The sequence below is a fragment of the Serinus canaria genome, chromosome 3 (genome assembly GCF_022539315.1).
Source record: "Serinus canaria isolate serCan28SL12 chromosome 3, serCan2020, whole genome shotgun sequence".
Taxonomy (NCBI): domain Eukaryota; kingdom Metazoa; phylum Chordata; class Aves; order Passeriformes; family Fringillidae; genus Serinus; species Serinus canaria.
Window position 1 is genome coordinate 59304926 of NC_066316.1, and position 102110 is coordinate 59407035.

Here is a 102110-nt window from a genome sequence, read left to right on the forward strand (position 1 = left end):
AGATACCCAGTGTACTTTTACTTTCTTTCTTCAACTAGAAGTCAAATTTGTCAAATGTGAGAAAATTAAGATGCCAGAGAGAGGAGTAATGGGTTCTGCCTTCTCCTGTGGCACTGATTTACAGTGGAATACCACCAGATATGCCTGACACCACATTCAGCCATTTCTTCTGCAAAACAAGTCTTTAACCCCTCATACATATACTTATCATTTTACACCTGGGTAGGTATTAGAGGCATGATAATATTTTTTAATTGACTGTGGCTTCATGAAGATTTGTTGCAGTTCAATTCTGGCATGAATAAAAGTTACCCTAGGAAAATAAAATAGTGTTTAGATTTCAGCCAGTTGAATACACACATTTCAGACATGCTCAGATAATTATTGCTAGTCCTTATCAGCTCTATCAGTAAATATAAAGTATTCTGTAAGACAGTATCAGGACACAAAAGAATGGAAAGTACTGTGAGAAAATCATTTTAGACAAAAAAATACGAACAAAATATTTCTGCACCCAAGTGATCTGTTGATAAAATATAATCCTGTGGAAACCATGGTTTGAGCACTGACATCTGCCCCAGTACACCTTATTTTTATTAAAGTCACTGAGATTTCTCATGGGTGGACCACAAAACCTATTTAAACCCCCTTGAAAGTAGCTGAGGACTGCTCTTTGGAGCATTTGGACCATCTGCTGACAGTATTTCTTGGAAGAGAGAAGATTCATTCAACTTTCAGTTTATAAATCATACTTATATGGGAAGAGTTTATCAGCCTTTAGAACACATTCTCATATTGACATATGGTTGTATTTCTCTGAGAAGTTTCCCTCCTATTTTTCAAACTAAGACACAGAATCCACCAAATTGCTTTTTGTTATATTTTTGTCATTGATATGATTTCTAGGATGGCATTAGGAAACACAGAACATTGCACAAAGACTTGATTTCTCTTTAATATGCTATCTATCCATTAGTTATATAATTTGAATTACTATCAACATAGTATTATTCCATTAGTCAGCAAGGGAGCTATGAGGAACATATGAGCAGATTGCTGAATTATTCTTTGGCATTTCCAGTATGTAGCATAATTATTCAAAAAAATACTACAGAAGACAAGCCAATAGATTCTTGTCACTCAAGGCAGGGAGAAAATAGAGAGTATGCTTCTCTAGTAATGCATTAAAGAACAGATAAATGAACACAAGCCTTTGAAGCATTGACACTATATATATATGCACCAACATCCCAGAAATTGCTCTCTGTGTAAGATGGATGGCAGAGGGTCACGACAGGAATTTTGTTGATACAATGTTTGAAGCATTTCAGTTTTGATCTGGCTTAATCTCTTTTGATTAAACTATAAAATTGTATATGTTTCAACACTTTGCATGCAATTTATGACCAAAATTTTTATATTTCTTTCTTTGACAAGGTATATCATGCCACAATTAAACTCTCAGACAAGCCAATGTTTGCAGTACAGGCACTATTGAGAAGAGCATAATTTGTAGCAAACTTAGACATGTTTATGCATGTGCCTAATTTTCTGCCACAAGTGACCCTGCTGGGGCCAATGCAGCTATTCTCATCAGCAAAGTTAAACATGCACAAAAATGTAAGTGTTAACAGGGATCCGGGCTGCACTTAGATTCAGACAGGAACTGAAGGGGGCTTGGGAGGAGATTAGGACACAGGTGTCAAAAGATATCATGTTCCCTAGTCAGAAATAGTTTTGGAATTGCATTTCTGAATTTCAACTCAGAGATGTATTTGCAACTCTGAGTACATCCTCTGTGTTGTCTCTATGTCCTCAAGGAAAGCATTTAGCAAGGCTGTTATGAAGATTAATGACATGATTTTTAAAAAGTGAAGGGAGTGTTCTTTCCACCATACAAGATGAAAGAAGAATTGCTAAAGTATTCTCTGTGCTGGAGATAGACTTCCCCTGATTTTGGAGGGAGGAGAAGATGCTCTGGCCTTCACAAAACTAGAAAATCTGTGACTTGTCCTAGTGGAAGCTGAAAGAAGTACAACAAACCACTGCAGTACATGCATGCCTCAGTGTGGGATCCTATGTATTCATTACATAACTAAGGAAATGTAAGCATGTGAAAAATAAATTGCACACCTTAAATTATGCTTAGAGACCTTAAATTAGCAAAATCAAACTTGAATATAGCTCCAGATATAGAACGCATGGCTGGCTTATCATTGTAGATTGCATCAGAGCAGTTCCACTGAAATAAATCAATAAGACCATATAAAAAGGCAGTCAGAAGTGATCTACCACCTTGTTCTGCCATGCCCACCTGCAAAATTAGATCAATGGTTGTATTAGTGGAAAACATCGAGGTAGATGTAACTTATAATGATTCATAATAACATGTAGACATTCACCAAAAAATTCAGGATAGATACTTTATTCTCTTGAAAAAATCCAGTCTTCATTCTTGCCATAAAATAATTTGGTAGTTGAAAGTCTTAGCAAAAGCAAGAGTAAAAGATAAAAACTAAATTTAAGAACTTGGGAAGTTTTTTAGTACAGGAAGAAACTAGTCATATTTTCTTGCAGAGAATTCAGCATTTTTGGATAGAATTAAATTTTAAAATTGATAGGAAGAAGAAAGAGTCAAATCATGGACCTACAGCCCTTCCTAAGGGTTTACTTTTTCATCAGAAAGCTTTCCAGTTTAATGAAGAATTATATCAGCCAGTTCATCCTGTTCACGTGGAACTAAAGAAAAATAGAGGTGGAAGGGATTGGAATGGAGTGGAATGTACAGAGTCATCCATCCTCCTGCTCTGTAGTACAAAAAGATACACCAACATCATTCATGACAAAAATTAAGTATTCTTTTCTTAAAATCACCTCCTGCTGAAAACCTTTGAGCTGTATCCTTTGGATACAGTGCCAGGGAAGAAAGTGGGGAATTCATGAAAAGGCATCAAGTAGACCACAAAGAACCGAGCAGCAGAATTTTTCACCTGAAAGTGAGAACAGGTTGTGACCCTTGGTTGTAACCTCTCATGAGAAGAAAGGAGCTGATTACGAACATGATGGAAATTCTTCCTGGGAAGGAATGAATATTTTCAATGCAAAGTGTCGCATGAGAGCAAATGATCCAGAAAGAACTCAGATTTCCAAAATCTTGGAGGAATACTGGTTTTGCATTTCTATTTTCTATGCAGATCTCTAGCCATTCTTTTCCTCTGAATTGTAATACATATCACACTTGCTTCAATTTAACCTGTTGCTTTTTATTCCATCCATGCTTTCAGTCTTTTCTGATGAGGATTCTCACTGCTGGGTTCAGTTTAATTGGACTTCACGTTTCACAACCATAGACATGCAGCATCTGCTTGCTCCTGTTTTCTTGTATAGCTGTTAATTTCAGTGAGCATGTATTTTCTTGGATGGTTTGTATGAGCATGTAATGAAACAATTTCAGTACATAGAAGACATCTACCACTTTTCTCCCACTTGAAAAGCATATTTTCTTGTCCTAGCTGTCTAACGTGATTTGCTCTTGAAAAATCTCTTTTTCTCATTATCTGCTAATTTTCACACGTTCTTTGCTTATTTATTCCAGAATTTTCAAGATATTTAGTTGACCAGAGCCAGCTCTTCTTTTTCAATTTCTTCAGAGGTTAATATGTCTAGACTTTTCCCTCCTTTCAAAAACCTGCCCAAGGGCCACAGTTCTTCATATCACCAACTCTGTCCCAAAATGGCCTTTACCTGCTCTCAGGCTCTTGTAACTCATCTGAGAACTGCTAAACAATTTGAAAATATCTTACAGAAACTAACCCAAGGATCTGAATTTCTAATCCAAAATTCTAGCCTGGCTTTGTACTCTTTTAGCTACAACACTATTTAAATAAGTTGACTGTTTATGGTTAGTATTTCAAAAAGATATCAACCAATTCATACTTCTTTCCTTCACCTATTAATATCATCCATCCTTTGTTGAAGAGCTAGAAAAAGTACTTTGTCTTTCTGTTAAGACTTAAAATTTATTATTTTTCATTTTTCTTAGCCTGTCACTTTGCATACACTTTTATATCCTTCCATTTTTCCTTTGCATACTACAACCACTTTTTAAATTCAAACTTTCAAATCTGATGTTGATTCTGATTCATCTGCACTTTCTCTTTTTCCCTGTGAGGCCATTGCAGAGCTCTTGGTACAGTTAGATTAGTTTTCTATTACTTTTCCATTGCTACTCTCGTTGGGACAGTTAGCATTTGCAGTTCTGTGTTACTACTTTCTGGAACAATCAGTTTCCCAGAATCTAGTCTACCCAGCAGCTTCACTCATGACGAATACAAGCTGAAAGTCATCATGGTTATTTTGATATTGTAAAATGTCTCCATCCTCTTCTCACTTGACACATATAAGACCACATCCAGAAGTGGAGGAAAACCAAGGCTATTTTACTTCTGATTCTGGATGGGGAAATGTTTCCTAATTGTATACATTAATGGGGAGAAATATTTTAATTATTTTTAGCATTCTACAAACAGATAAGTATGGAAGCATTTTCAACATTAAAAGAAGGAATAAATCACATTGTGAATATTTGCCCAAAACTATTGAAGTTTCAGAATTAAAAAATTTATGGTATTTCAACCAAATTGAGTATTGCTGTCAATAATAATGCTATATCCAAATATGAGATAAGAGTTCATTTTGGAAAATGAGCTGTTTGATGTCATCTCTCACAAATTGCTGCTACATTTTAAACTTTTCATGTATCAGAAATGTGCATGAAAAATTGATCATCAAGAACAAATGCAAGGAAAACTGAATTTTAATCTAATTCAATGATAATGGTAGAAGTTCTTACAGATCTAGCACTTTTGGAGGTTTAGGTCTTTTTGAAAAAACATGCTAACATAGATTTAATATTCACTTTTTGTTCATTGAGAGACAGAGATTGAATGGCACTACGAGTGTTAGATGTGGTGATGCAAGCACAGAATATTTTGTTTATAGAATACCTAGATTCTCTGATGACAATGCTAAAAAGATCCATTTCCTTTTTTGGGTTTTTTTTTCACAATTTTATTTTTCACAGTCTCTTGTGAAATCAACATTTTATTTTTGCCTATTGTAAAACCTAAGACTAGTATTCTATTCACAAAGTTCCATTTTTGTAATGGATTGTACAAGCTCCCCTAGCACCCCCTGATATGCTCTGCTTAAGTGTGAAAACTGTTAATGGTTTGTATTGCTCAGAGTACTGCAAGATATAAACAATGTATGCTTTTACAAGGCTACAAGCAAACAAACACCAAAAAAAACCCCAACAAAGTTTCTAAATATTCTAAACAGTCTTCAGTATATCTGTTTATGTTCCAGGGTGACATGCATGACTCTGGGATGTAACCTAATGGTTTTCTGTCCTCTCTTAACAGCAAAGAAACAAAACAAAATAATATCCCTCTTAGACTTCCATCAAGGAGTAGAAGGAAGAATCTGAGAAATAGAGAGTTATTTTTCTTCAGAGATGCTCAACTATATTACACCGGGTCATAATTAAATCAGTCGAGAGTGATATCTCTGGAACACCCATTTTAAGTCAGACTGGTATTAATCATCTCCAAGGTGATCCCAGTTTCTATGGGAACTATGATATTTGTTTGTGCTCCTAGCACTGGCTGGTCGCCCAAGTTTGGCAGCCTCCTTTTAGTAATCCAGCAGATTAGAATGTTAAGTCTCCATCATGAATTTTTCATTACTGCTGTCAGCATGACACTGTCCTTTATAAAAGTAATTACTAATTAATAAATCCTGCTCTGTGTTCAGATGGCAAAGGTTGCCTATGCTAAACCTGCCCTTTTGTAACCAAGCTGTTTAAACCCTTTTCAATTTTGTCAAGCAAAGAAAGCTCATTTTTTCACTTGCTAAGCTCTTTCAAAAATGTGTAAACTCCTCACCATTTGTTTTTTCCCATGACTTTTGGAAATACTTTCCTGCTTCAATTTGTATCTTTCCTATGTGGAGATTCCATGCTTTGCTTCCCTTTTTTATTTTGAGAGGAGGGAAGCAGACAGACCTTATAAAGTCAGTTCCACTTGATTCATGCAGAAAATCAGGTCTCCCTTCACTATGAAGCAATATAAACTCTCAAAGACACCTTCATTTTCATGGCAAAGTACAGAGGTATCACAGTACCTGGTGTCCTTATACTTTTTTCCAACAGGACACACTTATCATGAAGAAGTTGCCCCTCCTCTTCTTATTGTCATTTCTTTTTTTTCCTTTAAAGGGTTGGGTTCAGCATCTATTTCTTTTGATCTGGGCCAAGAACAGAAGTTCAGGGGGCTCACTAAGAAGACTTTTTGCAGTAATGGCCCCAGTCAAGAGGTGAAGGGTCAAGACCCAAATAGTGTAGGTATGGGCCCGGGATCCATTGTCATCATTAATCAATCCTCCAGCTATATAAAACTCCAGAGTTCCCTGGCTCTGAGAGGGGAGGTTGCAAGTCAAAGCCTGCTGTGGGCCAGGAGAGCTCAAAGGTCTCATTTTGGGTTGCTGTCTAAAAGGCCTCAAGAAAGTGGGCTTTAGTCATAACACAGTTTCACCCTGGCCACACTTCAGGTTGGAAACTTTCTTTGAGAGTTTGAGAGCGAAAATACTACCCCAATTTTTCTGTAATTCAGACAAAAAAAAAAAGTTTCCAAGGCTGTTAAAAAAACCCAAAACTAACCAGGAGCTTCTTAGACTGCACAAGTTCCAGACATTCAGTAAGAATCACTGCAAATGTTTACATCAGCTTTGTAGCATCACAGAAAAACACCCGTGACCATTTACAATTTCAGAGACACAAGGGAAATAGCTGACAAAAGTATTGCTCACAAAGGTTTTACATCATTTACAAAACCCAATAAATAAACATAGAGTTCTGAGAATATTGCTCCTTTGCATATCACAGAATACTTTCTGACATAAATTATTACCAAAACCTCAGATTTATTACCAAGGGTAGATAATATTACGGAGTTTAGAGGTACATAGTTTACATTTCCCCAGTTATGTCTGCCACATATTATGGGGGCTGTTCTTTACTCCTATCAAGTATTCATCACAAAGATTATTTTATTGTTTTATTTTATTTTATTTTAAAGTCTTTTATTATTTTATTGTAACAAATTCACAATTGTAATCTTCCTTTTTTGTTTGCTTTGTTTCCACCAAAATACTTAATGAAAATAAGTTTGATTTGATTTGCCCTTTTACATGGAGGTCTCCAAAAATGAAAAAAAGCAATAGTCCCATTGGGACTTAATCCAAGGGTCCTGACCTAGTCCAATAACTAATCTAATGTTATGGCATACTACACTTCACGTAGATGTAATAAGTAAGAATTTTTGACATTCTTAATTTGGCAAGGCAAAGCATCCTCACAGTCACAATTCACAGAACTTTGTGCTAGCAACAGCTCAGCTCATAGTTGCATGAACCAAAGAAATGCCAAAGGTTTGTACCAAAGTATTCTCAACATCAGAACTTCAGTCCAATCACAACTACTCTAAACTTAGCTACAGTATGTGAGTCAGACATGTAGATAGGATCAAGCTAGAATTAATTAAGATCTGTTGTGTTTTAACCCCAGACAGCAACTAAGCACGACTCAGCTGCACTCTGTGTGACCCTTAGTAACACAGAGCATGCCATAAATCAAAGCAAATGTTAGAAAGAAAAACAAACTAGTTTTCAAGTTTCTCTCAGTGGATGCCACAGCATACAAACTAGAAATTTGGATTATTCTTTGCTCAGCCTACCATATTTTCTGTTCAGTAAAACAGGGTTTTCAAACTCATTTAGGAGGATATCCTTCCTCATGATAAATGAAAAAGCCAATTATATGAATAATGATGTGACTGAAATTAGCTCTTTCTCCTTAGAGGAGCAACCAGCCCTGTGTAGTTTAGAGGGACTTACAGAAGAAAGGCGATCCTGGTGTCACAACTGTTTTAAAATTCATGTTGTCCACAGGGTGAGACCACTCTCTACACACCATTCATACAAAGTACCCTTATGAAAAACAATCTTTTCCTGGCACCTCTTCAGGGAAAGAAGCAGTTGTGAGGGGGATGATACCTAAGCTGCTTAATCCTTTCATAATGAATTTACTTTGTGTGAAGTATATCAGACGAAAAGGTCTTCAGAACTGCCTACCAGCCTCATAGGTATGCCCAAACTCCCATACAAGAATCTGGCAGTGTGCCTTGCTTCTCAGAAACAGCACCTTTAAAGACAACAGTGCAGTTCAGCCTCTCCATGAAGCCACACTTTCTTTCCTCTGCCATCAGCACACGTTGTCAGCTTGCCTTTGTGCAGCTCACAAAGTGGACACAGCAGTTTCCAGTGTCACATCAACAGCAGTGTGTGAGAGCTATTAACTTTAGTATAGATATTTGAACCTGCTCTCAAGGTTAACTAGCAATACAAGGCAAATGTAAAAAAAAGCTTTGTATGGATACAATAACATTTGGGAGTTACTCTTCTTCATAAATGCCAGTGTCTCCACATATAGCAAAACTCGTCTATAAGTAAGATTATTCAGCATTTGTTTTTCATTGCTCTTCTCTTTTTAATAAGTTCCTGTCCCTGGGGCAGTCAACAAAGGAAATATTATGAAATGTGGGGTTTCTAAAGACATCTCATCTCATCTCTCAGCAATTAATAGTTTGACTGACATGGGAATCTGCAAACTCTCGTGCACTCTATTAATAATGCCAGCTCGAAGAAGCATTTAAATGTCTAAACTATTGCACAACGACAGGCAATGAAAAGGCAACTCAAACTCTGCTTTGGTTCTAAACACATAGGTACAAACAGAACTTAATTTGGATTAGCCTACTTTTAGATTAGTAATGGTGAACCACGTGAATATCTGCCTACCATAAGCTTGAGTATTTATCTGGATATTTCTTTTCCAAATCAATATTTTACAGTAAAATCATACATTATGAAACAGCTAGTATATCTCATTGCAGTAAAAATATTTTAAAGACAAAAGCTGAAGAACTGAGAAATTAAGTGGAATATTATTTAAAAACTAGCAGGAAGTCTGTAAGAAGAGTTTGCTTGAGTACAGGCGGGAGGAGAGGGAGGAGTTAAGATTTAGTTATGATTTATTTCTGTTCATGACAGAAAACTAACTTAAGATTTGCTTTTTTTATTGTACTTTTATCACCCAGGAACTAAAAAGATAGATGGATATGTCATTTCAGTTCTGCAAGTGGAACTGTGCCAAAAAAGTACCAGATGAAAAATTAAACTCACCACAAGCAACCATAGTGGTAATAAAAATGAAAACATTAGATCTTCTTCAAATGCAGTAAGACAGCCCAGATATCAGGCTTTTGTTCTGATTTCTTCCCTCCATAGGGATCGTTTACTGTTCTCAGCCAAGTCCAGCATTACATTACAATGAATGCCAACTTGATAAAGCAGAAAAATTAAACCAAAGACAGCCTGGTGAATTCAACTGTCTGCTTCACCTGAGGCAAGGTGCTCACCCCAGGATGTGCCTAAGAGGCCCCCAGCTCTTCATGCAACCTCCTTGACAGCCATGTTTCATTATTTAATTAATATACACACTGCACTCTGTAACTATATGAAGTTACAGCTGCAGAAGATTTGCAGCCTGTGAAGTACCTCTTCAGGTGAACAGGTCATGTTTCAATATCAGCAGTTTTAAAGATTTACTTGAACTAAGGCAAAAAATGAGTTTGTATCTATGTCCCACATTCTTGCCTCTTGGGCAGAGAAAAGGGCTTGTCAAATTTTCCTTTGGAAAGACTTGTGCAAGGCTTACCTTCCAGGACTAATTTTTAGAACAGTAGTATGTTGCTGTTGGAGGAAAGAACTCCAAGAACTGGCCAAATAAAATTATTAAAATGAATTTAGTTACTGAATTAAGTGTATAGGTTTAAGGCAAATGTATATTGGGTTATAGCTTAAGGTTGGACCCTAATAATCAAACATATATAACTAATTAATACTGCACAGTTTTTTCAGTAGAGGCATAACTAGATGTAGCAATGGAAGATGCAGGTGGTCACAGCTAGAGAAATGTGCTTCCACTATCATCATAGCAGGTCACTCTAAGTTCTAGTAAACAATGCAGTACTATGACCTAAATGCAGTATATCATCACTCCCTCACTAGTCTCACAGATGGAAAAACCCAATGTGTTAGGTGGACAGAACTCTTGCCCCAGTGCTATTCTCAGTGGTTAGATTATCACATATACTCTGACTTGTAATTATTTTTAAACTCCCACATTGCCTAATTATGGAGAATAATTTCCCAAGGCTCCCTTCCTTATAAACAGAGAGAAATAGGCTTCTCCAGAAGGTTAGAGGTGTTTTAGGTGTGCTGGTTCACTTACTACAGAGATTCTTTTTTCTTTGAATTGTTAAATGTAAAGAGGCAGTGGGCAACTTAACCTCACTTCCAAGTTTGTTTCAAGCACAGCTAAAATATGTCTGTGTGTTTATATGGAAGGGAAAGGAAAAGGTTTCACTCTCCATTGCACAGCTGAGTCACAGTAGTTTTGTATGACAGTGTGTGTTAACTAACTTCTGTGACTGTCAGCAGGAGCTACTGATTCAGGAGGAAGTGGGAAATTTATGAAGGTTTGCCCAGAAAAATAACATCCAAATCTGTCTTTTCTAACCACTTTGGATCATCTTTAAAAAGATGGTCAGAAATATTGGTCGGTTGGGATCCAAGTCTTACCTTCATCATTATAATATGACTTATTCCTACATTTCAGCATTCTTATGGTGGAGCTATGGTCGGGTATGATAGAATAAATAAATGTCAGGATGAATGCTGCTAAGAAGGGAATGTTGTCAGCGATAGCAATACAGTAATGGCACACATCATTGAGAGAAATTAATAGCATAATGGTTTGCTTTTTCTTTTAATTGCTTTTCATTTTACTGAAAGATTGAGGCTCTGCTTTCCATCCAAATCTTTTCATGAGTAATTGGTGGATACAAACTTCTGTCAAAAGTTAATATTTTCCTATAGCACTCAAACCAAAGTAGGCAATAGAACATTAGATCTGGCATTTCTAATTAGAACTCTAATTACATAAAACCTTTTTGCCCAAAACCAGCAAAAAAATTGTTCCTACTGCTTAATGGGAGTAGTGGTCCCACCAATCAACATTCTAGTACAGTATTCATTTATGTGAAAAGTCCATTATTGCCTACTACCCACTGTCTACCATCTCCCACACGTAACTTGAGTGACAAAAAATCCATCCAGCACTTTACAATCCTTTCAGCTTTCTTTAAAAGTTCTGCCTCAGCATGGTGCTTCTCAGTTTTTAATAAGTATGTAATCAAGAATAAGCTAATATCAGAAGCAATAGGGAGCCTCAGCTGCAACACAGCAAATTCCAATGTTCTTTATACCACCACATAAACTCATAGAATCATTTAGGTTGGAAAAAGCTTCTGAAGTCATCAAGTCTAACCATTAAATCAGCATAGCCAATTCCATCCCTAAACCAGGTTCCCAAGTGCCACATCTATATGTCTTTTCAATTCCTTCACCAGCTCCTTCACCAGTTCCCTGGGCAGCCTATTCTAATTCTTGGCAAGTGTCTCAGTGAAAAAATTTTTCTTGATATTTAATCTAAAGTTCCCCTGGCACAGCTTGAAACCAATTCCTCTTGTCATAGAACCATAGAACCATAGAACCATAGAATATGCTGAGTTGAAAGGGACCCATCAGGATCATCAAGTCCAACTCCTGGCCCTGCACATGACACCCCAAGAGTTACATCATGTGCCTGAGAGCATTGTCCAAACACTTTCTGAACTCTGCCAGGCTCGATGCTGTCACCACTGTCCTGGAGAGTTCTGTTACAGTGCTTGACCATCTTCTGGGTGAAAAACCTTTTCCTGATATCCAACCTAAACCACACCTGTCTCAGCTTCAGGCTGTTTCCTTGAGTCCCCTCACTGATCCACATAGAGAAGAGGTCAGTGCTTCCTCTGTTATACCTTTAGTGTATTAATTTTTCTTGCCTCTTTATACTTTTTTCCCCCTATTAAATTCAATTAAAAAGTGTTTTTACTTCACTTTCTCAGTTCTATATGACTTCATTATTATTTGTGGATCTTACAGCCTGAGATGCCACTGGCAGCTGATACTGCTCACAGTTAAATGCTATATAGTGTTACTCATCAAAGTAAAAATTTTCACACAGAAGAAAGAAAGAGGAATGGCACAAAATTAAACAAATACACAGAACACAAAACCAAGATCCCATAAAAAGGAATAGCTTGTGCTGTATGGGCAGGAGGGAGAGCAGGGGAGGTGTCTCATGATGCTTTCCTCTCTGCATTGATTTTTCTCTCCTCTAATTACCTGAAGAAACAATATAGCCCTACAGGAAAGAAAAACACTGGCAAACAGCATCATAACCAGTGTTTTCTCCACTTTTTATGTTTCTTTAATCAGACATAAAATAATATTTTAAATTCATATCTATAAAAGACAAAAAGAGAAAGCAAACTTTTCTCAGCACAAAATAAAGCAGTTTTCTGGCTTTGGGAAATTTCATAGAACTGTCCAGGAAGGAAAGACATCTTCCCAGCACAACAGACTCTGTAGCAACCAGAGTGTGTGTGACAATTTTATGTTCTTCATGCACAATGTCTGAATGTATGTGAACTGCATCAAGCTCATGCTACCTCTTCTGTGAGCATAAAAACATAGTCTTGCCTAGATTGCTGTACCAGCCTGAATTATTGGTCAGGAATGGACCTAAAAATTCCTTGCACAAGAGTAGAAATATCATTAATTCTGCCTTTACTATTGACAGGTACCTTGGCTAAAGACTCAGAGTAAATCTTCACACTTGCTCTTGCAGAGCTTATGTTCAAATTCCAGACCACAGCTTAAACGGTAAAATTTAACCAAGACTTAACTTTTTAAAGGTATTTAGGTTCCTATCTCTCCTTGCTGCCTTAAAAAACCAGAGTGAACCATGTAAAATTGGCTTCACCCTCAAACAGGCAATTTTTGCTTATGTGACTTCAGATCTTTAAGCACTTTTCCAGTGGTATGTCTCTAAATTCCAGCTGTGTTCCCAGAGGCTCAGTAATGTAGAAAAGCTTCTGCTAAAAAGTGCTGATAAAATGGAAAATATGCCATTGCAGTTCTGCTGTAGCACTTGCACATCAAACACCCTTCCATGGGCTAAGAACAGATCTCTGTCCTCAGCTGTGAATGACAAAAGTATAGCCCCAGGTCTTTGTCTTATCAGCATAAATCTTAGTGTCTGAGTCACTTAAAACCCCATGTTCAAAGAGATTGCAGAAGTGGAACAAAAGATTCATTTGCTTGAGAAAACACAGAACAATGGAAGAATAAAGCATTTTTTCTTGTTGTTTGAGATCAGCAGTAGGAATGCTATGGATGTTGCCTAGTCAGAGTTAGGAAAATTGGCAAAGAGGGCCAGCAATTAGATAGAGATCAGTGTGTACATCCAGTTAAACTATAAGGGGACTGCTTGAGAAGTCCATGCAAACATTGAAGAACAGCAGTGAGAGGGAGTCTTTGAGAAAGGAACCCAGTGGCTCCATTCCTAAAAGACAGAAAGGCAATTTGCCATGGGACCAGCTGATCAATAGGCTGTCAAGCCTCCTATTTGTATTGTTCCTCACTCAGATCACTAAAATGGCCTTTTAAACAGAATTCTGCCTTAACTGGCAGGCTGAAGCTGGTTTCTCCTCTGAGGATTTTAGGATTCTACCAGAATTGCTCACTTGCCTTGGTCGTGAGAACAAGATGTCAAAGGTATGCATATATTTAGCAGAAAACAAATGTCCTTTTTAATTGGTGAAAGCAGTCTTCCTTCTGTTCTTTCAATCTTCCATTCATTTACTAATAATAATTAGGCTTTGCTGTGTTTCTTATGACTTTTGTTCTGCAACCTGCAGGACAATCACCCTCAAGCAGGTGATTGCAGGGAACACCACCCTGAGGTGGGGGTGTTGTCTCTGGGTCCTGCAAGAGCCTGTGAGCCCCACAGGGGTCTGCCACAGAGTAAAGCAGCCTCCACTCTGTGCCTCACTCTGGGCTGTGTTTGATGTTACACTCCCCAAATGATGACAGTAGACTCCTTCTATCAATGGTGTTTTCTTGTGTTTTATATTTGCAGGGAAAATCAAAATACAAGTGTGTTTATCCTGTATCTTCTTCCGTAAGAACCATTCTTTCCAGTGATGGTTGTCCCAAGAGCCAGCATGTACATTATCCTTTCTGCCCCAGGGTCTCTCAGCTATTTCTATAATTTATGTGGTGCCTCTCTGTGGTGTTGTTATCTCTGTCCACAGGGCGTTTAAAGGCTCTGCTCCAGCCTGCAAGGGAGGATGGTAATCTTTGTGGGTAAAAATGTATATTTAGCCACCAAGCAGCAGCTGCTTTGGAGCCTTCCTGTCTCTCACAAGTCAAGGACAGCCAGATTTCAGGGCAGTGTAGAAAAACACCGCCAGTGAATGCATCTATTTAGGAGTTCTTATTTCATTTGCCTCAGCCTCCAGCCACCAGCATCAGCTAATGCAGTCATTTGACTTGTGAACTAGGACAGAAGCAGAACAGAGCCTCTTGTTTCTCAGGTGGGGCTCTTTGCAGGCTGGTGTGCTTGCATACAGCTGGTGTGTGCATCAAGAATGCATTATGGCAGCCTCCAAGGGTCACACAGCTGGTCCAGGCAGAATACATCCCATAAAATCTCATAGGTGTATGAGTCCATAGGGTTCCTGCAGATTTCTGCATCCAGGCAGTGTTAAATTAAATATTGTGACATCTTATTTAAAACCCTGGTGAGTGAAGGGCCTGTAGCTACTTAAATATTTCTGCTGATCCTTGGAGTTGTGTAAACAATCCTTACACCTTGGAGCAAAAGGTTTTCTATCCCTTTTCTATCCCACAAGTCAAATATCCCCTTTTGACATTGCTTTGTTGTAAAAAGATTTAATATTTAAGTGATCAAGAAGACAAAGAAAGAGAATGAGAACACCTTACACATGTAGGAAATTTTCTTCTTTCACCCTCTTCTGTTCTTCTGCTCTGTGTTTTGATCTGACACCTACTGAGTTAAATGTTCTTATACAGGTCTCCATTCCTGCCAAATCCTGCCATCAGTCACTTCTGAGGAATGAAGCAAATCATTCAGAAATCCAGTTCTGAAATAAGCATCACTTTTTTCTCCCCACCTCTATACAAAAAGCTACAGAAATTACACTTTTGAAATTAAATTTCTTTTATTTTCTGCTCTGTGTTTAATGTTACCTTGTAGGAACACTGAAGGAAAACAGCACAAAAAAAAATTATAATAGCAGGAATTTATCCAGATACAACTACAATCATGTGGTTAATTAAGGTGGTATAAATTCATTCATCCATTTGCCAGCTCCATATGCAGCCACAAGACAGATTCAGACTCGCTGCTGGGATGCCTATAACCTGTTTCACATTAGCTGAACATGTATTTTTCTGTTGGGTGCACATGGCTCTGCAAGAATCTCCCTGTTTCCACAAGGAACTAACCTCCCACAAGCTTTTAAAGTTACCTCAATTCTCTCCGGGCCCAGACCATCAAAAAAAAGTCCAAAAAAGAGTCAAGAGTCAAGAATCAACAGTCTCCAAAAAATTCAGGTATTTTACAAATAACGTATTAAATTTTCAAATGTAAGCTTTTTTCCATAATTTTCTCTCTTGTGAATATGCAGAATATGCTTAAACAACAATCACAGGAGTTTTGGTGGGACAGAGGGAAAAGAACGAAGGGATTTTCTTGGCTTTGTTTTCCCCCCCAGTAAGAACATCAATTCCCACAAAGAGAAAGAAAATTAGTCTCCAAATAGTGCAAGACTTACAATCAAGCCATGGCAATTGGCAATATGTTTACAGCAGACAGTTCTTTGGCACCTACTGCTTTCCAGGACTCCTTCCAGCAGTCCTCAATCCCCCATTCCCAAAATACACAATTTCCAACTCTCTGCTGGGTCACTGTCTTTGACAGAGCCCCTTTAGCTCTGTTCTGGGCCAGCTTGCACCCCTCCTCTGGAGAGTCACTCCTCTGACAGCTTTCTTGCTTGCTCAGCAGCCTGTCCAGTTTCTTGTCACCAGACTCCTACCTGGTTCATAATCTAGGGCAGCCAAGACCTCAGGCACTTCTGCTATCTCTAGACTTTAAATCATCTCCTGATGCTGATTTATTTCAGGCTCAGTTTCTGCAGTAGTCTGTGCTATCTCTGCTGATTCCTCAGGCTTACTGGGTGGGAGAGATATAGTTCTTCACAGAGTAGGTACCCCTGGATGTTTGTCACAAAGTTCTTTTGGGTTTCAAGGACTGGGAGGAAAAATATCCTACCTTCCTTTTGTCTCAGTTGCCTGCTTTCCCTCTTGGGGAATGCTGCTAAACTTTAAGGGAAAAAAAAAATGGACATTTTCTGCAATTGGTCTGTTTGTTCATTTTTACACATATTTCTGATCCTGTCTGGAAATTTTCCCTCCATTTTCACTGGCAGTCTCCCCACACAACAAGCATCTCACTCCTTGGCTGGCTGCTGCAGAACTTCATGTCCAGCTCCATTTGTTACCTGCTGTGGCATTTGTAGAAAAATGTGTATTGAATCTGGATGAATGAAGAGGATGGGAGAGATCAGAGGAGAGCAGCTTCTGTGCCCAGGCAAAAAGTAAAGAAAAAAAATGCAAAGTATCTTTTTATTTAATAGTTTTGCATGGAACCAAAACCAGAAATTCGCCTCCATGAGCAACTAAGGATGCTGCTGTTCCTACTGGAAACATCCACAGTTTGTAAATGATGGACAGAGTCAGAAGGAAAAGACAGTTAATTTAAGCACAAAAATTGGAATGGCAAGTGTCTGAAACAGGGAGGATTTAGACAATCTGCTGGGCAAATGTTTCCCTCTCATTTTTTTATCTGTTAAAGCGAACCTTTCACTGTGATGGGAAACAGAAAGGTGACAGGGCAAAGAGAAAAAGAAATATAAATTTCAATTCTGACCAATAAACCATTGAAATTTTGTTAACTAATTAAATTCTGCTATATCCCACCACATATATGCTGTGGATGTTCATATACTTTTCAATATGTTATTTATGTTGCTTGGAGAAAGCAAATGTTGTTTTCCTTTGAGATAACATTTCAGCAGTTATATATGTCCTTTGTCAGTATTACTTGAGTAGGAGAAAAAACAGATGGTTCCTTCACACTGAAAAAGGCATGTACTACATTCTGAGCTTTAGGATGATACCCACAGCCTTGAATAACAAAAGAATCCTGAAGGAATTTACTGTAAATTGAACTATGCTGATTCAGACGGACAAGATTAAATGGAAACCTTCTGATAATTTCAGGGTCTGCATCCTGCTAGTCCTGTTGGTATTTCTGTTCAGCTTTTCCCATGTTATTAGGCAGAAGTCCAGAAAGTGACATTTTCTGCAATTCTACTGGAAACAAATTGTCATTTTAAGATAGATGAACCAGTTGTGGTATCAGCTACTGGATTTGCAGGAGATACAGCTGACTACATGAAGACGTGTACCCAATACTGATGTAAACCTTTTTGTAAAACACAGATACTGAAGTTTCTGTCACCTTTGTAAAGTTCCCAATGTACTCAATGTTCCTAGGATAACAAGGCATTACCCCTTACAACTTAGCTGCATATATGAAATAACTAAAGGGTCTTCAACCTGTTTTAGACTCTTGCTTATCACACTCACGACACCACTAACTTTCATTATTAAGGTTTTTTTCCTACTATTATTAGAGAGGCATTAAAACACATAGGTTGCTTCAGCTGGACTTGTATTCTGGGGATACTTTCTTTTAAATAGAGCAGATGCTAAAAGATGAACAGATATGGAGAAGCCAACATGTTTATGAGGAGATACTGCCATTTTAACTCTTCTGGCCAGCTCTAAAAATTTGAACAGAAACATGTTTCAAGCAGTTGTATGCAGGAAGGAGGGGGTCAGAACACATTTCTGCAAAAGGTTCATTTCTGTCAATAGAAAAATGAGTAAAAACTCTTGTCCATATAATTTATCCATTCTCCAAAGTGGCATGTAGTTAGTTCTGTCAGATGGTGATATTTTTGTCTTCCCACTATACCAAACTTATTCAGAATTCATTCAAGAGCGTGGTTTTTGGCAAGAAACAGAAGTCTTTCAAAACCATTTTCATTCAGTTTCTACAAGTTCTGTGGCAGAGTTTCATCGCAGAGAAGCCAGTTTTAAAAGTTAAATAACTTTTACTCCTCTGTGGTATCATTTGCTTCTACAGCCTTGAAAATGTAAGACAAAAGACTACATTATCTTAAGGGAAAAATGAGGAAAGGCAATGACAGCATGGCCATGTTTGTCCTCCAAATGTCTGCAGCTTTAAAGTGACTTAGAACTTTTATCTTTATCCTGGCAGACAGTCATTCAGAAAGAAAGTTATCTGTAGGCAATAAAAGTAAAGCACTTCACTAAACCAGGCCCTGGTCTCCTTAGGAGGACATTCAGGTAAACATTTTTTTCAAGTTATGGCTGAGCTTTCTGAACACCTAGAAATGATCCATCTTCCTTGCCATAGTACTGAGCCTGGATGATATGAGTAGCTACAGAGAATCTGTCAGCTTCAGCAAATTGAATTTTCCACTTCAAGAAAACCAGTGTTCTCTTCACATCTCACTGTGCTCAGGTTTTAAGTAACACAAATCCTTTCTGTCTCCCATTGCAAGTTTCTTTATTCTGAATCTATATTTTATTAAATACAAAAGCTTTTCTTAGATAGATAACACAAAGAACTCTAACCTGAATGCAAGGCAGATTTTCTTTTCTGTAGGTGCTAACCAGAAAATTAATATTAGCTAGACTACATGATCCCTGTATGTGTTTGCCAGGAGTACTCCCACATTGCTTATCCTGGCACCTGGATGAAAGTACTTTTAAGTGTTGACATCATCAAAAACAAATGCGAAAAATATCCTTGCAAATAAGGTTTTCTATAGCTAATTAATTGTTTGCTTGGTTCAGTGAAAAGCAGTCTTCTTTTTCCTAAACCACATTTATAACCATGATCCAGGCTAGTGTCCCTCCTGTCAGGAAGCTGTGCCAGCCTCATACCTGACCTGTCTCTGGTGAAGCTTATTCCTTATCCCTATGGGATCCTTTGCACATGAAAAGTAAGGACTATGCCTGAAGCTGATGTAACTATCTTTTAAATAAATTCCAGTTTTTATTCTGTCAAACATTGTTTTCTTACAATGTATTTAAATGCCTTTCAAGCTGCCAACACCTACATATGCTTGCAAAGACTGGTATCAACACATCTGAAAAGTTACAGTGTTTCTTCACTGTGATAGGCATTCCTGATGTCAAGGAAGGGAAGAAGGGAAACTAGTGTGATTGCATGGGATTTACTGCTTATGTTGATAGATATTCACTCTGTAAGGAGTCTCAGCCACTGATCTGTTCTGAGATCTGACTCAAAGATCTCTGCACAACTGAGTTGGGAAGTCCAGTGGCCGTTCCCCTTTCCAGCCAGTACACAGGTGTGAGTTCCAGGATGTCAAAAGGAAAGAGTGATTTCTTGTTGCAAGGAGAATTTGGAAACACATATCTTAATGAACTTTTATACCACTTATTAAGGAGATCATGTCTTCATAGGGTTTTTTGCTTTTTGTTAATTATGTGTGTGATTGTTTGCTGCTCCCCTGCTCATGCCATAACCATCAGTGAGGGTTATCATGTCTTCATCCAGCTAACTCCAGACTTCAGGGATGGATGGCAACACGGAAGACAGGGACTATTTCTGGAATAGCTACCTACATATCTGCTGGCATGCAAATACCACTGGAAGTCAATCATCTTAGTCCATAATTAGAGGACATCCCAAAAAGCTAACTGTCCTGGTTTAGGACAAATTAGGGGAAATCTCCAAAAGGGAGTCCCCCCCAAAAAAAAAAAAACCTCCAACCACCCCTCCCCTAATACCGGGTTCGGGAAGGAATTCCTCGGAGGAGCAAAGTGGAAAATAAAACCTATTTAATGACAAGTAACAAAGGAACACTCCCCAACACAAGAAAAGAAAAAAAACCAGGCAGTGTTGTGGAGGGTGCTGAGCTTCTCTCACAGACTCCGGGGGGTCCTGGACGTCCCAGGTCAGGTCCGGAGCTGGTGCAGTATCTTCAGGGGAGGGTAAGAAAGAGGGAACGAAAGAAAAGGAGGGGAAAAAAATAGAACAGCGCAGAAAGCAAGCAAGGAATGCCAGCAAGCAAGCAGCAAAAAGCAGCAGGAACAAGCAAGCAATGCCAGCAAGCAATGAGTTCTCCTGCATGGCTGCACACCAGGATCTCCCTGTGAGTAGGGATGCCTCCACAGGCTACTTCTTGTGGTTGAGAGATTCTTTACCACAACAGATTCTTGGAAAGAGATGCCAATCTTCTTTGAAATATTAGCTAAGGTGATACAAAAGGACTGGTTGTGTACATATAATACTTTAGACATAAACTATATGTAGGAAGGAGGGGGCTTGATCAATTCTGGATCTAGCTGTGTCTAAACTCCCCTCTGAGAAGGAGTTTAGAACACAAAGAGGCCCTTCTTGAACTCATCAAGATGGAACCCTTGACAGTTTTGCCTGTCTCTGTCTCTGTCTCTGAAGTAAATATTTAAATGTACCACACCATTGAATTTTTTTAAACTACGGTCACCTTTACTATCAAACTTTGTTAAATCACTGCTTTATATCAATAAACATATTGCTACTTACCTATTCCCTCTACTTACATATGCCCCCAGATGAGGAAAGGGCTTCACTCCATCTGCAACAGTGTGTGATAAGAGCAGAAATATGCTTGCAATGAACTTTCCAAGTCTTTTGCCAGCAACAGATCTCTTTCTGATTCAGTGCACTAACCTTTTAATTTTTCTGGGGTTCTCCAAAAATGATAAAACCAGAGATGTCACCATGTTTTTTTAAAAGTCAGAGAATTTAATAACATAGTAGCCTGAATTCTTCAAGACTCTGTTTGCTATTATTTTAGCTGCACAGTCCCAGACTCAGAATTAGGATGCTAGACTCCTTTTACAGTTCTTTAATCTCATTAATAAATTTCACACTTTATGAGTTTCGCTTTAATGATTTATATTGTGCTTACTTCCACCAAGGCAGGAACAAATAAAGGCAGCCCATCATTTTGGACACACACTCTTCCTCTCCCCACTCCCTCTGCACCCTGCTGTTTTCTCTGATGAGCAACAAAAGCAGAACATTCTGAAGTAGATCAGCTTTCAGATCTAATAACAAACGTTGTGTGTATAAACATACATAACTGTGTCTGTAAATTCATATGCATATATGATCTAGCACATGATTCAAATTAAATAATTTAATTTACAAAAATAAATCTTTCAATGTGTTCCAGAAGTCAGTAAGACATAAAAGGGAGCAGGGATACATTTGTTTTCCATCTGCCTTAGTTCTAGAGAGCTGCTTATAACATGAACTAATTAAGATCTGCAGATCTCTGAGGAGAAAGTAACTGACCATCATAAACACACATTCATTAAAAAGCACCCAAGCCTACCTTCAGCAACAGAATAGAAGCTGAATAAATGACCTATCAATAATCCATATCAAGAAAACTTTCTGCTCTCTTCTCTTTTCAGGAAGAGATTTTGATTTCTGCAAATGGTGTGCTCATTCACAGACACTCCCCAAGACACTGGATGCTTGAAAGATGACAAGAGTAAATACTGACAGAAAATCACAGAGAGGCATTCCACAGATTCACAGGGCTTCATTACCAGATGGATATTAGAAGCTACAGCCTGTTATGTTTCTAATAACCATTAGACTGTCAGTGTTGTCCAAAATCACGATTCATCTGAGTCCCTGTGATTTTATGAAGAGAGGGTGAGTTGCGCAACCAGTTGAGGCCCATGTGTCCCCTGGCAGTCTGAGATAGAGGTGAAACTGCAAATATCAGGGACTTGTTAATGACTTCCAGAAAGGCCCTAACCTGTCCCACCTGCAAAAGGAAAGTGCAGACAATAATGAGGTACTATGATAAAGCACGAAAACCTTGCAAAAAACTGTCAGATAACAGTGAGATAGGTAACTGTCATATGAATAAAAGCATTCATTCAAAAATTCAGTGGAAAAGAAACAGGTGGAGTTTCTTCCTTAGTAGAATAATCAGGACTGTTTTCTGTGACAGTAAGCAAGAGCCCCCCATTTCAGTGTTAGTTATAAGGCATATGGATTTACAAAGTATAGTTTAATGAGAATCTAATGTCCATTTTATTAATTCCTAACCCCTCCTAATCTATTGCATTCAACTGACTCCTCTATGCAGGAATCAAAGGGTGCTGCCATGTAATAAAGTTATAAATCTAATTCCCTTCCTAGTCCTCATAAAAAGATAATAAAGAGCACTTGTTTGCTGGAGGTAACACAATATGCTCACATCACATATGAGAGTGCTTCCTGATGCTAAATGATAATGAATTCTCTACGGGTGTCAGATGAGTTTAACTGTATTGTACCCTCTGTGTGATAGAAGGTGATCTTCATATATTTCATTCACTTTTTTTTTTTTTTAATCAATGAGGAATGTTGAAATACTAGTCCTTGCAGTCAGACTGTAATCACAACAATAATTGGAGCAACATTCCTTTAAGGTGGAGTAAAACGTGACTAAACATAATTATTTCCAAAAAATGCTAAAAAATTGCACCCTGAAAAGAGTTAGGTGAAGTGCTTCTGTATGGTGATATCAAAATAGCATTTATGAAAGCATATCAATGAAAATACATGTTTAACAGACTCAAAATTTAACTCCTGTGACTACACTATGGAAACTATACAGGTTGTTACTGAAAATATTATATTCCATGGAGTCCACATAGTAACGTTGTACTCTCATCTTGGATAACAGTTTGTCCACTGTTTTCAGAATTACATTGGACAAATATTGTAAACCTCCAGACAATCAAGATAAGTAGGTAGAAGAACAGGAATATGTATTAGAAATGGCAAAGAAGAGGTCACCAATAGGAAAAACAATCTGGAAATGGGAGATAGAAAAGTATGGAAAATGGAAGAAAGAAACTGTGAAAATGGAAGCTAAGAAACTCCTCACCTATGAGAAAGCTAAATTCAAACCCTGGAAGCTCTCATAGTGTGAGGGCATGTAATCTCCACTACAGAAGACAGAAGAAATGGGCATGTGAAACACATTGTAGCAAGGGATTTCGGTAAGTCAGCTGACCTGATAGAGGTGAGGCAATGTATGCTGAAAGTAGTAATCCTCTAAATTTATTTATTTATGAAATTGCAGATAGAAGGAGAAGTTATCTATCCACTTGCAGACCTGTCAGACACAGGTCATATGGAAGTCTTCAGAAAAATAAAAAAACCCAATGCACTAAAGAACAGAATGAAAATAGGAAGCAGGGTAAGACACAGAGTAGATGTGCTAAACCAAAGTGGATTCTCTTTTTGAAATAATAATTTTCTGGACAAAACATGCAGTAGAACTCATCTGCTCTGGCTTAAGCAAAGCATTACATCATACAGTAGCACATGTGAAATCATTACCCAAAATGGAAAAGAGAATTTGGAGGAAAAATATACTGAGTAGCAAATGAGGAGGTGGTAGATTGGGCTGGTAGGGGGCGTATAAGGCTTCAGGGAGATAATCAATGATGTTTTTAAAGGATGACATGAAACTGATCTTAACAGATGGCATTTATTATCAGATTTATGGAAAATGTACATTTGTGCTGATTCAATTCTCAGAAGTCACTGAGGGTGTGGCTGAGAAAAATGGTTTTTTGAGTTTGGTACTGTTCCTTTGAAATAAATCTTCAAGCTGGCCTCGTGTACCACACTTCAGTTCATCCCAAAGAGATCTCACAGCACACACTGGACTCCCTACAGAGGCAAATAAATGAAAAGCTGTCCTCCAGAAGCCCATACCATATTTCAATCATCAAAGGATGTTCAGTCCAGCCAGCCCAAATGTGAGCTACTCAAGTAAAGCCAGGATGGACAGTGAGCCCTTGGCAACAAGCACGGATCTACTCCTGTTGGGCTGCACTGAGTAGGTAAGTGTCATCAATATAAAAAAGATCAGAAGGAAAACTGAATTGTCCAATGAGCTGGAATGAAATGGAATATAATAATAAAAGTGAAAAAACCATGTAATTTAGAGGCTAAAACCAGATACAGTATTGCCTACAAAGTAGGAACCTATTCTGAGAACAAAAAGATCCCAGTGCTAAACGAGCTGTATGGTGAATCACAGGATAGTTCTGACCAATTAAGTGATTAATTTCTTTTTAAATATGAAAAACAAACCCCCAGAAATATCAATATATTTACATGGGATATGAGGTTATTCCTGGAACAATTTTTTTTTTAAATAGTAGAGCCTTTGGATGTTGCAACAAAATTACAGTGATGATAAGAATTGCCAGCTGATAAGGGAAATATATTTCCTGGCAACTCATAATTAATCTGCAGTAGTTTTTGAAATTATACCAGTGAACTGAAAGGCTTAGTGAGATTCAGAAATGGATTAGATGTTTCTGTGAATGCTATCCTGAATAATTACACTAGCTGTAATAAAAACTGATAAGGGGAAACAATGGCTTTATGTTTCTTCCTATGGACAATTCACAGTGGTTGTAGACAAGTCTCCTGCTAAAGCATTACCCACCTGAATTAGAACCAACACAACAGATTAGACATACAAATTTTTATTTAATACAGTGAGATGCTTTATTTCAATGTCAATGATTTTTTTTTTTTTTTAAATTTGGCTTGGAGGGGAATCTTAAAGATCATCTAGTTCCAAACCCTCTGCCATGGGCAGGGACACCTTGAACTCACCAGCTTGCTCAGAGCCCCATTCAACCAGGCCTTGAACACCTCCAGTAATAAGGCATCCACAACTTCTCCTGGCAATCCATGCTAGTGCCTCACCACCCTCACAGTAAACACTTTTTCCTAATATTTAATTTAAGCCTACTCACTTTCAATTTGAGCACGTGTCCCCTTGTCCTGTCACTGTGTGCTCTTGTAAATAGTCTTGCTCCATCTTTCTAGTATGCTGCCTCTGGGTACTGAAAAGCCACAATTAGGTCACCCTGAAGCCTTCTCTTTTCCAGGCTGAACCATCCCAATTCTCTCAGCCTTTCCTCATAGGAAAGGTACCCCAGCCCTCTGATCAACTTGGTAACCACCTCTGGACTCACTCCAAGAGGTCCACGTCCTTCCTGTGCTGGGACCCCAGAGCAGGATGCAGTACTGCAGGTGGGACTTCACAGAGCAGAGCAGAGGGGCAGAATCCCCTCCCTTGACCTGCTGGCTATTCTAAAATAAAAGTATTCTAACTATCCCATTTCCATTCCTAATGAGACTTGGAGTTGTAATTCTGCCAACTGTTACACAGAAAAGTAATACTATTAAGAAAAGGGCTTTACTGAATGTATAAAATACTTGAGGTTTATTTCAGATACTGAATCCTGAAATACAAACCAGTATGGCCATACATAGAATATGGATGGAGGAATTAATAAGAGTCACTTGAGAGTTAAACAGAATAGCTGTGATAACTGCAATCAATTTGCTCCTGAGTTTAATTTGAAAAGATTTAGACAAAGGGCTTGACCTTGAGTAGCTAAATCATACTAATTGAAACACTCCTATATTGTAATAGGCTATTTATTCCATTTGCACTCTCATATACACATGCACAGTCTTGCTAGAAGATTTATACTTGCTCATCACAATACCATATTTGGTAGGAAAATTAACCCAAAAAAAAAAAAAAAAAAAGTCCTGGGAAGATGAAGGAAGAATTTCCTGGAAAGGATTAGAAAAAAGCTCATAGAAAGAAATCATTTAACAGTATAAGACTAAAGCAATCCAGGAACTCCATAAGCAGAATAAAGCTCTTTTCAAAGAGAAGCTGCTGCAGCAGATTTATCCTATTTCCCAAATTTCTCTCAGCAGAAACCATAGGACCAGCAATGCTGCATTTTAAGAATGAGCAAAATCAACTCGGGATCTGAGAAAAGCAATATGATATAGTTGCAAAAAAAAAAATTTATTTTGGTAATGTAAGAGGCAGGACAGTTGTAGATGTCTACCTCCAAACCTGGCAACCTCAACAATTCTGCTCAGTTAAAAACATAAAATTCCACTTTCTTCCAAAACCATCCTGAGGGTGCCAGATCACCCTTCCATCCTTTACACAGCTCCAGCCTTAGGCCAGCCATAAGGATGAGTAACACTGTGCCAAAGCCCTTCTGCTGCTGAGAAAACTCATGCCCTCCCATCCACTAAGCCACATACAATTGAGCACCTGAAAGCATTTGTCAATCCCTCCTGCTCAACTCGGCACTGCTGTGCAAGAAGGGTTTGGTTCCTTGCCTCCCAGGGAGAGTAAATTGGAATCACCAGGGAGTAGTTAAACTATCAACCTGTCAAGAACCCAAGCCCTGTTTCAAGAATTTTATCCAGCAACCACTTCATGTAAAATATAGAAGCAATTGTGGAAGAGATTGTAACCCAGCATTGTAACCCTATCATTGTAGAGTGTTACTCTTTATTTCCTGATGAAACTTGCCCAAAAAATGTGCTTTGTTCAGGAGGGGCAGATGTAACCATCAGTCTGATCCACAGGCAGTGATTAGGAAGCTTACCTAAGAAGTAGAAAGTACATCTTTTAATAGTCTTAGGGGGAGGAAGAACAAAACTCATTTTTTGTATGATCTAATTTTTTTTTTTTTTAGTTACTACATATAAAGGATGCAGAACCATAACAGGTCCTCTGAATAGATGTAAGATTTAGCTTCTTATTCTAGGAAAAAGTTTGTGGTGTAGCTCCACAGTTATTTCTGATGACAAAACTGTCCTGAAAACTTTGGCTTTCTTTTTCACCCTGCAGTGAATCTGAGAAACTCATTGTGGGGCTGCACAGCAATAATGAAAATCAAATTTAAAAAAAGGTCTGTGAACAGTATCAGAAACTGAATAGGATATTTATAGACTAAAGACACAATTTAAGACATGCTTTTGTCTTTATCAGATCCTCACTTGCCCACAGCACATGGCTCCTATTTTGGCCACTCTAAGGTTCCTGTATACCCGTGTATTGCAAAGCGTCCAGACATCTTTGCCCTACTTCAGTTTCTGATGTCTGACTATGTTCAGAACTTTGAACTTTTACAAGTTTTCCCAACCTGAGCTCGAGTTGGAACTGCCTAAGGAATATGAAACTATGCAATGTCCTACACGAATCCTGAAGGAAGGTGAGCCTTCCCCTCAACCACGCACTGGTGAGGCCACATCTGGCGTGCCGGGCCAGTTATGGGCTCCTCAGAACAAGGAAGACATGGACACACTGGAGCTGACTGTGTGAAGGGCCACAAAGATGATGAAGGGACCTAGGAGGAATGGCTGAACCAGCTGGGACTGCTCTTGTGTAAATACCTAAAGGAGGTATAAAAAAAGGAGCCAGGCTCTGGAAAGAGTCAGGACAAGGGACAATGGACACAAAGTAAAACACAGGAGGGTGCCTATGACCATTAGATAATCTTTTCCACTATGAGGGTGACCAAGCACCAGCAGAGGTCACAAAGTAAGGTTGTGAAGCCACTCTCCTTGGGGTTATGCAAAAACCATCTTGACACAGTTCCGGGCAACCAGCTCTACATTGTGAGACAGCCCTGCCTGAACAGGAAGGGGGGTGGACAAGATGAATTCCACAAGTCACTTTCAACCCCAACAGTGAATCCCATGATTATCTGAATGAAATACTTCATTTTATGTTAATATGGGAACACTTTTGTAGTTTGTCTGCCAGGCATGAAGTTTCTTTATATGGTGCTATTTTATAGCCTTACCTTGATCAATTTTTCCCAAGTGAGTACATTTTTCAGTACCTACTACCTGTGTTAAAATTAGAAGTTCATCCCCTGCTGTACTTACAAAGGAACTACCAGTCCTACATATGATAGTATGTGAAAAGTCTTTTAAGCTGTGATTTAATGTAGCTACTAAGGAAATAAAAAGCTTACATCACTCAAATCTTTAATTGTGTTTTCCATTTTTAAAATACTACCTACTGCCAAACTAAAAAGAGCATGATGTTCTTTTCATACAAATTTCTCATTGCAAAACCACTTTGAATACATTTCACATTTCATTGGTAAAAAAAGCATTCAGCCTTTCCATGGGTAGACATGAAATCAATTACTCATGAAGAAATATCTTGTGGCAGGCTAGTCATTTAGGCACAATGCTGTGTACAGTGTCACGATACCCAATTAAACTTTGGCATGTAAGATTAGAGATCATGGAGGAAAAAACAGATCTTACAACGGACTTGTGTAGAGAGACATTTTATTGCAAAAAATAGCAAATGTCTTAAGAACACAAACCAGTGAATTATTAAAAGCTTCATAGCAAAATATTTAGCCAACTCTGTTACAATATATAGGCTTGAGGTTCTAACAGTTAACACTATGCCTAAACTCACCGAGCAAGTAATGCTCCTGATACATAAACACAGCGCAGTTGAAATACGGAGCTGAATATTTCATTTAAAAAAAAAAAAGAGTAGGTATTTTATCCTTGATCTTTCATAATCTAAGTAATTGAGGAATTACAACACTTTAACAAGCTTGACTCTTTTTGGGAAAAGCCATTAAAAATAATTCCTGAGTACTTAGGGTAAGTGAATATATCAAATTCAACCAATTAAGACCAACACCCTGTTGGGTGAGCCTTGCAGCTTTGAAGGGACATTCTCTAGTGTGGCTGTAATGGCAGAATCATGGCCTAAACAGCAATGAAATACATGAAAACCTTCTGATATGCACACTCCAATTCTCCTTTTCTTTAGCAATAGCCTACAACTGTCAACTGTGAAGCTTGCTTTGCTGAGAAAAACATTGTTTTAAATGTCAATTGCTTTTGCAAAATCTTGTAATGCAAATTGACACAGCTAAGCCTTCGGTAAACCATCATACCAATAATTATGTGAAATATATAAATCAAAATCTGGGCAAGGGGCTTTGATACTATGTTAGTATACATATTGAATTGTATGCTTTGTATCAGTATTTTGAACACAGAGGTCTAGTTATTTAGCATCTTGTTACTGTAATGAGGCAATATATTCATTCTCCGTTACTGCCTTCAGATGCAAATTACAATATCATCTTATTATACACCATGTTTCTAAACTCCTGTTGGCATTCATCATCTTCCTAAGATCTTAATTAATCTTTCTATTTTGATTTTAAAACTGCTGCCAATCAAAGTGGTTTAGAGACTTAACCCCAGAAAAAAATTCAGGTTTCTTACTTTATGTATGCTTTTCCAAAATTACAGGATTAAATTACAATGGATGTAGAAAGATTATTGTACAAAGCATAGTTAATAATTCACAACACTGGTATTCAGCTTAATCAATTACAGTGAATTTACAAAAATGGTTTTATTATATCCACTCTTTTCTATCCACCCACCCCAGAATGTAAACAAGTTTCTCACTATGACAATGGCAAGACTGCAGTTACTGAGATGTACTGCATGTGAAAGACAACACCTAGGAATAAAGCTCTGGATTTCACAATTCCAGTACCTGCTCCTGTTCCCTTCCCATTCTAGACCACAAGACCACTGCTTTCAGTCTCTTGCAGTCTTTAAATCAAGAGAACTTAGAGGCAAATTGAGCTTTTTTTCCTAATGCAGTCTCTTTTGGTGAAAAGTAACATGCTTATATAGAACAAAAGAGATAGTGACTTGGGAATAATTGGAATAGGTTGTAACAAAACTGTCTGAGCAATGACAATGTACAGTATTGCAGCCGAATGTTACTAAGACAAGAAACCCTTGGTTTTACAATGATGAAGATCTCTGTTTGCACAAGCCAATTTTAATGGGTTATTAAGCATTTGGTTGAGAACAGGCTTGTACAGTCTCACCAAAAAGGAAACACTTGTCAAAATGCTTTTTTAAAAAATACCATATGATATCTTCTAAATTGCAATTTAAATATTAAAATCTTGTTTCAGAAGTTCCTCGCTTCAGGTTGTTACTCAAAAACTCATCATGTTCGAAACTCAAATTATTATGAGATCTTGATATCATAAGAAGCTTTTCCTTATTAGTAAAGTCTTTCTTGGCTGCTGATTGTGGCACAAGTAACCTATCCATTGGGTCCTCCTTGTTTTCTAGTTTCATATAGCCTTTACTGTTGCTCCGATCCAGTCTGGGCCAGCTGGGGTGTTTCCTTTGCTCAGCTTGGACAGTGAGCGTAGACGGACCCCTGTCCAAGTCCAGGGACTTAGAATGGGAAGAGAGAAGATGCAAAGATGTGTTGGAACCAAACTGCTTCCTGGCAGCACCAGGAGATAAAAGCTTCCCTGTGCTGGGTCCAAGAGTCATGGAAGATTTGAAGGGATCAGATGGAGTGTCCACAAATGAATTGTGTCGTGGCAGCATGGAAGCTGCCGGTCTGCAGGATTCATTGGTATCAGTTAGTGGAATGGCCAGAGAATCCATTGACAGATTTCTAGACTGACTCCTGGTGATCTCTGAGTCCTCAGTTATGTTATCTATACTGGGTTCATCGATAACACAGTTATTGAGTTTGATTACTGGCAGTGTGAAAGCACTAATGGAAGAAGATACAATGGATTTTGTTTCACACTTTATAGAGTTAGTGCTTTTGTCATCTGAAGCCTTGCTGGAGTGAGGGTAAAGTCCAAAGACTGAACCAGATTGTTCAGCCAGCAGAGGTGGAAGGAGGCTGCTAGTGGTCCTATCTTCATTTAGGGTAATCTCATCTTCTTCAGCAGAACTATCCATTCTAAGATTACTCTTGAAGCCAGAGAAAGGCGCAACCGTGTTCGCAGCCAGCCGTGATGCACAGGAGCTCCCGCTGTGCCGGAGTTCTGCCTCCCCCAACAAGCCAGTGAAGGCACCACTCAGCTGCTTCTGCTCCCTGATCCTCAGGGTGTGGATGTCTATTACAGTGGAGTATATGTCTCTCATGTGTATTATTTTTGTTTCCTTGTCACGGTTTTCATGCAGAATGGCATTTGCACAAATAAAAATGAAGATTCCAATGCCCATAGTGAAAGGGCCCAGCATTTTCATCTTATCCGAGTGCACGTGCTGCTCAAAGAAGCGAAGCAAAATGCTTTCTTGGCTTCTTGGGGTCCGGGTTTCATTTAAAGATGGATTATCTTCAGAGCCCAACAGCTGTTCCTTCTGGGGCCAGTATCCAAGGATGGCCATTGCAATTCCAAAGAATGCGATAAGCACTCCCAAAACAAGAAAGAATCCCGATGGAGAATAGAGACGGATTTTGCCCCTGACAATTACTACATCTGTCCTGGGCCGGCGTCGAACTGGTTTCTTCTCCTCAGGAACTGGTACTCCAGCAAGATTTACATGTTGTTGAGATCTGGCAGAGTCTTGCCTTTTTAAGGCAGCCAGTCCTGTTATGACTCCTCCGGTTGCTATCATAGCTTTATATTGTGCCCTGGAGAAAAAAAAGAAGCAGAAATGTTGAGGCAAGCAAAGGCTGTCTCTACAAAACTAAATAGTTTTTTTGTTAATATGAAAATATTTCTTGATAATTAAAAGACTTCTGACTATAAAAAGCTATTAGTAGTAGCTCCAGTTGTGACTCAGTTGCAGTTTTGAGATTCACATGGTCTTCTAAAAAAATTATTTTCTGGAAGTCCTTTTTCACGGTAAATATAGATAATAAAGCTTCCATCAGTGATGCAGACAGTAAAGCTAGTGCTCTTAGCGGTGATATATCAGGAATAAAGATAAAGTATCCATAAGTCTTATCAGGTAATTTATCTCTAAACTGGTCTGCAGCAAAGTCAATAATATATTATTGTTGGTAATTTTAGCATTTTAGCTACTAGCTCTTTTTAAAACTTCTGAGACACAATAACTGTGACTACAGCTCATTCTACATTTCCCCTTCAAGAGATCTTTCCTGATAGATTTCAGCATATATTCATACATATTTATTACAGCATTTAAATGGACTTTTATCAAGTCTATTCAGATTTCCTGAATCTCAGCAAAAGAATAATTTTTGCCTTTCTTAATAATGGTGATTCTCACATATCCAGGTATTTTTCCCCTTTGTTTGTTCCTCTTGGATTATAGGTTAAAAAACCTCTGTTAAGCTTTATCACACAAGAAATTTTCATAAATTTCAAATTAATAATTTCAAATTTTCTTAGTTTTATGAGGCAATCTTATTTCATTTTAGACTTACTTTGGTACCTGGTTGCCTGTTACATGAGAAAAATTAACCAGCAAGGGTTTAAAAGAGAAAGTCATTATTTGATAGTTTTTTTATGAGCAAAAGTAACAAATGAAACAACACAGTTCAGGATAAGTCTATTTTACAAGGCAATTTTGACTCAAAAATCATTTCTGTGCCTAATTAACTAGTATTAGAATTAATGAGAGATGACATTATAGAGTAAAATTAAGATACTAAAAGTTAGGTATGAAAAAATTATGTCCTCTTTGGTAGTGTTATTATGCTCAGAGATAAAGAAAGGCTGACAGCCTGCGGCAGAGGAAAAGGCTCTGTGTCAAACCTGGGGGTGGTTTAAGAAGCAAAACCAAAGTGGGACTGAGTGAACAAAGAGAGGTGCTGAAAAGCAGAGGCAAAGCAAATCAGTGACTGCTTCCAATTTACAGGCAGTGACCTTTTTCATCAGGTCTCTCAAACTTGTCATTTTGTTTTAAATTTTAGCAGGGCACCTCTAGGTGGGGGGGGGGAGAATTAGCTCTCCTGTTTTAGGAGAAGCAGACAGACTCTGTTATGATATGACACTATCACAGATTTCCAGCACTGCAAGCAGGTGTCACATAAGCACATCTACAAACAGCAGTCAGCCCAACCCACCAAATATGAACTGGATTATGAAATTAATAAGGCATTTGAAATAGGTGGCTAAATGGAAGGAAACTGGAAACAGCAATTCAGATGACAGACAGAAAGACTAACAACCTGAACTCCCTCCTTGCACCCTCACTATTAAAGGACAGAGGGCTTCCTCTCTTTCTGGGAAACCTTTCCTTTACAAAGAAAAGACTTGAGAAGGTCTAGGCTGATAAGTATACTGCATTTTCTGAATTTTTGTAAGAGAAATCGTAACATTATTCCAAAAATCTCAGAAATTTCACTTGTAGTCTCAGGTTTCACGTTCATAATCTCTCTGGGAATTTTCAGACTTTGTAATTCTTTTCCTTTTTGATGCTACCTGGACAACTTCCATACTTCAGCGCAAATTAATGTCTTGAATGCTTCAATTTTTTTTTTTTAAGATAAAAATTTTTAAATACTTCTAAGAGAGTTATTTGACATTGATAGTCTTTCAAACTTTCTCATGTGCTTACATGTTTATGGGTTTCAGCCAAAACAAAAGCTCATTATTTTGTAAAACAATGTTTTGAATGTCTGGACAGAAATAAACAGGACTTAGTCATTACAAAAGATGTTGTATTTTGTCATGACTCAATTAAATATAATTAGTTTTCTCCATTAAATAAATTTAAATAATTACAGCACCTCTTCACTGAAATGTAAAATCATTTAGCTATAATCTAGGTTCTTCCATGAATCTTTTACAATTACCAGACCTTTGTGGTGAACAAGGAGTTTCCATATTCATGTGGTGTTTTACAGGCACACATGAACACACTCTGCTCCTTCTCAGGGCTGCCAAGGAAGGGCACAGGTACTGCAGTTCAGTGCTAAATTCACACTGTGCCTGTTGTCAGGATTTCTTATTTTATGTACTGTTCTGTGCTTATCACAGCTACCTGAATTGCACCAAAGGGTGAACAGAAAAAGCTTACCTCTACTACATCGACTAAATATTTTAAACAGACCTCTAGCAAGATCTCCCCTCTAACTCCAAAAAGCAGAGCAAATAAAAACATGCTTAAGAATTACATCTGGGGTTATCTTTCTGTAGAAAGTTCTTATTTGCAAATTTTTCAGAAACTGGGAAACCATATCTCAAATTCATTATTACCTATTACTTGAAGGACAGAAACTGAGGTTTCTGAAAGTGAGAAAGAAAGCAAGGCACACAGCTGGGTTCCAAACCATTCTATGATTCTGTGATTTCAGGGGAACATATTCCTCTCTTCCTTTTAACTGCATCAGAAATTGGGCTCAGGGGAGAAAAAAGTCTGGCTGCCAAAAGAAACAAGCATATTCTGTCCATAGGAAGAGTCCCTTTCCTATTTCTTGAGTTCACATCAATATTATTGAACCTTCTTTCACAGAAAAAAAATCACAATCAGGTTTGTAAATAATAATTTGCAATAAGCCAATTTTGATCTTTTCTGCAGCTAATAAAATCAATAGTGTTGAAATACATATTGGTACAAGATGGTTTCACTTCATGCTGGCACCTTTACCAAACCAATTACAATGAAGTGCATATCAATAAGAAAACCATATTTTAGAAAATACTGTGTTTATAATAGATGTTGTAGATACATATGATTTTATTCTGCAAATCTGTTTCGTTTTGTCACATACCAGGCATAATATGAGTGCTGCTCATTAAATGCTGCTTAAAATAGAAATAGATTGGTGGAGTTCCACCTTTCCGTCCTTGAGGGAGGCCCACCAGGAGTCACAGGACTCCCATGCCTCCAACTGCCAGGCAATAGAAGGACACCTGGTGGATGAAGGGGAGTGGAAAGGGGTCCTTATTTGGGGAGGTAATAAAAATTCCTCCAGAACCCACCCCTACCCAGGTGCCACTTCAGGACAGGTATGAGGCCCTGGATCTAGAGGGTCAGCCAGAGCACACAGAAGGAAATTATCTGCCCAGGGAGCCTCCCAATTCCACTCTGTCTGTCAGACGGATCAGCACCTCTGGCATCAAGAAGAAAAGAAGGGCAGCTGTAGTGGGTGACTCCCTTCAGAGGGAACAGAGGGCCCCACATGTCAACCAGACCCATCCCACAGAGAGGGCTGTGCCTCCCTGGGACCTGGGTACGGGACATCGCTGAGAGACTGCCCGGGCTGACTCAGCCCTCTGAGCACTGCCCACGGCTGATACTCCAGGCTGGCAGGGATCAGAGTGAAAAAGGAATGTCAGGGCAATTGAAAGGGACTTCAGGGCACTGCCTCAAGTGGTTGATGGGGCAGGAGCACAGCTAGTGTTCTGCTCAGCCCCTTTGGTGGCTGCAGAGCACAGAGCAACTGGAAGGAATTGATTTCATAGCATCTTCTAGTAGTTCCAACTAACTTCTCATTCCAGGGCTATTTATTTCTCTCTTTGACCTAAGAGGCCACCACCTTAATATGCATCTTTCCTGCCTAATGACCACAACTGTACTGCTGCCAAGTTACTTTTTTTTCAGAGATGGCCTAACTATTAAAAATCTAATTAATCTCTCAGTAACTATTATCAACTCTCTACTTGCAGTAAGCTTAAAAGCTTGAGGCTTCTACTTTAAATGCCTGAAAACCAATGTCTTATCTAGTTTGTTCAACTATTATGGTATTATGTAAGTTCTTACTTCTACCTACAACTTAAGTCTTTTGAATACGTACAAAATAATTTGAATTATACGGAGATCTTTCACTTAATTTTAAATTCTTCCCAGCAAAGACGGAAAGCAAACTTTTTTTCTCTCATTTATTCTTCAAAAAATGACTGAGAATTATGTGAAATTATCAGAACTGTACATGTTATTTCCTTGTAGTTTAACTTGATGTAAAGCTTTCTGAAAAGTTCAATTCTTGTGTGTCAGCAAAAAAAATTAAACATTACTACAGTAAGAAGTAGCGTGTGAAATCAGAATCTGATTTCTATTACTGTAGCATTTCCTATCTGACTATTTTAGCTTATTAGGAAATTTATTTCCCAACAGTGTTTGGGAAATATTTGATTTATTATAATTTGTATAATAAGTATTTGATTTGTTATAATTTAAGTTACTAAATTTTGAATTTTAACAAGAACACAAATTTTAATATCAGGGAAATTTTCTTTCACATTTGATAAACCTAGAATCCCAGAAATTATGGAGGTGACAGACTGTTTACTCATAAAATGTTTCTCATAATCAAGAATGCAAATGACAAAATCATAAGAGAAAACGCAACTGAGTAAACAAATTAAGTTGTATTTAACACATCTACACTTTCTCTTGATGAACAATGTATACATATCAATATGCTATCTCTGCACAGAAGTTATCTGGTACAATCTGTTCTATTCCAAGGGTAAAAATATCCAGCTTTATAGGCCCAAAGGGATTAATCATTCTGGTAGAGACTATACAGCAATAGCCAAACAGAGAGCAGTTCCACAAGAACCAGAGAAAACCATCTCAAATTACAATTTTATTTAGCAGCAATTTTTTATTTAGCAGAGCTTAACAGGCAGCTCCTCCAACAGCCCAGCACACCAACAGGACCACCTTACAACAATTCTCCCTTCTCCTATTCATTCATCAAAACATGGCCTGGCTGAACAGATTAAAAAACAAAGCAAGCAAACAAAAACCATCTCTTGCATTCATGATTATGGGGTATTTTAATTTCACTTTAATTGATGATAGGTGAGAAGAAAGCATGTGGAATGTGGCACTGAAAATCTTCGTGACTTCAGCTGGTATTTCAAAGTCATGCTAGCAAAAGCCAAGGATGTGACATTTAAAACATTAAAGCTTTGAAATCTCCAGGTGAATCCAATACATTCGGGTTCAAATTCCCTTTAATGGTGTCTCTTCTAGGCTGTAAAGGGATAAGCTTAGGGACTAATCACACCATTTTAACCTCCTGGTTGCCAATCAGCTTGTGGAAGCAGGCCAGCTTGTGCAAGCAGTTTCACAGCACAAAAAGGAAAGGCAAGCTGCCCACAGGTCAGGCAAGGCAAGAGCACCAAGGTGTCCAAGTGGCAGCAGTAAGCAGAAAGTCCACTGCAGACACTGAAAGAGAAGGTCCCCTAGATGTTGGTAGACCATGCAGCTGTGTCCAACAGTCTGTATCTGCTTTACAATAGTACCATGTTAAACAGCCACATCTTTGCAATCTTAAGTGAAAAATAAAAGTTTACTATTAAGGACATATCTGTTGGGAAATCTGATGTCTGACAGTGATCCAGTTGTTTTAAAAATCTAGATCTGGCAGTGGTTTTCAAATCTGCATTTTACTGGTTAAAGCAAGACCACAGGGGCCCAGCAGTTACCTCTGCAGAATCTGTGAAAAATAACTGGGCATGGCACATCAGAACTTTTTCATTGTCCTACTATACAAACCGGGGAACTCAAACAAACTAAGAAGGGAAAATAAATTTTTAAAAACAAGTCCAGGCTTTAATGAGAGTTACAAGACCTTACATATTTTTATAACTATTCTGTGTCATTTTGAAGTACACACAAAGGGTACCTCTGCATTGTACAAAGGGTCACAGTTCCTCTCTATCAAAGCAACTTGGATGCAAATTTCAGTTGTGTCAGGTATTTGAAGGAGACACACTGAATCCACAGTAGATATATCAAATACCTATTTGTACTCAAATTCACTGTATTTCATTAGTAAAACTGGACTATGGCACTCTTAATCATGATCATTATGACAGTCCACTACCTTGTACTAAAGCATTGCAAGGAAAGTACAAGTATGCCTGTGAGTAACCTAACTTCCTAACCTAGCTGTCCTCAAGCTCTTACAGTAAGTATCTGCACAACAACTCAGTTATTACCAGAAAAGTTGTAAAATTACACCAAATCACAGCAATTACGATAAGAAAGCCTTGACCCTCCACTGTTATTTGGAGGAGGGGAAAATGAAACTCATACCAAAGCACCAAACTAGTCTAACAAAGTTATACTTAATTAATATTAAGTAATTCTCTCAGCTGGACAGGGACCAGACCGTTCTTACATAGATACAACTGATCAATACCCAAGTCATCACAAGGATTCCATTTCCGTTGGCAGTAATACAACCCTCTATTTCCTTTAGAAATCTTTTTCTCTCCTTCAGGGGGAGAAAGTTCCTTCCTTTATCCAGTTTGCACCTCTTGTGTGTGTCATAGTCTCATGTCCTAAGACCGTCTGCTTGGTTCTGGCTTCTTGATCACCCCTCTGTAAGTACTGGGGGTTTGTCCTCCCAGAGCCTCCTCTTCTTCAGGGCTGAATCCCTGAAGAAGGATTTAGCTCCTCAGCTCAGTCTGTTCTCAGAAGACAGCTTCAGGTCCTGGCCTCCCTGGAGCTCCATGCTGAACTTGCTGCAGTCTGCAAACATCTTTCTTCACACTTTATTAATATGAAACTCTTTTTTTTTTGAAACCACCTGGGCTTTTATTTGGCTCTAAACTAACGTGAAATAATAATAAAGCAATAACTAGGGAATTTGAACTAAAAATTGCAAACTTAGAAATACTGATAAATATAATTGTAGGATATGAGAGAGTGCCTGTTAGTCAGATTTGGGGAGTGCTGTGACTCCATACTTTAAATCACAGGGAAAAAAAAACCCTTTTGAATTACTTCATCACTTACAGTATCTGCCATATACATTAATTATTCCAACTATTATGCCAAGGTCAAATGTAAGGTGAACACCCAGCCGTACTGCATAAAGATGAATGCCTGAGCTGCTTATCCTCTTTGCTATTATTTCTCCTTCAGCCTGATCCTTTCAGTGGGTCATATATTGTAATTCTGTGCAAAATCAGCAACATTCAATACTGGCAGCATTACACAGAGCTCGTTAGCTACTCACAAAAGCACAGAACACACATCAAAGAGGAAAAGAAGGAACCTGAATGTCTATATTTTGTTTTCAAGACACTGCTCTATGACTTGGCCTAGATTTGGTCTGCCAGCTTTTGCCTGGCCCAGTTGAACTCACTTTTAAATTTGTTCCATCCACAACTACGTCTACTGGCAGACTGCAGTAGGTCAGGTGTGAGTCGAGAGAAGTCATGGATTTTACCAGTGTAAAACAGGAAACATGAGGTGGCTGCCACGGTCTCCTATGTCTAGAACAGCTTCCCAGTCATTATACAGTGAACCAAACACGTTCTCAGGTCACAAAACGCCTGTCTCACACAGCACAAACCCACCTGTCCCACCACTGTCATGTGTGATGTCCTGAATTCCCAGCTGTCCGTCTCTCTCTAGCTGCACCATTTTAGTTTAAGTCCCAGATGATGAACTAAAGAAACACAAGATCTCAGGCACTGCATTTACTTATTTGTGGAATGCTTACATAACCTCTGTATCCACTGTATTAAATTATCAGTAAATTCAGAGCTGTAACTTGTTTTTGGAAGTGTGCACCTATAACTTCTTTACTTATGCATAAAAATTTCCATTTCCTATGCACATATAGATCACATCTTGTTCCAGAATCTATTACAGACCAACAGAAAAAAGCAAGGAGCTAAAAAAGACTGGGGAAAAAAAAATGGCAAGTAGCTTTACACTATTTGAAGAAAAGTTGTTTTAAATGCAATTGATTAATAAAGTTTTTAAATTTTCTTCCTGAAAGAAAAAGAATAATCCTCAGAAGATGCACAGAGAAAAATAAAAACTGGATAACAAGGTTTTACTGTTCTTTTATTTTCTTTCATTATCCAGTTTGTCAGAGTTTTTCAACTAAAAAACAGCTAGGATTTTTTTAGCCTAAACTGAGCAAGGTGACAACTGCCCTTAATGACTGAAGTGACAAAATCTGTTTCCAAGCTATTTTAGCACTTTAGTTTGTGTAAACCCATTTTCTAGCGAAAATCAAATGGAAGCAGATATTGGCTATTTAGCCAAATATTCATAATTATTTTAGATACTTTTGTCCATTCAAATTAATAGCGTTCATATTCAGTACATAGAAATCCTGGTTTATAAAAGTCTACAGGTGAGAGAAGTAAACTATTTTAAACCTTTTATGCCATGCAATCTGTCACTTTCAGTATCAAGAGAAAGTAAAGCATTTTATTGAAATAATCACTTTATAAGCACAAACCAATTTAAAATGTGTAAAAGAGGCAGGCAGATATTTATGCATTTGTTTTAATTTGGGTTTTTTTTTAGTTTTTATCTTTTAGACATCACCAAGAAAAAAAAAGAGCTTCTTTTAGAAGAAAGTAAAAATTCTGAGGTAATACTATACCTATCAACCCTAAAACTGAAATCCAAAATGCACAGAACTAATTTAAGTTGTGAAGTAAGTTCATACAATGCAGATCAGAGACCAGTTATCAACCACAATTCATGAAATAAATTTTACAAAGGTCTCTAGATGTTTTTGAAAGACTGAATGTGCAAAAGCAGAGTAAAGGATTTGTTCTCTGTCGTCTACTGCAAAGGAAAAGCATGACTAAACACTTAAGGGTTTAGCATGCCAGATAAGCTTAGTTTCTTAATAGAAAACAAACATGAAACAAGATTGGAAATGTTAGGAAATACCTTAATTTTCGAGCCCTAGAATTGCTTTTTCTTCAATTCTTCCACAAAAAATTTTGAATAAGACAGTGACTCACACTTGGTGTGGGGGTAAAAGCACAGCAACGCTGGGGTGCTCTGGCTCCTTTTTACAGTCACACATCCTCCAGCTTAACTACCAATGTGTTACTTGATTTAGTCAGACACAAAATCTCCAGCCTGGACCTGCACCTTATATGTGTCTGCAAGCAGCTCTCAAGACTAAACAGCAAACAAATGTCCTTATCTGCACTACATGCTCAGTTAATCAAGTTAATTCATAGGTTCTAATAACTGTAATTGCCCCCTGCATACAAGTCCAATGACTCTAAGATCAAACAGTACCAGGAACAAAATGGAGTAGGTATTTCACAGAAGGTTTAAGTAATACCCATGTTAGATATGAAATCAAATCTATATGCTCCACAACTAAGATGTCTGAGCAGCACTTTCACCCTGACCTAGAAAATACTTCCTGTTCCATAAAACACACAAACTCAAAGGAGCAGGAGGCAGCATGCTGTGTTTACTGTCAGAAGACCTAGCAGCAATTTTTTAACCATAAATAATGCAAGAGTCTAACTCTGAAGAGTACTTTGGTTATCTATCCTGAGCAGTTGCATTAGAAGATCTCAGTATGTGATAGAAGTACAAAAATTATGTTAAGTGCTCAACAGAACTTAAGGACCTAGGACCAAAAAGTAACTGTGAAAGCCACAGCCCTAGCCCTGCTACTTGTCCATTAAGCCTGGAATGTGATTTTAAATCGGTGGCCAAGATACTTGCCTGGGAATCGAGGTGTCCCGAGTTCCAGGCCCTTCCACAAGCAGGAAACTTCTTTCCACATCGTTAGTAAAGTCCATGCAAGGAGTCTTTAGAAGGACTGGAATTTGGGGTCCCTGAGCACCCCAGCCACAAGGTGTGAGTGCTTATATGACCAAGAGAAACATTTGCCAAGGCACAACCGTGGCCCTAAGCTATCATTACACTCACCTTTTCTGTCACTTCCTTCTGAAATCTCTTCTGAAAACACAGCATTAGGATGTTTCTTACACTGCAGACCTTCATGCAAGTTAATCTACTCTGCCAGGTAGCAACAGAGATCAGCTCCTCCTAAGGTCTCTGTTGTTATGGCTAGCAAGGTCACAGCACCTGAGCTGTCACATCGAAAGACAGTTCCAGCATCTTAACACTAATTTTTGGTGATTCAGAGGTACAGGTGGGCCCTCAATTACAATACCATTATATTCATTCACAGGGGCAGAAAAATCCGAGTATGAGGTTTAGGTTATCCTCTGTTATCAAATCAATTAGGCTATCATTATATCACTATAATTATTATTAGCTATTATTAGGACATTAAGCTATTATTAGGACATTAATAACAGAGTGAAAATTTTCTTAGGTCTCAAGAATCCCACAAAAATAAGCAAACTGGTTAGTATGACGCCATTTCCAGTATGTCAACAATAGTTTCAAATGCTAGATACAAAAAGGGATAGTGGAGCACTATTTCACAGAGAATAGAAAACATAGTTCAAAACTACTTCTGGTATACCACATAGTCAAACTTTTTTGTCCATTTATGGATGACAGAGAAATAAACTATTAGTGAATTAACAGTAAACCTCAATTATGTCTTCAACTGCAGACTAGAATGATCCTGCCAGACATCCACATGGGGGCATCAGCAGAACCTGTAAGCATCCACTGCTACTTAGCCTATTGATGGGTAAATACAAGTTACAAAGTACACAAAAGGGCAGCAGTTTCAAGAGACAGATTACTATTTTATATGTGTAAAACAAGAGAAATGTTGAAGCCACAATTGTTTGTGATGGATAATTTACATAGCAGAAGCCACTTCTGCTATGTAAATTATTCATCACAAACAATTTCTTCTGTAATTGTAAAAAGCTCCGTTATCACTTGTAATAACCACTCCCTCTGTAGAACCCAAACCTGAAGGTACTGTGAACAGAAGGAACCCACTGGGAGCAAAGTAACCTACGAGAAGTGAGACACTAAGAGAAAGACATGCTGAACCACTGTGAGCCGAATTTATGGAACTGAATCCTTGGGAGCAGAATTCATTTACACACAATATGTGACTTGCATAGTGACTCCATTTTTTCTTTTACCATCAAAAATCTGTGAACAGAATTGGGGGTTAAAGCCAAACAATTTCGAAGTAGTACATGAAGAAAGGTCAGCCAAACAGAAGAGAATAACTGCTACCTCCTCACTTCTACTTGCTTCCAGAATGTCCAAGTGTTGTACACACAAGGGACATCACAAACAGCCCATAACCTGTGACCCTTAAAAGGTCTGCCTCACTCACCTCAGACACCTACACTTCATACTGCTGCCCTACATTTTAAACATACACAGCTCATCCATGGGACCTAGTCCTCTGATATATGGCTGAATTGCTCTTACTTCATTTTACCTCTATGAATCAGCATATTACTGTCCTGCTATTTTGCAGAAAACCACTTCCCTTCAGTTGTTGCAGTTAGACTGAGTTCCTAACAGACAGCTTGTGGAACAGTGGGCTGCCAGGCCTTAGGAAAATGAGAATATTTCTAGCACATGAGGACTGATCACCAGTAATGCTAGCTAAGGCGTGGTGCCCTAGTTAAGGACCTATTAATGGATGCATTGCTGATAACACGCTGGCTTATCTGGTGCATTGTGCATTTTCAGTGCCCTCCATTTGTAAAGCCTATATATCTGTGTTTTAACATATTTGACCTACCCTGTAATTGCCCATGTATTTAAAACATTATCTCAGTTGACTCGTGTGATCGTGACAGATGTCAACATTGGCTGATGCTAGCTAACATTCAATTTAGGAGGAGATGCAAAACTATTATTAGCATGGATTATAGGCTGCAATTTCTTCACAAAGACTTGCAGTAATTTTTTCGCTCCTTGAGGTCCTCATTTACTTTATTGCTACATCACCTCATGCCATGAATATTTTACTTACTTTGCTTTAGCATGGACATAGTCATTGTTAATTGAAGAGATAAATATCAGTTTACCCTAATGAATGTTCTCCTGACTTGCACAAAGCCAGTATAATGTTCAGAATCAAGCACTTACAAACTAGGAACATTTAAACTAAAGTGAATGCATAACCATTCACCATCCACCATGATTATTTGAGGCACCTTGTTAAAAACTGTTGATTTGTGATACAACTATAGACAGCATAAACAATTAAGAGATAATTCCAACAAGAAGTCAAAAGTCCAAAACACAGAAAATACAGTCAGTATTTTCCAGTTAATGTAAAATTTAAATTTCTGGCTTTAGAATCTTCTCAGATAATCACAGAGCATTTGCAGCTATCAGTCAGTCTGGCATGTCTAAACATTTAGTCAAATTTCTGAACACATTGCTGAAGAGAAAAAAGAGCAAGGGTCAGTAAAACTTAGCAGACTACTGAATGACGACAGATACAGTATGGGTTACTCTTTTTTCTTTTAGCAAACTACTGCAAAACTGCCAACTCTGTGTAAAAAAATAGCATAAAGAAATTTGAAGAAGGAGATTAAGCTGAAAGTGTAGCTACAGGAAGCTGTCAGCAGCTTACCATAAAGTTTTCAGTTCAGAGTGTAGGGGAAAGAGTGAAATACAATGACACCAGCTAATTACTTTTTCATAGAAGGCTAGCAACACATTGCCAAATTACTTCAAATAGATTTATTTAGGCAGTTAAAGCAATAAGTAAAAGCAACACTAAAATTATCTGTGCATATTTGAAGGCATTCACTAAAACTCACAGAAAATATACAGAACACTTTTTAACAAATCTTTATTTATGATTCCTCTTTTCTCACAGTTGCGTTCAAAGGTCACGATTCAACGCATGTTCCTCCTACAGGAAATAGAGCAGCAGAGCTAATGTAAGTACAGGGTAAGAGGAAGCTTTAAAATATAGCAGACATTATGGAACAGTTTGGACTGTCCAGGTTACTCCAACCAGAGCATGCCTGAAATGCAACCAGTCTCCAGTTTTGTGAGATACTGTCATAATGTGCTGATTGAACACAACTACTAAGTTCTTTCACTTCCTTATGAAAACCTCAAGGGCTCTGAGTCTGCAGAAGAGGCACTTCCTAGGAAACCATGGGTAAAGTAAATGGGTTAGACAGCTAGATTAGTGTGCATATTTATACATTTATACAAGAGTTCAAGTTCATTATATGACTAAAATGTGAATAAAGCGATTACTACTTTAACAGCAATAAAAGAAGTGAAGTAACAGTAAGCCAGACAGCTGATAAAGTAAAAGGACAACTGGATTTTTTTCTAAAACTGTGCCCAAGAATTAGTAGAGCAAATATCAGAAGAAAAAAGTTCTCTACAACTGAGCTCTTGAACTGAGCTTGACATTTGAAATAGTGGCTGATAGAGCTGCAAACACTGAGGACCACACAAAGTGAATAAAGAGGTAGAGGAGCTTGCAGAAAGATGAACCAGATCGTGCAACTATGCACAAACAGTCTGGAATGTCAGAGATAAAATGTAATTTAACCAAGGCAAATGCCAAAAAAAATTAAGATAACAAATGCAAACATGCTAGAAAGCAAGGAAAAAATGAAACCAACAAAGATACCTATGCAAGCAATGAAAAAGCATGACAGATGATAATAAAATCAAAAGGGAAAGTAAAAAAGGCATCTGGTTAGAGAACTGTTTGATTTGTAGGAAACATGTAAGGTTCGTGGGAGTTATCTAGTCAGATACACTTGCAGCTTCTGGCAGATTTGGCAGCTGATCACATCCTCCAGGTTCAGCTGGAGGACAAGATTTTACAGAACAAGATTCTCCTTTTCCTTTCCCATCACATCAGATCCCTTTTTTCTCTACCGAAAGGATCTACCACCACCTGCCCAGAGGCCAAAATAATCACTTCACTGGTGCTTTATTTAGACTTCTCATTTAGGCTTCTCATTTACTCTTTCATTTTCCTTATCCTACAGTATCAGTAAGACACCAGCAAGAAGCAAGAAGGCTTGCTGCAGTCCTCTCAGAAGTCATGGACTATGCTTGTTCAGTAGTTCAGTTCAACTAGCACAGCCACCATCAGACAGAGTGGGTCACAAGCGCCCAAGCCTCAGACACTTACACCACCAGGCTGCCCTGAAACACAAGCATGTGGCTTCTCAGGCTGCCTTGACATCCCAGGGCGTGGTTCTAAGAGAGGCATATCCCAACTGAGAGCATTCCAGGTTCCTGCAAATTCTGATGCTTCTGCCTTTCAAATAACTGTGAACTTGAGAAAAAGTTCAACACAAGCCTTTGGCAATTTTTCACAGCTGAATTGATGAGTGGGTGAAAGAATGGGTCAGAACAGAGGGCACTCAACATTTCTGCTGTAGCCACTGAAAGCTAAATTCAGAAGTTGCCTACTGCATAATTTGAAATATAATTTCTGTACTGTCAGGAAACAGGATAGACCATTTGGTATTTTTGTTGTTGTTAATATTGGCAAATGTCTGTTTGTTGCAATATTTTATTCAGGATCTTTGAAGGATCCTGCTGCAAACTGCAACCATGAACAAACACCCTGAGCACTTCAGACTGGTTAAAAGCTGTGTCTAGATTTTTCATGTGGACAGTCCACCTCCATATAGTTCCAAATCACATTTTCCAAGCTACAGAAAGATGCTTGTATAGCAGACCTCTATTACATGCTTACTGATAAGATGTGGCAGCCTTGTGCCACTCAGACAGAAGGAGCCTTCCTCATCCGAGGAACAGTCAGCGACAATAGTGACCCTGATGGTTTCCCAAGGGCTGTTACTACATGCCTTTGCCATAACAGGAGCACAACATTCAGCTCATCACTGCCAGACGTGATGAAAGGAGGGAGACAATACTAGAAACTGCTTTATTTAAGCTGACTTAAATATCCGACTGCTGTGCACTCTTCCTAACTTTTCAGTTCATAATTGACATGTAGATCCAGAAACCTAGCCTGAAAAATCCCCATCTGAGCAGCAAAATGAGGTACCCATTTTGCAGGAAGTTTGTGTGTGCACGTTATACGGAGCCAGGTCCTTAGAAAACAAACCCAGATGTGTCCACCTGCTTTGGGACTAGTGAGATCTCTAAACTAGCCTGGAAGTACTGCTTCTCCAGCTCATAGGTCTTCCCAAAGAAGACTCCCTTACGTGAAAACCCTTTCTTGATAAAATATACTCACTTTCATTGAAATCATTATAGAAATGTGAGTAAAAAGCATTTTTGTTATCATCAAAGATTGACAGAACAGTTTTGGTTGAAGTGACCTTCAAGTTCTCCTAGTTCCAACGACTGTGCTATGGACAGGGACATCTTCCAGTAGATTATGGTGCTCAAAGCCTCATCCAACCCAACTCTGAACACTTCCAGGGATGGTGAATCTACAACTTCTCTGAACAACCAGTTCCAGAGCCTCACCATGCTCATAGTAAATGATTTCTTCCTTATATCTAATCTAAACCCATACTCTTTCAGTTTAAAGCAATCTCCCCTTGCCCTGTGCACTTATATGCCCTTGTAAAAAGTCCTTCTCCTGCTCTTCTGTAGGTCCTGTTTAGGTAATGAAGGTGCTGTAAGGTCTCCCCAGAGCCTTCTCTTCTCTCAGCCTGCATTTACTGGAGGGGTGCTCCAACCCTCTGACCATCTTTGCAGCTTCCTCTGGACTCATTTCAACAAGTCCTTAATCATTAACAGATGTTAATGACATCATCAGCATCATCATCCCCTGGTGCCATAAATACTCCATGTGATCCTGCTCACAGAGGATCAGTATCTGTAAGAAGAATCTAATTTTCTTTTCATCTGAGGTATGACACAGGTCATGCAACTCCTAAAGCAGGACCATGGTGTCACATAAACTGCTTTCAGAGTTGCTGGGACATCCACGACACTCTAAAAGCCACAAGTCCTGCAAGCTCTGAGAGCTGGCCAGAAATTGAGACACCAATGTGCCGTCTTCTTCTCGCTTGCAAATGTGCAATCCATGCATGATGCAACAATTCACACATGCTACAGCACCACACCCCTTCTTCTATTCTATTCTATTCTATTCTATTCTATTCTATTCTATTCTATTCTATTCTATTCTATTCTATTCTATTCTATTCTATTCTATTCTATTCTATTCTATTCTATTCTATTCTATTTCTATTCCTATTTCTATTTCTATTTCACTCCATTCCACTGTTGTTACACTCACAAATAAGCATAGTGACACCTGTCCTTGCTAAGTGTCAAACAGCTCTAATTGCATCACACCACCACATAACACTTGCTCTGAAAAAACAGTACTGAAGAATATTAGTGAAGTGCAGTACAGCCCACAGAATATTTGTATGAAACCTTCAATTTTCCAGCACTTCCTGATTATCTTCTGATTTGAGCTGCGTGACCCAGCTGAGCATTAACATTGATTTTTTGATTTAATTACAGACACTCTGGCTTGGAGAGCTGTGACAAGCTGAAATTCAAATGAATAGGGCTTGCCCTGGCCTCCTCCTAATACATGCTGTGCTGATTAATCCAATCCTGTTCTGATTTTCTGCAGTGCAGGATATGTTTATCCATTCCCATTCCTTCACAATGAGTGCTGTTCACAATTTGCATCCCTGATTTATCACTGATTAACCATATGCCCCACATCAGCTTCATGTACTTCACTGAAACTGGTATCACAGAAACCTATTGCTGTAAAAGGAACAGGGGCAGTAAGAACAAGGCAAAGGGAGGACAACCTGTGTTTGTCAGGAAGGATTTACAGATTAAGATTTGTATAGGCTGCAAAAGGAATATATCCTTCACAACATCTTTTTTCTTATCCTTTTCTCTTGACAGCACATGTGGTTGCATTACAGCTCAATTGTTAAGAACCTTTTATTTCATGGATAAAGTAAGTAGATTAAATCCATTCAGTGCCAACTGTACTGGCTTGTGGAAAGGGTAAGAAAGAGATGCTATTCTGAGCTAAAAAGTACTGACTCATGCTTCTTACTGTAAAATCATAACCAGATCCCACCATACTAAAACCTACTTTTAGTCAATATCACAACAAAGTCATGTTCATGAATACAGCTATAAAAATTACATCATCATCATCAGATTATCACCAGCAGAATTTAACCACTTCTTAAAGTCTACATTTAATCATCATGCATTTCCTCTTTATGGAGCAATTAATGCATAAAAAAGCTGAGGGCAAAATTTTGAAAAGTGATTCAGAACCTTTTTCAGAAATTACCTGGGAATCTTCATTCAAAATAGAAACTGAGTTCCCAAATTACTTTTGAGATTTTGAGAGTTAGTTCAGACCTTAGGGTCTGAACCCACAATTACAAGAAAGTTCCTCTTTAAGCATCTGAGCATTAGATCTTCCCAGATTCAATCTATTACCTGGGCCACAGCTCTTCTGCTCTGACCTTACAACACAGTCTTCAAATTCCTATTTACTAATCACCAAGAAATTAAGTTATAACTGCTTCCCTAGGTCAGCTGTTCCTTCCTTGTTTCTGCCTTATTCTCCCCATATGCTAGCCTTATAAAGACTTGGATTTTAGATTTTCAGACAAGCTTTTAACTGATAAATTCCCACCTTTGCTGTCTGTAGATCAATAGGGCTTTACTGCCTAACAGCCTTTATCAATGCAAAAAGAAGAAAAACCATATCAAACAAGAATACAGAGGTCATACTGTTCACTTCCCTAATGTGTTTATAGGAATCACCCTGTCATTATTTTGGGACAAAATCTTTGCATTTTTCACTCTTTATTTATAGCAGTCCAGTTTGCCTGGGGTCTTGAGTTGTACAGAGAAAGCAGATTTAAAATACCTTAAATTATGCATAAATTCAGTAGTTCTTCTTTTAAATTACAGAAGGTTTTATACAGCAGGGAGGTGTGTTTGTGTGTATAAAAAACAAGACTATTAATACATAAGGTGTTAGCAAAATTACCATCAAAGATTCACCAATCTTTTGCTGAAAGGATCAAATTATAGTCTTTCAATTTTGCTCTTTGAAAAAAATGTTTCCTTGTAGTTCACAGCACACCTGTGAACTTCTGAAGAAGTTTCCTGTAGAAAATTACAGTGGAGGGGGAAAAATAATAATATATCATAAATGTACACAGAAAACAGTATTTATTACAATGTATCACCACCATACATAGGCAGGAGCAATAGTTTATTCAAAAGCTCTCTCCTGTCAGCAGTGTATGCAATTTGTGGATTTACCATTAAATGATCATCAAATGATTACACAATTACTACATTAGTGAATATAATCATGCATTCAAGACTGATTTTCTTAGACAAACAGAAATAAACATATTAATAGTGTAAACAAATTATATAACATTTTCTTTGCCTTGACAGTCTGCCATACTGAAACACTGAGGCTGGCCCCACGATGCAGCCCTCTTCATAGGAATCACTTTACATATTACATTTAATATTCAACTGCTCAGAAAGCATTTTGTTCTTTCTCTATACTAAATTTAAAAGAAACCTATGTTTTGTAACATGTCAACATCCAGAATAACTTCTACAAATAGAGAATCATAGCACATCCTGATTTGGAAGAGACCTAAGAATCAGTGACAAGAATCACTGAGTCCAACTCCTGGCCCTAAAACAGAATTCCCCAAGAGTCACACCCTGTGCCTGAGAGCATTGTCCAAACTCTTTGTGAACTCTGTCAGGCTGGTGCTGTGACCACTTTCCTGGGGAGCCTTATTCCAGGGCTCAACCACCCTCTGGGTGAAGAACCTTTTCCTAATATTCAATCTAAACCCCCTCTGGCCCAATTTCAGGCCATTCCCTCAGGTCCTGTCACTGGTCATGAGGGTGAAAAGATTGGTGCCTGCCCCTCTGCTTCCCCTCATATGAGGATTTTGAAGCTTAAAATGAGGTCTCCCCTCAGTCTCCTCCAGGCTGAGCAAAGTGACCTCAGCCAGTCCTCATAAGGCTTCCCCAATTGAGTGAAAATGTTTCTTTAATTATTTTTAAAATATTCTCTCTTTAAATCTGTTCTTAAAGCAAATTTAAAAATCTAGGGATTAATCCTATTCCTATGAAATTCTCTTACTGCCATTCTAAATCCTGTTTCCCAAAGCCTTCTACTCCCAGCTGCTGTCAGATAGCATACATGGAGTCCTGAAGAGCACAAGTCAGTCCTAAATGGAGCAGCTTAGGGAGTTGGGGATTTTAGCCTGGAGAGAAGGAGTCTCAGGACAACCTCATCATTCTCTACAACTGCCTGGAAGGTTGTGGTGTGCTGCAGGTCAGCCTCTTCTCCATGTAACAAGTGGCAGAATGAGAGGAAAAGGCCTCAAGCTGCACCAGGAAAAAGGTTCACACTGCTATTACAGTGGTTTTCTGGGGTCTCATGATGAGGGAAGAGACGACAACGTTGACTCCATGCATCAGAAGGCTTTGATTTATTATGATATGATATATAAGATATAAAAACTATACTAACAGAATAAAGAGAAAGGTATCACTACAAGGTTAAGCTAAGAATAGAAAAGAATGTGTAAACTGAAGTCTTCTCAGCCCGAGACGGGCCGAACAGGTGAATTGTGATAGGCTCTTAATTGGAAACAGTCTGACGGGGCCAATCACAGATTTTCCCGTGGCATTCCACAGCAGCAGATAAGAATTGTTTATACAGTTTGTTCCGAGGCTTCTCAGCTCTCAGGAAAGGAAAAATCCTAAGTAAAGGATTTTTCATAAAATATGTTGGCAACACACTGGATATTAGGAAAAACTTCACCAAGAAGGTTGTCAGATTTAAGAACAAGACTACTCAGGGAAGTGGCTGAGTCACCAACTCTGGAGGTATTTAAAAGATGTGAAGATGTGGCAGGTAAGGACATGGTTTAGTGGTGGACTTGGCAGACTTAGATTAATAGCTGGACTCTCGGTTAGATGATCTTAAGGTCTCTTCCAACCTGAGCAATCCTATGACTGAAGGGTATCTGCAGAGGTGTATGTCAGACTGGGCTCTCTGTGGGGCAGACACGCTGTGATCTGCTGCTCTTTTCCAAGCTATGTAGAGATCACAATTCTTGCCCAACAGGTTGTGTACATCACTACCATTCACCTACTTTGCATTCTCTCAATTCAATTATTCTCATTTCTGAATAATTTTTAGTTACCAGGTGATTTTTAAGTGTTTTCTGTCACTAGATACATTTCAGAAATTAAAGCAAATGCTCAGTGAAGATTGCTTTGACACTAATTTGTAATATTTCTTGAAAATATGTAAAGCAAAACTTTTTGTTTCACTTCTAGTCATTGGACAAAAGTGGTCTTATTGGAACCATCTCGAGGGACAGCTCTAAAACTGTGAGATCAGATTGCATACTGTACTCCTCAGGGAAACATTATTAAAACAAAAGAAAAACTTGCAGCCAGTGAGATCTAGATGGACTGTTTGTGCTAAGCATAAACACAGATGTCTTCCTGAGTCACTGCCTGAATCAAGGCACCCCAGATTAACAAAAATTAAATTCTCTATCATCAAAGACAAAACACAGATAAAGAATCTACTGCTTACTCTTGTAAGCCAAACATCATATACTTAAGAGAATATCTGTTGCATAACAGCAGTGAATTTAATTAGTTTGTTTCAATAGTGAATTTAATTACATTGTTTATCCGTGAACATTTATGCAAAGATATATATCTTCACATTTGCATCCTGACATGACTAATGAAAGCGCAGTGCTTTGTCTTCAACTAATTCATTTTCACTTAATATGGCAATGACTGATTAATTTCATTTTCTGGTGTGGAGGCCATCCAGGAACACAGTCAATGTTCCTTCAGAACCTCTGAACTTAATTATCTCCAAATAGAAGGCGGGGAAATGGAGACAATTTTTCCTCTCTCCTTTTCTCGCTACTTCATCTATGAAATAACCTGCTGTGTATCAGAAGATTTTTCAAAGATTTATGGCTAAGCAAATGCTACTCTTACTGGTGCCCAATTCTCAACAAAAACTTTGCATTTGTAAGGCAAGTAAAATTGTTTCTGGAAATGTCTTTTGGGATTACATTTAGTGTAATTTATTTAAATTAAATTAGAAAAAAAATCACCTACATTTATAGTTCTGGTCCTACTTTTTTAAACTGCATATAAAACTATGATTGGCTTCTGTGGAAGTTTTAGATGTACAAAGAATACAAAATTATATAAAAGGATAAGGGCCATTTACTTAAAGAGTTTGACTCAATGATCCTTGTGGGTCCCTTCCAACTTAGAATATTCTGTGAATTTGTGAATCTGTGATTTTAAGTTGCTCCTCTACCAAAAAAGAGTATTATGAATACCAAATAACTGGTGAGGAGATCTCAGACTCTGAGAACACAAATTTACAGACATGTCCTCTCAGAATGGAGCAAAGGTAGGTCTTTTAATTCAATTTCTAATTCTTTCAGCTTTCCAAGACTTCTCACATCACTGCCAAAACATTTTTTCATTCCACAATTATGGAATGTAATCTCAAATTCTGATACATGACTGAAAAACAATAAAAATGGTATGATGGCTGAGTCACAAAAATCAAGATGGCTGTGACAGCACTGCATGGAATTCTAATTAGTGACATGAAATGCAAAAATTTGCACTGACTTATAAAAGAAGAGACCTTAACTTGTCAATTAAAAGATTACTGGGTGGATATTCTGACACACTCCTTTCACACACACTACCATATTTTGGAAGGTACACAAATGTGAGGAACACCACATAGAAAATGAGAAAATGTAGCATGCAAGAAGAAAATTTTTCTAACAGTGCTAGCCTTCTAAAATAAAATATTATTATTTCTAGAGGATATGCAGCAGCCTGTGCACCTACTCAGCATTGTGAATTATTAGTTGCCCAGGCCTGGTACCCCAGGAGTGATTACAAAAATGGAACAATATGGAGAATTGTTTAGATGTGAATATAAATAGTTTTTAGCTTTCTTAGCAAAGTCTTAAGCAAGCAAAACTAGGGGTCAAATAACATTTTTTTTCTGTGTGTCATTACCAGTTTAGAAAGTTACTTTTCAGAGCAAATTTTGACTAAATACATCATTTGTGAGGAGAAAAACAAACAGTTTCACTTTCCAAATACTTAAAAAATATTTTGGTTGTTTCAACTTTTGTTTCCAATTTTTCTTACTTTAGCCAAACCTATCTGCTGAATGTGGTAAGGATGCCCATAGAGGGATTGTGAGTTTTTCAATCTCTACTGCATCGCCTGCAAACACTTCGTACTAGCAAAACTGCTCTTCTGATATACATGTAGTATATCCTGTATTTTGGCTCCATCCTCTTTCTAATTTCCAACAATTATTAAATAAAGACATGATGAAAAGAAACTTTACAGCAACTCTTCTTTCATATTATTGTCAATAATGTGAGTCGGAATGAAATGTTTCACACGTAAAAGTGATTTCCTGAACCAAAATATTTCAGGTACAGAATGAGTCATAAATCACACAACTTCTGTCAAAAGAACGACACACTTCACCTAGAACTGAAATTCATCTGATTAAAAAAGATCTATTTATAAAATGTGATTCTGATCTCCACAAACTATGCTGCTCGTAAGAAACTTTTAAACAATACTCACACCATTTTTAGACTCATACATTACCAGCTGTCACAGACTGCAGCCAGGCTTGCCCCCTGAGGTTTTCCAAATTCTTGTCTTTGCTACAGAACATCCTACAAGCCTGCCAAGAGCTAAAAAGCTGCTGCCCAAATTGAGTAGATTTATTAGAAAAGCTGAAGATGTTTATTGCAGCGACCAGTTATTTTCCCTTAATGTATCCCATTGTTCTCTCACTGAAATCTGCTCTTGGTTGCCAAAACTTTTACACATTCCTGCTTGCTGGCTTTATGAAGAACGGATTTTTAAACAGTAGCTGCAAAGCTATTTTAAATCAAGAAGCTCCACCAAATGGATATTCTCTATGGGTGATGGAGTTTCTGAACTTTATTTTCTCTACAGTACTTGTCAGACAACATAGTACTTATCCTGGAGAGAAGCTCAGCGAGGAAAACTTCCTTGCAAGATATTAATCACATTTTTAGTATCCTGTTGCATCTCCCTCTGCCAGCCAAAAGACCACACATAGCCTTCCAACTGTTGCCTGGGGACTTATGAGCCGCATTCATTTTACTTTCACTAAGTGACCCCCTTTTCCCCTTTTTAGGGCTCCCTGCCTGGTATCACACATGGCAAGATAAGCAGCGAAACAGAACAGATGGTGGCAACAGATGCCATTGCTCATCGCAGGTGAAAGGCCATGGCTAAACTCACGATCCCACAACTCCCATGTTTCCCTCAATCCCCCCACCTCACATATTGATACAAATACACCATCAGGAGAGGAAGTTGGTTACACTGCATCCTCAGGCCTACACACCAATCTTCCAACTCACAGCAAGGTCAACACCTTGATGGAGCTTTGAATCCATGCTTAGAATTTAAACATAGCTAATTAAAATAAAATCAAAGCATTACAAGTATTTTCTACTTCTTGTTTTACTTGTTGCAGGAACAACTGGGAGCAGCTAGCCAAAGGATACATTTTATTTTTTCTTAATTTTGTGTATCTGCCAATATTTTTGTACAGCACGTTCTCTTTTTAATGTGGTCATTTAGACTGTTTTTTGTAAGAGATTTATTATACAGCAATATAGAAAATAGAGATAAATGTGTTAACATTTTCAGGAGCACTGAGAAGTCTAGCATTTGAAACTCATTATGCAATGATTTCTACAGTACATTGTCTCCATTACTACTCTTTAATACCTGAGTAATAAAGATTGAAGCTAAAAGCACTTCAGAACTATTTGCACTGTCCTAACAGCCAGCCTTAAAAGTGACAATGAAACATATAATGTTTATGTCTCCTGGGAAAAGACTTCACGATTACTGCATGATGCCACCCGCCAAAAGGCAAAGATCAAATTCCAGTTTCCAGTCAAAATGCCTAGGAAAGACTAAAAGCAAAGAGGGCAAGCCTTAGCAGCCATAGTTCACCTAGTCAAATATTCATATCCCACATCACAGATTTTACAACTTCTGATGTTTGTAGACACCTAAATCTTTCCAATGCAACCTCCTTTCATTTTTATATGAAACTTTTTCATCATCTTCCACAGGTGTCTTAGAAGTTGTTCACAGACCCAGCTCCATTAACTTTCCATGAATTCCAAAGATCACATGCCAAAAGCCACAATTAGAAATTCAGCAGCCAAATGAACCATCTTTTAAAGCTGAAAATAATTTGTTTTAGAAGACAAATTTGTGAGGAAAAATTATGGTGGGGGCACGGAAAGAAACCAAAATAAAAAATGCATACTTGAAATTTCTTTACTGCATGTCAGAACAATTTCATAGAGGTGTCCAGACATTGCAGCAAACTTCTTAACTTCCCAAGGCCAAATCCAACTGTCCTCATCCCAGTAAGATGAGATCTCCAAATCTCTTACGGCCGTAAAGGACTGCTGCTGGAAGGCAATGGCAAGTCTCACGTCAGCTCCAGAAGGCAGAACTGGGAGTGATCAAATCTCTCTCCCATTAGCTCATCACCATTATGTCTCCATCAAGTAACTCGTTAAATTTCCATGTCTAACTGTTATTTTAACAGCCAGATGTCTTAAACAGGCACACTCAAGCTATGAAACAGATCTTCCACAGATGGGTCCAGGTCCTTCACGCTGACTTTGACTGAATCCTGCCTCCCTACACTCCCTGCTAGGAAACCTTTAGCAATTCCCAAGATAGCTGATTTCCTTCACTCAGAAGCTGTTTCATTCACATGTAACTGTGGGAAGTGCTATGAGAAATTAGGTAAGATCTCTGCAGTGCAACAGTAAGTATACCTGATCAGAAAAAAAACAAAAAAAAAAGGAAATCAGAAGAAACAAAAAGCCGAGTATGAAGCTTTTACTCATTGGAAGAAAGCATCCATACAATAACCTTGGATTAGCCCTAAAACCTAGAAATGAACGAGATGTCTGTCTCTGAAAACATTTGTTTCCCTGGTGCTCATTGAATTTTTGAAATATAGAGTTACTTTTGCACAAATGTTCATATTCTTCGCTTATTCAATTCATCTGTATTGACGATAAAGCCATCATACCTTATCATTTTCCCTAGTCTCAGAATTCAACATTCCACTCCATAATGCCAAATTATAAAACACTTAGGCAACAAAGTAAAAAGTCCCTGAATGCTGTTTATCAAAATAGTAGCATCTGAAAATTAATTCAAATACAGAACATCTGTTGCTGTGCTGTCATAAAAATTCACAGCTGCATTACAGACCTGTGGTCTGCATTCTCTCAGGATATCTGTTGAGCTGGGGAAAAAGAACCCCGGCCCAACAAAGGAACACAGGCTAAAAAATCTTCCCCCTGTAATAAAGGAATGAAAACAGACATAGCAGCAACCTTGAGCTGAAATGCAGACATGTTCTTGAACTGAGGACAGAGATTTGCTGCCTGTAGTTGAGGCCATTCTTGCCATAATCAGTATTTTGCTGGCTGGACTAGATGCTGTTGCTGTGACTCATCTGGGATATCACCACACTGCAGGAGAAATCCTGCTGTGAACTACAGTCTGTTCAATGTAGGAGTATTACAGTAGCTCAGAGAAATTGTTCTGGGGCACTTACAGATGCCAAGATGCACTACTTCTATTACAAACAGTTCAAGTGGAATAGACTGGAGCTACTCATTTGAGTAAGATTTTATTTACTGTTGGTACACGTGAAAGAGTTGGGTCTTAGCATCTCTTAAAAAAATGTTATTTCCAACACATAGTACACTGCAGATTATAAAATCCTTGAAGAGGTTTGAGAACAAGTCATACACTACTGCAAGTCCCACTAACTCTCTGTTTGCTTGGGTCCTTGTGCCTCTAGCTCTTCTGCATCTTATCTGCCCTACATGCTTTCTTCATACACTTTCCTCAATCTTTCTCACTTTTTTCCTATTTAGGAAGAAATTCTGGATTTCAGTTTTACTGGAAGGATTGTAAGATCTGAGATAGAGATCTGTTATGCCAAAAATTCTAGGAGCTGGCACCAACCAGCTCTTCAATCTAGTGCAATGTTTCTCACACTGAATTCTGTACAATAGGCAACTGAAAATCCAGGAAACAGAACAAAAACATTGAAAGAAACCTCACCAAAATTCAGCAAGATAGAACACTAATAAAGATTAAGAAACACACAGATAAGTTATGTTTACAAAGCTATTAAAACAGTGACTGGAGCTCATATGAATTAAGATGTTCCAGCTCAGCAGGGTTGAGTGCTGCCACCAAGGGAAGTGCATTTTGCCATGCTGCATCCAAGCCCAAAACTTCTCAGTTCAGTCTTGCAGTGCCCTTGTGGAACAGCAGAATCAGATATGCCAGGGCCAAAGTTACTCCAAGTGGCAATGAACATGCAAACACTTTGTTAATCTTCATTAGTGATTTGTTTATGTGCTAAAATATGACCTGTAGCAACTGAGGAGTTGTCAGGTGTTCACACCTGCTGTTCTGAAATGGAGGGAAGCCTTTGGCAGGCACAGGGATGGGCAGCTGCAGGACTAAAATCTTACACCACTGCAAAACCTGCCGCTGAACTGGGGTCAGAGACCAGGAGCACTGTCTAACTAGCTAGATGCCTGGCCAGCCTTTGGGTAGGTTGAAAACAGATTACAGAGCTCAAGCTGTCACTGTCTCCAACAGCACAGCCTGTTTGTGTAGGGCATGTGGAAAGTATCAACTTCATTAACTTCATCCAATCAAGGACCTCTTCAAGGGGATAGCAATCTGAGAGGGGAACTGATAAACAAAAGCACAGGGACACAAACTGTTTAGACAAGGGATAAACAGAGACAGTGCCAAAAACCTCCAGATGCTAACTGATGTGCCATTAAGAAACGGAAGGGTGTGCATGAGGTATGTGGGGTGGGCATTCACTCACAATTCTCAAGCTGAACTAGCCAGTGAGTGGCTCTGGGACCTCAGAGGGGTATGAGGTGGGCAGAGTTCATGTTGGTATTTTTGGGGGTCCACAAGTGTGGAGTACCTGTGGGACTGTTTGCAGCAAGCACCTAGTGGGACCAGCTGGTGGGCAGAGAGCCGTGGGGTGGGTAAGGGGATCCAGGCAGGAGGGTTGGGCAGGCAGAGGGGCTACCCCAGTGCTTGGGGGATGCACAAAAGTGCGTGTATTTTCACAACTGAATCCCAGTCCTTACCAGTGGAAGAGGAGGAAGGGAACCTGGCTGTAACATCACTCCTGAAAGCATTGTGAGTGGATGCTGTTGAAGACAGTACCCTGTCTCTGGCAGCCTGAGCAGCCACGACCTCTGTCTGGTACCTGTTTACCCCTGGTACTGGTCAAACATCTAGGTAGGAAAGCAGCTGCCATGTCCATCATCTGGGAAGGAGACCTCTAGGTTTTAGGGCACCTCAGGCTGGGCTCCAGCAGCCAGGAAAAACTGTCAGGGCCTGGAGCTGCTGGATGGAATGGCTGCTCATAACATCCCACAACTGTTAGCTGAAAGCTGATGTGTAGATTGCCTGCAATACTACACCCAAATGAACATTTCTTAAGTAACAGACCTTCTTTACATGACCCATACTACCAGCTTCCCATTAAGAAAAAACTTAATTCACATTCATAGTCTTAGCTCACTGCTCCTGGTATTTTACTTCAAAATTCTCTGCTGAGAATTTTGAAGTAAAATACAGAAGCAATCCATCTTATCCCTCCCAGCAGAAAGAGAGTGATAAAGTAAATAAAGTAGTAAAGTTTTTATAAGTAAAAGCATGCCATAAAAATTAAGATAAGCCCATGCTTTGTTTAGTTACCTAGTTATAGGAGTGTTACACGAACTAATCTTCAGTAGAGAAAAAAGGTTGGAAAGGAAGAGGTATGGAAGCCATCAAATTCTAGTCTTAACTTTCTTCTCCAGGTTTTCTGCCTATGCTTCATCTTCCTTTCCCCACGCTCTGCATAATTTTCAAGTAATTTTTTTTATCAATTTGATGTACAAATGCCTATACATGTTTTGAAAGCACACAAAAAGACAGAGGGTAAATCTTAAGTTCAAGCAACAGGAGGTTGCCATCTGTAGGGGGATACAATATAAGAAACTACAGGTAGTATAGAAAGTAATCTCACCCCTTAAGGAGTTGCAGCTGAGCCAATTATTAGAGATTAGGAACAGGCCTGACTCTAACAAGCTGCAGCTGTAGCCCGTAAGAAGAAGAGTGTTACAAAAGAGTGGCTTGGTTGGCTGAGGGGGAACTGGAGTCAGTTGGTTACTGTGAGAAGAAGGAAGAGTCAGTGCTTAGAGGAGCTGCCTACGAGAAACATTGAGGAGGTGTAAAACTCTTGCAGTATGGAACCTTTGCAATATAGTGACAATAGAACCATTGCCATATAATAACAACAGCCCTCAGTTTAAATGGGATCAGAAAGTCATATGGAAATAAGAACTATTTTTTAAATTATTCTTAGTAATTCTTGATTTGTGCCTTGCTGCTTTTCAAGATGATTGCTGTTATGGTTTATTATTTATGTGCTTAGGAGTCTTTGGAGGTGTTCTTAAATCTTAAGAGGTCAGGTCTTGTTTTTTATTCTTAAGCATTCATGCTTCAGCATTAAATTGGCTTATTAAACGATACGATCATCATTATTGTGAAACTTGAAAGCACTGATCTTTTTACAACCTTAAAAAGTAAAAGTTCCATTTTAATTTACCCATGGAAATTATGGGAACTTAATTTTTTATTTCTTTAGTGATAGAAGTATGCTTTATGTTTATAAATTTTGCATAAACTTCTGCAGACAGCCTGATTTGTAAACATCTGCTTATCTGCACTTTCTTCTTAATTTTAGAATCACAACAATTTTACAGCAAATTCATCAGAGTTATTGCATCTTGTACACAAAATAACATCATAATCTTAAAAGCTGGATGAAGAATTTGTTCAGAAATAAAATTCCTTTAATGCACCTACATCTTGGAATTCCCTCCATTAAAATCAGTGTGATTTTTCATGTGACAAATGGCTGCTAAAACTGGCAAAAATTTGCAGAGCTGAGGCCAGAGTACCGTAGCTTTTCATTTTGCTGCTTGGCAGTTAGGGAAAAATTGTTATTCCACAGAAACTAGCAGATCTGATTATATGTGTAATTTCATATGGTTTTGCTTATCAAAGAAACTCACAAGTTGTATGATTTTCTAAGCTTGTATTTTAGTTTACTTGTAGGATTGACACTTTGACTAACCATAAGGAATTAATAGGAGACACGTGGCCAGAAAGTTGAAAAATTATTTTTATAAGTAGTCCTGCTGTGTAAAATTTCTTCCATTTTTAGTTTATGAAAATAGTTCAGGTCTTAAGCTTTTAGCAGCAGTAACATACACAGTAAAAACAGGAGCTCCTTTCACTATCAAAGACTATGAAAATAATAGACACAATAATCCACATCTCAAAAGAGAACTACAGAATCATAGAATACTCTGAGTTGGAAGGGACCCACAAGGATCACCGAGTCCAGCTCCTGGTCCAGCACAGGACCATCCCCAATAGCCACACCCTGTGCCTGAGAGCATTGTCCAAACACTTTTTGAACTCTGTCAAGCTGGTGTTGTGATCACTTCCCCAAACAGCCCGTTATCATCCCCAATCATCCTCTGAGTGAAGAAACCTTTCCTGATATCCAACCTACGCATCCCCTGACACAACTTCAGGCTGTTCCCTGAGGTCCTGTCACTGGGCACCAGAGAGAAGAGACCAGTGCCTGCCCCTGTTATACCTTCGGTGTACTGGTTTTCATTGCCTGTATATGCTTCTTATTTTCCTAGTAAATTCAATTATAAAATTGCCTTTGCCTCACCTAACTGGTGACTGCAGAGAACAGATGTTGCCTCTTCTTTTCCACAGGCACATCTATGTATACGTTTCCAGCAAATGCAATATTACCTTCACTCCCCTGAACTTCCCCTAGATTTTAATTTTTTATTATGGTGCATCAATTATCCTGAGGAGTTTTTCATATTAAAACTAATTGAAAGGTGCACTCATCAGCATATTTTCATGCTCAGCAAGCTGACTGCAGTTAAGTATGGTATGACCAGAGAAAAATATTTTCTCTGAATATCTTTTTAATCTAGGCCTGTCATATGCTTCTGTACTCTAAAAGCTGTATTTTGGCTTGCTCCCAGTGTTCTCTTGAAACAAAGCCTGGTCTCTCTGTGGTGGATAACTTGTCAGTATGTTACCATATGTGTTCATGTCCAAGAAATGGGGTTGGTCACTTCCTCACTTCCCTAAAGGAACCAGGAAAACGCATGTTTTATCAAAGTCACTGTAAGATGCTGAGTATCAGAATGATATTCTGACATTTATAGATAATGCCTACTCCTGCCTCATCTTCCTTCAAAAACTGTTCTAGAGTGACAGTAAAGTCTTTATCCAAAGCCACCTTATCACACAGCAAGGACTGAAGTCCACTATGTGTGTTCAGCACAAGGTAGACTGCATGAAAAGAAATATGCAACCAAGTAAAACAATTACAGGGAGAATAAGGATTGTATGAAAATACTAACCTTAAATTCTCACTGATTTCCTTAGCTCTCTATACTTCTCTTCATCTTTTATTTCATAAATCACTCATTTGTTCTAAGGCCTTAGAAGTTTTACTCAGCACACCACTGTACAGATTTTTGGTCAAGAAGGTGAACTTCTTTTTAAGTTCATTAATGTATGACGTAAATGCACAGTGTATAGGTTTTACAGAAGTAGAAAGAAATAAAATGTATTGTTCAGTGTACGTGTACTAATGGATAGTGCACCTGTACCTGTTCAGTGCATGTGGAGCTTTCAGCAAATAAAAAGGGACTAAATTATTACTTTCAGATAAAACAAAGGAGTTTACAGATAAATCCAGCATGTATTATTAAGTATTTTCTTTAACAACATTAACAGCACTTTTACAACAATCACTGGATATTCTCTGTTGTCCAGCCTTTGAACAGACACTCAGGAACTTTTGTGCAGAACACAAAGAGTCTCTTCCCCTTTTATCATCAGCCAGAATTGCAGCCACTGAGCATAGTGACACCACGCAAACAAGAGCAGTAAACTGAACTCTGAGCTACAGACAACAAAATCCAAAACAAAGCACCGTGCAATGGTGCTTGCTTGGGCCGTGAAAGCAGAGAAGCACATCCTGCTGCCTTGGATGCAACACCTCTCTTCTATTTCTTTTTGCAGAGGTGCTGTTTTCCCCAGATGGCATGGTGCTGGTTAAGCAGCAACAAAATCTCTGACACTGCAATGTGCAGATACAATCAGCTTTGTGTTGCACAGCTCCTTATTAGCTGAAAGGCTCTCATGAAAACCAAAAGCCCTGCCCTCCCCAGGATTGCCATTTTTCTGGGGAAGTTGCGTCCTAGGGAAAGTACAAGAGAAAATTAGTCCTCATGTGTGTCCTCGCATTCTGAGACCCAGTGCTTCTTTTTCTCCATATTAATATAAGCAGAGTTATCTTTTAGCATAACTCTGTGTGTGGCTGACAGAGCCCAATTTCTAATGAACACATGATCAATTGGAACATGAGGTGCACAGTTCTAGGGGAAGATCTTTATGAAAGGTCCACCACTGCAGACCACTTACTATTTTGTAATGATTTGACAACAAATCATTTCCATTTGATTTTGGGGAAGTGTATTGAATCAAAATATTTTTGACTGTAAAGACTTGTCATTCACTAACAGACAAATGATGGACTAGAGTACACAACTGTCAAAATATTTAAATTATGTGCTGTAATACAAATCCTTACATTTTCAGGAAACCTGCATTAAAGCAGACCATGAATGTATATTTTTAATCACTATGAAAAACTTTCATGTCTGCTTTCAACATTAAGGCTACTTGATGTCCTTTCTGTAAAATCTCCCACTTCCTCTGCCATTAACATCTCAATTTAAAATTCAATCATTGCTAATGATCACTACAGTCAGATATACTCCAGATGAAGGGCTTTTGCAGTTAAAGTCAAACTGAGCATAATGAAACCTCCCATATCTCACCAAAAAAAAAAAAAAATGGATCCAGAGTATGACTCACCTTTCTTTCCATAAGCATTATAATGAAGAAACGGTTATGAAAATCTGTAATTCTTTGGTAATTCTTGTATTTTCCCTACTGAAATTTTTCAAGATTATCCACTGAAGATACTGAGCTTCAGTATTTTCCTTGTACCTCACCCTGCGCTGACACCTTCAGTTTGCAGGAAAGATGAAATTTAGAACTAACTAGGTAGCTGTACACCTAAATTATTTCCAAATATTTTGCTTTAAAAAAAATTATCTGAGTCTGCAACTTATAATGCATAAAACTGCATACAAGAATGAATCATGATGGCTTGACAGAACCTAGTCCAGCAGTTCCAGCTGATTCTGTCACCTACCGCAAGAATTCATAAAATTACTATTCTAAATGGCCCTGCCTCTCTTCTTTCCTGTGCTACACAGTATTCTGTATCATTGCAAGGAAGTAGGTTCCTCTTCCAAAGTCCATTTAAAATGCCAAGTTACCCAGTTAGGGGTTTTTTTTGTAAATTCTTCTTTGTAATTTTGCCAGAATTCAATAGCTTAGGTCTTTTATGAAACCACATCTGATGTTTTCATGAAAACTTCACCAAAAACTGGTTGACTGCTAAACGAGATTGGGGGAAAATATATAGAAACAGTGACATTCATATTTTTAACTGCTTATTTGAAAATCTGAAACTTCTTGCATACATATAAATTCTAAGCTGATTGTTGGTATAACTGGGACATGAGTTCTGTGATCTGTGCAGGCTCTACAGTGACATGAAAGAACAGGATACACACACACAGAATAATGATCTATTCTGTGTAAAATTGTAAAATACCATTTAAAGAAAAATGTATCACAAAACCTTTTTCATGCAACACAGATTTTGCAGATTAACATCTCAGTCCTCCATTATTAACCAAGACACCATATTTAAGAATGGGGATAATTTTGAAAGTTTCACATAGTATTCCAGCAATCCTTCTCATATTAATTATTCTTCTTGTAAAAAATAAGTCAGAACTGCACAATCATATTAAGAATCTGAGCAATATCAAAGTTTACTCATATTAAATCATGAAAATCAGACTTTTGAGCCTAGTTCTATACTCTGCAAATACAAAAGATTTGTTGAAGTCCAAGAGTTTTGGCTAGCAAATGAGAATTTTAGAACAAACAATATATTTATGTCAATAAATTATGCATATGAAATTCTGGTTCCACTGAAATTAACAGCCAAACTCTCAATGATTCTTTGAGACTACCATATCATGGGTTGCTTTGACATGCGAAGAAAGTGAGAAGTCTTACCCACATTTTGGTTCAACCTTGCAAATACACAAGCAACACAGAAATTCTCCATAGTATTCTCAGTAGGTGCTAGTGCAAACTTTTTCAATTTGTTATTAATCCTGTAAACAAGTTATACCAATTTCTTCACCAACAGTGTGTTCAGTAATTTTTACCTTCTTTGTTAAAATAGCAAAAGCATTGTTTTGCTTATGAAATACAGGTTCCCTTCTTGCACTGTTTGAGATAGCATTTGCATGACATACTAGAGGGATTAAGTATGATAAAAATCATATTTCATTCACAGACAGACCACGTTGTCATCTATTTTATTTTTGTTTGGGGAAAACTGGCATGTCTAACCTTCCTTCTCCCAGGTCTACCAGTGGGGCAATTCAACACCTCACGAAGAACAAAACACAAATGTCATAATGTCCTAATGATCTATCCTCATCAGTTCCTTGGCCAGAATCTCCAAATCCCACACTTGAGGCTTAAGAGTAGACAAGAATAAGAGACTTGACCAACAGGAGTTGCCTGTAAAGAAAGAGAAAAGGCAGTTTTACTGTGACACTTCTTCCTTCTGGGTGTCCTTCCAGCAACAGAGTTATCAAAGGTGCTAGCCAGCAAAAAGGGAATTTTCCAGGGAAAGGAAGAGCATCCCTGCTTACTGTCCTGCATGTGCCACCCTCCCCTCCAGGGCACACTTCTCATTTAGCCCCATAGCAGAGAGGGTGATCTCCCTGTCTTCCCAGTCAGACTTGTCCCCAAAATCTCATGGAAATAGAGGACCTTGCCACCCAAAAGCTCTGTCACTAAATACCATGATGATAAAATACATCCTTAAATATTTAATCACCGATTTGTTTTGTTCAAAGTTAGCCTGGCAATTAGTCCTACAATGGCTCCAGCACTGGCAACCAGTTGTTTTTCTGACCAGTACCATTTTCTAAACAACACAAGCAGTTAATTACTGCCTCTTACTGGCAGATGTCTCCAGATAGTCAGAAGTCAAACCAGGGCACAGAATTAATACCAAGGTCACACATAATGTTCCATCTGTCAAAAATATATTGGAAAGGTAGTCCTGATTAACTTCCTGCAATATTAGGCAACACGGGTAATGAAAAAAATTATATTCCACAAACAAGTTATTTTAAGACAAAAAAAAAAAAGGAGTGTCAAACTTTCAGCTATTTTTCCTTCAATTCCCAGAAGTAAGGCTTAGGCTTTCCTGATGAACTGCTGAGCCAATGCATAACTAGGAATTCAGGCAAGGAATTCAACAGGGCAGAAGTCACAACCTTCACAAAAGTGTTAAGACAGACAGTGAACCTCACCTCCACAGTCAGCAGAGGCATCTACACACTGCTTCACTTCTAGAATGGCTCAAACTCTATCTATCTATCTATCTATCTATCTATCTATCTATCTATCTATCTATCTATCTATCTATCTATCTGTCTGTCTGTCTGTCTGTCTGTCTGTCTGTCTGTCTGTCTATCTATCTATCTATCTATCTATCTTCCAACTACCTGGCCCCAAAGCATTCAAACTCATTCTTACATGCATATAAACCAAAATCACATATTCTTAAATCACAGAACTATGGAATAATGTAGGCTGAAAAAACCTCCATCACTAGCTCCAAAGTTAGATCACATATGCAACTCACATTGATTTTCCTATGAACTGCAAAGGAAGACAAAAGAAAGACTGCTATTTCAACTGAGAAACAGTTCTAAAAATGCTGAAATTATTTAGCCATGTATGTCATATAAGACACACAATTCAAGTCTTTGTTCAAATGATGAAGAATATTACCAAACTGCTTGTATGCCACACTGTACAATAAACCTTGCTCCTTACAACTCCTGGCATGACAGCTGCTCCTGTACTTACAGGGTTTGTGTCAATTATCCCAGCCTACATGGAAATACCTCAATCACACATCCAGTAGACATCATGTCCCATGCTGTATTAGCTCAGGCATCACCAAAGGTACTGAATTTTGTTTGACAGGCTTACCAACACCAATCCTACTTCTGACAAACACAAAAAATGCGTTAGAGGCAGGAAGTGTCTGCAGAATATTGCTTCTACCTAGAAACATTTGTTTTATTCACTACGTTGAGCCTGTGCAAAATAAACTTTATCCAAGGAGGTGCATGCTGGAGAACTGCAGTATCTCCAACATGTGTTTATCCATACAGTTGGGGAGAGCTGCCTAGAGTAAACAGCTGAGCCATTATGTTTGTCTATTTAACAAGCTTACATTAAACAGTTCATAATAATATGTTTGATGGAATTTAAATCCCTCTAGAGAAGAGCACTGTTTAGCCACAAACTTATGACTGACTGTTCAGCCAAAAAAAAATGTATATGCATGGATATTTTAGGCCAGAAAAGATAATTTTCTTCTGCATACATAAGCAAGGATATTCAGTTCTGATTTCTGAATCAAGTCTATAACTCCTACATGAATTACTTACTTCAGAAAGATAGTCTTGATTTTAATTGACACAACTTGGCTCTTCGAAGATACTTAAATTCATTCTTTTCACTGTTAGAAATGTTTCCAATTTCAATTGTTATTTCATTTGCAGTTTCAATATTTTGATTTCCAATACATTTTGGTGCATGATGTCTTCTCAGATTAATGACTCTGCTCAGGTACAGAGCTCTTTCCTCTCATGGTATGTAATACTGATTTGATTTTGCATAGCACCTGTCATTCAAATGTCTCAAAAAATCCTCATGGGTGTGTAAGAATGGCATACTTCCTACAGAAATATCCCTATTTTGCAGCCAGGCAAACTGAAGGAAAAGACATTAAAGATCATATTCTCCAAAGGGATGAAAATAACATGGGAACAAGGTTCCTGTGCATTTCTGGGAAGGCAGGGTCAGACAAGCTGTCCAATGTCACAGACCAACTCTGGGAAAGCCAGGAACAAACCCCTCATTGATAAGATTTGCCTGTCACAACTGCAATCTGCACACATTATTTGCAGATACTGTTGTATAAATTTCAGGTGCGCAACTCTGTGTGTCAAACAGCTCAGAAATACACTACAGATTGAATACAGGTATTTCAATTACAGCAGCAGTACAAAGTGTCCAGCACAGGAATGCAACAGCTTTTACACCACTTTAGCAACTGGCTGCTCTAACCCCCTTTCCATACAAGACACTTTAAAGCCTAATGAATCACAAACACCAATATTCACAGCAAGCCCAAATTCGCCTTGGCAGCTGCTGAAACTCTGACCTGTGGCAGAGAAAATGAAGATCTCAGCCTGGCAGTTCAGTCCCCAGTGACTGTGTGTCAATGGAAGTGTGCACACTCAGTCGCTTCTTTTCACATCCAAACCTGGGAGGAAGGTTTTTTTTTCTGGATCAATGAATACTGCTGAGTAGATGAAAGAACTTAATAGGTTTTCCCCAAAATGCAGCCAATAGCTATCAGAGTGTATTCTGAGAGGAGCTTTATTAGGCATAGACCTCTTACTCCCACAACCTTATGTCATACAAAGCAGCAAGTGAGATCACAGAAAATTAGCATTTCCAACCCCACGAAATAGGGTTGCAGAATCCTAAGGAAGAAAGCAAGTTCTCAACACATCTATATAACCCTTCCTGTAACGCCAATCTTAACTGCTAAAGCACACAGATATGTAAAGGTTACTGAATTTTTACTACTATTTTTGAAGTGAGGTATATGGGTTTTCATGAATGGGTTGGTGGGGTTTTTTTGGGAATGAAAATGTCATCTCCTGAAATTTACTGGCCACAGAAAGTATTCCTTTCCTGTGTTAAGGCATTTCTAAAAGTTTTCTAAAAAGTGTTTCTTCTGGACTCAGAGAAACATCTTCCCCATTATGTTGCCATTAAGAGTTTGAATATCACTAATAAGAAAACTACACATCTTCTTAATATCTTGATTAACTTAATTAACCTATCATATGGTTCATAATATTCTATTATAATAAAAGAAATTAGATAGAAAAAAATCTCTCCTTCTATATCTGAACTTCCAAAGTTCATTCTACTTCAGGCATGTTAGTCATATAATTTAGAAATTTACAACACAGACATTTTAAAATCCAGCTGGTAAAAGCATTTGTTCAGGGACATTAAAACAATAACAACAAAATATAACACCTTAACATGGCTTAGATAAACAAGAGTGTCATCTTTGCAGAAAGCACATTCTGAAAGGCTTTAGGGGTTTCCCAGGATGGCAGCTTATTAGCAAAAATTGATTGTCATGGCTTTGAACTAAAACACTTCTAGCTGCTGAGAGCTGTTTTGGCTCACTCGTGTAATAAAGGCATAATTCACAGAAAACATTTTTGACATTTTTGGGCCATGTAGGAACCAGCACTAGACCCAAGACTACCTAACAGACTGAATGACATCCTAACCTTATTGAAATACATAAGAAAATCTGCCTATGACTTCACACAGGCAGTTTTCAAGATACCACCAGAGCAACAGTAACCAAACAAGAATAATTCAATCTTTTTACAGTGTTCCTGAGCTCACAGAAGGAAAAAGCTGGTTTTGACTGTCATCATCCAATACTCAATCTGTAATATCTAACCCTCCACCAGTTTTATGACATATATTAAAACTTTCATTAAAATTGAGGATTTATGCTGATGCAAAAGATAACAATAGCAGAGAATCCAAATTCTTGCATCTTTGCTGACCTTTTTAATTTATACAACTCTAAAAATTAGCTTTGAAGGAGTCATTCAGTGGTTCAGTATGCAGCACCTAGCTATATGCACCCTAGATATAAGCAAAGCTGAATTACCATTTGATTCCTGAAGCATTTGCTGCTGTGATGTAGGAAAAAGCAAAAGAGGAGATGTGAAGCAAAGGAGGATAGGATGGATCTCCTACACTACAAAGAGAGGAGAGAGCATTGCATGGACACAAAAAAACCTGAAGGATTTAAGGACTGATTTGCACACCTTACACATAACACCATGTCCGTGAGATTGTTACATGTTTTACTACACTCTGGTATCTTGTCTACATCTATACAATACAGGAGTGGCTTGGGTTCACATCATAAAGGAGGGCTACAGCATTAAGGTGCTTCTTTAAATATTCTTTGAAGCAAACAAAAAAAAAGGCAGGGCCTACAGGGCTCCATATGAAGAAAATCCACTACCTGATTTTATTTTTTTAATGAAGAGAGGAGCAATAGTTGCAGAAATTCCCCAGTCTTGTCTCAAGATACAGATATAGATAGATATATAGATATAGATAGATATAGATACACACACCCACACACAAACATACATACACACTCATATATGGAAAAGGCAGGTTTGCTTGAGGAAAACAGAGATTACTGTCATATCAGCTAGAAGAGCCACATCAGATTCAGACAAGCATTCAAATAATGCAATACTAGCTTGTCTACACAGCCATGCTTTTTCCATGCTCCTTCTTCAAGAGCTATCCAGACAGAATGTGGAGAGTTACTGCACTATAAATATGCAGTCTCTCTGTAAAAACAAACAAAATCCATATCAAGAATGAGCAATAAAAAAGTTTTACAATAAAGTATCCTGAAAACTAAAACACAAGCCAAATACAAAATTATTAACAGAAGCTATTCATCAACTTTAATTTTATCAATCTCCCACAGCTGTAACATGAAGTTGTATAATCTTTTGGGTTTTGATGGAATCCAGGATCATTTTTCTGTCTGTTTTTCAGATCTCTGCTGCAGCTCATATTTTCTGTTTTTACAATCTGATCATGATGACTGATAATTCTTCTGAAAAATCTGTTTAAAGCAAGTTATGCTAAGCAACAGTCATCCCCTAGCTTTGCACACAATGAGCTTGTTTAATCACAGCCACATGGTTTTACATGTGATGTATGTGAAAGTGATTTTAAACACTTTTCCAAACACTTCTATTGTTTTGACCAACATTTTTAAGGGAAACCTCATAGTATCTAAAACAGTAAGAAATGTATACAGTGAGATCTCTAGATGTTTTCTGTCTCATCCTTATGGATATTGCTGTCTGAGAAGGTAATTTCTTAACAAAATGAGATTTTGAGCACAGGAATTGTAGAAACCTGCCCAGTACCTTAACTTCAAGGTCCATATGATTACGTGCTCAAAATCTCAGCTTTAAAAAAAACAAACTGCCTCAAGATCTAGATAAAAAATCTTGAAAACCTGAACCTCATGCTTATCTTAGCAACCTCTGTGAATACCCGATCCTGCAGACCCTCTGTCTACCTTCCACATTGTGAATCAGCATATGTAGGCTGGAGCATGGCTGGAACACCACCCCCCCAGGCTACACTACCCACAGCACATCAGCCACAGTACTTCACAGTCTAAAAGGCAGAAACAAGGTGAAAAGGAAGACAAGAAGCAGTACAAACATGTATATGACCATATATGACCATGCTAAGGACAATCTTTCAGAGCAATGCAGTTGCTGAAGAGAAGCTTTTGAGTTGAGTGTTTGCAAAGAGTTCTAAAGCTACAAAACTCTGGAGAACCGCAGGCACAGCAGATCAGACCCCTTTCTAAGGCTCTTTAACTGCTCTGACAAAGCCTCTGCTGTCACTGCTGAAGACCTAAGAGTTATTCCTAACACGTCTTCTCTCTTCTAAATTGCCAGCCTTGGTAAATGCAAATACCCGGCCTCATCATTCCTTATGGATTTACTGAAAGACATGAAGGAAAGCAGTGTTATGATATTAATGCCACACATACTTCTAGCCACACTACATAAGACCCACTTCTTCCACTTCTCAAATAAGAGCCTCCCTACTACTTGACTAAGTATATTATTTGGAAAAATTATAGTCTTGTTGCTCTAGAATAATTGATGTTTGTGGTTGTTGCTGTACTACTGACCTATCCATCTCTCTACATTTTGCCTTCCTAGTACCATTATATTCACAGTCCTGCTATTGTCAAGGAATGAAAACTGACCTCCAGTTGTTTACCTCCAATTTTTTACCAAAGTATAATAAACTGTGCCCATTTGTGTGAGTTTTCTGCTACAGCACACAGCTACTGAATGCCTGTAACTGAATCAAATGTAAGGGATTAAGCACAACAGTAAGACTACTAATATAAAGCAATCAAAGAACTCACATAATAACATTACTCAGACCTCCAAGCTTTAGGTCTAACCTTAGAAGCCACAAGCCTCTGAGTCCTAGAAGACTTTCAGCTGTATACTTTTGGAAATACGGGTATTCCCAAGCACAGTATTCTTACTGTTAGAAGGGCAACATTCTCAACTAATTTCAGAGCACATGACTCATCAGAAAAGTCTTCCAATCCAAATTTCCATAACATCAGCACCCTCTCCAGGGGCCTTCTGAATTTCAGACTGGATTAACCAGACTCACTTTCCCCATCTGAATTCATAGTCTGCTGTAGCAGACCTTTTTTCCTTCTTTTTCCTCCCCATTTCCTCAGTAAATGCTTCTTCAACTGTGAGAATTGCTACATTAGGAAAAAAGCTCAAAATTGAATTCTGAAGCCCATCTCTTCACTCACAAGGTTTAACAAAGCCATATTTAACCTGAGGGTGATGCTGATCTTGGCTTTTTAAGGAGTTTTAAGCAATGTGTTAGGCCCATTTCCCAAGCACTCAGTATTCTCAGCTGAAAATTACCTTGTAAGCACAAACCTGAAAACTAAGATCACAAACCTTACTCACAATAACATTTTGCCTAGTAGCAATTAGAATTTTTTATAAAACAGATAAAGAGTTTTCCCTTAGTCTAGATCTAAACTCTGGAAGAAGGACTGCAGAGACTAAAGCTCACACAGACTACCTCCAGCTCCACATTCTCCCTTTGGAGCCTTCCTTAACACAGCCTAAATACTTGGTAACATGCACACTGATAAAAATGGTTGTAAAAGCAAAGATTAGGAACTCTCAAAAATCTTTAAAGTAGGAAAAACCACCATGACCACATGTCATGAAGTCATAGAATCATTTAGACTGGAGAAGACCACAGAGGTTGTGAGTCCAGCTGTTACCTTAGTGTTGATTTCCATGTTCACCACTAGACCATGTTTCCACATGCCACATTAACATGCTTTTTAAGTACCTCCAGGGATGGTGACTCAACCACTTCCCCTGGCAGCCTGTTACAATGCTTGAGAACCCTTTCAGCAGAGAATTTTTTCTAACCTATAATCACACAGCATGCTATAAAAGCTGCACAACAAAACATTAACAGAAAGCTATATTACTTAATCTGGGCCCAACCTCTCATAGTCTAAATCTGATTCTGTGATAACAGTATATTTTTTATAGGAATTATATAACATATGTAATGCCATCTAGTCATAATCTCCGAATTTCACAGGTTAAAACCAACCAACCACCAATCTAACTGAATTTAGAAGTTCACAAGATTAAGAACTTAAATAAAAAAGAACTATGGTCTCAGCTATAACCTCTTCCCATTACTATTTCAACTGTACAGCCAGTATGACAATAAAAAAATTACAAACTGGCGTTCTGCAAAACACGGCATTGCTTGTCCTTAATCAGTAAATGCTTCTGTGTGTAATTTAATTGGTATGCATTCTGGTTGCAGGCTTGGGTTGGACCTGTGTCTTTCTAATATAATACAGTCTATTGAACTATGTTCCAGCAATGTATGCAGATATTCCACCATGGGCACAAGTTAATGAGGCCACGTCCTAGGAGAACAATATTGAATTAGCAAGAGAATGGCAATAAATTCAGAATAGGCGTCTGCAAAGTAATTTGAAAAGAAATGTCTTCCTGGCAAAGAGCAAAGCAAATGCTTTGTAGGGGTCATAGGGAGGGTTTGGGGAAAGCACTTTGGCACTGAATTAATGCAAAGTGATTCTACTGCTCTAAAGTCTATAAACAGGCAAGATAGGACTTTCCAAGAAGAGTCCAAGAGAAGGCCTCTGGATGTTTAATATTAATAGCTGCTAGCCATTTTTGTACAGGCTATTATTACCAGGCAAATAAACGTGACATTAAGAAACTGTCAGCTAGACGTTTATTTTGTGTTTAAGTTTTGTGCTTGTTGGGCAATCTCTTCTAATCCATTTGGGAGTATGGTCACAGTAGCAGTCCAGTTGGAAGTGACCACAGTAGGTCATCTGCTCCAACCTCCTTTCTAAAGCAGGAGAACATGGCATAGGATTGTGTCCAGACAGTTCCTCAGTATCTCTAGTGAGATACTCCACGCCCTCTCTGGACAATCCATTCCAGCGCACAGTCACTGCACAGTAAAGAAAATCTTTCTTGTATTCAGCTGGAATTTCTTGTGCATCAGTTTCTGTCCACTGCCTCTCATCCTTGCGGTTTGCAGCACCAAGCAGAGCCTGATTCCATCCTCTGGCACCACCCTTTAGATATTTATTCACATGGATGAAGTCCCTTCCCAGTCACCTCTTCTCAAGGCCGAACAGGCTCAGCCCTTGCAGCCTTTCTTCAAAAGAGAGATGCTCCAGTCCCCCAGCCCTCCTCACAAGGGGACATGCTCCAGGGGCTCCATGTCTCTCCTGTTCTGAGGAGCCCAGAACTCCCCACTAGGCCTCACCAGAGCTGAGCAGAGGAGCAGGATCCCCTCCCTTGTCCTGCTGGCAGTGCTCTTCCTAACACACCCCAGGATTCTGTTGGCCTTCTTTGCCACAAGGTGGCCGCTCTCTTGGTGCCCCAGTATGTTGTTCCACCGCGTCCACAAATTCTGTGTAGCCAAGCAATGTTCCAAATTCCATTTTCCATATTACTGAAGTTACTAGTCTGATAGCAAACTGACATCAGATTTCTTTTAACATAATTAAAGCAGACAATGTCTTCCAAATATAGCTTTCAACACACTACTTCTATTTAAAATCTGTGTATATAAGGATAATTGTAGTAAGACAGTTTCGGCTGAAATGGAAAAACACTCTAACAAGTCATGGATCTCATGCTCAGTAAGGGCTCAGAGACCCACCATGTCTCTTTCACACTACCACAAGGATGGATGCCAGGGACATTCATGGTCAAGGTCAGCTAGCATGCTCTCAGGCACTTAGCTGGTTCAGTCCAGAAGCTCTTTCTAAACAGCCAGTTTGGGTACAACCATCTGAAAGACAGTTTAACACCCACACAGAGCCAGACGACTCTAGCTGACCTCATGGCCATAAAACATGTCTTGGTTTAATTAGTTTCTTAACACAGATATAGCAAAAACATATCAGAAAGAAAAATCTGGGCAAGGAGGGTAGCTAAGTATTCACAATAAATACCAGTTAATTATCCAGCCTTTGAAGGATGTTCTCATTGTGCTTATTGTGCTCACTGGTCATCTGTGAGATAATGACAAATTACATAGATCAACATGGTGATAATTCTAAACACTTTGGGTTTAGAGTATTAGTCTGCCTGAAAATGAAAACAACAGTTCATCTAACTTTCAAGTACTTCAAAATGCAGTTTCTATCTTTGCAAGCAAACTACCCTTCTTAGCTCCCTTTCCTTTCTTATGTCTGTCTGAACTGATTTACTTACAGTGTATCTTCTGGAAGAAGTGTTTAACATCATTTTTGCAGAACAGTTTACTTACTACACAACAAAGACAGTTCATTTAAAATGCATCTCAGTGAGACAAGAATTAATATCTCCATTTTCCAGTCTGATTTTCCATGAGATGCTTCAAAAAAGAAATACCACCACATCTTACTTTTATTCTAATCTCCATTATTCTTATTTCTTTCCATCTATAACAGTGGATGTGGCATAATTTCTCTTTAGAAATACAATTTACTACATCTCATCTTTTGTCTTCCTTCATATTTTTCCTATCTTCAGTATTTTCATTTTGTGTTTTGCTCTTTGCTCCCCCTTCCCTTCTCCCTCTCCTGCTTTCTTCCTTGGGTTGGTTTTGGTTTTTTTTTTTTGGTCTGTTTTCTGTCATCTAACTTCTTCCTACAAAAATAATAGTCACACCTCAGGGGAAACAAGCCAACTGTTAAATACACAATAATTTATAGCAAGAAGCACACCTCTGCCAAATCTCAATCTGTATCAGGTTTATTCTGTTGACCCCACCATGACATCCATGTCAAGAAAGCACACTTGCAGAGTGTGTCCCTTTTTCCAAGCAGAGGGCTGCCTCACACCTTATGCACCAAGTTTGTCTAGCACAAGATCATGCAGAAGACGGCAGCTAGAGCAGCTGTTATGTACACCCTGTGTGATCCAGGGAACAGCCCTTGGGAAAGCTTGTTTGCTGCAGTAAAATGCTGCCCCAAGACACAAGGCTGCTTCCATCCCTCTTTATGAAGGAATAAAGTTGCACGTCTCACACATATGAGATCACATATGACATATACATCACATATGACATGACATGCCTTTGTTACTTTGAATGACCCAAAGGAAAGAAAACGCCAGGATTTCGAGCAACGATTTTACACCAGATGGATGGACAAATAATAGCACTTTTTCCTCATTTAATACACAACAAAATGGAAGTGATAAAATTAACTAGATACAAACACATTCTTCAACAATGTGCAACTGATTACAGATAAGCAGAGTGATTTATTCAGACACATTCAGATGGAGAGCATGAAAAAAACCTATATTACTTTACCACTATGACACCAAATTCAGCATTCTAACTGACATTTATAACAGCCTTCCAATTAATATGCTTTTATGCTGGTTTAAATCAACAGAAAATTACTTCTGGAATTTTTCCTTTATTAGAAAAAAGAAGTAAGACTACTGTTGAAAAGCTCTAAAAAACTTGGTTTCCTATCACATTCACCCTCTGAGCTAATGCTACAGATTTATAGGTATCAAAGCCCAAACCTCTACTACTTTAAGAATTTAGTGAAACTAACCAATTGTCAGAACTGGTAGGCTATTAGCAGCCAACTGTATCAATGCTTTGTCAAAAATGTCCTTCCCATTTCACAGTCAGCAGGAATGTAGTTTCAACTGACTCAAATTTCAGCACTTTTTTATCAATGGGTTTTAAAATCACAACACTGGGATACTTAGCCCAACAGTATCTGTGAAACAGCAACTAGAAAAAACAAATTCATACAAAAAGGGATTCTTCTTCTTTGCTGCTTTTCCTTTAAACTAGTTCCTATGAAAAGCAACCTATACTATGTTTTACATCTCTTGAGATTATTATTGAGCGTATCTAAAGCATTCTCCATTAAAGTGACAAAATCTTATTTTTCCTGATTCAGTAACAGGAATTTTTTAGGTACTGAAACATGCAGAAAAAGGAATAAGAACTTTTCCCAACTAGAAACATTGATGGATGTAGGAAATGACTGAGGATAAACGTCCTTCTTTCTCAGGTCTTCTGGACACAGAATCATTTTAAAACCACCACAAGCATGTTCTGCTCCTGCTGCAGATAAAAGGTTTCAAGTAGCTCTATACTACAGGTTATCCATCCCATTTGGTTAGCTGTGCAAAAAAAGAGAAAAACTTGATTTTTAAAAGGCATCTATGAATCATGTACTTTAAAATCACTGATCATGTAAGAAAGTTCAGTAAGGAAAATGTAATTTCATTTACACTAAGAGATCAAGAAAATGCCAATATTTCAGTACCAAGTTCTGTCATCAGGTCACTTGGGCTCCCTCTGGCAAGATTAACCTATTTGAACAGCAGTTGCATATATGCTTATGCACCTCATACTGAATTGTCTAATGTGGAAATAGTTAATGATGGAACAGATAACAACATCTTGCTTTAGAGCTAGACTGAAGCCTCAGCATGAAAGTTTAGAACCATGCTTATTCTCACACTCCACAAACAGTGGACACTGAGGAGCTAGTAAAACTAGTGGGCAGAGCAACAGCAGTGTAAAACATCTGCTCAGTAGTTTAATTCAATTATATTGTCAGCATTTCACCCTTCCATGCAGTCAACAGTCCACTTAACCCCCACAGTCTCTGGGTAAGTAGGTTCTTATGTTTTACCCAGTAAAGAAGAAAACCAGAAACTTTTCCTTACAGTGTTTTTGTTGTACAAATAATGTGCTAGCAAAAACTAGAGCACGAGCTCAAGCACTACTTGCAATTTCCATTTACTCCTAGTAGGCTTGGAGAGCGTATGCAACTTCTCCAAAAAGATTTTTTACTCTTCAACCATTTATTAGTACCCCTGAGTTACTAAAAGGCAGTTAGAAGCACAGGAAACCATACAAAGATTTTGCTGATAAATGGGCACCTCCCTAAATCCTGACAGCAAGGGATTTCTTCCTATATCCATCATAATGCAGCACCAGAATTTTAAACAAGATTTCTGAGAATAGACTCATCTTCTTAAAGGCTTTTACCATGGAACTGTAATACAAACAATAGCATTCTACATGGCTGTCAGCTGCCTTTCCAGAAGTGCTCTCCTTAGACTGTTCACCAGCCTCATACAGAGGTCTGAAACACCTTAAGATGTCTAAACTGGCATAAGACACCTATGCCTTTATGTTTCATGTCTTCCATCACTCTCCTATCTTGCAACTAGAAAATTATTTGCAACTGCCTCTTTGTTCCAGTATCATGAGATCAAACATGGAGACTGCAAGTAACTGATCTGTTTAAAAAGCACAGTGGCAGCAAATTAAACATCATCACTAGCTAGTTCCCTTCTACTACCATCTCTACCACTATTACAGACAAGACTGAGGATTCTACTGTTGATTTTTTAAAAAATGGGTAACTACTCATGACAACAGGTTTCATACATTTTATATCATAACTCTGTCTGGTTTCAGTAATTTTAGTTAGAGTTTTCACTGATTTTTCAGCATTTCAGATTTCTGGCTCCTAAAAGGTACTGAACTAAACACAAGAAGTAGCAGTCTCCTCCTGCTGTTGCATTGATGTACTTCACTCCTTAACCAATTTTCACTCCCCTTTTGCCTCTGAGAAATGATAGCCAGCAGAGAATATGTAACCCATGAGATGCGGCTGAGCGAGCACCTGCACACAGCACAGGTTATTTCGTGTTGCAGATCCAGCATTCAAGGAAGGAGAGGCAGAACACACTGAGAGGGCTTGGTCCAGGGAAGGTCCAGCTGAGCAGGAAGGACAATGAAGAGTTTCGCTGAAGTTACCAGGACCTACTGCCATATGCAACAAACTCAGACCTTGGGTGATCAGTAGGGATGAAGCTGGAACTGCATACCTGCTTGAGAGTGAGCAAACTTTTCAGTCCGTTGTCAGAGCAGGGCTTGCTTAGCCCATACTTCACATGACTAGATTCCAAGAGCCCACTTTTTATAATCTGATTACAAAGCTTCAATAAAAATGAATTCCAGTGACGTTATAATGAGCAAAACCATTTCTGTACATCAAACAACATAATTCTACTGTGCTGAACGATTCCATCAGTAGTCCAATTTTCATTTGGATCATTGATGCAATCCAACCAAGGAGCAACAAATAAAATGTTTCTATGCCAACAAAATATAAATTATATATGATTTTATTTCCCAAATTACTAGTTAAGTACCTCATATCTTTATCCATGAGTGTGTTTTTCTATTTTCAGGACAAAACACCTAATTGCAACTCATGTTTTGAATTACTAAAAATTATCTTACAATTACCTTCTAACAAGTATTTATCTAGAAGTACATTTCCTAGCAACAAAAGTACACCTAACCATTCCATCCTGAATGGCCCTTTAGCTTCATCATTACGGAACTTCAGTTACATACAATGGAAATATAATTTTCTAATTTAAAAAGTGGGGTTTTTTTCCCCCCACTTTCTACAAAGCAGCACCAAAACTACTAAAGAAAGGGGAAAAAAAAAAAGAAAAAAAAAGCACTGCTTCTTCCAATCTGGACACTGGGTTTCCACCACATGGATTGTATGTTCCATCTACTTAGAGAAAAATAACAGAATAGTTGCTATTGTATTGATCTAGCATCAAGAAAAGCCAGAGAAACCTTTGCTGACAGAATTTTATTGAGCAATATAGTCTCCATGTCCTAAGAGCATTATGAAGTGCAAGTCCACTATATCGCTACAGGTTATTTTGTAGTTCATGTTACACAGAATGCTACACTAAAGGAATACTTTTGTCTGGGTACGTTCGCCTTTGAACTATAAAACCCGTATTATTTTTCATAACTACTGCGTACAAAAGACTATTAAGTGTCAAGCAGATACAGCTACTGCAATTCCAGATGGGCACAACAGCTGCACATGTATTGAATTCAAGCGCAAACACTAACAATGTTTATGTTAGTAGGATTTCAGGAGTATCTGCCAAGCACCCGAGCTGTTTGCAGTACTTTTGTTTCAAAGTCTGCCTCACCAGTAAGATTATGTCTACCCGGTGAGCGATTTATTTAGCACTGAGTTACATTCGCACGCAAGGGAATAAGGCAACCCCCTTGTCATCCCCATCTGTCTCTCATCCTTTCAGATAACCAGCACACCACCATTTTCCCCGCAAACAAAGGTTAAGGAAAACCCAGCTCCCGTGAAAATAAAGGCAATAGAGCAACTCTCCGGGTGGGGAGCGGCACGGGGGGCTCAGCCCAGGGGCAACCCCCGGCGGGGCAGTGCCGAGCCGGGATCCCGACCGGCGGGGCAAGCGACGGCAGCACTAAAGTATTTCGGACCCAGCGCAGACAAAAGAGGGTGTGTAGCAGCTGCGCGGAGCGCGGCAGCCGCCGGCACGACAGCCCGCTCCGTTCGGGAAGCAGAAAGTCCATTTCTGGCAGGGAAAAACCCGGCCACCCACCCGTGCCGCTCCCTCGCTGTCCCTCACCGCCGAGGGCAGGGGCGCGTCTCCGTGCCCCCAAGCACCGCCGGCAGGAACGCGCAGGTCGCAGCCCCTGCACTCCCGAGGAGAGGTGACGGCTGCGAGCGGGTTGAAGTTCGGGGGCGAGGGGCAGACCCCGACCAGACTCACCCCCACTCGCCTCGCCGCTTACCTGTGGGGAGGTGCGAGGTGCCAGCAGCCCTCCCGGCGCAGCGAGCAGCGGAGCTGCGCCGCGCCCGTCAGACAGGGGGCTTCTCCGGTGAGGCGGCGGCTGGCTCAGGGAGTGACAGGGCGGCGGCTCCCCTCGCCCTTCCCCGGCACCGTGCTCGGCGAGAGGCGGGCGGGGGCAGGCATGGCGAGCAGGCAGGAGCGGGGCCGGGGCGGTCACTGCCGGCCGGAGGAGGACGCCCGCCGCCCGGGGGCTGCGCGCCCCCCCGCCGCCAGCGCAGGGCCAGCCGGAGGCGGCCTCCCCCTGCTCGCCCCGCGGCGACGGGCGGGTGCCATAGCAGCGCTCCGCGGGAGCCGCCGCGGGGGAACGGCCGCCAGGCAGCCGCCCAGGGGGACGTGGGCGGGTGGCGGCTCCGCGGAGCAAAACTTTCCCGGCTCCTCTGCAGGGTGCCCGGGCGGCGCTCGCCCCCGGCGGCGCTGCGGGGGAGGTGGAAGGGGATGGACCCCGCTCTCAACAGCCGGCCCGACCGCTCCGCTCAGCGCCGCCTGGGCTCGGCCCTCGCCGCCCGCCCGCAGCAAAGTTTCACTCCGGCCCCATCTCTAAGGAAACAACCCCCTGGTTTCCCTCCGCTCCCGACGGGACGAGGCGGAGGCGGGCAGCCCGCTCGCCAGTCGCGGTGATGGGAGGCGGCCGGGACCAGCCCCACGGGCGCTCGGCAAGTCTAGCCGGGCAGCCGGGAAAGGGGCGGACTGACACGCGGGACTGGGACACAGCTCCTTCTCTCGCTCGCGCCCCCGGCGAAGTTTGCCGGCTCCCCGAGGGAGAGCGCGGGCAGCCGCGCCCCGCTCCCACCGGGACCAGCCGGCCGGAGCGCCTCCTCTGCGGGACCTCCCCGCGCTGCTGTGCCCGCAGCCCCGCCGGAGCGGCGGATTTGTAGCGCGCCCGGTTCCGCCCCGCCGGGCTCTGGGGCCGCGGCCGCGAGGGAGGAGTCACCGGGGGCGGCGGCGCGGGAGGGGAGCGCGGGGGTGCCGGTCACGGCGTCGCCTGGGGTGGGAATCGGCCTTTCCCGGGGGGGTCCGTCTTTCCTGATGGTGCAGAGCGCAGCGGGGGCCCTCCGGGTGTGGGGCGGGGTGCTCGCCTTCCCTGACCCCGTGTGAGAGCCGGACGGAAACCGTGGGAGCGCAGAGTGATTCACCGCAATGTGGGGGCTCTTTACCTCGGATGCAATTAAATTTTATGATTCAGCTTTTTATTTTTCCCCTTATTTTGGGGAGTTTCTTTTGAGGCCGCCCGCCCACCCCTCGTGTACGTCCAGGGACTGCAAAAGTGATCTACCTGGTGCTCGCACCTTGCAGTCGGGCGAGGTAATCCAGCAGATGCGCTTGGGAGAAGGAAGGACTCCAGCCTGCATGGGAGCTCCACATTTATAAGTCAAACATGTCTTTTGGGGGGGAAATTAAAAACAACTCCGTGCTTGGTTTGCATTGATAGCAGGTTTTATTTCATTTTTTAAAGTTGATTGGACTTAAGTGTTGCTGTTTCCTCTTATTCGTTTTACCAGAATTCTACCTAATGCATCGCCAAAAAAAAGGAAAAATACTAAACTTGGTATAATCATATCTAATTTTTTCTCGGGAAGTGTTTTCCTCAAGACAGTGACTTAGGAACTGCCATGAAATGAAATGATACTTCCAATCATAAGTGATTACAGTTGTTTTGTGGTTGTACAGTGTGTTGTCTGTTCTCAGTGTATGCTTTATATAAACCTGGTAGCTGTAGTGGCTTCTGCATTAAGTACATCATCCATTATCGCCTTATTGTAGCAAGGAAACACACATGCCAGCGATTCCAGACTAGCAAAGAGAGGGTTACTATTCCTCAGAAGTTTGAAACATTGCATTTACTCTGTTTGGCATGTTTTGTTTCAACAAGTGGAGAATCACTTTCAAGTGTCAGATTTCTGTCTGTTCATTCAGCTATTGCTGGATCTGTAATTTGGTTTGTGTGTGATGTAATGTGTATTTCATGTCACCTACTGATAGGACAGATCTGCAGGCAGTTGTGTACTTCAGAGATGTCAAATTTTGAAAGACCCAGCTGTGTATCAGAGGCAGTGGATGAAAGGTGGTACATGCCCACCAAATCCCAAGTAGATGTAATATCTCTACTAGTAAAAACCCAGAAATTTTCTTTAGAATTTATGAATGTGGAATAGGTAGGGAAACTTCACACTCCTGTGCTGCCAGTAGGTGATGAAATGTTGACCAGGAATGTGACATGAATCACTGCTGGTTTCACCACTACTCTTGTACTGTCTCTGGAAGGGCTTTTAAATCTTAAAGGCAAAAAAAATTTTCAGTTCTTGCTACTGACCTTTCTCTTCCCTCCAACAGTGGACTTGGTAGAGTATCACTGTTCCTTTCTTCTTGATGTTGTTTAACGCCAGCTGGCAAACACAACACAGCCACCCACTTGCTCTCCTCTGGTGGGATGGCAGAGAGAATCAGAAGAGCAAAAGTGAGGAATCTCATGGGCTAAGATAAAGACATTTAATAGGTAACGCAAAAGCCACCTATGCAAGCGAAGCAAAACAAGGAATTCATTCACAACTTCCCACGGGCAGGCAGGTGCTCAGCATCTCCAGGAGAGCAGGGCTCCATCACACATAGCAGTGACTTGGGAAGACAAATGGCATCACTCCAAACATGCCCCTCTTCCTCTTTCCTCCAGCTCTATGCTTAGCATGATTCCATACACTATGGAATATCCATGTGATCAGTTGGGGTCAGCTACCCCAGCTATCCACTCCCCTCCCAGCTCCTTATGCACCCCCAAGCTCCCCACTGGTGGATTGGAGTGAGAAGCAGAAAAGGCCTTGGCTCTTAGAAGAGCACTGCTTGGCAGTAATTAATGCATCCCCATTTTACCAACAGCACAATTCCCAACAGCCAGCCTCATACCAGTTGCAATGAAGAAACCATCCTCATAAGTCCTCAAAAAATTTATGGATGGGCACTGTCCCAAGCAGTGCCCATCCTAAAAAAAAACCCCATGGCAAGTGGCAGAATGTGGTTTTTGGGGACAGAATGAATAGGTTGGAGGACTAGTTTCAGTACTGTTACTGGGTGAGAAGTATCTCTAGGGTAGACTTCCCCTTGCATTTGCTGTCTGTGCAAAACTGTGAACCACATAATTGTTGGGTTTTTACATGATCCATACGTTGTATGTAGAAAAATGTGATAATTTATATTAGTGTGAGCAACACATTTTGTGGGAGATTCTGTGGATGATAGTGCAAGAGCCGCCCACCCCAGTGACAGACATTTGGAAGATGTGTTTTGCAAGTGGATGAAGTTCAGATTTGCTACTTTCCTGTGTTGCCTGGAGCTTCTAAAATTCTACCAGTGCAGTCTTAAAGATGGGTAGTGTCTTCTCCTTCTCCTAAATATGACAATTCTATACTGACGTTAAAGCTTTTGATTTAAGGAATTTGCACCTGATCTGCAGTAGAAAGGAAAGAAGAGAATAAGGCCCTGAGGCTCTCCTGATCTCAGTCATCTGCGCATCTCTGGAGAGTCAAACAATGTTAAGACCAATATTTCAGGAATTAAATGTCAACACTGATATTGCTAGCAGTCAGTAAAACAAACATTTTAGTACATTAATTATGAAAGTGGTTACTTCTCAGGTTATAGCAAGAATCAGTAATTTTAGCCTCATGAGTGAGATTCTACCTTTGAAAGGCATGGAATATTTTTATTTGAAATTTGGGATGTCAACAGCATTATACTAATTTCCCTTCCAACCTACACCTTTCAGTTCATGCTATGAAAACCCATTAATTTACTGTAATAAGCAGGGCAGTGGGTGGATTAAACTGTGTGTCTTCCATAAATTTAATCCAACTAAAGAGAAAGCTGGCATTCTTTTATCTTGCGACAGGATATTTTTCTAAGATCCAGATCCATTTCTACTTCGAATTTTGCAAGAAATTGCGACACTTGGCTATCCTGTGTAAGAAAGTGAAATATCCTGAATTGGGAACATGAATGGAACTGAAGATTGAAAGGATCCCCACTAGAGTTAAAGAGCTGTGGTCAGGTCCAGACCACTATAGTGAGAATAAATGACACCATAAGGTTTTATTTTTGTCGAGACTTACTGTGGATTTTATGTGATACTGTCATCTTACATACCGTTTTTTCCATATTATAAATGAAAACAAAGTCTACATCTGTTGTGTCTTTAATTCTTATTAAGACATAAAAGAAATCTTCAAACTGTCATTTTTCTAATAGATTTGTTCATACTCATTTTTTTTAGTGTAATTGACAAGAATATGGTCTTTATAAGCAGTGAATGATTGTCAATAATTTATTTGTGATAATAAATTATTTATTAGTCAATAAATAATAAACAACTGCAAACAGAACTCTGCCTTAATGACTGATTTCTCCCTCTAAAAGTACAAAATCTAAGTTCTTTAATCTGTACATGAGAAAATGCTTAAGCAATCAAAGCCTGAAACAGTTTTTTAAGTATTAAATATCAAGCCTGTTCCATGCACTCAGGACATACAAGCTAGTAACCAAAATTCAGTCATAAATTATCTGAATAATCCCACTGTCCCTCTTCAAAAAAGAGGGACAGTGGGATTATTGTCCACTGTCCCTCTTGCTACTGTCCCTCTTCAACAAAACCCACTTTTCCTCACCATGAGAAGTCTAGAAGAGTTGTCCTTACTGCTTTTACTTATCTTGTACATATACATCATATACATGCTATATACTGGCTTGGTTTGCTCCTTTGCCCCTTAGGCCTGTGTCTATTACCAAACAACAAGATGGTTAACAGGTAATTATTTTTTTCCCCCCCTCTGGTGCCACTGGGCCTATCAGGAGCTCATCATCAACACTAGCAGAGCTACTTCACTGGTGTCTGTGTGACACCAGTGTGAAACTCATTTTATATTGCCTAGAAATATCTTGAAAACAACTCAGCTGCTGCAATGCTGTCACCACTGATTCTCAAGCTGACCTGTTCAGTTTCTGGTACTTGTCTGTTACACACTGTCTGTACTCAGCTGGAAGCTTTTCTGGGCAGATAGCATCTCCTCCGTTTGCAGCTGTATGCCACCGAGGGAAATCAGTGAGATCCTGTTCAGCAGAAGTATGGTGCAGATATTTGTTAACAGCAAGGAAAGCCAAGAAACACAGGGCCAAGAAAATGTCAGAATCATACAGAGAATCTTGGCATGTGTCACTATTTACCTTAACAATAGCTACACAGCATGCAATACTATGTAATTTACCATTTATTGGCTTGTGCTTTACCTCAACCAGTTTCTGAAACTTTGTGAGAATACAGACAGAAATGTCTTCTTTCAAATGATTTGTGAGCTGTCAACAGCACTTAAAATGCTGATTTAACTTAATCCTTTCATACTTTCCAGCAGTCTAACTTTTTTAAAAAGGATAGAAACTTAGCATTCCAAGTATGATGAAAGCCTATATATATATAAAATAAAGCTTTGGAAATCATGTTGGTAATTTCTTTAAGTAGAAACTCAAGGTTTTCTCCATGCTAGCATTGAGAGTATATACCTTTTTGTATATAAAAAGGAATTTTCTGGAATATTCGTTCTCTTATTAACAGCTGAAGTATTAAACACGTGCTTGAATTGAGTGGGTTTTAATCTGTCTTGAAGAGGTGTAAGAAATCAGATTTTTTTTAACATGTACAACATAACAAAAAATTATTTTGGTTTTGTTTGAAATGTTCATCTGAATGATGCATTGTTATATTTTATGCATACCTGGATATGTTAGAATGCACAGTGTTGGTGTCTAATAAAATTCACATAAATAGAACCATTATTTATTATGCACATGTAAGTGAACAGGCTCTGAACTATACACAGAATACAGGAAGTAAAATACCTGTGAAGTGGAACTCTAATGCATAGGATAGTGAGGGTTTTTTTTTTCACAAAAGGTGTTCCTTTCTTTATTATTAAAGTCCATGTAGCTTAAGGTTGGTCTGTGTCTGGGAGACTTTCTCTAGTTGGCATCCTTAAACAGCAGAACTATCTTGAAAGAAAGTTGGAAAGTAACATACAGCTTTTATGTCCAGCATATCAGAAGCACTTGATAAATAAAGTACTAGTGGAATAGTTTTTTAAAGAAAAAATATACAGAAAATATAGTATTTTCTCAGATTACTGAATTGTTTGAAGCAGACACTTTTTCTTCCCTACATGTAAGGTTTCCTGATACTGAATCAAAAAACACAGTTCTTCTGTTTGAGCTTTCAAGACAAGGCAAGAAGGTGGGATGCTGGAACAGCCTGTAGAGTATTCCTTTGTTGGCATAAGGATTTTCTCTGCATTCGAAATGCCAGAAGTAGTGCCAGCAAAATAGAAGATGGCTTACAGGATTGCCATCTTTTCATCATTTATTTCTGGGAAGTTAACAAAAAGCAACATACTGTGTGACTTAACTTACTAATTTCATAAGAAACTTCTCATGCAATGCTGTTGTGAGCGTCAGTCCCCAGATAAAATTCCACTGGGGACTTAGAGTAAGTTAGAAGCAAGTGAAGCAGGACTATCTTTGGGAAAAGTATTGTTGCTCTTCTGAATGAAAATACAAGTAATGGAGAAAGTATAATTGCTTCACAATTTTGAATGGTGCCACTGAAGTATTTTATATGTCATATAGTAATTATTTGTGATCGTTTCAGTTGTGGTGATCGTGAGTTCAGTTCTCATGCCATCCCATGCCATCCCAAATTTTTCTCACTATTGTTGGGGTGGAGAAAACTATGAAGCACTAGGAGAGATGAATATATGACTCATTTCAAAACATATATCCCTACCAAAATGGATCATTAAATGATCAATTATTCCTGTCACATACATCCATAAAGAAAAAGCAATATCTATGTAAGTAAATTCAGTCTTATTATGTAAAATGTGTAAATAATTATCTACAACTGCTGCCAGTGCAGCTAAATATTATTGTTTCTAGACAAAATAGAAACTGGAACTGAGCAACAGCTTGCTTTGTTAAGAAAGCATGAGGGTCCTTTCTGTTGTGAGGGTCTTCCTGTGTGATGCAATTATGCAAGTCTCCCCAAAAAAATTAGTCCCATTTAGAATCTGGACAGAAGCTGGCTTTTATTTTGAAAGTCTGAGAAGGTGCACAAAACCTAAGCATCAGGTCTTCCTGGAAATGTACTGTCAAATATCACTCATCATTCCCAAGCTTTATGAAAAAGAGATTGCAGTTTGTTGTTCTGATAATTTTTATGCCTATTTCCAAGAGATGAATGATGAATAGTTCTATAACAAAGACAAACAAATATGGCAATTAAAGTAGACTACTTAATGACACCACAAAATTAACATTTCCTATGAGGGTAATTATGAAAATGGTGTTTGTGTCCAATCCAACATTTTGGTTCCAACAAAACACAAGTCTCTAGTCTATGTTACTTAATATTTTAAGGACTTTACCCTGTGTAAAAGATTTTTTTTTTTTTTTTTATCACCAATCCCCTCAGCATCTGGTTTTAGCCACTACTGTTTTTTTTTTTCTTTTTTTAAATATGGTGAAGATTTAAGGAGGGACTGACAGTTTACAGCTTAAATCCTGAGGCAGATTTTTGGGGAAGAAGGATTGCTCCGGTTTTGGTTTTTACATTTCAGTGGTGTTAGAAGCTAGAGTATGGACTCAGGGAGCAGTGTTGTCTGACTTAAACTGAGGGAATAGAGTAAAACTAAAAGTAAATGCAGTAGAATTAAGGGAAATATCCAGTTTTTGTTGGCATGAATTCCTTTAAATTCAGTACCCAAAATATTTCCCTTAATGAAGTGTGGCTTGAGCCTCCTCAAGATGCAGATACCATAAAAAAAACATTTCAAGACATACTTAACTTTAAACATGAATAAACATGTTTAAAAAACTGAAAACCCCATGGGTTTGGGGAGGGTTCTGAGTGTTCTGCCAAACTGACTCAGTGATGACTTGGGGTCTTTGTGCTATAAAAATAATACGATTGGAGTCTTAATTCTTATTAGAGTTTTCCTAAAATATGAGTATGTGATACAAGTTACTGTTTTGTGGTTTTCAGAGTGTGGTTTAGCCCAGCAGTAAGGTCTTCAAATACTCTACTTGTCCTCCTCAGAAGGTGTTCTGAAACAGTGGAGAAATGTTCTAAGCCCTGAAGGAAAGAAGACAGAGTGACTTCATGCCTTTTTGATTTGGGTCTGCATGAGAGCTATTTCTGCAGTCATATGCCCCATTAACATATGCATGATAATCTGTTGCAATAACTTAAATTTTTTCCTATCCCCTTAGAAAATATTTTGGGGGTTTTTTCTGGCATGGAATTTGTGCTTATAAATAGTGGATTATTAATACACACATACAAAAACTATTATAATTACTGCTTGAAAAAAATACGTATTTCCCTCCTTCCTCAGAAATATTGCACTGCACAGGGATTTAAGTGTTCCCACAAGAATCAAGCAAGATCTACAGGAAGGTACATTGCTTTTAGAGGATTGTAAGCAATCAAACTGAAAGATATGTCCCAGCTACAAAAAATGAAAAAAAAAAAACCAGAAAGAAATCCTTGACATTTTTAGCCCAGTTTAAAAGAGCATTCTGCTGTCTGTCATTTATGTAGACATGAGTTAGAAACCTGTAAACAACATTTTTATTTATGAACCAGTAACCCAGAGTACAGCAGATTCTCAGCATAGTTTATGTCAGGAAATTGTCTTAGAAGAGACTGTGGAGGTAGCAACCATGTTAAAATGTAAAAGCAAAAATTGGGGGATAGGGAAAACCTCTGTGCAAAGATACCATTGAAGGCTTTTATTTATGTTTTTAATGTTCTGTGTACTGCTTAAAGGATTCTAAATGACTGTAAGGGATGATTTAGATATGAAAATGTAATCTGCTGCCTATTTCCAGTAAATTATTGACATAAAATGCTTAAGAGAACAAGAAAATTACAGTGGAGCCATTCATTATTGTGTTAAATTTCCATTATTAATAATTCTATGACAATCATATCAATCTATCATTCAGTCTGTTTTATCACAATACTGTCTCAAATCTCATTTATGAATGGGTTATAACTGAATGGTTATTTGCAAAAATGAGATCTGTTTAAATGGTAATTAACACAGGAGCTTGAGAAAGGATAGCCTGTTATTCATTATTTCCATACATCTCCCAGGATTTATTACATAAAAATCCTAAGTACAGCACTATTTTCTTCAGAGAAATAGTGATGCCTTCCCTGAAAAGAAGATGGGAAGGGATCATGTCAAAACATTAGCCTGATAACAGAAGAACTTCATTTTAAGATGATTTTAAGATATTTTTAAGCAATTTTCCAACTGTATTTAAATTAAAGGAGATACTCTGGAACAAAAAGCTCTACTTGACTACCTGAACATACTGCTAATTGTTTCAGCACATCTGCTGATGAGCACATAGCAGGCTGGCTGGAGCCTCTGTTAATGAAGTTTTCCAAAATAACAATTCATTCTTTGTGTTGAAATTAAGCACATGAAATTTTGTCAGTCTAGTTTGTTTATTTTACTGTCTCTTCTGAAAATATCTTTTACTTCGCAGCTTGACCAAAGCTGGATAATGTCTTCCTCAGGAGAGCAGTTCTGGTACAGTTATTTATACATAAGCAGACAGTTTGTCATGTACCCATCTGCTCTCAAAATGTCATTGACTTTAATGTGAAATTAGTGACCTGGATATGGCAGAGGAAGGTACTGCCTAATTCTTACTACCATTTTATCCTTTAATGAAAGGCATCATGTAGATGACAGGATAATGCTGTTAACCTTGGTCTCTCAGTTATATTTCAATGTGAATATTTACCTTTTTTTGTATTTTAAGTAAATTTCCCTCTAAGTTTCCAATTGTCACAGTACTCCTGTTCTCACCAGAGCTATTAGATAGCAGGTCTGTGCACTGACTGAAACATAAGAGCTTCCATTTTTCATTTAGTCATCAACTCTGTTTCAACTCTACTGTTTATTTACCATGGGACCTGAAGCATCTTAATATTCCTGCAGAGGAAATCTTAAATCCATATCTTTAGGGGGAAAAAATAGTTCTGATTTATAATACATTTAAAAGTTTTTTTTTTATTTGAGCTTTGCCACTAACCAGTTTAATTCAGCTAAAATCCTGTGATTTATCTGTGATGCTGATGCCTTTAAAAGCGCCCGACGAGCTGAGATTAATGCCAGGCTTGCTGACCAGGCAGGTCTCATATTTTTTCCTACTATAGTGCTTTTCCCTCTGGAGTCAGGGATTGTCATGGATGGAAGAACATGACAGAGTATGATTTCATGAGCATGCTTTCATGTTTATTGCCAAAGCCTTTGTTTCCCTACCCTAGCATGTGCGGACTCATGACAGAGGAAAGGTTCAAGAGAGCTGGCCCAGGACCATGTGGAGCAATGAACTTTCATCATCAAAGTGTGGGAGTTGTTAGTCCAAGCGTAAGTTCTTCACACATATCAGTAATTAGAGGAGTTTGGCTTGAAAATTAGCTTTCTGGAATAAAAAAAAAATAGCTTTCTGGAATAAAAAAAATTAATTTCCCAGGCAACAGAAGTTTGATGTGCCATGACCCTCAGCCTTATTCTCTAACACCTGTGCCATTCTGATTTAACCCTGCTTTTATAGCAACTTTCTGACCAAAAAAAAAGTAGAGAAAATGTAATAACTATTCTTTACAGGTGGCTTTTTCAGGTCATGATGAGTCAAAAGGGGAAGTTAGAAATACTGACAAAGTACCTCCCTTTGGTCTTGTGATAATGCCTATGAAGTCTACAGTTATGTGAATTCTGGAAATAGGAAAGCTTGCAGTGAAAAATATTTAGAAATACTTTTAAAGCACTGGACTCCATTCAAATGGCTCTAGTTTGTTGACCTGTGGAGAAATCTGGAATCATATTCCCATAACATGAAAGTTGTCAGGAATCCAGTCTCAGGTCACATGTGCATAAAGAGGCTGGAGTGAGGCAAGGTAGGGGATAAATTTAAACTTCATTTGCTGTTTTGCATAGTCTCCACGTAGATAATTCATGTGAATTTAGGTCCTCTACAGCATTCAACTTAGTCCTCTTCTAAAGGAAGGAGATTCTAACTTCAATGGAGTGTGTCAACATTCAGAGCTACTGCAAAATATCTATTGATTGCAGTGCCCCTTACTGATTCTATCACTTCTTGACAGTGTGCCATTTATTGATCTCAGTGGTGCTCAGTGACAGGACAGGGAGCAATGGGCACAAAGTGCAACCCAGTAGACATCAGGAAACACTGTTTTACTGTGAGTACTGGCACAGGTTGCCCAGGGAGGTTGTGGAGTCTCCATCCTTGCAGGAGCTCAAAAGCCATTGACTTGGGCAAATGGCATCAGGTAGCCCTGCTTGAGCAAGGAGCAATGATCTCTGGAGATCACTTCAAACCTCAACTACTCTGTGAGTCTACAGATATGACTTTTAGAAAATTTAAGTTTATTCATTCCAGGCAGATTTATCAGATGAAGGAGGATATAATTGAATTTTGTCCACATTACATAATAAGTCTGATGTTTTTCTGGTCTTAGATATTAACACCTTTCATCTCAAGTTAGCAAGCCAGGGTTTATCCTTTGCAATAACTACAAAAAAAAAAAAAAAAACAAAACAAAACAAAAAAAAAACCCAGTGATGGTAAATTGAATTTAATCTTGATCTGTTCTCGAACACACATTTTTATCCCAATTGAAGTTAATTGCATTTGCTCAGCATGGATCCACCATGTTCCCTAAGTGAAATTTATCAATATATACTGCAATTACAACAATACAGCTGCAGCCACCTTATTAGTACACCCATTTGCCTTTCCATTGGGTTGTAAACTCAAATATCATACTCCTGTTATCTCTGCCCTTATTGTTTTCTCAGGTTATTTCAAAACCCAAACACCACTTTCACTACAGTGTGGTACGGCTACCACTGTGTGGTAGCCAGGCTTATTGAAATACTGATTATTGCCTTCCACACCACTGATAATTTTGCAGAAACTTCTTCAGAAAAATTCTGCATTCCTTTAAATATACCTTTCCAAGATTTAAATACAGCACACAATCCCAACAGCTTTGCATATAACAACAGAGAACCTTACCCATGATCACGGACCTTTATTTATGCAGGCAATTCCCTTGACTTCAGAAATATTACTGGAATTGGGTCATGTTGCCAGGATCCCAATGCTGTGTGTGAAGTAAAAATCAAATATTAACATGTGTTTATATGGTTAAATGGCTCATTGATTTTCTACCTTGTTCATTGTTTTCTAAAGATACACCTGATGGTTTCCTCATCTAAATGTCTAAATTCATTACTCTGTTTTTCCAAATCTTCAGGACTTTTAAATTACAGACTGATTCAAATCAAGCCCGCAATACTTTACCTGTAATTAAATATCTTGTAAAATCAAATCGCACTTCAAATATTCTTGTTCAGTGATTGCTTTTCATTGGTGTCTAAATAATGTAAGTAATTCAAACAAGGATGTTTCTGTCATTCACATATTGAATTTGACTGCTTTCCAATGAAATTCAAAGTTTCATGCATTTAACAATAAAACAGCATAATACATTTTCCAGCTTTCAATACTTGGAAGCAGATTGCTCCTGATTTCCAGTTTGTATTTTAAACCTCAGTGATTGTACATGGAATTATTTGAAAAACCTTAAGCTTATAGGCCAAAAAGAGAAGGCAAAGAAGGAAATAATATTATTTGTGGCTGTTTTCCAGTGGTAATTGATGATGTATATTTCAAATAACAAGACTATAAATGGGCAAAGGCAACAGGAAAATTAAGAGCACAAAAATAAGTTTATTGTTTCCTAGCAGATGTTTACTGAAAGAAAAAAAATCTGCTTTTCTTCAAATGGATGACATTTTTTAGAGCTACATATTCAGAACCTGAGGGCAGGTGTGAATGTGTTTAATGTTGCTTAATCCAAATTGTTTATACAGCTTTAGAGCTGTTCCTTTTGCAAGCCTTTTGCAAGGTGGGGTTTATCTGCTTTCCCAACAGCTGATAGAGGAATCATACTTCCTTGCCTCTCCCTTCTCCAAGGCCAAAGATCCAGCCAATGGCTTGTGAAATGAAGAAGGCAAGACTGTGTCTACATCCTGATGACTTCGAAGAAACTCAAAGAAACTGGAGGAACTTCATGCTTTGTGCAGCAGCAGCAGCAAGATTTTCATGCTCTTCAGTGAGATTATCATCAAGGTTTGAAATTTTTACAGCTGGTCCTCTAGCTCATACTCAGAAAAAGAAAGGTTGAAGATAGTATCGAATTTCCTCAAGAAAATTGATTTGGATGGATAAAAAGAGGTTTATATTTTACACACCAATATGTACAGTTTCTAAAAATAGATAAATATATTTAGGTGTTTTATTTTATCTTTGTTCTACTGGTCCTCAGAAATAATTATTTTTGTTAGTTGGCAGTGTTATGCTTAATTCGAATTAAAATTACAGAGTTTTTCTAAATGCAGTTTTTTTTTTTTCTGTTATTCCTTCTCTCTAAAATATATGCAAGCACTATAAAAATGCAAAATCTGTTCCATTTAATCATGAACAGCAACATCTCCCGTGTATCTCCAACATATTATCTGTAATTTCAGAGATGTAGGTCTTCTTCTTGCCATTCTAAAAGCATGCTTCAGTCCAGATTGACCACAACTGTAATTCCATCGGGGATGATGCTGGGATTCTAAACCACAAATGCACAGCTCAAGTGGTTTGTGGATGGCAACCAATCCTTTTGATAAAATACCAGAAATGGGATTTAGCTCAGGACTGTGTCACTATCTGTCATCCAGCAGACTTGACTCTTCCCTAGGAGAAAGTAAATTGTCAAAGGCACAAGAAACAGCCTCAAACTACACTGCAAAGGTACTTTGGAGAAGCTGGTAAGAAAAGATCCTTGATTTAGCAGGGCAAGGGTTAGTCCTAAAGGTTGGGATAAACAGTAACCAGTCTCACAGTCATTAATGAGGAGAAATTAGACAAAGAAAAGGTTTCCTGACTAAGTACTGCATGGCTGGCTTGACCATGAGCTCACAGCAGCAGCAGCACCACTGTCATAGTCAAGCATAAGTGGCTGAGAGCGCATTGCAGAACTGAGATGATTGGATAATTATGGTGATCTGTGTCAGAAAGGAGCTTCCTTACAGAATATTTTAGTAAATCGTCATTATCCATTCTGATTTTATGAACGTTGACTGTAAGGTGTGTACAGAGGTGGGAAGGATCAATTGGTTCATCTGAATCCTTGAAGCTGAGAAGACTGAATTCTTTCAGTCCGATTAAAAATGTATTTTGACATAATTTTTCCCTGCTGAGAATGTTTTAAGCCATTTTTTTCCTCTAAAAAGAAGGTAAAAAGCTGTCATTTACAATCTAACCATGAAATCAGAGAGAATCTTGCAAACTGGTAAGATCCATTTTCAGTCTCATATGAAACCAGGAGACTTTGGCTTTTGAGTCCACAGCATCATTTTAGCTTGGAAAACGGTCAGACACAGGGGCAATCTTCTTTCTCTGTTTACTTTATTCTCCTATTTGGCACCACACTGCCCTATACCAATTGGTTCTGGAGAGTACAGGCAGTGCTTATACCATGGTTATACCTGTGCAATTTTTTACTAAATTTGTCCCTTGCTTAGGACCAACTCAAATTACTAATATCTTTTAACAGCTGCATATTATATTTTTTTCTTATTTGCATTTTGAAGCTGGAATTAATAATTAATCTGCTGTAGACTTGACTAAAAGCTGTGGTTGAACTCTTTTTTAGGAATCCCTTTTTTTTTTCCTGTTTTATTCTAGATTTTTACCACACCATACTATATGCACATCATTTATCAGATACACAGCATAACCTTAAATTAGTACATGTTCTGAAATAATGACTTATTATAACAAGTTCATTTATTAATATTGGCTTCCCAGTAGGCTATTTTTCTGTCTGTTTTTATATCCAGCTTGGCCAAAATGCATCTAAAACACACACGGATTATGAAAGATTTTTCAGAAGATTGCTAGCTGTGCTGCCACCTAGTGAATCTGTACCATCTCTGACAATATTTTTGTTCATTAAGAGATTTAGCTCCTTTGTCTTGAAGGCAAAATATTTTTTAAAGAATGTTTTCAATAAAATAACAGGCTAGAAATGAATAAAATGCAAAGTTTTGTTTAAAATTTGGCTTTACTATAGTTAATCATTAAATACTTTTTTCCTGTAGGATTGTCCTACAGAAATGAAAAAAAATCATAATAAAAAAAATCATAAACAATATCATAATCAAATCACCACTGTACATGTAAGTATCTGTTTCTAATCTTTGTGTTCTCTCTAATGGCTAAAACATCACCATTTTACCAGCTATCCTGGGTTTGTTCCTTCTCAAATAAAATCAAGGCACTTGCCATTTTCCTTAATCTGTAATTTCCTTTATGTAGCTGCAAGACTGAATCCATATGTTTGCCAAACTGTTTATTTAAAAATCACCTGCCCAAAAAGCATATCACTCCCTGTTTGCAAATACTCTTTTAAGGACGAAAGACTGCTTAGATTTCATAGAAGAAAATCACAAACTCAGTGGGCTTGATTTTTTTTTTGTCTGTTGTGCATCTTACTGCAGGAAAATGTTGAGTAAAAGATTATGTTTGGAAAACAACAAGAGATGATCCACAATTAAATCAATTCTTGCTAACAGTAGTTAACATTCTGTAAGAACAACCATGACATAAACTTTGTTATCTAGCATTTAGAGTCCTTTCATATAAATGAGTGATTATATAATGTTTGTGAAATCTTAATGCTCTATTCAAAATATGTCCTGAAAATCCTCATTCTATACACTTATTATCCCTGTGATATATAAAAACAAGCCTAGAATAATAAAGATGGCTGATCATAGCACTGTATAATATTTCTTTCAGGGTAAATTTTTTTGTTTGCAGCCCTGCAATTAGAGTTGCCTCTTGTTTGTTCTTTGTCTCCATAAAATTTTGTTCTACTTTCTCAAAGGGGAGTCTGCTCTGTCTGCTGAAGCTGGAGGTGATGTGTCCTTAGTCTCACATCAGGCTGTTCTGCCTGATGTGAGGGTAGTCCCACCACCCTCAGGTTAAAGATGGTCTAAGTCCAAGTAATCTCTTTCCTAGATGAGTCATTGTGCACTGTCAGTTTGTGGTTTTCATTCAGTAAAGATCAAACAGAATAATTAAGGAATAGGCTGAGCAGATTTAGAATGCTGGGAGTTTTAACATTTTAGAATGCTAGGAGGTCGATCCAAATTTTGATATCATCAATTCCTTTCATAATCCTTTACTGTATGGATGATTTAAGTATATATAATACTTCTGTAGCTCCCCAGAGCTTTAAGTTTCATTAAAGGGTGCATCAGTACAGACACATCTGTGGCTCACAATAAAACCATTTATCATCTATAATTATTTTAAGGCTCATTTCAAACATGTCTACAGTAAGTTAGCATTTAGGAACCAGAGAGCGTAAGCCAGCATTAACAGTCTGAATCTTGAGTAAAATTGAAGTTCATGTGAAATTTAGATTGAGAGGAGCTGAACCCATGCTTTTCAACCCTTGTGTTTTATTTCCCAAGTAAGTTATGTTCATGCTAATGTATGTGCTTCTATACAACCAGAGAAATTTGTTTAGTCTTAGGGCTGCAGTGTATGGATCCTAATGGGTCCAACTCTGAGTGCTTAACACTTTCTCTAGGAACAGATTTTAGTGAAGCAGACTATTTTAAGTGATGAAGTTTCTGGAATATTTGGCTGGCAGCAGTTATAGCAGGAATCAACCTAAATGGTCAGCCTTGCTTCGGGTTGATCTTTGCAGTTGTGCAGCTCAGTGAAAAGCGTCCTCAGCTGCAAGAGCACATGTTCCCAGTGTCCAAACCCAGCAGCCTGACAGCAGCAAGGCTGCTACAGCTCCACGTCCCCAGGGCTGACCAGTAGCACATGCCTGCAGTAGTGACAGGAGTACATGTGACCCAGCAGTGAGCACACACATACATAACTCAGATAGACAGACACACTGCCAGCCACGCAGAGCAGCACAGAATCCTGTTCCCCTCTCTGGGTCATCTCTAAGTAGCTCTCCTAGTGGGAAATGTGTATGTAGATATGCAGTGGGAATCCCTAAGGGTGCTGGACTTAAACACATTCCACCTGGTACACAGCCTGGGATTCTCAGTCTTCCCAGCTGCTGGAACCTGGGATCCCCTTAAACAAACACCTCCACAGCCTGCAGCACACACCCCATCACATACACACACACAGAGTTATTTTTCATCTTATCCTCATTAAAAAGTGGCTGTGGTATTAAGAATTATTGAAGAAAGCTCTTGTGAGCAAAGGCTGCTCTTTTCTATTCAAGATAGCTAAAAACAGAAATAGGAGAATGAAGAATTCCTATGTAGTTTGTCAAACACTTGGGAACCTTTAATACATAATGCTCTTCTAGTTTTAGCTCTTCTAGACCTGCCACTTTCCAATAGGCAATTATCTGCTTTTATTTTTGGTAAATCAGTACAGAATGCAGGATGTAATAGTAAATGCAAGATTATGTGACATCCTGTGAGCCAAAGACATGGTTTATAATAATTTCATACACTATGACATTCACTTTAGAGAGAGAGAGACTTTATAACTACTTTTTTTTTTGCTTTTTAAAAGCTACTAATTAGCAGCAGCAGCCAAACAAGGTATGGAACATTCACCAATATCTCAGCTATTATTTACTTCATAATGCATCCACAGTAATGTTATTAACAGTAATGTCTTGCACAGGTATTATCCCTGAGTGGCAGTTCTGCAGGTGCTTATCTCCAAGGATAGTGTGCACTTGGCCACATTACTACTGTTTCCCTGAAATACAACATTTTATATATTTATTTTGTTCTAACAGTATCCAGCCACACTGCTGCATACAGCTGGTGTCATTTCTAGCCTTCCAAAAATAGGATCAAGAGCACTTCAGAATCAACAACAACATTTGGGCAACATTTGGCAGGAGCAGGTGATTCTTGTGTCTGTGGGATGTCTGAGTCTTTCTTGGGTGAGATGTTTGGATTGGCAGTGGTAAATTTTCAGTGAGGATTGGGTGTAGATTCTTGTGCAGTACAGTGATGTGCTTGTCACCCTGAAGCTTCCAGTCCTATAATTACCAAATGGTTGAATTTGGGTGATATTTCTGCAGATTCCTCTAAAGAAATGGAGAGATAGGATGGCAAATCATGTGACCACAGAACCAGTCAGACCTCACAGAGTCAGTTCTACACTGAAAATGCACAGAGGACACTGAAGGTCAGGCAAACTGAGGCAGAAGGAAGGCTACTGCTTTGCAAGTGAATCCAAGCCATATTACTACTAATTCTGCCAGGGTGCCTAAAAGCTGCCTTTGCCAGCACTGCCTGATAATGGTACTGGTAATGCCCGATGCTACTAATCTGAGGGGAAAAGATGGAGAAGGTCTTTGTGCCATACTGCTCAGGGAGGTGTTATTGCAAGTTTTCTCCTGATTACACTTGAGAAATGGAAAGATATGGCAGAAATCAGTGTTGGTGCAGCAGCTCAGAATGTGGCGTTATCTAAGTGAAAATTCTGGGTAGGAGGATCTGTGGTTACCAAAACTGACATGAGTAAGAGATGTTCAGTGCTAAGTCAGATGAAGCACCATAAGGCAGGGGAGCAGTTTCAGAGGAAAAGGATGGGGGAGCATTATATGCTTTCCAGCATGTTCTCAGACTATTCACACTTTCCACAACATCACATTTCTTCATTCCTTATCTGCAGACTTTTCTGTCCAGTCTCCTTGAACATTGCAGACTGCCAGCAGCATGGTCCTGATGATCCTCTCCTCAAACTTGAAAATGGACAGGTTCTTCTGTGGTATGCAATCTTTTAGTAGCTCACTAAATATTCCTCTTTCTACACTCTGCACCTGTTGTTTGCCAGATGCTGAATGCCCAATAAGAGCTGTTATCATCACAAAAGACAGGCAGGAAGGTGGGAGGGAGAAGCATTTGGCAGCCACAGTTTTATACCTTTTGTGAGAAGAGACATTGCTGATGAACAAATGCCTATTTCAAAAGTTCTAAATGGAGCACAGCAAGGTAGGTACTGACATCATTCACTAAAATGCTCCCATTTTGCATTCTTCATGTTTGAAAGGTCAGAACTACCAATTCTGAAATGAAAAACATAGTGATTCTGATGCTGGAACTACAACAGAGTGCTTGCATGTGCAAAAGTTGCATTTTGTACCCCCTGCAGACATGCACAACATCTACATCGACAGGAACAGAGTTACACCAACTTTTGAAATTAGAAGGTGTGGCGACCTAAGCCTGTCAGGGCCTTTTCAGGGCCTTGTTATTTGTTCATGCTTAGGCATTCAGTGAGCAGAACACCAGCTGGAATGGGTGGGTTTTGTATGAGAGACTCCCCCCCACCACACACACACACAGAAACCCATCCAGTTGTCCTGCTGAAACACAAAACTTTTGTGCTATGAAACCCAAAGAGCCCCTCACCATACAACTCCATAGAGCTTTACAAGACACTCTATAAATTTCTATGCACTTGTAAAAAAACATGGACCAAGTTTTTATATTTTTCTAAATATAATAATGATCATAATTTAAAGTCTGCATTGTACACAGGGCAGAAAGGAAAAAGGCCACTCTTGTGAATGCAGGGCAACCATGCATCCAGCTCCCCATAAGAAAGACTTAGTGCAGAACAAGAAAGAAATGGATTCTGTCTAGTGGACTGGTTAGCTACAGTAAATCTTTAAATGCGTGGGCATGAATGATCCCTCCATGACATAAGCAATATTCTAGATAAGAGTGAAAAAGACTCAATGTCTATTGAGAAAGTTAAACAAAACATTTATAACAAAATCCAAATCTGACCAGACTCCCATCCCAAAATAGAATTAGCATCCAGAAATCTGACAGATGAAGTCTTGTCTATATTCTTCTTAGAGAGCTTTGCATGGCAAGGAGAGTGGATTTTAGGTGACTGTTACCAGGCTCCGTTCTCATCCTGGCATCATCTCCATACTGCAGTATCTCAGTACCCTTTTCCAAACCATAGGCAGGAACATCACACAAATAAATCCTTTTCCAGCCCCACACAATAATAAACAAAGAGGTAGGTGCTACTTTTTCTCGTTTTGTTCTTGGAACACTGTGCTAAATTTTTTCCAGCGGTTCCACATTGCAGGGCACGCATGACTTTGCAAGGCAAATACTGTTTTGAAAGCTCTGTAAAGACCATTGCCATGAAGATTTTTCAGAAGAACAAATCCTCACCTCTTCCCAGAAGACAAGGGTGCAAGTGGCTTGTTGCTCTGTGTGAAATACATTTTGAAGGGGAGCAGCCTGGCGTACTGGAAGGTACATCCCTGCAAATGTCAGGGGCTTGAAACTAGATGATCTTTAAGGTCTCTTTCAACACAAATCATTCTATTAAATTTAGAGTGCTTTCAGCTGCTGAGAAAACTTTCCATCAGGAGATGGAATCTAGTTGGACCCAGAAGTGTAGAGGCACATGAATGAACTACCCAGACAGTCATTCAGGTGCCAGCCTGCCAAAACAGCAGGCAATGCAAATGGACATCAGTGTGTACGAGCTTGATGGGCTGTGGAGTTTGCATTCCTTCAGACACAGCTCACAGAGCTCTGTACTTTTTGCCAGGTGATCAGAAGCAGGTCATGCACATGAGCAGAACCAGCACTCAGTGCAAGCAAAGAGATTTCCAGATCCATTTAAACTGAGGTAATCCCAGACTATCATGGTCCTCCCTTCCCTGCATCAGTGTTACCAGTTTATCTTGTCATATCCAGAGGTAAACTTGATTGTACACAATGAGATCAAAAGTACACATCACTAACTTCTGCTCTGCCAATTTAACTTTGTGGGTTAAAACACATTTAAACCATGAAAACTGATTTTAAAAAAGA

The 102110-nt window shown here is 38.8% G+C and overlaps 1 protein-coding gene across 1 annotated transcript; it reads right to left on the reverse strand.

The window, feature by feature from the left end:
• Positions 1-28477: 28477 nt before the first annotated feature.
• On the reverse strand, positions 28478-81135 carry TMEM200A (transmembrane protein 200A). The gene is made up of 2 exons (XM_030236589.2): positions 81011-81135; positions 28478-31640 (listed from the first exon to the last, which is right to left on the reverse strand). Exon 2 carries the CDS (start codon positions 31622-31624, stop codon positions 30149-30151), a length of 1476 nt encoding a protein of 491 aa, XP_030092449.1. The 5' UTR covers positions 31625-31640; positions 81011-81135; the 3' UTR covers positions 28478-30148.
• Positions 81136-102110: the final 20975 nt, after the last annotated feature.

What these genes read in the sequence shown, in the direction of transcription:
- TMEM200A (XM_030236589.2), bottom strand. Translation starts at nt 31,624, where the DNA reads ATGATAGCAACCGGAGGAGTCATAACAGGACTGGCTGCCTTAAAAAGG.